At 44.7% G+C, this 144179-nt stretch overlaps 1 protein-coding gene, 2 long non-coding RNA genes and 1 other non-coding gene across 6 annotated transcripts in view; 2 read left to right on the top strand and 2 right to left on the bottom strand.

Annotated features, from left to right (window-relative positions):
* Positions 1-34935: 34935 nt before the first annotated feature.
* Positions 34936-35063, bottom strand: LOC119818147. Its single transcript, XR_005286054.1, has one exon.
* Positions 35064-41736: 6673 nt separating this feature from the next.
* Positions 41737-105717, top strand: Rnf144b (ring finger protein 144B). Of its 3 annotated transcripts, none has more exons than XM_038332331.1 (8): positions 41737-41829; positions 56914-57104; positions 77428-77532; positions 86716-86776; positions 94713-94908; positions 96730-96874; positions 100716-100805; positions 102205-105717. In XM_038332331.1, exons 2-8 carry the CDS (start codon positions 56940-56942, stop codon positions 102343-102345), a joined length of 903 nt encoding a protein of 300 aa, XP_038188259.1. In that variant the 5' UTR covers positions 41737-41829; positions 56914-56939; the 3' UTR covers positions 102346-105717. The 3 variants fall into 3 exon arrangements, with proteins under 3 accessions (XP_038188259.1, XP_038188261.1, XP_038188258.1); XM_038332333.1 differs by lacking the exon at positions 41737-41829 and adding an exon at positions 42809-43458 and having other exon boundaries at positions 100716-100784; XM_038332330.1 differs by lacking the exon at positions 41737-41829 and adding an exon at positions 42813-43458.
* Positions 43543-44985, bottom strand: LOC119816072. The gene is made up of 3 exons (XR_005285683.1): positions 44846-44985; positions 44143-44283; positions 43543-43629 (listed from the first exon to the last, which is right to left on the bottom strand). It is a non-coding gene; the product is annotated as an uncharacterized LOC119816072 (long non-coding RNA).
* Positions 105718-141310: 35593 nt separating the features above from the next.
* Positions 141311-144179, top strand: part of LOC119817697 — a 14690-nt gene continuing 11821 nt past the window's right edge. The window contains exon 1 of the long non-coding RNA XR_005285932.1: positions 141311-141452. This is a non-coding gene — a long non-coding RNA (uncharacterized LOC119817697). The remainder of the gene's footprint in view (positions 141453-144179) is intronic.

Below are 144179 nucleotides of genomic sequence, written 5' to 3'. Positions count from 1 at the left end.
AAGAAGTTTTCAAGAACTGAGCACAGCGAGACACACCGACTTCATGCAGTTTATGCTCCGCTGGGCTGTGAATGGCTATGGCCAGGGCTCTAAATGACTGCGGGGTGGATCTCCAGTTATTTAACTTTCGTGGCCAAGGGGCCCACGGCATCTGAATGTAGCACTTCTCTAACTCTTCAGCAGGGGGCTGGTGGGTGAGAAAGCAAGCCCTGAGGAGATTCTGTGGAGTCAGGAGACGGGAAGCAGGTTTCTAGGTCCAGGCTGTCGACCTGATTCTGGGCTACGGTTTTTCAGCGCAGCTGACCGAATTCTGCACTGCTTTCATCGAATGACTTGATGGGTTTTTAAATCCCAGTCTGATGAGTGGATTACCTTCACTGCTTACATTTTTTTCCCCATATCTGAACTTCCAGTCCTTCCCAACGTTGTGTGCACACTTGAAAATTCACTCTTCCGAGCCACATTTCATTCTTTTAGCCCAGCAGGGTGTGGCTGTTGGCTTCCTAGGTGAGTGGCTGGTGGTGGGTATCACTGTTGGTTTTAGAGGCATCCTGGTCTGGCGTGTCATTGAGGGGTCACTGTGCCTTGTCGCCGCTTAATGTTTAGCTGCTGCTGAAGTCTGTACCTTCACCGATTTCCTTGGGTAGTTAAGTATGCATCTCCAGCCCAAGAGCAAAATTGCCTTGGCTGTTTAGCCCTCACTGTTACAAGAAACTGTGGGTGTGATTTTGACTGTGTGTGTGTTTGGAACTCATTAAATGTAAAGAAACACACTTAGGGTTGTTATTATTGATATTAGACAGGCATTCATTATGTATCTCTGGTAGTCCTGGAACTTATACTGTAGATCAGGCTGGCCTCAAACTCCCAGAGATCCACCACCACACCTAGTTTGTTTAGAAACTATTAAAGAAATGGTAAGCTTTTGTTCTCGATGCTGTTTCTTTTACAAAAAGAAGATACAAGGAGTATTATAATTTGAAGAAATGTGCAAATGTAACATTTTTGACTTTCTTTTCCTTTCTTAAAGAGAAAAAGACTTCAGTGGAGAAGGCAGAAAATAATTTATGTTTTGGTCTCAGCCCTTAATGGGAGTCAATTTCTCTGAGCACATACTTCATTGTGGCAGTACCTTCCACCGATCCCTTTTTAAACTCAGATGAAAACAAAGGTTCTTCTCCTGGTGTGTCCAAAACAATAATTTAGTCTGTTTGGAACTTTTAATAAATGACTGCGTAGCCACCTTCTCTTTTCCCCTACAAACACAATTTGATAGAGCTCTCTTAAAAAGCAAGAAAATTGTGCCATGCTCAGAGACTGTTGCCAGGCACTTAGACTCATTAAAACTCCTGCACAGTTCCCCGTGATGAAGGAAAATGGGCTTATTCGCAGCCTGACTAAACTACAGAAGAATATAGTCCAGTTTCTTCCTTTGTGTGCCTGTGGCCGCCTTATAACTCACAGCCGTCTGCAGCAAAGGATAGAGCGTGTGCTGTGTAACAGTGAGGCAGGCTCATCGGTCTTTTCCCCGGGGAGAAGTGGATCTGAACATCAGGTAGATTTAAGACAGTTTTTATTTATTTGCTTATTAAATTTAAGTGCTGGCAGAGAAAAATAGTCTCTGAGAAAGCTGTCTTTTGTAATTTTTTTTTTTAGACAGGGTCTCACCTTGTCTAGGCTGGCCTTCAATTTGCTAAGCAGCCAATCTTATGACCTTGAGCTCCCAATCCTCCGACCCCTGCTGCCTAAATGCTGGGGTTACAGACCTGAGCTGCCTGCCACACTCAGCTTTTCTTGCTTGGTTTGTTTGATGACATTATTTATTTGTGTGTGCACATCTGGGGATCATGGCACAGGTGTGCAGGTTAGAGGAAACTTGTAGGAGTCAGTTTTCCTTCTGTGATGTGAGTCCTGGGGATTGAATTTAGGTCAGCAAGCTTGACAGCAAGTGCCTCTGCCTGCTGAGCCATCCTACGGACCATGATTCTTGTTTGAAATACAGGATCTCCCCATGTATCCCTGACTGGCCTAGAACTCGCTGGCCTCCAGTTTGTGGTGATCCCGATTCTATTGCTTCTGGGTGAAGGCTACTTCACTCCTTTACTGGGTGGAGAGGGCAAGCCTTTTGGATATTTTCCTTGGCGGTCAGTTCAAGATCTGTACTCCTGTGTTACAGTTAACCACACAGATTTTGCAAATGGGTGGTAACCTGATAGCAAGAGGGAGGGGCATGAGTGTGGAGTCGGGGCTCTGGGGTCAAAGCAGCTCCAGGAGCCTTTCCAGATGGCAGTCAATGGCTTACGGCTGGTAATGATGGTGGGGAGAAATTAGGTGACCACTGTACGATATTCCTTTTTGTGAGAAGTGGGTGAGAAACCAAGCAGGGGAAGTCAGGGCTGAGCTGGCCATCTTTCACCTCAAGGTTTTGGCATGTCTTTGTTTTCACGCAGTCCTTTTCCTCTCCCCCGTTTCCTTCCCATTTTTGTTTCATACAAATGTATTTTGTTAATGCACTAATACTTGGATGCCCTCTGAGCTTTGGAAAGGCATTTTGTTTGGGTTCGGTCCATTGAGTGCATTTAACTCCGCTGCGTGTCCATCAGAAGTTCCTGGAGCAGAATGAAGCATACACACGTATTAAATTATCTTCCATTCCTTTGTCTCCCAGCTGTAGAGTTTAACTTCCTTTGGCTACATGAGAAATCGAAGGCCTGGGAAGTTGGGACTCCACAGACCACACGCAGCTCTACTGGAGATTCACGTCCTGAAAACCCAAACACCACCCCCTCCACTTCCCTGAATGACTCCAACCATTGCTTTAGGATTCGGCAAAAGCTTGTTGGTGGGGGTGTTCTGGTTAAAGCAGCTGTGAGAAGGAAATTAGCACAACCGAGACGGGATGTAGTTATGTCAATACAAAGAGTTTTGTTAAACAGACAAACAAAAGCCAGGTAAGGCAATGCACCGCTGTAATCTTAGCACTTGGAAGGTGGACACAGCAGAATCAAGAGTTCAAGGCCAGCCTGAGCTACAGAGTATGCATGAGGCTAGCCTGGGTTACCTGAAACCCCATTTCAAAAGAAAAACATACAACTAAATAAAAATTTTTTAAAAATGAAAAAGTAAGACAAAGAAGACAAATAATAGACCAAGGAGAGTCTGGTTTACATAGATGATTTATGAAAAAGAGACCTGGGGTAGTGATTAAGATAGAACTCTTCCTCGGGCAGTGTGGCGCATGCCTTTAATCCCAGCACTTGGGAGGCAGTGGCAGGTAGATCTCTGTGACTTTAGGGCCAGTTTGGTCTACAAGGCAAGTTCCAGGGCGGCCAGAGCTGTTACACAGAAAAACCCTGTCTTGGGAAAGGCTCCTGTCACTGCAGATAGACAAGGGGGCGTCACCTGCCAGCAAATCTCAGTTTCCCATAGGTTTCCATTGCTGTTCTCTGGGATGTGAGTGGCTGTGTGGTTCTTCTTCTGTGCGATGCTAGAGAAGGGGAAGTCAAACATTAGTTGAGGAGTCATGCTTGGTGTCCTGGGTTCCCCTGCTAGAGACTGAGACTTGTCATTAGCCTGCCAATAAGAGGCTCTCCTTATTTTTAGTCTCTATTAATGAGTAGATTTGATCTTCGAAAAAACCAATTAATTTTGTTTTTTGTGTATGAGTGCCTGCATGTTTGGATACCACATGTGTGCCTGATACCCTTGGAGTCCAGCAGAGGGGGTTGGAAGGCCTAGGGCTAGGCTTGTAGGTTGCTGACTGCCAGGGATGCCAGAAATGGGATTCTGATCCTCTGGAAGAGCAGCAAGTTGCTCTGTTAACTGCTGAGCCATCTCTCCAATCGCCATCTCTCCAGCCATTGGTAGATTTTCTCTGGTGACTGTCGGTATCTTTTTGGAGAAATCGGACTGCATTTTCCCATCAATAGTAGCAGTGATGCTATAGCAGGGAAAATAGATTTATGGTCTGCTTTTTTGGTGTTATTTATTTTTTGAAACAGTATCTCCCGTAGTTCAGGCTGACCTCAAGTTGGCTGTATAGCCAAAGATGGCCTTAAAGTCCTCTGCCTGTACCTCCTACCTGCTGGGATTATAGACATGCACCACCAAGCCCAGTTCTATGACTGTTTTTTATATTCACATTTTTTATATAGTCGCTGCAGCTGTTCATTCGATTGCATTTGAAGAGGAGGTTTCTTTGGAGGACTTGGTACTGTGGAGAGGGACATTATTTCAGATGAATGTGCTTCTGTCTGCTGTGGTTCTTTGCTTTCCTTCCAGTGAGTCTGTGTTTGTTTTATTCTGGAATTTCCTCAACACCCTTTATTGGCCGTGGCCCACCAAAGGTGGGACAGTAGAGGTGACTTCCCCAAGAAGACGCAATCAAGGGTGCAGTGAGTATATAATTTTGCAGCAATAATAAACCCAGCTGAGATCAATCTGCAGCTTTCTCTCAGTATGTCCTCCTTACTCTATACAAACCTCATCTGTGAAACACTCTTTCCTGAAGAGAGCATGTTGGCTTCAACTCTAAACGAGTGCAATGGTTACTGTTGAGTTTTAATGCTATACATTTAATCTACAAAATACAATGTATTACTCATTGCTTTGTATTATTCTTTTTTTTTTTTTTCTTTTTTTTGGTTTTTCAAGACAGGGTTTCTCTGCAGCTTTTTTAGAGCCTGTCCTGGACCTAGCACTTGTAGACCAGGCTGGCCTCGAACTCACAGAGATCCGCCTGCCTCTGCCTCCCGAGTGCTGGGATTAAAGGCGTGCGCCACCACCGCCCGGCCTTTGTATTATTCTTTAACAAGTGTCATTTCTCTGCAGAAATTAATTCAGAGTACTCAAGTCTTCCTCGCTCCCTCCCTTTCTCCCTCCCTCCCCTCTCCCTTCCTTCTTCTCACCCTCCCTCCCTCTTCCCGTCCCTCCTCCCTCCCTCCCTCTCTTAACCAAGTTTATTTTATTTTGTGGTCTGGAAATTGAGCCTAGTGCTTCATGTGTCCTCGGGAAGCTCTACCACAAGTCTGTAGCCCCTGCTTAAGGGTTATTCTCAAATGTAAGACAAGCAACAGTTCTTTACAATTACAGAGCTAGCTTTCTCCTCCTTCCTCAGTGTTCCCAGTGCTGGGTTATAGGTTTGGGCCACCGTACTGCAGGGTACATAGCTTCTTCCATTCTTTTTCTTTAGCTTGAGGGTCTTAACTTCCTGTCTACACCTTGATTGCGGCTAGGCTTTTCCGGGGACTTCCTACCATCCTGTGGCCAGACACGGTACCGCCTGCTTTTGCCCAGACCCTGTTTTAATGGAAGCCAGAAAATTCCTACTTAAGTAGTTGGCTCATGATTTCTTTCTTTCTCTCTCCCATTCTCTACATTATATATAAATGTGTAGATGAAAGTTTCTATCCTGGCAGCAGCTCACAAGTAAACACACTGAGGCTTATGTTAATTATAAATGCTTGGTTAATAACTCAGGCTTCTTACTAGCTAACTCTTACATTTAAATTAACCCATATTTCTTATCTATGTTCTGCCATGTAGCTTGGCACATTTTCTTATTAGGACAACTTTGGTTGTCCCACCTATAATTCCTGTCTGGCTACCTCATTTATTAACCAATTAGAGTAATATATATTCACAGTGTACAGAAGGATTATTACACACACACACACACACTCACACGTATGTGTGTGCAGCCCAAATACTATCTACGTATATTCATATATAATTATACATATTCTATTCTAATATATAATAACTACATCAGGCTGTACATACTATTTTTTTCTTTTAAAAAAGATTTATTTATTTATTATGTAGTAGTGTTCTGCCTGCATGTATGCCTGCAGGCCAGAAGAGGGCACCAGATCTCATTACAGATGGTTGTGAGCCATCTTTTGGTTGCTGGGAACTGAACTCAGGACCTCTGGAAGGTCAGCCAGTGCTGAGTCATCTCTTCACCCCCTATTTTTTTTTCTTAAAGAAAATGAACATTTATTAACTCACTTATTTGCGGGGGGGGGTTAGGAAATCTGAGAGTGCCCTGTGCGTACGGTTCTGGCGCAGGTTTGTCAGGCTGGGCGGTGAGGAAGCACACTGGGGCAGCAGCGCTGAGATGGCTCAGGATGCAGTCTCCTCCCACTGGCCTAGGCTGGGAAGACTGCCTTGCAGAGCAATGTTTAATTTGCCAGTTTCCAGCCAGCTGAGTAGCTCTACGGGTTGGTCCTAGCAGCAGCAGCTAGCTTCCCCCAAATTGTGTGACCTGGGCATCTTTATTTAAGAAGTAAGTCCTAAAGGGTGAGAGTTGTTTAAGTTCACTTTGGGGTAGCTGGGATCTCTGACCCTGTGGCACTGTACCCATGTGAGTTTAAGCTACAGAAGTAAATGATATAAGCACGTTGATCGGACAGGCAGAGACCACGTGGGTTACGATTCTATCACTCTTTGTGATCGTTTGGAATGCTCAATTTGTGTTTAAAATGTGAAAGAGTAAACTGAGGGTGGCGTCTCTCTGTCAAGTGCACCTTTCCTTTCACACTGGATATCTTACTGAATTTGAGTGAAAACTTTCAGATAAAAAATGTCCTTAGAAAATTCTTGTGTTAGGATAAGGAATAAAGGACATGCAATATTACCTTAGTATGAGTTAGCAGTTACCCACACTGTAAACTAACCTATTGCATATTATTAAAATTCACTTAATTATTGTAATATTGGTATTAGAAATAAGCTAGTTCACATAAATTACCCATAGAGAGACATATATATGTGTGTTTTCATCTATTTTAAAAATATGTTATTAATAGTCTATAACTTTCCCACGATAGTAGAATTTTTGCATAATCATTTATACTGAGTTCAGTAAGATAAAAATGTCTCAGTGTGTGCTTCTCTAGCCACTGCTATTATTTGTATCTTTCATATTTCTAGCTAAAATTAATTTTGCCATATAAAGAAGCTTAAAAATTGATTTTTCTCCCTCCAGGTCAGCTTTGCTGGGTACTTTCTCCAACAGTGTCTTTTCTGCGCAAATCTCCCATCTGCCCCAGCATCCATTCCACGACTCCCGTTAGTAAGCTCAGTCTGGCTTTGTACAAACAAATCCCTGGAAAAACTGCATGTAACCCTGGTCTTTGGAAATCAGACTTAGAACATACATTCTTTTGAACTTGTACATGTATTCACTTTCTTTTTAAAACATCTATTGCAGTTTGATATTTACTTGCTTTGTGTGGAGGCACGGGGGTGGGCACAGGCTACAGTGCTCACCTGGAGGTCAGAGGACAACTTGTGGCAGTCATCTTTCTCCTTCCCCCGTGTAGGTCCTGGGATCGGATTCAGGAGCAGGAGGATCCATGAGGCTAGATCACAGTCATCGTGATAGAGAGCAGCCTTTCATTAATTACTGCAAGGAACAAGGCTATCCCTTTATGAACACCCCTTTCTCCTCCAGAGGATAAAAAGAGATAGTAATGGAGCAAAAACCCAAGATGAATACAGGGAATGAGTGCCCCGACTTGCTCTTAAAGACCAAGCCTGAATGCGTCAGTGCCCCTCAGACTAATCCTAGGAAGAATATCAACTTCTTGACACCCTTCTGGACCCACAGGCTTGAATATGTACCCTGAATTCACCTGCAGATTCCCCCTCACATATTTTCTTTTAATAGAATCGCTTAGGGATAGCTTCTCTTCCATTCAACCTCCTGACACCCGTGGTGGGTGGGGTAAGCCACCCCCTGGTTAGTACTGTCATACTGTCATAGGTCAGCTAGGTACCCATCAACCACGCTCTACTGTTTGCTTTCTTGGGCACACTAAATACTCTGTTCCTTTGTTCTCTTCCCACGGAGTCCTCACCTGATGGGTGAGCGTTAATCATATGTGCTTGGTTGAACGGTGTCAGTGTCTCACGTTAAGCAAAGGCATTTAAAGTGGGCAGGTAGTGGTGTGAGCTTCAGGCGAGTAGGGGAAAGGTGAGAGATGTTTCTGGAGAAAGAATTTTGACTTTGGCATTAGCAAGACCTCACCTCCCGTAATTGTGAGTCTGGCAACGGACTGATTTTTTTTTTTTCTGGCTCAGTTTTCTTACCTTGAAAATGGAGACAACAATTCTAGTGGCCAGGGTTGTCTGGAACTAAGTGATGTAATCAGTAATGGAATGGCCGCCATGCTTTGTAGGCTGTGTTAATGGACGGGGATGCTAGCCCTATTTAGAACCGCTTAATCGCCTCTGAGCACACATCCTCCCAGTCCTCCCAGTTTCTGCCTGCACAGTTGCTACAATGCACTGGCCTTCCTTGGAGTTAACAGGAAGACTCCCGGCAGCTGGGAATAGTAACACTTGCAAACGGAAATCTCAATGGTGGTTTCATATGTACTTCACACAGGTTGTTACATTGTTCTGAAACCGTTTTCCTTTGCGTTGTTGGTTTCTTCTCCTTGAGCATGTGGGATGCTGGTCACAGTGCAATTGGGAGGCTAAAGGACAATGTGTTTGATTGGAGGCAGGAGCTTTTTCTGAAAGTTTACGTCTTAAACACTATATATCCGAAAATGATGAGCCTCCGGTTTTCATCTTGGAGGGAAATGAAAGCTGTTGTTTTCCTGGACCCCAGAAAGCCCTGCTGAAATGTTAGAAAACCTTGGAAACCTGTGCAAAGATCCCGAGGAGGCGATCTGTGCTCTTCATTTAACTTATTAATCCAATGTAATTATTCCTTTGGGTTAAGAAGGAAATTAATATTTTTTTCCTTAACTTCCTTGCTGAACAAAACTGCCTCTGGTCTCTGTTTTAAATGAATGGCTGAGAGCTGGGAAGAGCTTTAATTTGTCAGCTCTCAGAAAGGTGGACAGGCATGCAGACCTCTTCTGCCCTCACGGGCTCCAATTATAGCGGAAACCAGGAGTGCTGAATGGCTGTTGAACATCTGTCAGTCATTCCGTATCCTTCAAAGGAAGGTTGTCTGTGCTCTGGCAGATTGCATACTTTTAATATTTGAAGAGAAAATTCATTTAAAGCTTTCTAAATGGAGGCCAAGAGAGTAGCAAGCAACAAGCGCCTTCCCTATTATTAATCAGCAAGGCATTACTTCTGCACTGCAGTTAAAGAGATGTCTGTGTGGAGTTTCACTGTGTGTTAGGGTGTCCTGGTCACTGTTCTATTGCTGTGAAGAGACACCACGACCAAGGCAACTCTTGCCAGAGAAAACATTTTATTGGGGTGGTTCACTTAAAGTTTCAGAGGTGTAGTCCATTCTCATCATGGCAGGGAGCAGGGTGGCATGGTGGCTGGAGCAGCAGCTGAGAGCTGACCCTGATCTGTAGGCTGAGAGAGGGACTCTGGCCTTGGCAGGGGCTTTTGAAGCCCTAAAGCCTATTCCCAGTATCACACTTCCTCCAACAAGGCCACACCCCTCAAGCTTCTAGTCCTTTCGAACAGTGCAGCTTCCTGGTAACTAAGTATTCAAATATATGAGCCTTTGGGGGCTATTCTACTGAAACCACCCCAGAGGGCCAGGCTAAGGGTTTGGCTCTTGTGTTATTGTACTTTGATCAAATAGTGTACACCATGTTAAAACCTTTCCCTCGGACTGTGGGGGCTTTAAATTGACTCCCTGGCAGCCATGCTGCCAATGCCCTGTTCTCTAAAGGCATTGTTAAAGATTTGCTCAATAAAATTGAAAAGACAAAGCTTGGGTAGCTCAGCATTGAGAGGTGTTTGAGCTCAGACCTTCCATCAGATTTTACTGCCTCTCCTCTGCTTTAAACTTCCCTTAACTTTACAAGGTATTTTAGGGGGAACTTCAGGAAACCACCTTACTCCTCCCTGGGGTTTGCATTAAGTCCACAGGAATGTCCCTCTCAGATACTTTAAAAGTACCTTCTTCATACTGAATCTCACTTAATTCTCAGTTAAGCCAACCAAACTTGTGCGTCAGGTTTATGGGCTAAGCACTGCTATCATCATCTTTTTATAGAGCAGAGGCTGAGGTGTAGGAAGCACAGGTAACTTGTTGGGCACATTAACCTGGAAACCTGGGGCCTTAATGCTATCTCTGTGATGTGTTTACCTCAGTTCAGATCAACAACAGGAACACTTGCTAACACGTGTTACCTTTGGTAGTCAGAGGTTTTAGGGAAGAATCCCCAAGAATGACGTTTGTGGCAGTAGAAAGATATTGACTGTAGCATTTTGGGGACACAGAATTTCTTTTTCTTCAACTACAATGCGTGTCATTTTTTTTGGACGATGTTGGTTTTTGTGAAATAAATACAATGCTTTTTAAAAGGAAGATTGTTAAATATGATCAGTCCCAGAAATCACAAGGGTTTCATCCATTTGGCAATTAAATGAGGGTCCACTCCTCTGGGCACTGCAGGCATAGAAGTGAAGGGGAGTGATGGAGACTCCGCCCTCATGAAGCTGACTTCCTAAGGGCCTGAGCTGGGGGAAACACAAACCAGCAACATATATAGCATGTCAGCCACTGGTGATACATGATGCTGAGAAAAAAAGACATTGTGGTTTTAAGGATTATGAGGGGGAAAATGACACTGTGGCGTTTATATTAAAAGGCAATAAGTGAAGGGTGGCTTGGCTAAACTGGGAGATGGAGACTCCTTGGAGGGGTGCAGCATGTGCCAAACCCCTGAGGTCGGGACTGTGCTGGCATAAGAGCCGAAGACAGGACTTCTGCAGCAGCTAAAGGCACTGATTCAGCAGTTGCTTTAGAACCTCTCGCCCATGGTGCCTGGGTGACTACATGGGCTTTCGTGTGATTCCAAGATTGCATGGTGCTGAGCAGTGCAAGTGGTATTCCTACCCTGTCTGCATAAGGGTGGCCGTGCTCATTTTTGTCAACACCTAGAGGAATTTCAGTTTCTACAGACCCTTGATGGTTTATTATTTTTTGGAGCAGGCCATTTTTATAAAGCTCTGAGGATGTTTAGATTCAAAGTGTTGATTAAGTGCCCTAGGCACTCAGCTCCTCTCTTGGGAGGCAGCACCACCACCCCCTCTTCTGTGCCAGCAGACAATCCAGATGTCCAGATGCACACTCAGCATAGCGGCGGGAGGTACAGAACATGTGTGTGTCCATCCTGGGCTTGCTCTTTCCCTTGCGTGTATGGACCTTAACAGGCAGCCATGCATTTAATGCCCCCACTTCTTCATCACCACGAGAACAAGTCGTCACTGGATTGCTACAAGGATTAAATAAGATTCTTTACATAAAATAGTAGGAAATTTGAATTATCTATCCAATTTTTAGTATATAATAAATCTCGCTATCATGTTAGCGATCATGAATTGCTTATAGGAAACTTTCATGCTAACCCCACTATACCAATAAGGAAAATGAGTCTTAGAAAGGTCAAGAGGTAGCTGGTAGGCCTTTTACATTGCACACGCATGCATGCATGTATAAACATGTGTGCCTATACACAAGAACCATGCATACACACAGATGCAACACACACACATACAGAGAGAGACAGACAGAGAGAGAGAGAGAGAGAGAGAGAGAACAAAGAAATAAACAAGAAAAAGAAAGGCCAGCAGTTCCCCAGGAAGCAGTGGCCAGTAGGTGACAGCACAGCCATTCTTGGGTGCCTCCACTACCACCCTCCTGAGTTCTCAGATGAGGGGTAATGAGATAGCCCTCTCCTGTGCTGTTCTTTTAAATGAAGTAATGTATACACATGCCCAGGAACATAATGCAAAGAGGCATGTGATTGTCGCAGAGGCTTATCACATTCCTTCTGTGTTTAATGGCTTTCCTTAAGGATGTTTCGAGAAGGCTTGTAAGGCTTATTTTCACTTCAGCAAGTCCTTCCTTTGTGCAGCTGTGTCTTGAGGGTTATGCTCCATGGAGACTGTTTTCACAGTGGTGAGAAATACTAGACAGAGCCCCCATCTCTCCGATGGTCACAGTTGCAAGAGATGTGGAAAAATTGATATTCAAGTATTAACATACCGTGCAGTATTTGCTTTCATGGAGGTTTCTCTAAAAAGCAGAGAGGATAATTTCCTTAAACTAAATTAAATTTTTAAAAAGAATTCCCCAAGTTTATTGTTCATGGATATACGTCAAGCAGTTCTTGGGAACAATAGGCTAGTTTTGCAACTGTTGAGCCTGAGAATGTGTCAAGCATTTGGTGCTGTTGCTTGTTTTGAAGGGTCTGCAGTAGGCAGATCCCATACCACTTGCCAGCTGAGATGCTCTTATGTGGCACACATAGGGTATTATGACTTTACAGTCCATGAAGAAATAACAATGGGCATGGGTTGTACCAACTCATTGTACCCAAGGTGGGAAATATCAGCACAGTCTGCCTGGAAGCAATGATAAGTTAGAAGTGCTTTCAGCTATTATTTCTTGGATGAAGGAAGAAACAAGCAAACTTTGAACCATTAATTCTGATCTGTCTGGTGCACATGATCTACCCAGCTACATGCCTCGGGGAAATAAAACACACAGTATTAGGTTTGGAAAATAGTATACTTTTCAATCAGCCAATTTCCGTCAGCTCATGAGTTTTCTTTTTTAAATAATACTTTGCACATTTTCACATAGATCATGGTAGGAATGCAATAAAAAAGGATTGAAATATAGAACGCTGTAAAATCTTTGCTTAGGCATTGCCATCACTGAAACCCCCCACGTGTTTCCATTTATGCACAGAGCTTCCTTTTAGCCATGGCTGTCACTGCCTGCTTCCTCTCGCTGGCAATCCTGCCACTCACACCTGCCTACCTCACCTGCCCCTGTAAGGGAAAGTGTGTCTCGTAGGGTGTCGAGCATCTCCATCCCACTCAGTCAAGGGTGGGGCTCTTCCTGCTTAGTTTTGTCCACCTCCCGGCTGATGCCTGTGGGCCCAGAGCTGTCCACAGCCCACAGGGAGAGCCCAAACAGCTCATTCTGAGATGAGAGCTGTGCTCTTTCGACGCTCTCGCTGCCGAAGCAGGCTTCTCGTCAGCCTGTCATTCTTCCTCTGTGGTCTTGGTGTGTATGTGCCCCCAGCGCTAGTACTGTTGAAGTCTTATATTCCTTCTTTTCTCAGTGTGGAGATGAAACGCCTGACATGTGGCAGTTTGAGGGGGGTAGGGGGAATGGGGAGAATTCACTTTGGCTCCTAGTTTGAGGGTGTGGGAAAGACATGGTGACTGGAATGGCTTACAGCGATGGCATTTGCAGAATAGGACAGCTTGTTCAGTGGACCAAGAGACCAAGACAGAGTAGGAAACAGACCGTCCCAAGTCCACTGATTACTTCCAATGACCCATTCTTATTCCTCCCCCTTCAGGTTTTATAACCTCCCTAAACAGTGCCATCCCTCGAGAAACAAGTTTTCGTCCACTTCAAATCATAACAACCCCAACCCCAAGGTTAGGAATTAGGCAATAGGAAATGGGGGCTTCAGGAGGTGTTCTGGTCCTGGGGACAGAAGTGGTCAGAGCGTCCCCTCAGCCCTTTGGCTGTGTGAGACAACCAGGAGAGAATGGTGCCCTATTAACTAGGAGGTGGCACTTACTATAAACCATGGGCCTTGGTATTGACTCCCAGCCTCCAGAACCATGAGAAATAAACTCATGTTATAAGCTTCCCAGTTTAGGACAGCGTGTCACAGCATCCCAGTGAGCTAAGACACACCCCTTTCTCATCCTCTCTGAAACCTGTCTTTGTGCAGCTTCGTCTTGGTTCTTTTAGATCCTTTCTGTTTACCTAGCGAACCTAGAGGTCTAGACTTCCTAAGGCCTCACTGCGTGTTGATTGCCTGATACATTTACTTTTCTTGTTACCGTGCTAAGAGCAACTTTACGGCAGCTCACAGTTCAAATCTGTCAAGCAGAGGGATCAAGGCAGGAGGGATGTGAGGCTGCTGGTTACTTCACAGCCACAGTCAAGAAGCAGGGAGTGGTGGGCGTTTGTACTCAGCTCACTTTCTCCCACTTATCCGCTCCAGGATCCCAGCTCAGGGAATGGCTCCACCCACAGTAGGTCCATCTTCCCACGTCAATGAACCCGAATCAAGACAACCCCTCAAATCCATGTCCAGCAGCCAAGTGAGTCTTAATCTCATCAAGTTGGTAGTTGAGAGTAACCGTCATATCTGACAAATAGTATTCAACCTTAGGAATGTTGGAAGACAGGCAGGTATCTTTAAGGCAGATCTGCTGTGTAGCTTCTCTTAGGTAGACGGCCTTTGGACAGCCTTTATCGGATAGAGACTGGGATAAGGTAGTTTCCAGCTACCGCTTATCAGTGTTTTCCCTGAAGACACAGGCTGTAGCTCTGGGCTGTTGGCCAGATATTTAAAGTACTTTGGCATTAAAGACTTGGGTTTGCGATCTCCTTCTTCATCCTGTACCATTCACTGCCTCGGAAGAAAAGCTCAGGCAGGCGCAGAGCAAAGCGATGGTCATTCTGTTTCCCTACATGAGTTTGGAGGGCGTGAGATTTCCTCCAAAGGCAACACCAGGTTTGGTCATCCCTGAAAGTGGAAGGACCTCATCTATGTGCCCTGACTTGTTAAGATTGGCCCTGAGAAGTAAGTATATCTGGACCAAATACTTACCACATTCTCAGACCTTGGGCAGCCCCACTCTTTGTGAGTCAGAGATCTCCTTCACCTGGCCTTGCTGAAATGGAGGTGTTCTTCAAGAGGCAATTGTCTCCCTCAATCTGGCTAACAGACCGTTGAAGCAACGGACCCCAAAGAAATGAGAATTTTCCCAGGAGTCTCATATTGGGAGAGAGAAGGGAAAGATGTAGCCAGAGCAGGAACGTTGTTTCCTGGGAAGAGATTTCACACAGTTCTGATAAGTTCTCGGACCATCTTAGAGGATAGGACTGAAGCCCAGAACAGAATGGGTTGGTGGTGGGCAGGACCACACCTGACCAGGACTGTCCAGATGTGCACATCCTTGGCCCTCTGTTTAAACTCCAGTCTTACATTAGGACTCCCAACAATAGACTTGGGGTCCTGCTGGATCTCTTTGTCTCTGTTCCCCAGGAGGCCACATTTCCATGATTAATTTGGCTCTTTTAATTGGCTTATGGGGTTGGGTAATTGAATACAGCCTATGACTTCCAGGTTCATTGACACCTATGACTTCCCTTCCAAGACTCTTCCCTTAGCCACCCCTAGCCCTTGCCCAGTCTCTTTTCACCCTGACATGTACCCATAACCGGCTTTCTTCAGTTTCTAGTCTTCCAAATCCACTTGGAAGACTATGTTGGCTTGTTCCTTGCCTCCCCCTCCCTCCTTTAAATAGTGACACCTAACAATGTGGTTCTTTCTGCCACTGTGTAAAGTGATATTGTGTGTCCACAACAATAGGGGTATGTCTGACTCTGATTAGGTGAAAAAAATAAAAGTTGGAGCCAAGCACTTGATAGAACAAATGTTAGCTTTCTTAATCTTTTCTGTGCTTGCTTTTCAGACAGGAAGTAACATGTGACAAACACTTTAACTCCTGCTCCCTCAAAGGGTTATTGTGTTAGGGTAAGATAAGGACTCTATCCTTTCCTGGTGGGGTTAAATTTATCCCTCAGGTGACTTTGTTGTCACCTTCGTGCCTCAGTTTCCCTGTCTATAGCATCTCACATGATGCCTATTTAGAGCACTGTGGACCTTAAATTATCCTATTAATTGATTATGAAATACTTGCCTGGCATAGTGCTGCGTGGCTAACTGCAGTATTTAAATATGAGGGAACTATTTTGTTACATCAACTGTAAGCGTGGGGCTGTGGAGGCTCAACCCTAAAGCATTGGTTTGTATTGATGCACAGCCTTGGGTAACACATTCCCTTGAAGCGTGGATTCTCCAAAACAGGATGGGGAGTGTTGGGTCGGATTGGGGTAAAAGCAATGCCAGTCTTTCTTCTGAGGGTCAGTTTCTGAGTCAGCAAGGTAAGACTTGTACATTTCTCAAACGCCAGCTAAGAGTCACTCGGTGTTTGCCCCGGACCTAAATCTGAATATCCTGGGAGGACTGTTAGAATCTTGATGCCTAACAACCCAGAAAAGTAATAGCACCTGGAGACACTAAGCATCAACACACACGTAAAGCTCCAGCAAAGATTTCTGCTTGAATCTCACCCACTGATGTTCTAATCTGATTAGCACCAGGGGCTGGGGGCATTTATAAGGACTCTTCCCACCCCACTTCCTCCTCCTCTCAGCTAGTTCTAATGTGAGCTAGGATTGAAAATCCACTAAGGTTGACCATTGGATGTCCAGTACTTCTCAAAATCAGTTGGGGTGTGTGCTTAAAGTGCGTGTGTGTATAGAGCCCGCTAAGGAGTAATCGAGGGTTGGGGCACGACAAGTGAGGCCTCCGAATTCGCTTTCAAAACAGACTTCCCCTGTTGTGTTCCTGCATGCTGGGCTGTGTGAACCCTCAGTTTTCCCTTTCCTGAACATTGCTGAAAAAACGACACCAGGTCCCGAGTTCTCCCCATCCGGATCCCATCCATCAGAAATGAATTCATTCCTGAGCTGTAGGTAAACCTATCACTTGCTTTCCTCTGATGGGGTAGAGTTTCCAGGAAAGTGTCTCGCTTTTCATCTGCTTTAAATCACTTGTTATGAGCTTTGTATGACCCATGGACATAGCAGGTCAGATGATGAAATCAGGTAAACATGCTAGGGACACCGCTACAGGTCAAGCCGATTGTACTGCAGTACAGGGTGGCCGCTCTCAGAGCAGTTAAACCCAGTGCTGCAGCCACTGAGGGCTGGTGGCCCACGTGTTTCTAGTATGCAGACAGAAGCAACAATAAATAGTCTGATTCATTGAACAGTCACGTGGTCAACCCTTCCTATGGCCAAATTCAGACACAGTTTCCCAACAAACTTTGCTCTTCACATTCCCACATGGCTGGTCTAGACTGAGGCTCTTTAAAGTGTGGACCCATGGAGCAGCAGCATCGGATCCCTGGCTAGAATATACACTCTCAGGCCTCGCCCCATCTGGCTCAGCCTGTTGGGTTTGCCCGGCTGCCTGGCACCCTGTTTTGTTGTATTATAGTTGCTGATTTCTGCTGGTGTGAGTCAGCATCCGTAAGACCCATTCGGTTTCAAGACGCTAAGAAAACCATTGCTGAGCCGGGGAGGTGCAGAGCTAGCTCTGGACATAGGCGAATCTATCCGCGATTGGTGCTGAACCGGTAGCCGTTTGGGGTCGGTAACTTCCTTGTCTGGTCCTCTAGAATTTCAGACCTGTGGAGCTACCACGTGTCTGTGCGAATTACTCTGGTGGGGCTTATTTCAGTTCTGGCACACCAGTGAACTCTCCAGTGGTGAGAGCCTGCCCTCCAGCCACCTTTGGGGCCTTTGCCAATGGTGAAGAAAGAGATTTCTTGAAATTCTATGAATAACCAGGAATGGTGGTTGCATGCCTGTAATCCCAAAACTTGGACATGCTTAGTTACAGTGAGATGTAGGACAGCCCGGGCTGTATGGGACTATTGCAAAATGCAGACACACACACACACACAGCACTTCTGCAAAGCACATCTGTCTATAGAGCATTAGCATTTTTCATTTTATAGATTTTTAGAAATAAAATTAGGGTCACAGGAAAATTGAGGAAGGCACAAAAGCATCCTACATGTTTCCTACGGCGCATGAACAACCTCCCCATTATCAACATCCCCCATCAGGTGTGGTATATTTATCATCTTTTAAATTGACTAACATCCACACTTAATTCAGACTTCCTGAGCGCTTACCTAATATCCGTTTCCTGTTCCGGGACCCCATCCAGGACACCGCGTTACGTTTAGTCATCTCTTCGTAGGCTGCTCTTGGCTAAGCTTCTCGGCCTTCCCTTGTTTTTGATGACCTTGGCAGTTTTGAGATGTATTTTTAGGTTGTTCTTCAGCTGGGATTGGGGATTTGTCTGGTGTTTTTCTCATGCTCAGGTCAGGCTCACCAGTTCTTATGGGGAAAGACTCGCAAAGCAGGTTCTTAGCTCTCATATCTGGGTCTTGGATTATGGAGATGACTTACAGTGTGGACATTAGCTGAGTCCGTGTTGGTTGGGTTTTTCCACTTGGAAAGCAACTTTTCCCTTCTTCCCCTGTGGTACTCATAGAAGGAAGTCACTGTGTGCGTGTAAGGAATGTGTGTTACACTCCACTCCCTTAAGAGTTGAGTATCGATATGTATTAACTGTCTGAAAATTTTCCGTATGAATGCTTGGTCAATTTTCTACTCACATCTCTTCCGTTACTTATTTATATCAGTTTGCCATATGAATATTGGCTGTATGCTTTAGGCTATAATTTAATACTGCTTAATTTTGTTGGTGAAGTTATCATTTCTTCATGTTTTTGGTGTTAGGGGGATGTAGAAGGACTCTTGCTTTTGAATGGTTCCAGATCTGCCTGCTGGCAAAGGAGGGGCTCACTGCTAGGATTCGAGGGCCATTCGTTCCCAGTCCTAAATGATGTGTGCGGTGTGAAATGGTCACTCCAGAGGTCAGTTTTCTAGGGTTGCCATAGCAAGCACAGACTGATGGGACGAACTGACAGGCTTATTTCTCATCGTGACGCCACCTTCAGGTATTGGCTCAAAGTATCCGTTTCTCTCGGCTTGTAGATGGCAGCCTGTCCTCTGTGCCGTCCTCTATGTGTGTCCGTATCTTAATGTCCACTTCTTACAAAGACATGCGTGAGATTGGATGAAAACACACTTCCCCATCTCCAGCTAGACAGGGAAGGAAATGGCAGAGGTCTAAACTAGTTCCCCTGAATGTGGGTGACAATTGTATGGCTGGGGCAGGCTGCAGGGCCACTGGCATTGGCACCAAGATTTATCCCTACTCTTGTACTGGCTTTTTGGGAACCTAGTCTCTTTGGATGGATGCCTTATTCAGCCTAGATATGGTAGGGAGGGCCTTGGTTCTTCCCCAAAGCAGTGTGCCTTACCCGCTCTGAGGAGTGGATGGGAGTAGAGGGGGGGTAGATGGGGAATGGGAGGAGGGGAGGGAGTGAGAATTGGGATTGATATGTAAAATGAAAAAAAGATAATTTTTCTTTTTTCAAATAAATAAATACATAAATAAATAAATGAAAGAAGAAGGAGAAGAAAAGGAAACACACTTCCATCCCCTCACTGCAACCTATTACCTTTTTTGAAATAAGGCCAAGTTCTGAAGTTCTGCGGAGATGGGGCTAGAACGGGAATTTCAGAGGGACATCATTCAGTTCAGGCTATTTCTTAAAGGCCTCTTGAGGACATAATCATTTTTGTCAAGCATTAACAAGGAGTGACATGGGCTATGTTTTGTGGCTTGCCTTGTAAACACTCATCCTGCCGTGAGGGGAGAGTGTACCTTCCCTACAGCTGCTGAGGGTGGAGATTTGGAAATCAGCTGCTTTGCAGTGGAAATGCTCTGACCAAGGACCCTCTGCTGTGGCTGTAATGATACCGTGTTTCCTAAACGTGTTCAGAAAAACCAAGGAACTTCAAGGCGAGCTGTGTACGTGAGGTGTGGGACATTAACTAGGACACATGTGACAAGGTGCTTTTTGTGTGAGATGCTTCAGCTGTTATTGAAAAGCTTTGCTTTAACTGCTTGATGGCACCCAGAATCTGTAAGAACGATCTCAGTACTAAATACGTGGAAGAAAAATCAGTGATTTATTTGCTTCTTTATTGTTGTAAAGCTGGGGACGAAAGCCAGAGCATCAAATGTGCTGGACAAGCACTCTACAAGTGAGTTTATCCCCAACTCAAATTGGGTGATTATTTCAAGGGTAACTGCTTCTTTACCTACCTGTCAGGCAGTGTGGCAGAGAAGGATCTTTGTCTCTATTCTTAGCGTCGGGTCATGCTACAAAGACCTCCTGACTCGAATGTCCACCTTGACCAGAGCGGGTATGGGTATTGCATATCCCTGATATCCCTAGATGCTAAGCCAAATCTCTGAAACCACCTGAGTTTATCATGACCTCACAGACAAGGGAACCTGCTAGGGAATGTGGTTCTGTATGTTCAGCATGTCTGGTTCTGGTACAAGGTAGGAGTGGCTGTTTAGTATCTCACGCCACATGTCATACAAGCATTCCCTCTAGTCCCAGCTTGGGGACAAGTGTGGGAAGAAAAAAAAAGCCTTTAATGTTATTAAAAGCTGGGCAGATACAGAGGGACAGGAGAGGCTAGACGGAAGGAGCCTGGCTAATGAGTACAGAGCATCTCAAGATAGAAGGAATAAGCTCTGTTGCTCCATAGTATAGAGAGGGCTGCAGTTCGCATGAGCCTATTACACATGAATGACGGAGAGGACTCTGAAGGCTCTAAACACAAAATGACAAGGAGAGGTAATGCCAATTCCTTTGATTTTATCCAGGCTTTTTTTTTTTTTTTTTTTTTTTTTTTTTTTTTTTTTTTTTTTTTTTTTTTTTTGGTTTTTTGAGACAGGGTTTCCCTGTAGTTTCTAGAGCCTGTCCTGGAACTAGCTCTTGTAGACCAGGCTGGCCTTGAACTCAGAGATCCGCCTGCCTCTGCCTCCCGAGTGCTGGGATTAAAGGCGTGCGCCACCACCGCCCGGCTTCTTTCTTTTTTTTATGGTTTATTTTTTTATATTTAAAAATTTCCTTCTCCTCCCCTCCTCCTCTCCCGTCCCTCCCCTCCCCTGACCCAGGCATTTCTATATGCAAGTGCTGAAGTATCACTCTGGATCCCATGAATGTGCACGTGCGCGCGCACACACACACACACACACACAGAGAGAGCTATGAGGTGCTAAAGAACAAGTTTGGAGCGAGCCTGAACCTCAGTGCAGACCGCTTCATCACTGTGCTGGATGCTAGCTGCTGTCCTGCCTTCCGCTTTCAGCTCTTCTTTAGCTGCAGACCTTCCTAGCAGCAGCTGTAGTCCGGGAAAGATCATAGGTTCATGTGTCTGAGCATTCAGTCCCCAGTGGCTGGTGTTTTGGGAGTCTGTGGAAACTTCAGCAGGTGGGACCTATCTGGAAGAGATGGAAAGGTAACTGAGGAACAAGCCTTGGCATCTCTAGTCTAACCCTGCTTCCTGTCCCTTCTTGGCGTCTTGGTCTGTGAGCCAAGCTTCATGTTCCTCTTGTCACAGCTGTGAGCCACCATCACCAGGACGTCTTTCCTGCCATGATGCACTGGACCCTGAAACCATGGACCTAATAAATTCTCCCTTCTGTAAGTTGCTTCTTGTTAGGGATATGGTCCCAACGATGAGACAAGTCACTACAGCATCAGTTAAAGGCCATCCTCCCCAAATTCCTTTGTAACCAGGTGTGGCCACATGATGCAGTTCCAGCCAGTTAGACGGAAGTAGAAGTGTAGTGTGACGTTTCAGCCGGGCATCTGAGGGGAGTCCTTCCAGAAAGGGGTATGTATCATGTGCTCCCTTTCACGTGTTCTTTCTTTGGTCCTGGGATGTGATAGCTGGAGTTTACGTAGGCATCACATAGACCATGAGGTGCTCTTGAAACTAGAAGCCTGATGTGAAGACAGCAGATCCAGGAAGACAGAAGGTGCTGAGGTCCTTGACTCAAGGGGTTGTGCCAGACACAACTGTGCACAGTCTTAAAACCTCTCTAGGAGAGAGAGAAAAACCCTTCATCATAAGGCATAGACATTTATTTTCTGTTGTGTACAGCCAAACCTAATTCTTACTTAACGAACCCTTGGTATGCATTAAAATCATCTGGGGACTCTACTTGAAAATATTGCTGTCTGGATACCATTTCCAGAAGTTCTGATTTCATTGGTTTGGCATAAGCTCCAGGCAAGTATCATTCTTTTAAAGTACCCAAGTAATTCTGAACGGCCAAGGAAGAGAGTCACTGTCCTAACAGTGCATATGCGTGTGCAGGTATGTGCGCCCATGTGTGCATGTGGGGAGACAAGAGCAGTACAGAGGGTGTCTGCCTCTATTGCTCCCTCCATACTGCCTTGAGACAGGGTCTCTTTTTGAACTGGAAGTTTCCGCTTAGGATAGGCTGGCTGGCCAGTGAATTCTTGGAATTACCTGTCTCTGCCTCCCAGTGTTGGGATTACAGGCATGTGTAGCCATGCTTAGCATTTTATGTAGGTACCGGAGATCTGAACTCAGATCCTCAGGCTTGTAGAGGAGTGCATTTATCCACTGAGCCATCTCCAGTCCCAGAATAAGAGGTTATGGCTGCCTCCTCTGAGGTTCGAACTCGGGACCTCCAGATTGTGAGACTGACCGGCACACTGGCCACTGCACTGAGAAGGTGGGCGCCCGGTTTTCACTGTCTTCTTTGACTGCTCGCTGTGAGGAAGGGTTTTTCCGGTACCCTTGTGTCACATGGTCACAGAGACCAGTGCTACCTGTCCCCTTCACGTAGCTCGGCTATTGTTTGTCCTTAACAGCCAAGCTACTTGAAGGGAACAAGGCCAGCTCTCTAGGTTTTTATTTCTCCAAGTCAGTTAAATGCTTGCATATCTGAGGAGTCTCCGCAATAAATCAAAACCCAGTTTAATTTCTCAGGCATCCATTATACCAATTTGACAGCGATTTCCCTCTTCCCTGGCCAGAGGCAGAAACATGGAGTGATCACATGCCATTCTTTCTCTGCCTCATTCTGAACAAGATTCTCCACTATGTCTCCAGCTGCTTTGTCTCTTGAAGTTTATTGGCAAGAACTGGGTCACAATCCCCACCCCCCCACTGCACTGTGAGTCTAGACTCACTCTGATAGACTCAACCCAGAACAAACTACCCGTTTCTCCTTCTCCTTGCTAGAGAAAGGCAAACTGCACTGAACTCCGTCACTATGCATGCCTGTGACAGGCTTGTGTTGGCCAATGGCCAGCCACAACCATTGTCAAAGAGTATTTTCATGGTATCCTAAGACTATGTGATTGGGCATGACAGGTATTGTGTAATATGAAGAAGTCTATCTAATGATTGTATAACCCATAATTTGTACGTGTGATAATGCATAACGTAGCAATCCTTCTATGCATAGAAACAGAGGAAGGTAGGTGCCATGATGAGAAGTTAGAGGTAGGCCTCTGGCAGGGACACATGATGGAGGGCATGAGGTTGTGGGAAGTGGCCCGTTTCTGTAGTTCAGCAGGTGTTGCCAGCAGGCAGCATCACCGATATGATGATGTGGTTTCCTGTTAGGCCACCCTAAACCCTTTGCAATGACTGCTGGATGTGTGCCCATCTGCGAAATTCCATATGTCTGTGGTATAGAGAAGGAACGGAGGGGGATTTGTTTCCTGGATACTTTACATATGCAGCTTTTTCTAGAAGGTTTATAAATGTAACATCTGAAAACACGAGTTTCTGTACACACCACTTTCTCCTGTAGCGTCGATAGTGTGCAAAATTTGCCTCATCTGTCATATATAGATTTATGTCACTTCTCAGGTCTCTCCCACCTGTAAAAATATTGTACCGTTATATTTCCAAACGCAGTTGCTGGGTGGGAGGGGTGTGGGCTCTATCTGCCCTGCCACCTCACGTTGAGCTTAATTTAGAAGGCATTTTGCTCGACTTTCCTGCGGCTGTAATGGAGCACTCTGAAAGCGTGGGAACAATGGAGGAAGCTTGCTCACTGTGTCATTCTCTGGCTGATGCTTAGTTAGCTTTCCCATACATCCCAGGACTACCTGCGTAGGGATGGTGCCACCCACAGTGGGCATTCCTGCATCAACATGACCACAGGCCAATCTGATCAAAGCAACCCCTTAACTGAGGCTTTCCTCTCATGTCTGTAGCCTGTGTCAAGTTGATAATTAATGCTAATTATAAGACACTCTTACCCCAATTAAGAGGGCCTAGCTGACAGGAAAGGAACGTGGGATGGGGGTGGAATTCAAGTATTCTGTAATATTGAAGCCATGGGGTAGGGAGAAGAGTTGGCTGGAGCTCAGGTAGGTGTCTGAACCGGGAATCTGTCTTAGTTACATTTCTATTGCTAAGAAGAGATGTCATGGCCGAGGCAACTTATAAAAAAAAACTTTAATTTGGGTGCTCACGGTTCCAGAGGGTTGGAGTCATGACCATCATGGTGGAAAGCGTGGTAGCAGGCACGCTGGCATGGAGCTAGAGCTGGAGTGGGGAGCTTACATCTGATCTATAGGCCAGAGGCAGAGAGAGTGAGCTAACTAGGAAAGGCGTGGGCTTTTTGAAGCCTCAAAGCCCACCTCCAGTGACACACCTCCTCCTACAAGACCATACCTCTGACAGTAGGGCCATACATTCCAATCTTTCCCAAGCAGTTGTACCAACTGGAGATCAAGCATTCAAATACAGGAGCCTCTGGGGGCTATTCTCCTTTGAAGCACTAGAGACCCTAAAGGGTCCCTTAGGAGTCATGATCTGAAGAACTTCTGTACCACAAACTGGGTCTTCAGAATAGGAGCCAGGGCTGCCTCGGAATGGGATTTTTGTAAATTAACTCAAGGCTGCTGTTACCCAGTCACCATTCCTGATCCAGCAGGCAATGCCCTCAAGGAATATGACATCAATCAAAAAGTGGTTCAGCTGGTCCAAGGAGACGGTCAAACCACACTGGTCTGGAGACAGGGCCAGCTGGTAGCTGAAGCCCTGGGATGTCTTTACAAGGACCCAGCTGATGCCACTCTGAAATAAGCCTATATAAGCCTATAAGGGAAATGCACGGGCATTCTTAAGTGTGGGCTGCAGCTGCTCCAGCCCGCTATGCCCTCTGCCTTGCCTCCTCTGCTCTCGGAGGTCAAACAACAGGGTGCCGTTGGAGGTGAGGCAGGATGCTTTGGGAAAACTCTGTCTTGAGGTCTGCCACCAGACTCTGAATCCAGACACCGTGGTTCTGCGGACCCAAGGATGAGAATCCTGAGGTGCTGGTGATTGTTCCCAGGGGCAAGATTTCAGACCCAGACTTCCATTAACTGGCATCCATGAATTCTTTCTAGCTAGATGACGCAGCTTCAGCCTGGGCCCAGGTCGTGCATGGCTCTGAAAGATTCATTCTTTTCTTTTTAAAAAGACAAACCCTCTCGTTGGCTTGGAACTTGCTGAGTAGGCTAGGCTAGGGCCCAGTGTTCACCTCTCCTGCACTGAGATTAAAAGTGTGCCCCCCTGCACCTGAACTTTTTTGATGAAGTCAATATTGACTTTTACTGTCACCGGCCCCATGAGCCCTTTTTCTCTTTGCCTTGTTTGAACTTTCATTATCACTCAACTCCGGAGCCCCCTATCTGCTTCTCAGATTCTTTCCCCTTGTTTCTCGTGCATTCCATTCCCTTGGTCCCTTGGCTTTCTTTCTACTGCTCTGGTCATTCCTGTTTTTAATCTTCTGCTAGCTCTGTTTATTAGTGCTCCTAAGAGCTCCAGCTCTGTGCTTTCTTACCCCAAACTTATACCATTCTGTAGGTTAGACCCTTTATACCCACGGCTTCTGAATAATAGCCATGCCAGTAGGATACTCCTAAATGAGTGTTTTCACGGACCTGTTGTCACGGAACCTAAAGACATTTTCACTTGTCTATTTCACCTTGATGTCAACAAGCTCAGGCCTGGACTTGGCTCCTATTGGAAACATGGCCACCACCTCTGGATGGCTGGATACCAGCATCTCCAACTTCTTCCTCCTCTGGTCCCACCATGCTCTCTCACGCATGAGGCCAGTCACTTCTTCACTATGCTGTTGCCACCCACCCGCGTCTTCTCTAAACTTGGACTGCGGCGCTCCCTGGCCTGGAATTAGCTCCATTAAGTTTGCCTTCCCTTCAACCTGTTCACTATTGTTGCCAAGGCGATTATTTAAAACATAGAGTCTGGGGCTGCAGCTATAGCTCAGTGGAGAGCGCTCAGCAGAGAGTGCTTGCCTGCCATGAATGCAGCCACAGTACTGCAAACCAAAACAAACCAAACCACACTCTTCACTCCCCACAGAACTAGGAAAGTCAACCGGATGGCTTTAAAAGCCATTCTATATAGGACAATCAGGGCCACGCAGAGAGACCCCATCTCAAAAGGTTTTCTATAGCCCTTTAGTTCAAGTCTTTAACTTACAGGATGACCCCTTGACTCTTATCTTAAAGCTTTCCTTCAGCGTTCTCCAGTCCAGCGCTTACTGAAGTCTTTATATTTCTCTGTTTCGCAGGTCTTCTCTGCCCCCTTGAGCACACAGCCTTCTCTGCCTTCATCTTCCCCTTTGCTAGCTATTTTCTGACCATGTATGCAGATCTCAGCTTAAATGTCAGTTCTGCATGGAGGTCTTTCCTCCTCCTTGGACAAGCAGGAGCTCTTATTACTGCGTAGTCTCTAACTCCAGTTCTTCCTGCCCCCGTCTCCCAAATGCTGGGGTCACAGGCATGCGCCACCTGGCTCAGTTCTCATCTCTTGACTTCACAGTGGTAGCTGCTGAGGAAAAGAAGTCAGTGATATAGTTTGTACCCCATCCCAAAGAGCCGGACCGAATGTAAATCAAAAAATCACCTGGACGGAATGGTAAATCCTCACCGTGTGAGGGCCAGTCACTGGTCTGGGAACCACTGTTTGAATCCATTGCTCTAAGTTAGTGTTGGCCCCAGGGGAGGCTTCCAATCCACACATGCAGCCCTCCGCACGGCACTCGTCTCACATGAACACTCCTGCCCGCTAAAAACGATTTTTCTTGCTCAAAAGGCTAACAGTCCTTTTTGTGAGACATCAGGTTCCCTGAGTTTCTTCTTTCTTCTTATCCGTTGGGCTTAGCAAGGTCCCTGGTAAGTAGTACGGACTTATTTCATGTATGTTGGATAAAATTAATAAGAGGCTATCTGGATAAGAAGGTAAGGTAATTATAACTTAAGTATCAACCAAGGACCTGAGTTCAATTCCCAGCAACCACATGATGGCTCACAACCATCTGTAACGAGATCCATGCCCTCTTGAGGAAGAGACCTGGTCAGTCATCCTCATCAACTTAGTCCATGAAACCCAATATGAACAAGTTCAACAGAACCGCCATATACGGGCTGCCCACGCATGCTTCAGCATTGCCAGGGCATAACTTTCATTTTTTTTTTCATTTCATCAACCAAGGGGAAAACATAACAGAGCAAACATAAGGGTGCTGTCTTCATCTTGATTTATATTCATTATTCATTCAAAAGTGATGAATGTCTCTTGAGATGTTCCTGTACCTCAATTCTGCTGCACATGTTCGCCAGTATACAAAAACATACACAAAGAAGAGCACGCACATGTATTCTGACTGATAGAAGGAAAAGTCTCATGAAAAGCTGACTTAGTTGTGGGTAGACACACACACACACACACACACACACACACACGCTTCCATGCTTGCATATGTGGTAGTCTATGTTTTGGAAAGGTCGATTTACTTCCACTTATTTATTTACTTTTTTAGGGAGGGGCTTAGGTTGAAGTTTGGATTGCCATGGGGCTCACTGTGTGGCTTGTGGTGGCCTTTAGTTCATGGTCTTGTTTCAGCTTCCTGAGTGTTGGGATACAGGCATGAGATGCCGTGGAAGATCTTAGAGTAGAAGAAAGGCAAAGACGACTAGAAAGCATGCATTGTGTGTCTCTTTATTGCCGATATATTTAATTCTTTAGAACTGACCTTTAGCTCTGGTAGTGTTGTTGTGGATTAATTACTTTTGGTGGGAGAGGGTATTCTGAAGTAGATCAAAACCTTTTTATTGGGCTAGGGGCTTAGCTCAGCATTTTCTTGGCCCTTGATTCTGTCCCCAACACTGCAAGCCAACCAACAGCCAAACGCAAAAGCCCCTTTGATGTTTGTATGCCATCTAGAAGTTTTTATTTCTTGAGTGAGGGACCAGCAGAGATTATAGATTATGTTTACAAAATACACGCATATTTACTTGTTATTTATTGAATGTTTTCCATAAGAACACAATTGTAGAAATGATAGACACATTTTCTGCCCTCCTTTTTAGTTCACTGTGGGAAATATGCAAGCAGTCAGTAATTAAAACGCAGTAGACTAAGTAGTTGTATAATTTGAATTTGGTTTGTCGCCTCCAAAACCTACGCCGAAGACTGATTACTGCGTGGCTGTGTTGGAAAGTGGACCTTTAAGAAGTGCTTGAGGACTGATACCTTCCTGCAGCATGAGTCCTCTCCAAATTTTAATTTAGTGTCATTTACGTTTATATAATTATAGGGGTGTGGTGCATACCGTTGCCTGGGTATGGAAGTTAGAGGACAACTCGCAGGAGCTTGGGTTCCAGGGATCCACTTTAGTTGGTCAGACTTGATGCCAAGTGCCTTTCCCACTGAGCGGTCTTATTGGCCCTGGGCTTTCACACTCGGGAGCCTGGGTTAGTCACTGCAAGCATGGGGAGTTTGAAACAAGCCCACCCCACACATTTTCTGCACACCTGCTTGTTCTTTTGTGTTGTGACATGAATTGAGGCGGCGTGAGGCCCTCACCACAGACAAGTGCTTGGTTTTGGACTTCCAGTATCTAGACCTTGAGTCCAAGTAAACCTCTGTTCTCTACCCAGTCCTGGGAATTCTGTCTGGGCAACAGAAACCAGACTAAGCTGTCGCAATAGCAGACTGTGTGGAGAGTCTTGGAACTACCCAGCGTTCCTTGTAGACAAGTGGAGACATGTTGGGTTGTGTTCATCAGCACGGAGCACTGGCTGGGTTGCAGGTTATCTGTTGCCCATACCTCAAGGCAGATCCTCAGACAGAACTGGAAGGAATACCAAGAACTTTATCAGACCAGTCGAGCGTCTAAGACTCACAGATGAGATTCAGAAAGTGTGCAAAGCCTCATATTTACGTGTTTAGAACTTCTGAAGTGAGTTCATTGTTCTCTTATGCCCTGTGCTGTATAAATTGAAGGAGGAGCAAAAAAAATTGATAAAGAAGTGATACTGAGCCTACAGTAAAACTGGGATTTCCCTAGTTACCTCCCCCCCCCCCATGAATATAGAAGTATTCTGTGGCCAATGGTACTTTAAGGTCAAACTATTGTTAACATATGCTAGGGAAACTCAATAAAGAGTTTTAATTCTGTGAAGAACTTAATGATAGTGGCAGGAACATTATAGGAATAATTGATCACTTCCTCGTTGGATTTAGAGTCCATTTGACAAGATGGACCCCACACCTGGTACTGTTAACTGGACTTTTACTCATGGCTTCCTGGGCCATAGCCCCTAGTACTGTTACTCTGCTAAACAGACATAATAAACTACTCTCAAGTTCATATCTTTATACCCACAGATTAGTGTGTGTCTCCATCCCATCAGAGAAGCTCCTTTTTTTTTTTTTTGCAGTGGTTGATAATTCCTTTAGAGGCCAACAACCAGTCAATGGGCGGAGAACAGGAGACAGTGGCATGCGCACCTCAAAATGAGACATCTGTACCACACCCCTTCCCTCCAAGGCTGAGGCGTCATCATGGAAGAAGAGGCAGAAAGATGAACGGGCCAGCTGGAGTGGGATGTCTATAGTAAACAATGTTTTCTGGATGTGATAGCAGAGCCGCGCACACAAACTCGCAATAGCTGGGCTTGCATGCACAAGATCAAACATCGAAAATCCCAACGTGGACTGGGGAGGGGCTCATGAAGTCCCACTCCTATCTGAGAAGTTATTGGCTTTGATGGCTAACTGGGGAGAGAGAGTCAGTGTTCTTCGGGGATGTGGGCTCTGAGAGGTTGTCTGTGCTCCAATAGATGTTCCCAAACTCATGTACATACAGACAGCACTGAAATGACTCAGTGAGTATTAAATTTTTAAAAAAGCACATGGAATTGAGAAGGAAAAATAGGGAGGATGATAGGGGAAGATTTAGAGGAGAGGGAATGGGAAGTGGATTAGCTACACACACACACACACACACACACACAAATATTAAATAAAATACTTAATAAAGAAGATCATTCACCATAAAAAGAACTTAAAAGAAACCTGTTTCTGGATCCTTAAGTTTCAATTTTCATCCTGTGAAGATGTCTATAGCAATATGCTGGGATTCCAGCAGTGAACCAGGCACAGCCTTGCCAGAACAGGAAACAAAGAGGAGATGGGTACATGAGCTTAGTGCATAGCTTGTCCACCTGGCATCAGGTTGGCTTAGTGCCCAGTTGTTCAACCTGTGAACAGAGAGCCCCTCACATGGGAAACTTGTTGATGCTGACAGATGCCCCTGTGGCTTTAGCTCACTGGTACTCAGTTTATGTCTGCCATCTTGCCCACCATGGGCAGCCCCTGGATCTTCTGATAAGAGGCACAGATTCAGTACACCCCCATAGTGGGAGTGCAAAGGTTTAATTTTAGAGCCTGGGAAGGGGTGATGCAATGAGTCGGGCAGTGACCCACTGAACTTCAGGGGTCACGTAAGACTGGAATTTGAAAAGTCAGACAGGAACGAGAAGTCTAGCATAGAGAGAGAGGGGGAGGGACAGGCTCCCAGAGTATATATAAAGGACTAGGTGGGAGTCACATTAAACTTACCTGCCAATGACTAAATGGCCTTTTCGATGGAAGCAGGAGAAAAGGTGGGCTTGAAGTACTCTAGACAGAAGCGCTTTCTCATGAATTCTTGCTGGCTACAGGCTTGCGTCCTTTGGGAGAAGTGTTCTAGCAATACGGAGGCAACACCTTAAATCTGCCAGCCATTCTTGCTATGCACCACCACCACTGAGACCCCTGTGACCCCTGTGACCCCTGCTCTCAGTTCTCGAAATTCTGACTCAAGCTTACAATGTGCCAGGAATCCTGTACGTGCCTTCCCAACAGCCACTCCTATACACGCCATTTGACAGGCATGGAACAAGGCTCAAAGAGTCTAGGATAATGGACTAGACAGCCCATCTTCAGGGAGACTAGTTTGGATCTACCAGAATCAGGAGTCTGTGTTCTTTTCACGGCGCAATTCTGATTTATTTTATGGTTATATGGTTTACACCGGGTGTTTCCCTCTTCAAATAACTGAAATAAATTCAATCCGACATTAACAAAAAAAAAAAAAAGGACAATTTATTACAAGGACCGAGTGTCTTGGGGAACTGAAAGGAATGCAGATGGCTTCCAGAAGGAACTGGAACCAAGAACCAGAAAGCGGTAATCGTTCTCACTGGCTCACCTCCTCCCTTGCACATCTGCTCTGCTGCTCTTTGCCTCTCAGCTGAGTCTGTGGACCATGCAGATGATGGAAATATAGCTGCTGCACCATTTCCACCATGTGCAGAGATTAACTGTCCCTAAATACAAATGCCTCAGACAGGCACCCAGGCTGGGGCCAGTGAGCTTTAGCCAAGAGGCCAAAAGATGACATCATTCAAGCGTGGCTTCCATGATATTTGATGGTACTACATGGGTAATATACTAATGGATAATCTACTCTATTACCTATTTGGGGGGTGGAGGGGATGGGGTAGTGCTGGAGATCACACTGAGACTCAGCACATGCTAGGTTGGGTATGCTTTATTTATTTACTTATTCATTCATTTCGAGAAGGCTGGGGTGGATTTTAACTTGCAAGCTTCATGCTTCTGCGTCCTGGGTATGGAAATCACAGGGGTGTGCCATACCTTTGGGGCACTTTCCACTTGTGGCAAAGAAAGCCTGTCTCTTCCCCTTTTTTGTTTGTATGACTTGACTGCCTCCCTTTCTGGGTACTCGGACATGAGAAGAAGTCTAAGACTGTCTCTCTACATTTGCCCCTGTGACTGCAGTTCCTTGAAAACAGGATTGGCCAAACATACTGTGACAACAAGATTCCTCTTTTGATATATATTGTTCCTCCAAGTCATTCCTTATCACCCAACTGTCTGCAGACACTTGCAGAAGTGTATGTCATGTGCGCGCACACACACACACACACACACAAACACACACACACAGACACACACACCCTTACTCAGAAGACACCACCCTTCATGGGAGTTTGTTTGACTTTTCCCTTGGGCTGTAGTAGCAATTCTCCAGGCTCTTTTCATCCACAGGAAGTGAAACACTCCCCCCTCCCCCACATGGAACCTACTTCTCTCTGTTTCTTTCTATTATCGAGCATCCTTTCCCAGCAAGACCTACTTCCCCACAAATGAATACCATTGCTCGTATTGGGCGCAGTTTACTTAGGGCTCTTAGGAGTAGATGTGGGCATCTGTTCTTCTCTCAGACAAAGTGGTTCCTAAGGAAAGACATCAGATCTCAACAGTCAGTATTTCTTCCTATTTTCTCCTGCAGCTGTAAAGAAAAGGAAACTCAAAGGGTAGGGGTCATGACTTTTTTTTCCATAGTGGCCTTAACTCGTTTCTTTGCAGGTCACTTGTTTAGATCTTGACTTCATTACATCACACAAATATTGTTGTCCCTGCGGTTTATGTTTCTCGCCAAATTATAAAGGATCATTTGGCCTAAAATATAGATGAAATTATAATTGTGACCTTGGAATTTTCTTTACCCTTAAAATTAGATTCTGAGTTCTTGCCAATAGCCCTGAACACAGCAGCTTTCTGCATATCCGTTCCCCTAAATGGCCCTGTCTAGTGCTCCCTGGAATGTTTCTGTATTCTAGAGTAGGTAGGGAGACACCTCAGTGATCTGGAGTGGACGATGGGTTTGAATTCCTCATCTTGAAAGATGCCCTTCTTTGCACCATTTTTCTCCTCCATTTGCTAGTATTAAAAATAGGAATTTTCTAGCAGTCTTTGTTTATCTGGCTCCTTGAACTCACCTGCCTGGATGAGATTAGGACCTTATGTAGGTCCAGCCAGATAAACAGGTGTGACCCGACCTCTTACTCCGTGGCTGTGCTACATATCCGTGGGCCTTTTCAAGGCTTTTGCTTATTGCAGCTTTAGCTCATGATCTCATCCCCCTGTCTAACTTGGAACCAGGCAACTTTACGTTCCCAGCAAACAGATGGACAACAAGGTTGAAATAGGATCTTGTACTGAAATAGTCTTTGAGTCACACTCTCTTCGCTCACGTGGGAGACTTGCCTCTTTCTTCTCGCAGAGGGCCAGCACTGAGAATCCAACGCATCCAGCGTTGCTGGCCTCCGCTGGAGGTTTTACATCGCTCTTCCTTGTCAAGGTTGGAATTCTGCTAATATGGCAACATTGCCTAATTTGCTTTGGCAGAACACCTGGCCTTTTGCCCCAAGTCAGTGTTTTGTTTTGTTTTTTTAATGAAATTAAAAGTTTTATCAACCTTCTATTTTTGTCAACCTCCCTGCTCCTAAAAGGTGCTGACAGAAGAAAAGGGGAGCTTGATTTCACCCGTAATTTTATTTTGGGAAGTGGGGGTGCTATAGTGGAACTTAGGTGCCTTGGGCCCTGGTTTCTAATGGCTGCCTCTACCAGTCACTTTCCGTTGTGACTTCAGGATGCATTCAGAGTACTCCTTTATCAAATGATAAAGTTGCAGTGGGTGGGTTGCCTGGAGTCCTAAAATGAGGTGCTGCTTGTTAGAGCTCTTGGGTAGGATCCTATTGTTATATACTCAAGGCTTAGGTTGCTCTGAGACCAAAGGCATCCTTATTCTGTAAGAAAGCAGCCTACTTTGAGCGAGGAGTAATCTACTTAAAGGTTTGCTTACCTCAGGACTATTATATCCAATGCCTTTTGCTCCATCCTTACCAAAATGAGTGATGACGTTCACTCCTTTGTCATCCCCTCTCTCACTTCGCTTCTGTGTGTGCGGGTGCGCAGGACTGAACCCCGGGCCTTGTGGACTCTCAGCACAACAAGCTCACCCACTGAGTGAGTGGTACACCGTATGCCGTCGTCGCGTCTTTCATTCCGTATGAAATTCAGGTGGTATAATTTAGAGCGTGGTATGGTCGTGATGACCATTTTGCTTTAAAGTGGTAGCTTATCATTAATGAGCCTCCCTGAGTTTAAGAAAGCGCACACAATTAGCAATAAAGTTAGGGTTGAGTCTGCATGATTATATTTTAGTATAGCTTGAAAATGTTGGTTGGATGGATTTTCTCTTCTCTGCAGTCTCCCTACATGTCTACCCATTAAATTCCCTATGCCTGTGGGAGTGGTGGGGAGGCAGCGGGGAGAGACAGAACGTGAGACTGCGTGGAGTGGAGGTAAATGGAGAACTCAAAAAAGATGCTTGTTTTCCTAGATTCCGCTGCCTATGGATGCTCTTTTTCGACACTATGCCAAACCTGTCTTTTCCACACCTGGGCTTGGTTTCTTCAACTTTGCGTGGCTAGCACCCAATAAGGAAGCTAGAATGCAATAAGTGCTTAATAATTGTTTTATAGAAGCAATCGGCACAAGAGCACTGTACTCAGAAAGAAAGCCCAGGAGAGGGGATTTATCTCTATGGAGAGGGGGAAGGTGGGTGGTAGAAATAGCCCAGAAAAGAGAAGCTTTGAGGTCCTCCTTAAGCAAAACGAGCCAGCCTCAGAAAGGTAAGTATCACGTTCTCCTAATGTGTGGACTCTGACTTCACACACACACACACACACACACACACACGTATATATTGATGTGTGTGTGTGTTACTCTGTCCTTGCCAAAAGGGTAATGATGTTCACTCCTTCATGATTTCACAAAGTAATGCATATATATGTTAATATATATACATATATGTGTCGTATATGTATCGTAGATATGTACAAATGTGTGTGACATGAAAGTAGAAGGGGAACTAAGAAAAGGTAGGAAATGCTCTAAAGGGGGAGAGGGAACTAGTGAGGGACACAGTGGGAGCAGAAAACATCCTGTGTTTCTTCTCATAAGCAGAAATCTAGGTTTACCTCTATGTGCGAATGTAACAAGGCAGGGGAGGACTATCGGGGGAGGAGTCCAGCCAAAGGGAGAGAAGTGACAGACAGGGTCATGGGAGGGGCAAGGAAGAGCGAGGCCCAACGAGATATATGTATGAAAATGCCATGATGAGCCCTATTATTTTACAATCTGACTTTTCTTTATTTTTTTTTTAAATTTTTTTTTTTAAATGTTGGGTAGTACAGTCAGCCCTGTGGTTTTCTCCAATAAGGGCTGCTCTCTCCACCCCTTTGTCTAGGAGGAGTGTATCAGCAAAGTCTTGCTTCATCAGACTCAGCCTTCTTGGTCCTCCAAATACAATCTGACTTTTAAAATGAACTAAAAGGATGATCAACCTTGAGTTGCTTCTTGTGGGAGGAGGAGCTACTGGCTGTCAGTGGCACGGCAGGGAAGAATGCCTCTGTACATGGAAGACCACGGGATTCGAGCGTGAGAAATCTGGAGTCCTCAGGAGAGCTTGTAGTAGTGTGGCTGGAACTCAGGCCGGAAGTGAGGAAGGCCGAGAAGAACCTCAGAGCATGGCGGTGGGGGCTGCTGCCTGGAGCTCTGTCCCCGTTACAATGATCATATAGACTTCTGCCGCTCACCTCCGTGAGGCACTGATCAATAGTGTAAGATCCAGGTGTAGGACTGGATTTCATGAGCTCATTTGATTAAAAGAGTCTAAATATTTATTTATTTATTTATTTATTTATTTTTTGTTTTTCGAGACAGGGTTTCCCTGTAGTTTCTAGAGCCTGTCCTGGAGCTAGCTCTTGTAGACCAGGCTGGCCTCGAACTCAGAGATCCGCCTGCCTCTGCCTCCCGAGTGCTGGGATTAAAGGCATGCGCCACCACCGCCCGGCCTAAATGTTTATTTTTTTATGTAATAGTCACTTCAAAGTAAAGGGGAGGGTATATCAGTCTTCATGCAAGTGTTTGCTGAAATCACAGACTGAATCTTAGAAGGTTCAAGGGTGATCTTTCTGACTTACAGGTAGAAATGTCTAGAGTCTCAACTGAATCTTAAATGGTTAAGCTTGTCCGTATTGGGGATATCTTTATGCTTACGCTATGTTTTATTGACTCTTTCCTGACACTAATTAAAGATAGGACACTTCACCCTGTGAGATAGCAACCTGTGGAGGCAGGTGAATCTCTGTGAGTTTGCAGTCAGCCTGGTCTACATAGTGAGTTCCAGGATGGCTAGGCCTGCATCAATGATAACAACATCCCTTCCCCGCCCCAACACATACATACAAATAATAAGAAAGAGATATTTACAATTTGTAAGTACATAAACAGATTCTTTTTTATAATGAATACTTCTGTGAAGATTAAAAGAAATGATGTATATAAAACCCTGAGTACCAAGTCTCATGCCCACCGCACAATAGTTACTCAGTGGAACCTGTTCTTCCTCGGATTCTCCTGAGCTGAGGAAGCCTCCACTCTCAAGACAAATGTTCAGAAGACACTTCGAGAAAACAACTTGCAACTCTTTGTGCCCCAGCAGAAATATCCGCTGATTGTCAGGGCCCGGTGTGGTCCAAGCACAGGCTCTTCCAGCCTCACGGTGCATTTCAGCGGTTACTCCCTTTAAAAATTGCTGTGGTCCCTTTTACCTGGAGGCTTTGGGGCTTCACGCTGAGGCCTTCTTGATACGCAAGGCACAGGTGTTTCTCTTGTACCACAGGTGGGCAGTGGGTTTGCCTGACGAAAGCTGAGGTGGGGGGGGTTTGAAGGATCTGAAAGGGAACTTTAAGCCAGGTTTCTGCCAGGCGCAAGGGAGGCGCTTGCATGCCCGTGATTTGTTTTGATTAAATTCCAAGACGATACAATCATCCGACTATTAAAATAATTAGCTGCCTTGTTTTTTTATCTAGAGGTGCGATGGTTCTGGATTGGCAAATTAGAAAGCATTCGTGATAGGATGAAACATGAACAATTATTGTTGTGATCTTCCCTCTCTCCCTCCCTTCCTCCCTCCCTTCCTCTCCCTCCTCCCTTCCCCCTCTATCTCTTCTCCTTCCTTAGACAGGGTCTCACACTGTAGCCCAAGCTGATATGAAACTCCCTATGTAGTAGCCTAGTCTTGTTTCTTACTCATGGCAATCCTCCTGGCTCTGCTTCCAGCACACTGGCATCACAGGTGTGAGCCATTAGGTTCAGCTGGTTTATTTATTATTTTTAGTTTTTTTTTTTTTCTGGTACTGGGGATTGAAACTAGAGTCTTACACAAGCTACACAACTAATTAACTCTAACTAATTAACTAATTAACGACAACTGTAGCTCTAGACTTATTCTTGAGAAGGGTAGGACCAGAGGCCTGATCACATGACCAGAAGACATTTAAGAGAGCGGGTCTTTGGAAATGTGCAACAGAAGGAGACTTTGGTATTTACTTGGCCCCAGGTCAAACTGTAGCAAACATACAAAGTGGGGATTTTGGAGGCTATAGCCCCACATCAGAATCTATTCCAGGAGGAATCAGTGCTAAGTACACATATCCAAACCTAACTACTCAAAAATGAGGAAATATTCCTCCAAAGAAGAAGAATTGGCTTTTTAGAGAGCCACAGAAAAGGGAACGCTTGACTCTGTAGAGCATTTTATATACTCAAAACTGTACTAAAGGAAAATTCTGTTACAGTGAATGTTTTATTCATGAAATAAAGGCCAGATGAGACACCTGCTCCCTCAGAGAAAATCCTTTCAAAATAATGCCTGCACACGCATATGGACAGAAAGGCGAGCTGATAAGTTAGAATTAATGGAACAGAAGAAAAATGTATAAGGCATAGAAATGACAAAATCATGCAAAAAGACAGAGTAAAAATGTCAGAGATTAGGAATGATAGACACAACCGCATATGCAGGTCTCAGGGAAGGTAGAATAAGAATCAGATGTGTGGATAACAGGTACCAAACTCGATAAAAACTAATTTGAAAATATGGAAGAAATGGTTCCTTTCTAAATGATTTATAAATGGCCCCAGCTAGCTGAAGCCGAGAATTCCAGTGGGCCAGTTACTACAGAAGTCCCCACCCTGCTTCTTTCTGGAAGCCATTTGATTTTTGATATTATTTTTATTATTTGTTTTCTCTGTGTAGCTCTGGCTATTCTGGAACCCACTCTGTAGACCAGGCTGGCCTTGAACTCAGAGATCTGCCTGCCCCTGCCTCCCAACTGTTGGGATTAAAGGCGTGCGCCACCACTGGACTCACTTGATATTCGTTTTATTTCTTTATTGACTTATTTATATTTATTTATCTATTTTAGAAAGAAGTTTAGCAATGCGTTGGTACAGGGTGGGAAGGCAGCCTTTCACGCGCACATCAGATTTCCTGGCAGTCTCATCCGACAGTGCGTTAGGATCTGGTTTTCCCAGCTGCTTTCCACTCATCCTTAAGTTTGAGACATAACGAGCGTGACCCCGATTTTCCCCCAGTTCTTTCCACATATAGGTGAGCTAATGCCATCCTCTCTGGCTCTTTTTGTTCTGTTCCATCTTTCTTTATGTGTTGGTTGGCATGTCTTAATTATTTTTTTTTTTAAATCTCCCTTTAAAGACCAGCGTGTAAGGTACTCGGTGGGAAAATAAAAAATGCCGCTCCCTTGGTGGCTAAGTACAACTCATTCATTCCATTGCATGGTGGCAGGAAGCTGCCAGGCTGCCTGCCAGGGAGATCACGTGGAAAAATAGGTCTACATGGTCTTGGCACAGTGGTTTTGCCGTTTCTGTGTGCTCAACTCTATGATTTATATGAGTTTACCACTTTAGAAATCATTTTTGAAAGGATCCCTTCTGCAGAAAATGGGCTAAAATGGTGCACGTCATAGGAAAATGTCACGATCAAATTTCATTTTTACCCACGAAGGTGGTAATGGATGTGTAATTTTCAAATTCAAGTAGCATCAATATAAACCTCCGAAGTTTGTAACTCTCTTAAGAATCCTTTCCCCTAGCATACCTTTAATCCTGGCACTTGGGAAGGAGAATGGATTACCAGGCTCCATGCTAGCCTGGCCTACAGAGAGAGTTCCAGGACAGCTGGAACCAGCTACACAGAAAAACCCTGCCTAAAAACAAACAAACAAAAAAGCAAACTAAAAAAAGAATCCTTTGCCCCCAGCAGGACAGTGTGAACCCGTTTGCTTCAGGAATGCGTCTATTTCTTCCTGTGGTTGTTTCGTGCTCTGACTTCCACTGACTTCGCTGAATCTATTTTGCCCATTTTGGATGTGATAGTTTCTTCACACATGTATGCACAATGAGATGATCGCTGTCACTATAGATGGCTCCAGCAGAGCTGTTAGGAAAGCTTTTCTTAATATTGTTGTGAGTTGGATTCAGTTTGACTTAAATGTTTACAATACATTGACAAATACATTTTCTTTTTGAGATAGGGCCTTGCTTGCTGTGGAGCCCAGCCTGGACTTGAGCTGGTGATGTTTTTGCTCAGCCACTTGAGTGCTGGGTTTACGGATGTCTACCACCATACCCATGAAGACTTAATTGAAATAAAAAAATTAATATTGAATGTATGTGGAGGAAGGGTGTGGATGTAGAGGTCAGAGGACAGTTTGTGGGAGTCAGCGTTCTCTCTTTCAACCATGTAGGTTCCAGGGATCAAACACAGGCTTGGCAACAGGTACCTTTACTGCTGAGCCCCTCAACAGGCATTCAGTCTTATTGCAGCTTACAATGGCTTTATAATATTGTCTATTATATAATGTGAAATATATTATTGTTGTTTTATACATACAGAAACTGATAATAATAGTCAATTTATTGGTCTCAGGTTCAGGGAAAATTTTTCTGTTTTTTCTTTTTAGTTTATTTTTTTTCCTTTTAGAAGAGAGGTGTTATTATGTAACCCAAGCTAGCTTCAAACATGTGGCAATCCTCCTGCCTCAGCCTCCTAAGTGCTGGCATCACAGTTATCTGCTTGGAAAGCTTTAAATTTGAATTCATTTGGATATTGCTTTTCTATGACTGTGAATACATTCTGAGTTAATATATTTTAGTTATCATTTATCAAGATTTTGCTGTGGCTTTTCTTTGAGAAGATCTGAAATTCAGACTAAGAAAGGAGGCTTTATTAGGATGCTGGTCAGTAGGATTAGACTGGTGAACGACTTATAAACCATGTTCTCACTCAGAAAGATAGAAATACTTTCCAATTATAATGTTTATGTTTGCTTCTGAGACATATCAGTGGGCTATTTATTTTTCTAGTCTGAATGAGGCAATTCTTTCTCAGTCGTGCAAGGGTTTCCTTCTTCCCAACTAGTAAGTGTTGACGTATCTCTGGGTTCTTTTTTCTAATCCCTTTGTTCCTTCCCCTTTTCTCTCCCCCTCCCCTTGATGTATATCGTTGACTCTGTTCCTATTTTGTATCAGCCAGCACCCCAGCGTCCAGCGGATCACTGCACTGTCCCAGACAGAGGCTGACATTCTGTTCCCCTTCCCAGGCTCTGGAGAGTTTCTGTTTTTTGGGGGGAGGGGCACTGTGCTAGCCGTTTTACAGACCTTTCTTTCACAACCACCTCTAAACTGTACTCCATACTTCCTGGTGACGCCTTATTTGATGTGCATGAATACTCTGCCTGCCTGCATATCGGAGTATGGCATGAATGCAGTGCCATTGACAGCCAGAAGAGGGGCTTTGATCCCCGTGGTACTGGAGTTACAGACAGTTGGAGTTGCCGTGTGGGTGCTGGGCATTGAGACTGGTCCTCTGAAGGAGCAACCAGTGCTCTTAACCTCTGAACCATCTTTTCAGCCTCTCATCCTTCTTAATATTTGGTGGAAATCTGCTTGATAGATATAAAAACTAGATTATTTTAAATAGCTTGTGGGAGGTCACATGGCTATTAAAAGTGAGTGGGAGATTGTGTGGCTCAGAAAGCCCGTGCTTCCCTTACAGTGTGCTGATTTTTGTGGGTAACCTTACCTCTTTGTAATTTCAACTGTAGTTACCGCCTAAAAGAATACAGTTCCTAACTGGCTTGCTTTCTATTCAGTCAACCCTCTTTGGAAGGCCCACTCAATGGTCCCTGAGATTGGCCTAGAGGCTTCTGAGATTCTGCAGAATTGAATTTGCCACTTCATCTCCTTCCTTCCCACTCCGCCTCTTAATCACCCCCATCCCCAGCTACACCTGCAGCCCGGTTTCTGCTGGCTCTCATCCCCTACTTCCAGCCAGAGCCACCGATTCTCTTTCTGAAGTCTCTCTCCATTTGCACCTCAGTCCTTTCGTCCTAAGCACCCTGGCCCTGTCTGCATGATGAGAAGCATCTCTAAGATCTCTCATCTAAATCTAACTTCACCCCACTAGCCACCTGCTCTGCCTGGCTCGGTCTTCTCCTCAGCTCCTTCGAAGCCAGTTCAGGACCCAGTTTGGAACCATGACTGGAGAGAAATATTCCTCGAGTCTCTCCAGCATGCCCTTCCTTCTGTGAGATGACACTTCTCCGTGTTGCCTTGGTCTTCGAGAATGTCACATGGCCGCGATGTGGTCACAGTGTCCTAGAATGCGGTGTGTGTGTGTCTCATTCTCACTGAGTGGAGAGGTCTTTGGGGACAGGGTTGCTGTCTCACTTACCTTTATCTTCCTGGCCCCAGGCAGCTTCTCTGAGAGATCTATAGACAAAGGAAGGGACAGATATTAATCCACATACTCTTTAGGCAGATCTGAAAGAGTCTTTTGCTTATTACTGTAACTCTTAGAGTGCTTAGTATTAAATTTTGACTGCAGTTTTTGTAAATTTGCATGGTTGAAAATAATCCATGGAGGTGTGTTTCAGTTCTTAAAAAAAATCAGCTTTGTGTCCAAAGGCAGGACGGTTATTGCCTAATCTGCATTTCCATCCATGCTGGCAGCGGTGTCTTCCCTTCTGCTGATAAGAGCCGGCACCTTAATTGCATGGTGATGTCAAAAGTGGACTCTGTGTTGGACTTTGGCTTGAGGCTCAGAAGACTGGCATCAACACTAAGGAATGAACTGGCCTGGCAGGTGGGGCTCTGCTTCTCTTTCCTGCCTCTTGCCCATCAGGAATGGTCACTTTCTGGGGGTAGGTTATTTGGGACCCTGTGCTACCATTCAATATGAATAGTTATAAGTAGTTATTCTTCCTTGTAGTTTTCACTAATATGTTTCTTTCTCACTAGCATGGATTCTGACCCTCTTGCAGCTGTGGTCTCACTGAGCCAGTCACTTCATTCTCCCTAGACATCATCTTTTGAGTTTGTTTGGCTTCCTAGGACTTTGCAAGCTCAAATGTTGTCCTTTGGTTGTATGATTTTAGGTCCCTATTGGGTGCCACCTACGTACTGTGTATTCTGGTCTCCAGTCCACCCTGCCCGCCCCTAGCATTTCCCTCTTCCTTTCTCTTTCTTCTCTCTCTATGTATCTCTCTTTCTCTCTTTTCCTTTCCTTCTCTCCTCTCTTTCTCCCTATGCAGCGCTTTCTCTTTCTCTTTTTCTCTTACACACACACACACACACACACACACACACACACACACACACACCTACCTGCCCCAGAAAGCACCTGTGAGCCCACCCTGACCTCAGCTGCTAACGTCAAGCAAGATTTCACACAGACAAACTACTGTGCTAGAGGGGGGGTCTTTCAAAACTGCGAGTTCAACAGGTCCGGGCTGTTCTTGTGACCTAGGGGAGCCGGCAGGGAGAGTGAGGAGACAAGCCATCCATTAAAAACACCGTGCTAATTAAGTGTCCACAGTCGTGGGGCACCACTCCTGTTTCTGGATTAGCTGTTAGATTGTCATTAGTCGAGAATACACGTAGCTACGTTACTGGATTACGTTACTGGATTAGCTGTTAGATTGTCATTAGTCGAGAATACACGTAGCTACGTTACTGGATTACCTTACTGGATTAGCTGTTAGATTGTCATTAGTCGAGAATACACGTAGCTACGTTACTGGCCTGTGTTTCCACATCGTTTGTTGTTGACAAAGCACTTGAAGTGAAATCATTGGAAGTAAACTAAGACCTCTCCTGACTTGATTTGCCCACCTCAGGCGCACATGGACAGCCGAGGTCCACACTGCGTTTGGAGAAGATGTACAGGGGAAGGGTTTGCGGGGAGGTGAGGAGGCAAATCAGGGCTGTTAAAAGTAGACGAGGAAAGGTGGCCTGTGACGATCTATACAGAGACAGCAAGTGCTGAAGGCCAGGGTGCAGCTTGCGGGTGGGCAGGAGGGAGCGTCGTGGGGGCTGTTGCCCGCTCCCAGTTCGGGATTCCCGCCACAGCACCAGGTCCCGACCCGAGAGCCATTGCCCTGCGCTCTGCCTGCCTGGGATCGGACAGGGTTAAGGCCATCACCTGCAGTCGAAGTGCGACCCAGATGGGAAGTAGGAAGTGCGGCGCCGAGCTTCCTGTATAAATAAACGCTCTGGCTGCTGCGCCCCAAGCTGCTGGCTGGTTCTGCAAGGTTCCTGCCTGTCAAGACAAGGAGGCGGAGAGGGACTCCTCCTCTTCCCGAGCTGTAGGTCTGGGCGTGGAGTCCTGTGGCAATCTTGCAAAAGTGTAAAGCTGTCAGCCAGGCGGAGCATGCAGGGAGAGGGGAGAGAATGAGAGAGCCCCTCCTTCCCGGTGTGCCAGCTGCCCCCGCTGGCCCAGGCTGGATCTGCTAGAGAGAATCCAGCAGCCCGAAGACCTCAGCCCCAGCCAGGTATGTCTAGAAGGGGTGTTTGTGCACAGGATGCCGGCGGTGCAAGCCAGGGAGGCTGCTACCTTAAGAGGGACGGGACCGAGGTTACGAGGCGGTTTTTGCTAGATTCCGTTTCCAGGGCTTAAGCCATGCAGAACTGCATGCATTCCGAGTGCCTCAAACACCTGTTAACTTAAAAAAAAAGTGCCATTGAAAAGGTCAAAACAAATTAGTTTCATTTCTAATAAAATGGTCTTTACAGAATGTACCATAAATTGCATATTGGACCAGTCTCCTGGTGTGTTTTGAGTAGAGACTGACAGTTGGCATGGCCTTGGCTGTCTACCTTCTGTTATTTGGAAATGCACAGTAATATGTTGACACACAGAGCTATGAATAATGTCACGTTAACGGCAGAGTCTGGGCTATACATTAGAGTGATTATTTTTGTCAGATAATTGCTGATAAAAGGGAGAGGCTCTGTGGTGTTTTCAAGTTGATGTTAAAATGAAACCGATCCTGTTTTCACAGAGGAAAGGTGTCTTGGCCAGCCCCTCCCAGAGCCCCTTTTCTGATTAGTTTCAGGGATTCCGCTGTCAACCCTCACGATGCACCTCTCCATTACACTCCGGTTTCTCAGAGTACCGTTCTCTCTATGTTTCCAACGGGGTCGGTCACTTTCTTCTTGCTTTCTGCCCCAGGTACCTTACAAAATGTGAGCTGGAAATCTTGACACGACTCTCAGGGTCCTGCTTAGGCATTTCTGACTGTTGATTTGAACACGGGGAGGTGTGAACCGGAGGATAATGTCCTCAGCATTTCCGAAGCAGCGGATGAGGGGTGTCTCTGCCCAGAAGCAAAATAAATGAACTTTGAGATGACTCAGGTTTTAGGGTGTGGGTAACAGGCAGGAGAAGCCCAGCCAGTCTTCACTGGGTTGCTGGCAGTTAAAATATCGGCTGCGGCTTTCTCCGAGTGAGCCTTTTGGTCTCTGCTTCCATTCACTTCTGATTCCTCGCTGGCTCCCTCCTCCTCCTCACCCGGTCTTTGTAAACCTCACTCTTTTCCCATGGGCATCAGATCCTTAAGTATTTCTCAAACTACCTTGAAGAGAAAGAGAGGGAGAGAAAAGGGAAGAAGTCCAAAGCAGGTCCACAAAGCCACTTGATAGCTGTATTGAGAAGTCCAAGGCTATCAGTTCATCTGCCTCCTGTCCTTGGGTACCTTTGGTTGGCATTTTCTGGTTTGGAAGGAGCATTGAGTTGGAAGTGGTGCGGGGGGGTGGGAGAAGAGGAGAGGGAGAGGAGAATAAGAGAAAGGGGAGGAAGGAAAGGGAGAGAGAGAGAGAGAGAGAGAGAGAGAGAGAGAGAGAGAGAGAGAGAGAGAGAGTGTTCTGTTTCCAAAGTACCTTCTAAGAGCCTGTCTGGATGAGTAAAAAATAGCAGGATTAACATGTGCGGTGGGTGTGAAAAAGATGTCAAGTCGCAGAACTGGCTTTTTATTTAAAATAAACAGTAAGAAAACTTGACCTAAAATCTCCCAGGCCAGTCACCCGAGATAACTCAGGCCTGCACTATCGTGCTGGAAGGCAGGCTTGAGTGTGGTCAAACACCAACCATTTACCCAGGGTTTGACAAATATTTACAGTCATTGATGCCAAATATCTTTGTGCTGAGCCCCAAAGAGAAGAATATTCTCCGCATTCAAAAGCCCTGTTCTCATGAATGGGTCTCAGTTCACTGGCGGTTTTCAAGCCATCATCCAGATTTTAAACTAGGTCAGTGTAAGACATGTCTTTTTAAAATAATCAGTTTTGGGATCTCAGATTATAAAACTTTTTCTTTCTTTTTTTTTCTTGTGGCCAAATTGTACAAGCATAGGGAAAAGTATGCTTTCTCTAGAAAGAAACAAGTTTATTTTATCTGCCCAGCAAGATGATTTAGCTTCCTGGAAAACATCTTTCTTTTTCAACAGTGTGAATGCTTTTAATCAGAAAAAAAAATATATTTGAAATTTCTTTCTGGAAAAAATTGTTTCAATATTTGAGAAGCCTAGGGACATTTAGACGCTCTGGAAATTGTTTCTCTGAAGTTCCTGCCAGTCCAGCTGCCTGTGTCTCCCCTGGCTTTGACATGGCATTGTGCCCCCTTAGGTGAGATCCTCGGTGTTTAACATCTCCAGTTTGAGACAGCAGTCGGGAATCATGCCACCCTCAGAGGCTGGTGCAAGAGCAAAGTCCAAACTGTTCTGGGGAACTGACTCTTCTCTGTGCAGCTGGTTATTCTGGGTGTCGAGGGGACCAGGCTGTCACACAAGTCATGTCTGGCACTTTAAGGTGTGGTTATCTGAATCTGTTGCTCCTCAGTCTAGAGACGTTTCTTCTAGAGATTTCTGCCTTAGCGTGTAGGAAGATGCTCCTTAGTTATGCTAGCTGACCAGTATCTTTGCTTTTGATTCATTAGAAGTGAATGTGGGTGATAAGCAGGCCTTTAATATATAGCCATAAAATTTGTTTGTTGTTGAGTGACTCTTTCCAAGGTTCTCTGGGAGATGCTGGGGACTTAAAGATGTGTAAGGTGGGGTGGCCTTTGTCCTGAAGGAATCGTTGTTAGCTTGGAAATGAGTTTGGGAGTGAGCTTAATTTGTGTTGTTTCTCCAGACTGTGGAAGCCATTTTGATGTTTTTCACTTGGGTCACATGCTCTTTGTTGTTTGTGTTTTTTTTGATACTGTTTTCCTGGTGTCATTTGAGTGTTATGTAAGGAGAGAGCTATGATTGTGCCTGCATTTGTTTATCTCACTTGGCCTGATTTTTGCAGTGCAGAGGTTTAAACCCAAGGCCTCACACATGATAGTTCGGTTCTCTACCTCTGAGCTACACCCACAGCCTTGAACATTTATTTAAAACTTAAAAAAAAAAAAAAAACGATGCATTACATTGGCTGGTGGACTGTGTGTATGGAGGTCAAAGGACAGCTTACAGGACCTTTCACCTCGTGGGTTCTGGGGATCGAACTCCCGTAGCCAGAATTCCCAGTAAGGGCCTTTACAGCCAAGTTCTCTCACTGGCCCATTTTATAAACATTTTAATTTATTTTCACCTTTAGGTGAGTGTTAGTTTTGGACTAACATTTTTTTTTCCAATTGAATTTGGCATTTGCTATTAACTAGTCATGGAGTAGTTCTAACGCTAATGTGTCACACTGCACTAGTTATTAAACACTGAAAACTTGGGGAAGTGGGAATGGGAAAGATGACTGAATGGCTAAGAAGATGTAGGACCCAGGCTTGGTCCCTGGTACCCATGTGGCAGTTCATACGTGGTCTGCAACTCCAGTTTGAGGATCTGATGCCATCTTTTGGCTTCTGTGGGCATCAGTCATGCATGTGGTATATACACCTACATGACGGCACAACAGTCATGCACATAATAAAATCAATAAGTCTGAAAAGCAAAGCAAACACAGCAGAAAACTACACTTCAGAGAGTAAAAGGAACCAGCATGGGATGAACAGCTTCTTGTATATGATTGGATTCTTTCTTCCTTTCTTCTTATTAAAATACCTAATCTATTTGATGAACATAGGCCTATGTGAGTTGGGGTGCACCATGTATGTGCAGGTGCCCCTAGAGGGCAGGGGGTATCAGATACCCTGGAGCTGGAGTTACAGACGGCCGTGAGTCACCTACTGTGGATTCTGGGAACTGATCCAGGGTCCTTTGCAAGAGTAGTAAGGACTTGTAACTGCTGAGCCATCTCTCTGGTCACTGGTTTCCTTAAGTGGAAAACACCACTCAAATCAAGCATGTTCGGAGCAGGAGGTCCCATGGCCGGTCACATGGATTAGGAACATGCTTTGGAAGGTTGATGTCCCTGACGTCATGAGTTTGAATTGGCCCCTTCATTCAGCTTGTTTCTTGAGAAGCCAGGAAGATAATTCATGCCTCTCTTCCATGGACTTGTGGCTGTGACCGCAAACCCACAAGATTTCTTATATGTGATTATGTGACGTCATCTGCTGAGACCCTCCCCAACTAGCCCCCTTCTATATGTAGGGTCTGGGTTTTGTCACCTTAACTTCCCAACGCCTAACAGGTATGCCATTTGGTTCTTTATGGCATTATGGATCCTGGTTACAAGATTATTTGGGAAAGGCATGCAAAAATACATGCCCTGTGCCTTCTTCTGTAGATGAGGTAAGCAAATACACTTCCAAGCTGGTCTCCTGAGAATTTGTTTCTAATTAAAATGTCTGTGGAAGCCCACAGCTTTTACAGGAGGAGGTAATATTTACATATGCTTTTATTCATTTGGAGAGAATTCTTTTGGTTTAGATGTTCATACTTTGGTGGCTGTTGTTTCCCGGTAATGTCCTGGTCCTAGAAGTCCTCCTGAGTCTTGTCCCGTAGGGCTTTCTGCACACTAGTCTCCTCGATCCGTTGAATACATTATTATCCAACCCGCCTGTCAGAGGCATTTCTTCCTGCTTTGGGGCTTTGTTGTTGTGCCAAGCGACGGGAAGAAAATTATCCAGTGGGGTGGGACGAATAATTGTGGGAGGTGAGAGAAGCAATGATTAAAGAAAGGGGTGGGCAGGACATGGTGGTGGCGAGGAGAGAGCTGCCCTGGCGAATGCAGAATCCTGGTGCCAAGAACAGCGAGCTGCGGGACTCTTCTCCACTCCTACCTTCTTTGATAAGTTTGCATTGTTAGGAAAGCTGGAATGGGTTTCTACTTCTTGGGCATCATCCTGTAGTATAAAGAGAACATGGAGCAAAGACAAGAAAAATGAACTGAGTTTTTTAGAAAAGGGAACAGCATTTTGTAAAGGATAAAACTAGACATCCCAGATGCACTATTCTCAGGGAGGTTTCAGAGTTAGCATCTCATGATAAATTCTTTTTGGTCATGTTCATATATCTCTTCCAGTATTTATTTTGTAGAGAGAACATTTTTAAAGTTAGATTTCATTAAAATAGTTTCCTGGACTTTATTCATAAGTGAATTTTAAACAGCAAGCATATTCTTCTTCTTTTTTTTAAATAGTCCTTGCTGAGATTTAAGACACCCTTCCTGGGACTGGGGATGTAGCTCAGTGGGTGGAACGCTAACCTAGTTGCATGAATCCCTGGTTCAGTCCTCAGCACCACATAAAACTAGGCATGGTAGTGTTTGCATATAATCCGTGCACTTTGGAGGTAAATGCAGCAGTAGAAAGATAAAGTTCAAGGCCATCCTGGGCTCCGTGTGACCCTGCTCCCTCCCCAAAGATGCTCCCATTCCTCCATCCTTGCTTTTTTTTCTTCCTTTCCACCTACAAAAAAGGTGACAGCCATAGAGTTCTGCCTAGCTAATGACATTTCCATCCATGGCCTACTTACTGTGCATGTTGTGGTGGTCCCATTGGTTATAATGAAGCGAGCTTATTCCTATTGCCCAGTGAGTACCAAGGTAAGTTCCCTATGTATTGTGACAATTCTTGTGTAAACAAAGATGCAGGAATGCCTGTTGCATAGCAGTACAGGCCATACAATTATATACAGTGTGCCATAGTTGATGATACTATGTAACAATGTTATTGATCTGTATTGTATCTTGTTTTCTTATTATTTGAGTCTATTACCACACCCTCTGTGAGGCGTCAGGCCACATTTCACAGGTAGCAGCCTCTCTCATCTTGTGTTCACCATGTCTCTTATTACAGCAAGAGGCCCGGTTGAGTGACTGACCCACATCCTCTAGGTTTGTGACGTGCCCTGTGGTGCTCACACAGTGGCCGTATCTCTCCGGTTGTTAAGCAATGTGTGACTGAGCTCACACAGAGGTGCCATTCCCAGAAGGTTGTGGTCTGCAAGCTACAAAGCGGTGATCTTATTTCTAGCCTCGAAACCGTTGAGACAAAGGTCTTCAGACCAAGGAGCTGTGGACTTAGGTGTCTGGTCTTTGTCTCTCGATTTCTCTGGATGAAGCCATGAGATTGGGGAGAGGAGAGAAGCCCTCTGTTCAAGGTACAGCGACAAACCACACTTCTCAACACTTCTGCCTCGAGGCTGAGGGGATAGGTATCCAGTGAAGATTCTCCAATCCCTGTCATCAATGACGACAAAGTCCATTATGAGGGACACTTTGTTTGCGCTCCCTGGCCTTGAGCACTGTTCTCTTAGAGGCAGTGGCAAAGATATGAACTGGGCTCTAGAAGTTGTGTTTCTTCGAGTGCTGGCGGGTCTGCCTGTGGTCTGTCTGTTCTTGCTGTCACAGGGCATGCAGGAGGACTGTTACTGATGTGACTGATAGGCACGGGTCCGTCTTGTCCCCGAGTGATCAGAACACTGGTCAGAGAGCCAAGTAGGAAAGAGAAGCATGCTGGCTACTGTGGAGGGCTGCCAGGAGCCCTTCCTCCCTGAGCTCCTTCACTGCCCTTGCTGTTGCTCTAGCCCCTCCCCCGGGAAATGCACCTGCCTTCCATTCACCCCTGGGTTTTGAGGACAGCTTCAGCAAATGGCTAATGGCAACAGTTTGCTAGCCTTAGCCAGTACCACTTAAACCACCAATAGGCCCTATTAAAAGTGTGAGCCAGTAATCAAATAAACCACCTCACTGGGCAGCAGCACAAAGGTCAACAGAGTACAGTTAACCTCAGCATCCTTAGGGTCCAGATCTGTGGATCTGACCATGAATCAAAAGTGGAGCTTTTGACTCAGAAACTGGGGCTGACTGGGAAGCTGGCTCAGCAGTTAAGAGCAGTTATTGCCGGGCGGTGGTGGTGCACAGCTTTAATCCCAGTGCTCGTGAGGCAGAGGCAGGCGGATCTCTGTGAGTTCAAGGCCAGCCTGGTCTACACAGCGAGTTCCAGGACAGCAAGGGCTACACAGAGAAACCCTGTACACACACACACACACACACACACACGCACGCACGCACGCACGCACACAGAGCAGTCATTGCTCTTGCAGAGGACCAGAGTTCAGTTCCCAGCATCTAAATCAGGAAGACCCCCTATAACTCTAGCTCCAAGGGATCCGATGCCATCTTCTGGCTCCAATGGGCACCTCCACACACATGATACACACGCATCCATATGTATGCACTCCTAAGAATGAGAAGATAAAACAGCTTTGAAAAGGTGTTCAGAACAGGCCAGCAAAATGGCTCAGCTGATAGACTAGCACTGCCACCAAGCCTGGCCCCATGAGTTTGATCCCTGCGGCCTACGTGGTGGAAGAAAAACCGCTACCACCTGTGAGTTGCCCTCTAGCTTCACGTGCGCACTGCGGCATGCCTGTCCTCTCCTTCCGTTGAGAAATAAATCTAAAAAAAGGAAAAAAGCCAACTCAGAAAATAGTTGCACGTGTATTGAGCTTATACAGATTCTTTTCTTGTCAATATTTCCTAAACGGCACAATATAATGGTTATCCATATGCCCTTCCTATTGTATTAGATACTATTAGATTATATGTATGTAAGGCATTCAGGAGGATATATAATGGTCATGTGCACTGTCGTGCCATTTTATATAAGGGACAGGAGCACCTATGAGTTTTGGCATCTGAGGAGAGGGTGTTCTGAACCAAGTGAGTACCAAGGGACAGCACATGAATTTTCACTCTTGTGCTTAGCCAGTATTGGAAGAGATTTCTTAATGAGGCAGAGGTGAGAACTTGGGGTTGTCGCTGTTCTCCATTCTACTCGGTACCACGGTAGAGACAGCCCAAGTCTCTTTCCTTTGCACAGACGGCACTTGAACTGCACTGCCCTGTGGTCTGCCCTTCCTAAGGCCTTCCTTCAGGAGCTCCCTCCTGGAGCTGTGTCTCCAGTCCCCTCAGGGACTGCCTGTCTTTCAAGGTCATGTCAACACTGTGAGAGCAGTCCTCCTCCCTGCTTGGCCCTTGTCCTCAGGTCACTGTAGCATAGCTAGAAATTAAGACCTAGGAATTGAGATACGCTGGGCCTTTACTGAAATTCTGATTCGTCAGTAATACCCAGCTGGTTCGCTTTGCTCAGTCTCTTTGTGTTCTGTCCATTTCTCTAAATGTTTTGCAAGGTGCTAAGACAATATAGAGAAATTCCCAAATTAGTACCTTAATCAAATGCTTTTCCTTACAATTAGATTATCTTGCATACAGACACACATGCAGACACTCCACACATACAGACACACAGACACACACACACGCACACACACACACACACACACACACACACACGCGCACACACACGCACACACACTCACACCCACGATAACTGCTTTGATTCTGGGTAGTCAAACAGGCACATGCTCCGTCAGTTAAAAATACTCTGAATGTTGGCTCTCACCACCCTCGGGTTTCGGGAGCAGATTGCTTTTTCAGGCCTCCAGCAGAATATGGAAATTCCTTATGCATCCTGTGCTTCCAGCCCCGCTTCTCAAGTATTCCTTTCTTTGGCAAGCCTAATGAAAACACGCGAGGGAAGCGACCTTCCTGCCCTTCCCTATCAGACAGCACTTGCTTCTCATAACAAACGTTTTTTATGGTGCAAGAGTCACTTGGAGCAGATAGAGGGTTCTCCGTTCCTGGGAATTCTGTACAAAACAGAATGGCCAGAGCAGCCTTCCTTCCTCACAGGATCTGGCCGCTGAGCTAGGTATATGTAAACAAGTGGAACCTGCCACAAGCCTTTGAAAGTTGAAACCTGAATGCAGCTGCCAGAATTCTCTTCTTTCCAACATGCCCTAGTATTCTCTGCCAAAATTCTTTCTCAAGAGTTCTGGACACCCAATGAGAGGCACAGTTACATTTGGAATAACTGTAAAAGTAATTATAATTGTTACCTTGCAAGTGGTAGGGTGGGTAAATCAAGTCACTTTCTTATCTGAGATTACGAGTGTGAGGTATGAGACAGAACAAGCCGTACAAGCCAGGAGGAGGCCGATCCCAGGGAGCTGGCAGCTCTCTCTGGAAGGAAGGCTTAAAGCCTGAAAGGGACGGGGTGCATTGCCGGTGGGCCTACACAGGACTGGTGGATGAGAGGGAGGAACTGGGAGGGTTTCTATAGCTAAACACTATGACCAAAAGCAGCGGGAGAGGAGAGGGTTTATTTCTCTTTACCTCTCTCAGATCACACCATCACTGAGAGGAGTCGGGCCAGGAGCTCCAGCTAGGAATCTGGAGGCAGGGACTGATGCAGAGGCCATGGAGGGATGCTGCTTGCTGACTTTCACCATAGCTTGTTCAGTCTGCTTTCTTATAGAACCCAGCCCAAGGGTGGACCTGCCCACAGTGGGCTGGGTACTCGCACACCAATCATTAATCAAGAAAATGCCCCGCAAGATTGCCCATAGGCCAGTCTGGTGAGGACACTTTCTAAATTGAGGTTCCCTCTCCTCAGATGAATCAGCATGCGTCAAGCTGACAGAGAGTGAGCTAGGGCAGACGGTGCCCTCAGTTCTCCTGTGGGTCTTCCCTCCAAGCTTCTTGTGACTTTATAGGTAGTTAGGGTGGGAGGCCGAGGTTCTGCCAGTGGTTTCATGTGGTAAAGGAGGGTGAATCTCTAGATGCAAGAAACACTAGCAAACTTTGTAGGCATTCGTAGCCTCTCTAGGGTGGGAATCCCACCAGAGGATTCATGTTAAGGTCCTATTTATTGTTTTAAAAATTCAATTTCCAACAAATTAATGGTGGAAGTATTTCTCGTTTGAGATCTGTCTGTCTGTCTGTCTTTCTGTCCGCCCGCCCACTCGCCTGCCCATCTGCCCGCCTATCTATCTATCTATCTATCTATCTATCTATCTATCTATCCATCCATCTACCATCTATCTATCTATCTATCTATCTATCTATCTATCTATCTATCTATCATCTATCTCATGCTCTGTGTCATTCAGTTTTAAAAACACTCATTGGGGTAATCTTAGGCTTCTGTGATAGAGCCTGGGAGACTGGGAGAGATGGAGGAAGGACTGGCCCTGGATCTCCCTCCAGGGACAAGCTCTGACTTCTCTATTCTCTCTTCGGCAGTGGTAGGTTGTCATTTTGTTTTCATTAAATTCTATTGCTGCTTGAAAATGTTTAAAATCTATCACTTTAGGGAATTGGTGTTAATTGTACAAAGGAAAATAATCACCTCTTCCTGAAGAATTGCTTTGGATTAATTCAGACCTCCAAGGAATAAAATGTGTCACTTCCTTTCTTTGTCCCACCGAGTCACAAGTGTGCCTTAGTATTCTTTTAAAAATGTATCTCTGAAATATGAAAGAGTTCTATGTTTTAAATATTTTATATATAAATATCTTTTGCTTTTGGATCTTTTTATAACTTTGGTTTCGTTGCCTGTAGGCATGTAACTCACAACCTAAGGCATAAAGTCATGGCTATGACTAGAGGCGTGATTAGATTTCAGTAGATCTTGTTTAATACACTTGATAGTTCTGCCTTGACGACATGAATATGAGCTAACAATATGAATATGTTCTGCCTTAACAACATGGATATTCATAACAATATGAATATAGTGGTGCATACCTTTAATCCCAGCACTTGGGAGGCAGAGGCAGAGGAAGGTGGATCTCTGTGAATTTGAGGCCAGCCTTGTCTACGTAGAGTTCCAAGACAGTCAAGGCTATATAGAGAGACTGTGTCTTAAACAAAAACAAACCACAAGTATATCTTAGATACCTAGGAATACGCTAACAATTTGTCCCATAGAGCCAGGGAGATGGCTCGGCGGTTAGAAGCGCTTCCAGGGCAGGTCTTACAACACGGGTTGGTTCCAAGAACTCACAGCTCAATCCCTGAAACTTACTTTGGAAGGAGAGAACCAACTCTCTCAAGTTGTCCTCTAACCTCCAGATGTGCGCCATGGCACACACATGCCCACATTCACATACACATACTTCATACATGCACACTAATCGTAAAAATAATCATTTTTAAATTGCCCCATATAAAGTTTCCTTCTCAAAAGCAACACCAGGCAAGGACCTAAGAAAGTGAGCAATGGCCAGATGTGAAGAATGGCATTGGTTCTTCACTGCAGCATCCTCCAACTGGCGTCTTAAATTCTTATTTATCTATTCCATTTGTTTTGACACGTGATCTCACTATATAGCCCAGGCTGACTTTGAACTAAAGATTCTACTGTCTCTGCCTGAGTTCTGGGATCACAGATGTGTGCCACCAAAATTGGCTCCAGTTGACTCTGAAGGGTAACTGATAGTTGAGATCTGGGGTGGTTCTGAGTTGCGGCAGTTCCTGTTGCTTTACTCAGCATGCATTTACTGGTTGCATTCAGATGAGAAGAAGACACATCTAGGGGGAAATTGGTGAGACCCAGAGTGGTACACTGGGAAGTCTTAGTCAGATGACCAAGTGATTATCTAGCCATGGACTGGAAAGGGATGACATCATTCTTTTTTTTTCTTTCCTACATGATGCTAAGGGGAAGTCTGACATCTCAATGTCTCAAACTTGTTTTATGCATTAATTGATTTTAACTTGCTCTTGGGTGATAGAAATTGGGCCTTTGCCTAGGAGTAGCATGCCTTCCCTATTGGAGACTAATCATTGGTTAGTTTCCTCTTTATTTTGGAAGTCATCTATTGCTACTCAGTTCATTAGGGTTAGCAACTGTTGACTCTTTCTGGTCGGTGAGCAAAGATCTTATTGGCTTCCCACTTTTCTATCATCTCCATTTTTTCTTTCATTCTTGTTTTAGTGTTCTTGTATTTTTATATAATTCATGAAGCTCATCCTGATGGTTCCATCAATGAAGAACTGTATATATAGTGATGGTCCCATAAGATATTAATATAGTTGAAAATTCCCTTCCCACAGTGATATCTATAGCTCTCATAATATTGTAACTTAATGCATTACCCATATTTGTTTGACACTGGTATAAACATATAGCATTACCAATCATAAACAGCATATACAACTATTCATAGTGAAAATTGATTAATTAATGATAACAAGAAACTATGTTAAAAGCTTATGTATTCATCCCACTATATCTTTTATTAGTATTTTAGTGTGTGCTTTTGGCATGTAAAACTGTTTTTTGTTTGTCTTTTGTTTTTGTTTTTGCAAGACAGTCTGGGTTAGTAGCAGCCTCACATTTGCTATATTCCTTGTGTTTCTCAAGTGCATTGTTCTATTGTTCTTCTTCTGTTTGGTACACACTGTTCATTCATCTGTTGACGTGTGCTTGGCTTGATTTCCCTTCTGGCAGTCATGACTAATACCTCTGTGAATAGTATTAATAATGCAGAGAGGTAGAAATACCTCTTTAAGTCCCTACTTTCAGATCTTTTGGGAACACCTACCCAAAAGTGGAGCTGCTGGATCACGTGATAATTTCTTCCTAGTGTTTTAATGATGGAACCCAGGGCCTTAGACATCCCAGACAAGTGCTGTGCTACTGAGCTACAGCCCAACCTATTTGGTAATTCTTGAACTTTTTTTTTTTTTGAGAGACATTCAATTTGTAAGTATTTTCGGAGCCAGTTGAATTGACTGTAGTGTTTGTAGTGATGTACCATATTAGTTACTTCTGTTACTATGATAGAATACCATGGCCAGAAGCAGCTTAGGGAAGAGAGCTTTTATTTTGGCTAATGGTTCTGTAGGGTTAGAGTTCATAATGGCCAGAATGGCATGGCTGCAGGTTGCTAGAGCAGGAAGCTTGCTGCTCACAGTTCCTCGACACCCCAGGAAACACACACAGAGAGAGAACTAGAAATGGGGTGCGGCTATCAACTCTCAACACCTACACTTTCTCCCACAAGGCTCCACCTCCTAAAGGTTTCATAACTTCCTTAAACAGGGCCACCAACTGGGGACCAGGCGTTGAGATACATGAGTCTATGGGGGGACATTTCTCACTCAAACCACTGCATGTGCCTCCCAAATGCCATGTTTGCTTATAGTACTAATATCGTATCTTCTCTCCCAGCTTATTAATGATGCGCAGTGTGATGTTTTAACATAGTATTCACACACACAAAAGGGGTAAATCAAGATCATTAATGCGATCATTACCTCTCATGCTTTATTTCTGTTATCCTGGTGAGACTCATTTAAAATCTGCTCTCAGAAATTGCCAAGTGCAAAATGCCAGTGTTATTATTGGCTGGAGCGGCTGTGCTGCCCTGTTGTTCCCCAAAACTTACTCATCCTGTCCACGTGGAATCGTGCACGTGACCAGCATCCCCGCATCCCTTCTCCTCCTGTCCGGTGATCACTCAACTCCCACAGCTAGCTTGCATGATATGAATCAGGACAGAGAAGCGAGGTCAGCTTAAACATCAGGGCTTGGGGAAGTCCTTGCCAAGGTCAGGAGTACTCCGCCCCACGGTTCTCAGAAATGCATGAACTATACTTTCAGAAATCACCGAGGGTGAGGAGTCAGGATTTGCTCAGCCCGCCCCCCAAATACATGTGTTTAACATTAGCTCTGTGGATGGCGCTAACACTTCTTACTCTGGGTTTCTCTGTAGGGATAGAGGAGACTGCAGACTGGCTCATGGACTCCATCGACAGCCTCCAGTGTCTAACCATGACTGCTGAAAACCCTACTTCCGGAGACCTGACTCCTGTCCCCATTGTCACCTGCAAGCTCTGCCTGTGCGAACAGCCTCTGGACAAGGTGACCACGCTCCAGGAATGCCAGTGCATCTTCTGTACATCGGTAAGTTGTCCTTAATGTTGGCGCCATAGGAGAGTCCGCGAGAAGTCAGGGGGAAAGTTATGAAAGCTACAGGATACATTTCTGTGGCATATATATGTGCATTATGATTCATAACAGTAGCAGAGTTAAAGTCATGAAGTAGTAATGAAAATAACTTTATGGTTGGGGGTCACCACAACATGAGAAACTGTATTAAAGGCTCACAGCATTAGGGAGATTGAGAATGGCTGTTATAATGCATCAGAAAGGGTCACAAAACTAGCACCAAACAGAGTAAACAGGAGAGTTATGGAAGACGGGGAGACAGATCTTGGAAAAAAAGCAGAGTCCAGTAGAGGGGGGGAATGGGTCTGGGGAAGACACTGAGTTTTAGGGGGTTAGGAGTCACACTGGTCTCACCATCTCAGCGTGATCGTTTTCCTTTGGTCTTGCTTGGATTCTGAACCCATCTGTTGGAATTAATGGTGTCTGTCTTGCATCAGAAGCAACATTTAGTGCAAACCGGGATGGAAGTTTTTCCTCTGAGGATGCCTGGTGTTTAAGAGCAGAGATTCCGTTTCTGCTGTGAGAGTTTTCGGTGCAGAATTCAAGCGTGTGTGTCAACGCTGGGGAAAGAATGGAGCCAAAGGCTGCACTCCATCTTTACAAGAAGCTAATGCTGATACATTGTTGTTTCAGTAGACCCTAGCTTCTAATTAAAAACAGCGCCACTGTTTCTCATTTCTTCAGCAATTTGGGAGTTGGCGTTTGAACAATTACATTATTCTGTCAACTAGATTCATACTTCCTTATTGTTACAGAGGGCTCAGAAAATGGCTTGATATTTTTGGCACTCTCCATTTTCTGGACGTTGTTTCGTACCTGTCAGCCGTAACCTTCGCTGCTCTCTCATTGCCTGTGGTCTTCTAAAGCAGTAAGCTGAGCACGTGGGACAGCATCAGTGTCTGTGAATCTGCACTTAGAGTCAGACTTGCCTGGAGTACTACTTGAACATTTTTTTTTTAGTGTTAGAGATTTATTATTCATTTTATCAAAAAATGTGATTTAAAAAAAAGTTTGTCAAGAGGCTGGAGAGATGATGCTGTGGTTAAAAGTCTTGCTGCTTTTTGCAAAGGACTCGAGCTCAGTTCCCAGCCTTTCCCACTTTTTTTTTTAAAGTTTATGTGTATGAGTGTTTTTCCTTCATGTATATCTGTGTAGCACACGTGCACACAGTGCTCACTGCTGTCAGAAGAGGGCATCAAATTCCCTGGAACTGGAATTACAGATAGTTATGAGTTGCCATGTGTGTGCTGGGTCTCGAACCAGGGTCCTCAGGAAGAGCAGCCAGTGCTCTTAAACACTGAGTCCTCTCTCTAGCCTTTGACACATTTTAACTTATTGATTTGCCCACAAGAGGTGCTTTGTAGACTCCTTAGACTGTCCAGTGTAGGTAATTCTGGCTCTAAATGACATCAGAGACAGGAGTGCAGCGCACATCACTGCTACTAAACCACCCCTTTAGGTGGTCTACTTGTGGAGGTGGTTTCCTCAGTTGAACTCCATGCTTGGCTTTAATGTGGAGAAGAAGGTGCAGCAGAAAGCAAGGGAAGTTGAGGATACAGATGTGGACACAGTCCTCACTCATCTGGATGAAGGCTTTCGGTACACTGTGGAGTTACAGTGTCAGAGGGGTAGATATATTGGGATTATAGTGACAGAAACTGTGTAATTATTTCTGGTGCCCTGAAGGCTAAATATCTCAGGAAGGCTGTATGTAAATCAATAATAGGCAGAACGCTGAGATTTTCTCTCCTTTTTTCTTTTCTTTGTTTCATTTGTCAGTGTAAATAATGGAAACTTGAAAATTCAAGCTTCACTTCTGTCTTACTTAGGATTTCTGTTGCTGTGAAGAGGCATCATGACCACAGCAACTCTTATAAAGGGAAGTATTTAATTGAGGTTTGCTCACAGTTCAGAGGTTCAGTCCATTGTTATCATGGTGCGGAGCACACAGGCAGACAGTGCTGGAGAAGGAACTGAGAGTTCTACATCCAGATCAGCAGGCAGCAGGAACAGTGACCCTGGGCTTGGCTTGAGCTTCTGAAACCTCAAAGCCCACCCTTGAGGACTCACTTCCTCCAAGAAGGCCACCCCGACTCCCACAAATCTACACTTCCTAATAGTGCCACTCCCTGTGAGTCTTTGGGGGTCATTGTCGTTCAAACCACCACACCTTCTCTGGATCTCTTCTTTCCTTTTTTGAGGCAGGGCCTTGCTGTGTAGCCTTGGGTAGCATAACAAACACTTGGTGTAAATCCCAGGTTGCTCTTGAACAGTCTTCCTGCCTCAGCCTCCCAAGGACTAAGTGCAGCGTCAGCTATCACACCTGACCCACTGATAGCTCCCGCAGCTTGTTCTTTCAGACAATTCTGGACCATTGAAGTCAAGGGGAAAAAATGACAAGAGTAGGTTTTCAAAGTGGTGAAAATCGTGGGTTTGCTCTCTCGCGGGCAGGCCTCGCCTCACCTCTGGTTTGCCTTGGACATGGCTTCTGCCGGCCATGAATGGAGGATAATGAGAGCACAGTTGCTGCTTGTTTTTATAACCTAGATAATTTCACCTGGAAAGAGTTGGTATGTTGGGATTGGCCTATTTACCTTCCAGATTAAAGACAGGATGTGTTGTGCGAAAAGAAAATGGAGTCCAACCGCAGTCCTGCTCTTTTCCATCGTCCTCCCTTGGCTCCGGGTAGTTAGAATTCCTTTACTATTCATTTCTTGCAGCCAAATGGTTTTTCCAATGTTTAAAAAGTGAGAAGAAGCAAGACTTTTTTTTTTTAAAATCAAGCCCTTCTTTCCTTCAGGGCCTGTTGGGTGACCTTTAAGAAAAGCCCCCAGATGAGGAGACACTTATAGTTCAGAAAGAACTGCCTATGTGTGTGTTCATATGTGCACACACGGTTAGTAACTGAAATGAAGCCGAGAACCTGCAGTTCTTTTTTTCTCAGGTTCTAAATGGTACCTTTATCAGGAAAGTGAAGGCATTTTCCTCCCCCACCTCCCTTGAGATACACACAGCAGAGCTGTGCTGAGAGCCCAGACTCAGTCAGGCTTTGCCCTCCAGTGGTGGAGGATTTGAGGCACGGGTAAGCCATTTATCTTCTGCTTCTGAGCCAGAGGAGTTGATAATGCCCGTCTTGGGGTAGAAGTTCATCAGCTGAGAACCCCAGTACGAAGGCTTGCTCACTTCCAATCACTTTATCACTGTTGCTCCTTCCCCACAGTCCACTCTGCGTGGAGCCATTCCATCTTTTAAAGCTGTCCCCGAGCAAAGGATGCTGGTGAAGATGTGAGTTTGATGTCTTCCTCTTCCTCGTTAGCCATTTACCAGAAGGTGGAGAAATGTGTACTGTGATTTACGACTATTTTTTTTTTTTTTTTTTTTTTTTTTTTTTTTGGTTTTTCGAGACAGGGTTTCCCTGTAGTTTCTAGAGCCTGTCCTGGAGCTTGCTCTTGTAGACCAGGCTGGCCTCGAACTCAGAGATCCGCCTGCCTCTGCCTCCCGAGTGCTGGGATTAAAGGCGTGCGCCACCACCGCCCGGCAATTTACGACTATTTTTAAACCTAAATCCCCAAAGTAGATCAGGAGTCACCAACAAAGTAAAACAAAACCAAACAAACAAACAAAAAAAAAACCTTTTTTTAAAATAAAGGGAATGGCAGTAAAATAAAATATAGTAAGATATTTTAATGAGGAAAAATAAAAACAAATCTTAACCTCATGTTTCTATCTAAAGACACTCAAGATTAGTTTTCCCCCTGTCCACCCCTTCTAACCGCAACTTTATGAATAAAAGCCATCTTAAAGATTTAAGAAAAAAAGTTTAGACTTTTTTTTTTAAATGATTAAGCAATCAGGCCAACAAAAAAGCAAGTGCTTTTCTCATACCAACCGAGCTAATATTTCACTGCAGTGTTACAGTATATACAGAATATAGACAATATGCAGAGATTTGCAAAGCAAGCACTTGGTTCGGAAAAGATTAAAAAAATGATATTCGCATTGAGTACAATGATTCTAAAAATGACTGTAAGGTTGAAACGGCAGCTCTAAAGGCGGACCCATGCTCACACCGTTGGCAGATCTACACCATTCAGATGGAATTTTCCCAAGATGCCATGGTTTGCTTGTCTGCAGGGTTTCATTTGTTTGTTGTTTTGGTTTTTGGTGGTGAAAGGGCATAGTCGTTTGAAGTCACTTTTACCTAGACCTCGTGGGAGCTGCAGAAATCAAGGAGGCGTCTTATTTCAGGACGGTGTCCCAGAACCCTCTTCTCTCTGTCTTCCAATCACATTCCCTGAAGCTTTTCCCTGAAGCGTTGGAGCTGTCCTCCTATCCTGATTCCCGTAGCTTGATTGATGTTGGATGGACAGATGCATTCTGTCACTTTATTTCTCTGTAGCCTCTGAGTCTAGGATATATGAGGTGACAAGGCTTTATTTATGCCTTTTCCTGGCTTGCCTTTTGAGCAGTCAGCCATCAATCAAATGACTTTAACTTTGTCTTGTAAAATGACCTCAGTGCACTCTCTATCTCTTTTATTGGTTATGTGGTGGCTTTTGTATCCACCAGTTAAATCACTGGCCTAAAATGCCAGTTTTGGTGCTGTTTTCCTACTGACACTGGGCTCTTGCCATGTCAGGTGGCATCTGAGGGATAAGAATGAATAGGAACAGCATGAGAAATAGGTTAGAGATGACTCAAGAAGGCACTGGCTTCCTGGACCCATGATCTCATCCAGGTCCTGTGCTCACTACTCACAAATTCAAGGCAAGTAGTAAATAATGTGTCAAGAAAGGAAGAGAAACCTCTTACTGGCCTAGGATTGGAAGATACCTTAGGTTGCCGGGTCCCTCACCCCAAGGAAGAAGCCCTTTTCCTGGAAGCCTTTGTGGTTTGTCACTTAAGAGAATGGGCCTCAAGTCTTGCCTGGATTTAATTCAATAAGTATTTACTGTCTCAGGAATAATTTTGACATGGTTAGACTATAATGGTGAAAAATTGCATGAAAGCCTGCTTTTCAAATAGCCCAAGTTTTAGTGCATTGTAAAAAGTGCTGTGTGAGTATAGACACCGGATAAGATGTGAGCTCTAAAGACACAAAGGAGGACAAGCGAGCTGGTGAGTGCTAAGGGGATGGGGTTCTGCATTATTCTAGGGAAAGTCTCACTGGGAGGGTATTATTGGAGTGGGAACCTAAAAGAAACGAGGCACGAGCCATCAAAATACCTAGAAGAAGGGGGAGGCAGTATAGAGTCTTAGGTTGAGCATGTGCTTGGTGGGTTCTGATGCAGAAAGAGGCTAATGTGGATGTTAAACATTTATGCGTGCATATCTAAGTATATGTGCAGGAACATGTGTGTATGGGGGGAGGGTGTGTGTGTGTGTGTGTGTGTGTGTGTGTGTGTGTTTGTGAGGGGGAGGTGGTAGTCCCAGTGAGAAGACAGGAAATGATCAGTGCCCAGTGTCTCAAATAGAGGGAGGGATGGGAGGAAGAGAGAGAGTGATAGACAGAGACAGAGACAGAGAGAGACAGAGAGAGACAGAGAGAGTCAGAGAGAGTCAGAGAGACAGAGACAGAGAGACACAGAGAGACACAGAGAGACAGAGAATGCTTTCTGAAGAAAGGGGCGGGGCGATATCGTTTGCCAGACTGCAGCCTAGCTGTCTGTTTCCTGAGCAAACTGCCAGGGGCTGAGCTGCTTCTGTTACCGTGCCTCTCTTGCCTAGCCTGCACCAAAACTTCTAGAACTGTGAGCGGAGACATGCCCTTCCTCCCTTAGTAGTTATTGTTGGGCATTTTGTCACAGCATCGCGCAACGTAGCAAGCCCAGAGTGCCAACAGAATAACCCAAGCCAGCAGTCAGTGGCTTAGACCAGCTGCTTACGTCTCAGAGCCACACACATCTTCATTCTTCTTTGTGATCATCCGAGAACAACCATAAGTCATCTCAGAAGATCATGGCAAATGGTGTAGCAGGTAGCTCTAGATAAAGCACTTAACACAGACCTGGGCAACAGCTAGCAGTGTGCTCCTCCCGGCGTTAGTTCTATTTGACTGTGAAACTTTTAAGGCTGGGATGCATCCACTGTCTATGCAGCTAACCTAATTGAACCATTTCATTTATATTGGTTGAAATCTGTTTTCTGAATAAAATTTAAATGTTAATTCTACACACTAAAACCAAACTGCTTGAACTCTAGTTTGGCTGGTGGTGGTTGAATACGACCCCACTGGCTTTCTGTTATCTGAGTGAAGGTTGTTTGTGGCCTGGATTAAATCACTGTTCGAATCCCCCGTCAGTGCCAATTCTTGGTAGCAAGCAGTTCTCTAGAAGCTCAGCACATGTCCTGTGTACATCACAGGAGGGCGGGTTCTTTAGAACCTCAGCATGTGTCCTGTGTACAGCATAGGAGGGCAGGTTCTCTAGAACCTCAGCATGTGTACTGTAAACAGCATAGGAGGGCGGGTTCTCTAGTCTTGCTGGAGGTCTCTATAGGGGAGCAGTCTCAGGTTACAGTCATCCTGATGCACGGAGCTGTGATTGCTCATTTTTGCACACACTGCCAGCTTCCACAGGCAGACCATCAGAAGGCATCGCTAGCTCCCTGAGCCTGACCCAGGGAAGGTTTTGCCATCCCTGTGAGTCTGCGATGTTGGGGTCATTGACACAACTGTGCTCGTGTCAATAGTACACACTCACAGCTTCATCTGCCCCTTGCAATTCATTCATGGCTTCCTTCACTCCCCACAAGTGTGAAAGGCTGTTTCAGTCTCCAAAGCCCCTTTCTGGATGGCAGGACTCACAAGGTTCCTGACTTCAGATGTCCTGTGTGAGCACCAGAGTCTCTTACTGGCTGTCTTCTTCATGAACAACATTTGGGTGAAGGTCATTCCGTAGATCTTCTATATCCCAGATCCCCTCCTGTGCTTCCCCACTTTTTCTCCATGTGTATATGTGTAATATGCATGCATGTTTTACATGCATATGAGTACATGTGTAAGTGTGCATGCATGTGTGTCTTTCTCAATCACCCTCTACTTTAGTGATGAGGCAAGTTCTCTCACTGAACTGAGAACTCACTGATAGCTAGTTTGTCCTGGGATCTCTTGGCTCTGTTTCCCGAATGCTGGGATTACAGGTGGCCACTGACCTACCTGGTTTTCACATGGCTTCTGGAAATCCAAACTCAGGTCCTCACACTTGAGCAGCAAGCTCTTTGTCCACTGACACATCTCCCCTGGCCATCAGATCCCATCCTCTAGGCAACCCAGTTGAAGACAGAGTCTTGAAATTCTTCATCTCAGAGAGCGCCCCTAAGATCTGTAATCTGGCACTGCGTTTTCTCTTCTTTTCAAATGAGCAACTTGCTATCTTAACATAACCGTCTCCCCTCCTATTGTCTAGATTAATAATGCCTAATAATTCAGGTGTTCTTTATTGCTTTATTAGTGTAGTCACACAATTCTATAGAAACCGAAGAACACTCTTTGTTTCCAACACTCAGAATGGACTCACCTTCTCGGTAATTAGCAAGTCGTACTTCTTCCCTCCCACCTCAGTTCTTTTGAAACAGGCACCAAATCTCCACTATCTTGACTTGGTCAGGAGCTGAACAAGTACTTCAGGTTTTTCTCTGCCTGAGAAAACCGGGGTCAGGAAGTCGTTCTGTGATGTGGATCAAAGCTTTAGTTCCTTTTCACAGGAACGTCACAGAGGTAGGTCGGCGAATGTGAACGGCTGCTCGGTAGATGGTTCTTTTATTTCCAGAGCGTACTTTTTAAGTATTTTAAAACTTGTTTTCATGCGATATATTTTGATCACATTCTTTACTCTCCTCCAAGTCCTCCAAGATCCTTCCCACTCAACTTTCAAGTTCCCCAAAGTCTGGCGTTGCTCCTGTTTAACTCTTCATGCCCCGTATCAGAGTGTGTAGCAGTCCGAGCATGAGCACCACAGTCAGAGGTGTGTACAGAACTTCTCACCAAGCCACAGAGGTCGACTTATTGCTCCCTTTGAAATCGTGTCCCTTTCCAGTTCTCCTAAGCCTATTCTCATCTTAGTCTTAGCCCAGATGCTACCCAGCCGCTGCCGTTGCCACGGTGCAGTGGTAATTAGAGTGTAAAACGCAGGCATCAGAGGTCACCAGTGCTGCTTTGGGGGGCAGACCCTCAGAAAGGGGCAGACTGTTGGCGTGTGTGGAGGCCCAGCCAAACCACAAGGAAGAGGGCAGAGCAGGGGCAGAGATTGAGAGATAATGTAGGAGATTGCCTGATGATGGTGTTGGTGGGATCCTGTGGGTCCCAAGAAGGAGGTTCAGCCTTGTATGAGGGCGCCATATGAGGGAAGAGTAGGCTACAAAGAAAGTAAAGTGAAAGATCATTCTGGAATGTCTGATTGGCAGGGGGCCTGTGCCTGAGCATGAGCCTAGAGAGACAGGCAGACACTAAACAGTGGTCATGAGGACAGTCACAAGGGAAAGACAGAGCTGCTGGGACTTTTTGTGAGGAGGGTGGCGAGGATGGGTTTGGGACAGGGTGGTAAATGGGCGGAAAGTAAGCATGCTGGAGGAGGGCAAGGACCGGCAGCAGGCTGGGAGGAGGGCTTGCGGAGCAACAGGCCTCTCAGCTTCTGTGGTGTGACAGCCCCAACTTTGTGGTCTGGAGTATATAGTGTGTCCCCAGTTTCTCCTCTCTGTTACCCATTGAGACAGTGATGTCAGAGTTCTTAGAGTGTTAGCTCTTCTTACCAAGTCACCAACATGAGAACGCTTGTGCCCCTGCTTGCGTTATGCCCCGTGTGCCACCCACCGGGTTCCTTTATTCACGGCTCGGAGCGCCTTTGCCGATCACGTGCTTCTACGCCTTAATAGGAGTCAGCTGACACCTCGGCGATTTTCTATCGGAGCACTCCGGCTTCCTTCCTTTCTTATTCCTCTGGCTTGACTCCTAGGAACTCCATTCCTTCCTCAACCCACCATGTCCTTATTGTGACTCCAGTCTGGCATTAAAAATATCCCGTTGTCAAGACCACGGGGCTGATATATGACGGGGGCTCCCTCACTGAAGTAATGGTAGTTTTGGATCTGTGCATCCATGTTCTGAGGCCTACTCAGCCATTTCCAGCAAATCCTTCGCCTAGCTGCCAATTTATGACAGTATTTGAGACAGGCAGGTCCTCTGTTTTTGTCGCCAGACTCCAGGTAATTCCGACTACTTCTGCAGATTTTGTGGTGATTTAGGGACAGAGCAGGCAGATATTGGCTCCCCTGCGGGGATCTTTTTGTGCAGCCAGGAAGTCAGCAGGCATAGGAGGGCCCTGAGAGCAGAGCCCGCAGGAGAGGCTGCCCGGATGGATGCTCGCCTTCCCTCACTGCCAACTCAGAGTGGCTTCAGGGCCAGAGACTCCAGCTCTATGTAGAGCTTTTAGTGAATGTGTGAGACTGGGGAGCTACCTAGAAATAACACAGGATCTCAGTAACTTCCCTCCCTCCCTCCTGCCCCGTTTTCCCGGCTCCCTCTTTACATCAGAGCGGCTAACTTTTAATTATAATTGTGATATGCTGGCATTAAAGTGAAGTGAAACAGAAACTTAAAATATTGTTGAGTTTATGAATAAATTCCTCTGTATTCCTTTGAGGATCTTCTCTAGCGTATAAACCGACATACACAGCTATGGGTATGTTATCTGCACATACCAGTTAGCTTGAGCTTTATACATATAATTTAGTATACTGTGGGCATTCCCATATGAGAATACAGAGACCTACCTACAACAAAGTGTTGCATAGTGTCCTATGGTGTGGCTGTGTCACACTGAAGAAAGAAAAAGGACTCAGAGTCAGCGTGAAGGCATGAAGGGTCAGCAGGTAAATATACTTTCCTCCCAAGCCAGATGACCTGAATTTGACCTCCTGACCCCACATAGCTGTCGTCTGACCTTCACATGTGTGTCGTGGCATGAACACGTCCACCCTTTACACACACATCGTATTTATATAATAAATGAATCATTTGTGTAATAATAGAATTTAGCATTGTAAGTTTCTGCTATTGCAGATGGAGATTCTTGAACTTATAAATATCGAAAGTTCTAGAAGGAGATTTGAAAGTTATGCACCTTTTTAGTCAAGGCCAGCTAACCTTCCCAGCATAGTGATATCCCATGTTGTGGCTCTCTGGGTCTTTTCAACCTTTCCACCCTCTCCAGTCCATATGTGAGAAGAGCACATCTGTCTCACCAACACGGCCTCCGCAAGAGGAAGTCAGTTGCCAGAAAAGAAACTTACCTCTTGAGTCTACCCTTAAAATCATCTCCAGTGTCTCTGTGCTGGTGTAGTCTTGTCTGACTTCATACAGTATTATCGCGCTTTTAAAAATGGACCATAATCTGAAACAATGGTGCGAAGGGCGTATGTAAGAAGAAAGCGCAATGCGGTCATAGCGCTTCTGCTGCAGCGGAAGGTGCTTTGTCGTCATGCGCTGTCACATGCAGTGCTAAGCAAAAGAGAAAGGATGTTTGAGTGGTTAGGTAAATTGAAGCCCAAAACGACCGTGGGTGAACTAGAAAGCCAGAAATCCAGATTCTTTTTTCCTTTGGCATTTCACCCACACTTAGGGGATTGGCTATGTACACCCCACGGCGGGTTCCAGATCATCCACACTTAGGGGACTGGCTGTGTACACCCCACGGCGGGTTCCAGATCATCCACACTTAGGGGACTGGCTGTGTACACCCCACGGCGGGTTCCAGATCATCCACACTTAGGGGATTGGCTATGTACACCCCCGTGGTGGGTTCCAGATCACCCACACTTAGGGGATTGGCTATGTACACCCCCACGGCGGGTTCCAGACCATCCACACTTAGGGGACTGGCTGTGTACACCCCCGTGGTGGGTTCCAGATAGGCCACCATTCCCTTCTGAATCAAGTAAGACAAAATCAACACCCCGTTTCTATGGGAAGAAATAGTTGCGTGTTAACCGAAGGCACTAAGTCACTTCCAGAGCCGAGGCTAGGTCTTTTGGGTTTGACCTTCTGGAAAGCTTACTTACCACGTGGATTTACGGTGTTGGCCCGGTCTCTCTGACCTTCAGTTTATTCATTTGTAAAGTGGAATCAGGGAAAGACAAAGAGCAAAGATGTTCAGTATCTGCTGTGTGTCTGTGCTGTGCATGGTTGCTATTTTTGTTTTGTTTATTTTTTTCATTTCCACCCAGCAGTCTCCAGCTATGAAACCAATGCAGTTAGGTAACTTGCTTTAGATTCATAGTCTTTTAAAAATATATATCTTTAAAAAATTTTATTGTATGAATGCTTTGTCTTGCATATTTGTCTGTTTACCAAGTATGCCTGGTCCCCGTGGAGATCAGAGAAAGAGTTACAGTCAGCTGAGCGCTATTGTGTGGGTGCTGGGAATTGAACCCAGCTCCTTTGCAAGAGCCACCAGTGCTGTTAACCTCTGAGATTTCTCTCCAACCCCCACCACCCTAGATCCATAGTTTTGATTCCTGGATTGTAATGTTGTCTGGATGAAACAAGAAGCAGTTCTGTAAAAGCACATAATAATATGGGTTCATCCATAACCAGCTCTCTAGAGTTACATTGTAGTTCTTGATTTCGAAGACTGGCCCATAAAATGCAAATTAGACAGCCAGCTCCTGTTCTTCTGTATGGGCCAACTTGGTGGAAAGCAGAAGCAGAGAGTAACTCACTCTAGGGAACAGAGAGTGAACATGTAATCTCAGCACAACGATGACCGTGGGACTGAACTGTCGTCAACAGTGTGACTTGAGGCAAGCTCCTTGAGGACAGCAAGTCTGAGAGCGAAGAGGTCTGGTTTGCTCGGCTGAAGAGCTCCCAGCCAGCCACTGGGCACGGTGGCTGCTGATGTTGAGAACACTCAAAGCAGAAGCCCAGCAGAAGCCTTAGCCTGTCTCGCCCGCTCCCTCCACACGTGGAGTTTAGGGGCAGAGCATTGCTCGCTGGTGCGTCCAGGAATAGCTGTTTCCTGGTAACTCCTGTTTGCTGTGGCCTGTAGGTGCTTGCAGAGATCAGAGACCATTACCACAACGGGAACAAGCACCTGGTGACTGCAGGACCTGCTTTTCCTGGCTGCTATGTTAGTGGCAGACTGTTTTATAGGGTCCTTGTCTAATCTTTAGTAGTCTTGTATTTTATTATATTTGGTAGTATTATTTCACTATTATGTTTCTATTTATTTATTTTGTGGGGAGCGGCCCATGCCACGGTGCACATGCAGAGGTCAGAGGACAACTTGGTGAGTCAGCTCTTTCCTTCCATCGTGTGGGTCATCTGTCTTAGTGACACATGGTGTACTTACTGGGCTAGCTTGGAGGCTCTTGATAATCATCAGAAAGAAAAACAAAACAGTTTCCTTAAAATTTTTTTTTTTTTTTTGGTTTTTCGAGACAGGGTTTCCCTGTAGTTTCTAGAGCCTGTCCTGGAACTAGCTCTTGTAGACCAGGCTGGCCTCGAACTCAGAGATCCGCCTGCCTCTGCCTCTCGAGTGCTGGGATTAAAGGCGTGCGCCACCACCGCCCGGCCTTAAAAAATTTTTTAATTGGGGCTGGAGAGATGGCTCAGAGTTTAAGAGCATTGCCTGCTCTTCCAAAGGTCCTGAGTTCAATTCCCAGCAACCACATGGTGGCTCGCAACCATCTGTAATGGGGTCTGGTGCCCTCTTCTGGCCTGTAGGCATACACACAGACAGAATATTGTATACATAATAAATAAATAAATAATTTTCTTAATTTAACTTATTTTTTATTTGTGTGTGTGCGCGCACGTGTGTATGTGTGTGCGTGCATGTGTGTGTGTGGCATGTACATGGATGTACATGTACAAGTCAAGAAGAGGATATCTAATCTGTGGGTGCTAGAGTACAAGCTGTTTTGAACCATCTGGTGTGGGTGCTGGGACCTGAACTTGGGTCCTCTGGAAGAGCGGCCAGTGCTCTTCGCCATTTAGCCATTTCTCCAGCCCCAAAGAGCTGGTTTCAAGTTATAGAGAGTCTAGTATTTTCTCATCCTTTTGTTCTAACAACCAAGAAATCAGGAAATACAGTAGGAAAACCTCAAAAAAAGTTGGTTTAAACCTCAAAATCCGTAATTATTAGTCATGAGAATTGAGGCTGAATTACTCATGTGGTTCACGTGAAGTGGGCTAAGGTCAGTTTCCGGAGTTTCTGTGAGAGAGGTGAGGTTTCTCCAAATGTCAATTATGCTTGTCAAACGTACATGGGAGAAGGGCTGCCTAGGCTACAGCTGTGCTTTCTGCCTGCGGCTGGCCTGTGGTTCCGTCAGCACATGTGGCAGAGGCGCTTGGCAGAGGAAGCCACTCTCACCTCATGGTCAGGGGAACAACAAACAAAAGAGGAAAAGAACAGGGCCCCAGAGCCCCCTCTGGAGTCCCTCAACCTTGAATGCTGAAAAGAATTCAAAGGCACTGGCGAGGGTGGAGCCATGAGATGTAGTTGAGTCTCCGAGGTTGGTCCTTGCCTTCCTGTGACGCTTGGCTTTCAATTCGATGTGAGTTCTGAAGGGGCTGCGCGCTCCTTCAGAGCACAGCAGCCTCCTGCCTCACTACACATCTCCTTCCACTTACTCTCTAGTCTTTGTTTGCTGCGTGACCTGAACTCCCACGCTAAATTCTCCAGTAGAAGGTCATGCTCAGTGTGTTTGCATAGATGAGGTTGAATGGTTGCATCCTGTTTAAACAGTCACCAAAACCCTACCTCATGATCGGAGATTTTTCTGACCCTTTATCAATTTGAGTTTTGTTCCCCTTCTGACAACTGAGACTGGATTCACATCTGAGAGGCTGAGAGGTGCTGTGTGAGAGTTCAAGTCAGAACTCTCACGGGAGGGGGGATGGAGACTGATTAGCTCAGCGGCCCTGTAAACTCCGGGCATGCTTATCTCATGGCCCACGCCAGGTCTCAGCTGAGGGCTGAGGTTCCGAGGGTGATGGTTCTTTGGAGGAATGAAAGGTTGTAAACTTGGAAAGCCTTTTTATTTTTTCTCCTTGAGTCATGGTGGCTTTTCTGAGGGTACTGTGTCATAGGTAGCGACTGGGCCAGATGGGTGTCTTGGACAACAGTCGGATTTGGTAAGAAAGGAAGCCCAGATAGGGTAAAAGGAAAAAGCCTTCGAGGTCGCTGAGAGAGTTCTGAGTCCCTCCTGCTGGAAGCAGATGTCCCTGCCACGAGCCCTGGTTCGCTCACTGGAAACTCAGCTTTTTCATCAAATTTCTCCTCACAGTTATTCCTGTCACCAAATGCCTTAATTTAGGTGTTAGATCACTTGAGGTAAAGATAGAAGTTGCTGATTGCTCTCTGTTGGTGGGACTGGAGGCACTCTTGATTGGTGCCCAGATTTAATCTCCTGTATTGAATGACTGTTTTCAGATTTACAGGACGGACCTTTGTACCTTTTCCAGAAAGAGCAGCAGAACCCTTCTAAAGCATTTAAAGTTTTTCTAAATGAAAGCTATTTAAATGTTGTATACGCATTTTCCCCATTAGGTTTCCGTCACTCCTTTGCCTGGAACTTGCTGCATCCTATTTCGTTGTGGACATTGATGGAGAGGACTCATCTCTCTGCATCTCTCTGAGATTCATTGCAGTCACCTTATGAAGCGATGCAGCAGCAATGAAAGACATAACCGTGTCTCCCAGAGTAACACTGGGGGCGGGGGATGGGGTGGAGCGCCTTCTCAGACATGGCTGCCCATCGCAATCTCTCCAGATTTAAAATCTCAGGAACCAGTTTAACGAGGCGGCAAAAGACGAGACCAGTGTACAAAAGTCAACAGTACTTCTCTGTTTTATCAAGGGATCACACAATGGGGTTGTGGAATAACAATTTTATTTATAATCAGCTCATAAGGATTAAAAGACTGAGAAATAGATTTAATGAAAATATCTAAAAGTGCATACTCTGAAAAATACACATTATTGGTAAGAGAGGCTAAATAAATGGAAAGACTTGATCCGAGCACTCAATACTGGTCATGTGGCCACGTGTTACAAATGAAAAATCTAAAACAGTCCAAATCATCTTGAAAAAGAACAACAAAGCCAGAGAACTCACCTCCTGACTACAGAACTCAGTATAGAGCTACAATAATCAAAGCAGGGCCAGCTGGGCACAGTGGCGCATGCCTTTAATTCCAGCACTCGGGAAGGTAGAGGGAGATGGATCTCTGTGGGTTCGAGGCCAGCCTGGTCTACAAAGTGAGTTCCAGGACAGCCAGGGCTGCTTACACAGAGAAACCCTGTCTCGAAAAACAATAGAAACAAACAAAAAAAAGGAGGGCAATGCTCTCATGGGAAGAGAATTCAGAGGTCAGGGGATATGTAAGTGTTTCAGCGACGTGTATTGTAGTGACGTTCTGGTTTTCTAGCACCCTTCAGAAAACAAGATAAAGTTCTAGCAGGGCAAGTAGATGAGGACGTAAGTACACCATGTAAAGAGACCCAAAGAGTAGGAAATTGCTTTTAGCTGGCAAGGCCTTTCTGACAAGCTATAGATGGATTTTCTGGGTGAAACAAGTAGTATAATAAAGAACACACAAAACCAGGAATCTATCATCCATCAATCAGTCTATCAATCATCTACCTATCTACTCTCTACCTACCGTCCATCTATCATCTATCTATCTATCTATCTATCTATCTATCTATCTATCTATCTATCTATCATCTATCTATCTATCTATCTATTATCTATCTATCATCTATCTATCTATCTATATCTATCTTCATCATCATCATCATCATCTACCTATCATCTATAATCCATTAATCATGTATCAATGCTCTATCATCTATCAATTATCTATGTATCATCTATCAATTATCTGTCCTCTATCTTGCTATCATCTACCTATCTATAACTGTATTGTGTATGCCCATAGTTTGTTACTAGATGGGTGCATTGCAAGCTTTTGTCATGTCTCTTTGGCAGATGGGAACACTTTATGAAGAACTCCATGTCCTTTGGCATAGTGTGAACAAAACCTTGAAAAAAAACCTTCCTTGAAAAGTTCCCTTGATGTAAATCATAGACTGAGTTGGGAGGAACAATATGAATCACCTGGATCACCGTGTGTTTGGTGGTTGAATGCTTGGCTACATCTCATTGGAATCCTTAAAGGCTGGGAGAGAGTCTCTGGTAATTTATGACCCTTACGGTCTTAAAGCATTTGTCTACGCTCCATCAAGCCATTTAAGTGAAAGGTAGCTACACAAAAGGACCAATTCTTCCCTTCATTCGTCATCTGGACTTTTGAAATGTTTTCGAAACATCCCCTTAGACTTTGTCAGCCATCCAGAAAACTGTGAGATCTGTACCCCACTCAGGTTTAAAGGCATGCGATTGTTAAGCATAAGGAACAGTGGTAGTTTTGTGCGTCTCTGTATTTAAGCTAGGGGCCAGATTTTTTTTTTTTTTTTTTGTCTCCAGAATCATTAATTGTTTACCCGTGTTTGGCTTGTTTGGTTCTTGTAAAATGGTTTTGCTTTTGTGCTTCTTTAGCTGGCTGGAGCGATGGAGAGAGGGTCTGAGATGGCAGTTTTCAGTGAGAGATAATGGTGAACGTGAACATGAGGCACTTGAAACACATAGTAAGGAGCTGTGGCTGGGACTAACCGTTCTTCCTCTGCTTTTGGGTGAAGTGCATGCTCACCCTGGATGGGTGCACACCCACACTGATGGCTGTGTTGTGGGTCTGAGCTCCCGGCTGCTTAAACAGCTGACGCTAAGGCACCTGCATCTCAAACTCGTGTCTCTTAGAATAAAAGAAAGGTGTACGCACTCAATGCCTGTGGGCCGTACACAGTTCCAACTTAGCTCCTACAGTCACAGACACCATATTTTTTGTTGACACGGGAGTACTTGTGTGGAATGCTTCTTAATTCATTAGCAGATGTATTATGGTTTACAAAACACTTACGGACCTTGCACTAGCGAATGGAACATCTGCTAATAAGCCAATGGGGAACCTTGATATTTCAACTGTACTGATTTGCAATATAAGTTTGAATAATTCTTCTTGCCCATAAAGACTCATGTGATATCGCTCTAGTCACTGCATAGCATTAAGCCTTTTCTGTACCCCTCAAAGAGTCTTGAGGAGAAGCTTGTCTGTGGGTTGGTGGAATGTTCTGGCTCACACAGCTTTTCTGTCTGGGCAGCTTCTCTGCCCCAGGTGGTTTAACTGGTTTTTTGCAGAGAGTCTGGAAAGGAGATGCCAGAACTCGGAAGGGTGGACTGGTCTAAGATTAAGCAATTCAGAAATTTACAAAGACCTCATTTTAGGTGTGTGTGTGTGTGTGTGCACGAAACCCTGTAACTAAACAGACATTATCTTGCCTAGTTTAAAAATGATGAGGACAGGCATCCAGGTCCTAGGTAGCGCCATTTGCCTCTGTCAGTGGGTGTACACCTCAGCTGCTCTGCTCTGAAGTTCGTTACAGTAACACTTTGTTTTCCTCATGTACTTTCCCCTTGAGTCTGGACAACATATATTTTTAGAACCTGATTACCTCAGTTTCTGTGAGTGGCAGCTGGCAGGAGAGGGTGAAGGCAGTAATACTGGAACCATATGTGGCTAGAGACAGGGAAGTCTCTAGAAGCAGCATGGTAGGCAGCCCTTTGCAGGGTCCTTGGGATAACACCCTTTGTGTGAGCCAGTGGCCAGTTTGGGCGGTTCCTCTAGAGTTTTGCCTGCAGGGGATTATCCCCATATTGCCTTGATGCCTCTTTCTCCTACAGGCCACCGCCCCTGGGACCGAACCGTATTTGCCACTGTGCATCTCAGAGCTAGGAGCTATCACCCATTTCTTGAACAAGAAAGTAAAAGTTAATATTTGGTATCTACAATGAGGCCACGCATATGCTAGGAGTGATTGGAGTGGATGTTTGCTCCCCGATACCTATTCTTTGTTGTATACATGTTCTCATGCCTTCTAACTGCCATCTGAACATTGTTTTCATGATTTTGTAAAGTTTATTTGATTAGGCCATGATGCATATTTAAGCTGGTTTCTGGGTCTTGCTGTGGGAGGAGAAATTGACTTGATGCAGAAAGGGACTGCTAAGTTCCCAAAGGAACAAATCTGGCTTGCATTGTTACCCACGTTTCTTGATTCGTCAGTCACTTCAATTAGAAAAATACACGCTTTTAAATGAACTATAATAGCGATGCTTGGGCTTTATCTTCATGTGAAGAAAATTCATTTTAAGAGGTCAGGAAATGTCACAGATTTCGCAATCCTGTGCTAAACATCTGACCAGACTTTCATTTAATGGTTTAGCAATAGTGCATGACAATGCTTTTTTGTTTGTTTTGATTTTGTTTTTTTGAATCAGGGTTTCTCTGTATAGCAGAGGCCTGACTGTTTCAGAACTCACTTTATAGACCAGGCTGGCCTTGAACTCATAGAGATCCGCCTGCCTCTGTCTCCCGAGCACTGGGCCTAAAGATGTGCGCCACCATTCCCAGTGGGCACTGCTTTTTATGTAAAGGGTTGATACAAAAGTGTATAAATTTAAAAAAATCTAAACTCAGTTATAAATGATCATTTTATGAGTCATTGCTTCATATACTAGATTGTATTTGAGTATACCCCTCAAACATTTGAACTTGGCTTTTTTTTTTTAATGGTCATGAAAATAGACGAAGGCTCACAATCCTAATTATAAGATTTAATTAGTAGAAATTGAAGAGTCAGATTTTGGATTTCCGAGTTTTATTTGCTGGAATTATAGTAGTGCGTTGGTGTCTGCTGGGAAGTGGCTCCAATATTCCTCCTAAGATACCCAAACCTGCAAGCATGCAGGCATGCAAATGTCTTAATATAAAATGACTTGCATAGCATTGGTGTAAAATCTACACATAGCTTATTATGTGACTTAAATCACCTCTAGATTATAAGATTCATTATTAAGAAAACAATGACAAGGAAGAAGTCTATGTGTGGCCCCTGCAGACCTAACTACACGATGCACGCCCCAACCTAACACTTGGTTCTGAGCATTTTCAAGCTGGATTTGGTCAACATCTGTGAGTGTTGCATATGCCTTTTTCTTGCCCTATGCGCACGTGGAGTTGAGTTAGGAGGATAAGGAAGGCATTGGAGGTCTACATGGTATGGCCAGTCCCTCTCCCACACTCCTTGAGCCCACTGCCCAAGGTTCGGGTGTAACAATCAAGAAGTATCAAGTTTGTGGATGGCGTCCTCATTAATAACCATTCCTTTTGGGAAAAGCTCCCCTTCTCCAGATTGCTCAGTGCCTCTTTTATTTTACTATCCAAAGCTCCTCAAGGAGGACCTGGTGGTCACCCAGTTTGAAAGGCTGAGGCAGGCGGATTGAAAGTTCTAGGTCAGCCTGGGCTGCACAGTGAAACCCTACGTCAAAAACAAAACAAAACAAAACACAACAAAACAAAGCACATCAAAATCCTTCTCAGCATGGCATCCACTAAGGCTTCTGTCTTTGGAATGGCCTGTTCTCCCAAATTGTCTTTGAGATCCCCAGCCAGAAGGAAGCCACCTGACTTTACTAGGATTTTGATTCTGTTTGGGTAGCTTAGTTCCAGGACCCCAGAGTGAGGTCATTCTACTTTCAGGCAAACTTACAAGAGAGGTCCACTAGATTAAAAACAGAACTGGGGGTGCTAGAGAGATGGGGATGGTGGTTAGGAGTGCTTGTGATTACAGAGGATTGGGGTCAGGTGTGAGCACCCACACAGCGGTCCATACCTCCAGCTTCAGAGGATCTGGTGCCCCCTTCTGACCTCCGTGACACGCATGGTGCAATGCAGGAAAAACACTCAGACATAGAAAATAAACAAATACATCCAAAAATGAGAAAGCAAGCAAGCCAACAAGAATTGGGAAATCAAATCCAGTTTGAAAAGAAAGAAGATCGGGGGTGGGGGGACTCTGCTGTGAGCACAAAGCGGTTCTTCCGTCCCTGTCTGTGGTGGACAGACTGAGCGAGCACATGGGAATCTGACCTGAGGACACTCTTAAAATGAAGTCATCTGTAATTAACTGCCTGGCTCTGCATTCTTTCCAAAGTCATGGCTCTTTAGTACCCACACTTGTGATAACTCACGTTTCCTGACTACAGGAATCCCAGGACAACCAATTTAGGAAGAGGCTGTGCATGTCCTCTTATGTAACCTTTGCACTACTGTAGTGGATGTGATGTTTAAAATATCTGCTTTTATTTTCTCTTCTTATAGTGCCTGAAACAGTATATGTTGCTGTCAATCCGAGAAGGATGTGGGTCTCCCATCACTTGTCCTGACATGGTGTGCCTAAACCACGGGACCTTGCAGGAAACTGAGGTATGAATGTGTGCCGTGGCCTTCCCGTCTTCCCTGCTGAATTATTTCTTAGGATCTTGACTCTTAAGTATTGCCTACTAGGGAGCTAGTGACAAAATACAGAGGTTAACACTTTCAAGGAGTGTTTTATTGCCCCACGGAGCTGGAATCTTTATACAAGCTGAGAGGAGCGCGCCGTTCATCTCAGTTCTGTTTATGTATGCCATCTCATGTGCTGTAGCCGCTCTTCAAACGGGCAGAGATGCTAGAAACCAAACTCAGCAGGAGTGAGGCTTAGGAGGATGCCTAACGGATGGTCTTGTGAGCCCGAAAACGTTGAAGGCAGATAGACCACAATCAGGGAGTTAATGCGGAACGTAATGATGGCAGGTCTACACTAGTTTGTTTGTGGCTTTCTGCAGAGGTAGCTGGAGGTTGAAACATTTCCAAGAGCAGGGAGGGAGACTGCTGTGGGCTCAGACAGGCTGTTCCCTGGAGCAAGAGTTCCTATCTCTCCAGATTGCACTCCATCTCATCCTTTTGTTTGGTTGACAGCCCCTCCCCCATTGACTGGCCTGAAATCTGCCTCCGGACCTTCAGGCTCTGTTCACCTGAATATAATGAACTCTTGTCTAAGAGACCGTGTAACTCTCCAAAAGTACCCCTGAGGAACTGATGAAATAGACTGTCCATTAGATAAGCACCAAGAACCAGCTTAGCACCAGACCTTCTTCCTGCTCCTTCTTTGGCCTGTGTACTAACTAATCCCTCCCTCAAACCTCGTGAAGTCGGGTGTTTTCTTTAAAGAAACTGAAGTCCAGAGACTGTAAGTGGCTTGCCTCAAGAAACCTGTCTAGAAAGAGCTAGAATTCTTATCCAGTTCCTGTGACCTCCGTAGCATTAAGGGGGAACAAAGCAGGCAGACCAAATGTGCAGCAAAGGACTTGAGCATTAGGGGCTCATGGTGTGTGGGTAGACATAAATATGTATATAATTAGATATCCTTTGCTTTATTAGAAAAGCAGGGAGAAGTGGTACAGCTACTCCTACCCTGACTTAGTCTGTCCCGTGTGCAGTTTATGAACACTGGTATAAGGGATTAATTTTTTTAGAAGTGCCTTTAAAGGATGCATAAAGGAGTACTTAATGGTGTAGAGTAGTTGACTCATTTTAAGAAAATAACGAAGCCAAAGTTTTGTTAAAAGGATTGAAAACGCACCTCCTGCCCACAAGAATCACTGCTTGCTTTTGCCTTGAGTAATAGGATAGGGAGACTGAAGGGTGAGAAACTAGAGCCCGCCATACCGCTCCCTACGTGTCCTGTTCTTAAAAGGAGGCCCAAGTATCCCAGAGCATCCGTCTTGGCGCTGGCCTTTCCAGCTTGTTTCTCTGATGTGTTACCTAGTCCAAGGATTAAACAGAGAGCACAAGGTGCAAGTACCACCCTGTGTGCAGGGACCGAGTAGAGGCCAAGGCAGCCCCACACCATCCTGGAGGAGCTTCTGACCTGGCAGAGGGGCCATAAATGTACAATGAGCCAGACAGTCATAACAGTGAAATGCTGGTGGGGGCTCAAGCCTTTACTCCCAGCACTCAGAAGGCAGAGACAGATGGATCTCTGTGAGTTCGAGGCTAGCCTGATCTACAGAGTTCCAGGACAGGCTCCAAAGCTACAGATTAATCCAGTCTCAAACAAAAACAGTGAGATACAAGAGACATGGAGTAGTCTGTAATAGCTGTAATTGGGTGAAATCGTATTTAATTCCTATATGGAAAAAAATCTATTAAACATAAAGGAACAGTTTGGTGAGGTTTCAAGGCAAAGCTTATGAAATTAATCTAGACCCAATCTGGCAGCTGCCAGTCAGGTGTGGATATTTAATTGTAGTTTAATTAAAACTCTATAAAAGAAACTTAACTCTTCTGATGTGCCGCTTAATAATTGCTTTGAAGTGTTCATAGCCATTCATGGTTAATGGCTACCAGATCAACAGCTCAGAGCAGAGAATCTCTGTCACTGTGGAGAGCCTAGTGGCCCAGTATTATCCTGGGCTTCACACAGAAGCACTACCTTATCTACCCAACATCTTGGATGTTGACTGCCAGGCCAGTGTATTTGAACACGTGGGGAGTTTAGCCCAAGCCTCTCACAGAGGTATTCTGGTTGTCCTTGCATACCCATTTCCTGGTAGTGTTCTGCCCATTCTTTCCCAATGCTACACAGTCTCTCCTTCCTAGCTGCTATGAGCTGTATTAAGTTTCTCTGCCCAACGCAATTTTACTTTAAGGCTATATTAAAACCAAACAATCCCATAATACTTCTCAAAATTCATAAAAATTTCAAAGTATATTTGAGAAAACAGAACAAGACTATGCCATACTAAGCCAATTTAACATTTACCACATCTTTTTCTCATTAGATGGACAGAAAGACTCTCTTCTAGGGCATTTGTGGGCCGTTTCTGTTCTCACTGACTTTTACCGACAGCCCAGCTCATGAAGAGCATTCAAATACAGTAGTCAAGTTCTTAACCAACCTGCTACAACTTGAGTCTCCTGTGGTAAAACCGTGTAATGGCAGTGGGGGTTGTTCTCATTTGGAAGCTTGAATTGAACTGAGATTATATTGGAGATCTGATTAGCTTTATCTGTTTATTTGGGACTCTTCCTTTCAAAGTAGTGCTGCACACAGAAGAACCGGGGCTGTCACCCCCTTCCTAACCTACGGATTTCATTATGTATAATCCTTAGGCTACTCTATGGCCCGTAGTCTCTGCTGTTGTTACTGTATCACAGTGGGGCCCATTCGTGTGACACTTAACTGAATTCCACCATGACGATTTTCCTCTTTACACTCGAGAAACATATTTAATCATACAGGTAGCACATAAATATCCTTGTTGGAAATGGTTCTGGCTACAGCCGGCTAAGCTCTTTGTATGTGTGCTTTCCTCTGTGGGTCCAGCTTGCTCACTTGGCTGGGCTCCCTGTCTGTCTTCCTGAATCCTCTAAATTGGCTCAGCTGTGGCTCTGCCTCTTCATGTTTATCTGTCAAGAATAGCCTCATTAGTAAAGCATTTTAATGCCTGGTTCAAGCCCTGTTTGCTTACGCGGAAGACAGGAGAACATGGCGCCACCCCCCCTCTGTGCCCCAGGAGCTGGTGATGGACACTCGTGGCTTAGAGGTGACACGGGAGCCAGGGGAAAGTCGGGTGTTCCTCCATTGCATCATCTGGTACTTTCACCTACTGCACCGCAGGGTTTTCCCATGTATTGGAACCAGGAACCTGTCCAACATGGAATTATGAACACAGGACACAGATTGCTATTTCTGTCAGCTTTACTTTAAATAAAGCTCTGTATTGAAAGGTGATGTTTAATCTCAGCAGTTCCCTGCAGTGTTGGAGAAGTGGCCTGCCCCTGCCGGGAGAGCCTACACTGTTTGCCTGTGTCATGTGACATTAACGTGACAGGCACATAAAGCCCTTTGAACAGTGCCTGTCACTGCATGGCCAGCGGAACTGGACTTTTCCTGACTGGCAGCTGGTAGGGGAGTCAGGAATGCACCACCTTTCACCAGCCTCTCACACACCAGGCCTCTTCTCAAGTCCTGGGGCCAGCCTGCCTTTTACTCCCAGGATGCACCAGAGGAAGGGTGGGTACAGTTGTCCTTGCCAGGAACAGGGGCTCAGAATTTCTGTAGCAAAGGAGTTAGAGTGTAGAGCTCAGAGGCCCAGGGGAGGAGAAGGAGAAGAAGGGCTAAGGAAATCTGAGGTTTACATGTGCAAAATACAGTTTTTCCTCCTCCGACGTGTTTATTTAAGGTGGCTTTGGGAGAGGCAGCTGGAGCTATAGGAGCCAGATATTCTTCGCAGCTGCCCCTGGCATCTCTCCGTTAACAACATTCCCTCCCGTTACCGTGGTGGGCAGTGGGGGCAGAAAGATGAAGATGCTCCAGCTAGCAGGCCTCTGTTCCTGCTGTGACGTCAGGGGACAGATGGGAAGGGACTGACTGTGTCTCTAATAACCGTCCATTGTCATGGGTGCCGGCTGGAGAAAAGCTAAATTTTGGAGGTGAGAGGGACAAAGGGATCTGCCAAACCAGAGTGAAAAGTTATTTTTGAGGTTTCCAGCTGAAATTTATTTTTTGAACACATTTAGATTTTCATTTTGAGATGTATTTAAAGCCTCATGTAAGTGGGAAATAAAATATCTGAGATTCTTTGAAGCTGTGCTGGACAACTAAGCAGTCGTTTAGTTGAATCTGTCTCTGCTGTACACATGGGTGTGTCCTTTTAACCCCTAGATTCGCAGCGGGAGGAAAGACAACCTGTGGAGTGATCTGGACCTTGGTTCCAGGATGCCCCCATCCAGCCCCGTCCCCTCCGGCTGTGACGCCCTCTGGCTCTTTCCATTCAGGATTTAGGTGTTGTCCTCAGACAATGGGTGGATGCACTCCTTTCTGCTCTTCTGGGCGGGGCTTCCTGTGTGTTGGGATGAGACAGAAGTCATTGCTAGTTTCTGCGTTTACTTCATACAAGTGGTTTTTTCTGTTTCCATTTTTGCAAGTCATGGCACCTCGGAAATGCCCAGACCTTGCGTGGCGGGTCATGACAACCTATTCATGGCCAATTCACTCATCTGTCACAGTCCACCGTTCAACCTGTGTCTTTACTTTTTTTTCTTTAAGCAGCTGATTTAAAGGGCCAAACCTGAATAAAACCTTGACTTCTCTTTCCTATTGGTTTGATTTTATAAACCAATAGGCTGTACGTCCCAAAGCCTGTCCTTAACTTAGAATTACCTATGACATTTTAGTGTTCTCTTTCGAAAGAGTATTTGCAGCAAGATCCACATTTCTTCTGGGGCCACCTATCACTTTGGGCATAAATATTTGTGATGGATGGGCTCCACTCTCCCCTCCTCTCTCTCCTCCTTTTCTTTTTTCTTTTTCATGGGTTAGTGTTAATGTGGGTGGGCGGCTTGCTTCCATATGATGGTTCCAGCAAACAGTGATTCAAACTCAAAGCTGTGCCTCGCTTTTCAAAGCTTCTTCTCAGCTGTGGATGCTGGAGATACCCAGTCAGCTGTTGTGTGTAGCTGTCCTGGCTCCCTGTAGAAGGAGAGTCAGAGAGTGACCACCTAGAACTCGTGCTTGTATGCCTTAAACTCAATTAAAACTCCTCACACAAAACCTGTTCAGATAATTAATGCCTTGAACCAGTGAAGGCAATCACACATGTATTTTTTCCTCTTTCCCTGCCCGCACTTTCTGTTATTGAAAGGGTGCTATCTAACTTAAATAGCATTCATTAAGATCCCAGAGAGATGTCTTAATGGTTAAAAGCATTTCCTGAGGACCCAGGTTTGGTTCCCACTACCCAGATTGGGTGGCTTACAGCAGACTCTATCTTAAGTTCCCCTTTCTGTCGGCATCTATACACATGTGGCAGACATATTTAAAAAGTGACCCCAACTTAAAACACTCCTGCAGGTATATGCAAATTACAGAGGACAGAGAAATCTGGTCTAGAATCCTGCAATCACATCAAGATTCTAACATCGCTAATACTGTGGTCCCCACGTGCCTCCTGACGGTCCCCAAGTCACATATGATCACGAGAAGGCATCAGGGCAACCACAGCTGGAGAGCAGCATGCAGACAGCTGGCCTGTATGTGTCAAACATGTGGAGAGCAGGAGAGGAAAAGATAAACTAAAAATGGCCACAGAAGGCCCAGGAGACGCTGCAGCTAGATACAGGGCTGTAGCTTGGAGTGCGTACCAGACTGGAAAAGGACATTAGTGGGAGAATGTGTGAAGTTTTAATAAGTCCTGGCAATCATTTAGTTGTATCATACCAATTTGAATTGTATTCTTTTAATAATTAACGGCAGTTTTCATGTAAGGTTCTCTTTAGGAGAAGTTGAAAGGGTAACACTTGGGAAGTTTTTTTTTTTTTTTTGGTTTTTTGAGACAGGGTTTCTCTGCAGCTTTTTTAGAGCCTGTCCTGGACCTAGCTCTTGTAGACCAGGCTGGCCTCAAACTCACAGAGATCCGCCTGCCTCTGCCTCCCGAGTGCTGGGATTAAAGGCGTGCGCCACCACCACGCCGGGAAGTTTTTATTCAACCTTTACGACATGTTGTGAGTCTGAAATTTATTTGGGAATGAAAAGTTTCAAAAGAGCATTACAGTGTGATTTTGAACAATTTTGAATATCTCTGCCGGTTTAAAAAAAAAGAGGATAAGGGTAGATGTAAAATAGCTCTGTATAATCTCATTGATTTTCTCCTGGGATTGCCAGTCTGGCTGCCTGGCACTTTTTGGGCTCTTGTGAGCATTTCCAAACACCTGCTGCAGGTGCCAAACACCTGCTGCAGCCCTTTCACCTGCAGCCTCACGGACCTTTCCAGAACTCATCGTAACAGTTATTTAAATTTTATAATTGTACAAATGGAAGCCTTAAACAGCTCTAACTTAGCTCCAAAATGGCAATGAAACCAAGAATTAATACTTTGAATAGTGTGTGTGTGTGTGTGTGTGTGTGTGTGTGTGTGTGTGTGTGGTGTTTTAAACCAGGTTCAGCTCTCTCTCATCTAAAACCTACACTGTGAGAAAACACTTGAGGACATGAGTTTTAAATGACAAAATATAAGAGGTGGCAAAATCAGGGAGAAGCTTCATTTTGATTCTTTTTTTTATTTTTTTGGTTTTTCGAGACAGGGTTTCTCTGTAGCTTTGGAGCGTGTCCTGGAGCTAGCTCTTGTAGACCAGGATGGCCTCGAACTCACAGAGATCCACTTGCCTCTGCCTCCCAAGTGCTGGGATTAGAGGCATGCGCCACCACCACCTGGCTTCATTTTGACTCTTAAGTGTGTATGTTGTTCTGAGTGATTTCTTTCTGTGAGCACATCTTGAGCGTAGCCCAGATGTCCTGCCAAGGGCTCTGCCTGTGGTAGGCTGTCAGCAAGCTTACTGAGAAGATGCGCGCCCGAAGGGCAGAGCTGGTGGGGAGATGGGTGTGCTCTGGGCCTTATCTGTATTCTGTAAGGATCACACCGAGCACTGATGACTCTTGGTGACTACAAACTTCAGGGCAAAAGTTGACTTACTTTGCTAAAGCCTAATTCTAAATAAATATTTGACTTTATGAAATAGTAAGTGGAAAAATCAAACTAGGTCAACACATAAAATGTTAGAGATTTATGCCTTTCCTCTTGGCCTTAAAGTATTGGTCTGATGGAATCTGCCTTTCTAATTTAAAATAAACATCCAACCCTATTGTTAGTAGCTTTTACTGTGCCACTCTCTGTCATTTTTCTCATTAACATAGAATCTGTCTCTAAAAACACTTTCTCTCTTATTTGCTTGTCTCCCATAAATATTATGTGGATTAGCTATTATATGACTTGTTCATCACTGGAAAAACAATATTATTTGGAGCTTTTTTGATGGATTTAAAGAAGGTCTGTATCAATCTGATGCAAATCATTTTAGTTGAGGGTGATGACTGGTGCATAGACTCAGTGATCTCAGTAGCATTCGAGAAGAGGAAGGTAAACATAGGATTATGGAATACCACTTTGGACCCAGATGACACCTACTCCAAGTCAGCTTGGGCCCAAGGTGGAAGTAGCGTTAGATCACTTGCCCTCTACATATGGCGACCAGTGACAGAGTCAGGCACTGAGTCCATCTTCTAATGCCCGATGCCTGGACTTGCTTTCTTCAACTCTGAATTTATTCATCGTGCCTTTGACTTTTAGGGGAGTTTTTTTTTGGGGGGGGGTGGTATTATAGCAAATTAATAAATCTAACTTTCCATATTACTAAAGTCCAATTATACTTTTAACAGAACTATAGCAAAATGCATATATCATGAAATTGGACCCATTTTTTCTCACAAGGTTTGTTAAGGGACTGTTCTTTAAGGTACCAGGTGAAAAACCCATCCCCCGCCCCAAATTTGGTAAAAGAAAGTTTGAAGGGAAATGTTTTTCAGAACGGACCGATTTTATTGTACTGAGTTAGGTATGCAGACGACTGAACTTGTTTATTTTGTGATCTTTAATTCATTTCTGTTAACTTGGTCTGATTGTGAAATAAACAGACCGAGACTACTTTTGAGGCACATAATTTTATTATAAATGTACTTTTAAAATATATCGTGTTATTAAATGCAACTGTATTTGCATCGCCATCTTATTGTAGCTTCTCAAAGCAGGCTTTGTTTCGTCAGTTGTGAAAATGTTTTCATTTAAGTGTATTTTGTAACAAAAGTATATCTATAGTTTATATATTCATGATGTATATATAATAATTCATACATATAGTAGCTTCATAGTTTAACGCTAGAATTATCAAGGCTAAGAGTAGGGGCCCATAATTGACTTGTTGAATTCCTGGGAGGCCGATCTCAAATCCTTCTGTTTCTCATTTGTAATTTGGCAACATCAACATAGTTATACATTGCCATCAATGTAGCTAATATTTTTAGAATTCCAGTTTATAAGAGAAGTTAGCTTTTCCTGACTTTGAAATGCGATTGTAAGATGTTTAATGTGTTTAGCGGTGTCGCTGTCAGTATGAATCATCGTTGTTTACTAGGAAGCCCTCGGTCCATTCTGCTGTCCAAAGTAGAAGCGGGAGTCTAGTCACAAGCAATGTCACAAGACATTGCCTTGTCGCCACTGCACAATATGTCAGTGTGGTGTAAGCGAAGGGAAGTTTGTATCATTCAGAGCGTACCATGTCTACGTACAAAGTTTGCGTATTTACTGAGGTGCTGTCTACTTGACCTTAGTGTTTAATGATCCAAAGCTACAGCTATGGTGTTTGGAAAGTCTCTTTTCCAGTAAATGTAAAGAAGGAAAGAGTTTCTTTCATATCTGTCCACAAACAACGAGAAAGCCCCAGATATCAAAACTTGGTTAGTAGCTGCCAACCAAGGCAAGGAATGGAGGCAAGCAGGGAGTTTTATTCCTCACGGCTTGAGCGGTGGTGCCTAACCTTGGCAAGAGGAGGGGGATGGCCTGTGAACTGCTGCTTGTATTACTTCCTGCATGAACAAGTAGGGACAATGGATTCCAGGCAACTGGGACAGGGGTATTGAGGCAAAGTCAGAGAAACATATCAGAAAGGGCTGGGGATGTAGGACCCTCCGCTGACCGAAATCTCATCTCTCTCCAACGTCTCTGATTTCAGATTGCCTGTTTGGTGCCCGTGGCCGAGTATCAACTTTACCAGAGGTTAAAGTTTGAACGAGGTACATATTCTTCTGCCTATCCTAGTGGGGGATGTGGTTTTTACACACATCATCTTTACAGGAGCTTGCCTGCAAGATTAAAGCACCTGTGGGCTGTCAACAGAACCACAAGGGGCTACAAAAGGTGTAAAGCAGTAATTGCCACAAGCAATTTCAACTCTTCCAGCCACAGCCAGGAGAGGAAAAAAAAAGCAAACAAAAATTCAGACTAGCAGGAAATGGAATTTTCATTATGTTGGTTATTTTGTGGTTTTGATTTGGGCTGTATCCAGAAAGGTATTGCAAAAGTAAAATGGTTTCATAATAATAACACGAAGGAAAATTTCTCTTAAGCTAGTCTTATCACTGTTTTTCTCACTCTTGAAGATCATTTTTAGAAGAATAACCAGTCGAAACATTGTTATTGGTCCTCATGAGAAAGTAGCCTTTGTCTATCCTTTTGGTACTACTTTTGCGGTCATGGCTATGCCTAAGAATGTGGGTGTGTGTTATTCTAATAACATTTACAAAGTGCTGGGCTGATATGTTCTAACTTTGGCCTTGGAGCATTTTTCATAGCCTTTTTCCTTACACAGCCCGTCTGTCTGTAGGGTGTGTGTTTTTATAACCATTGGCGCAACCAGATCTTTTTGAAGGAGTTTAATCGCTCCTACTACCCTTAAGCCAGTCTTGAACTGGATGGTCCCTCTTTTTAGTATTTGAGAAGTCGGAGGAAGATGTTTCCCGCATAGGCTTCATTATTGTCTCACTAAGTAGATCACCAACCCTCATACAGTATGAGCAAAGTTTCTGAGGGTCAGCAGCTTGGTCTGGAACTGTCAGGATGCCATTCAGTTTCTTCAGCTGAAGTCTGGCTTGACCCTGTGGTCTATGAGCTCTAGGCTGCTTTGTTCTTCCGTCATGGGCGGATCACCCAGTTAAACTCATAAGGCTGATATTTGAAGCCAATTGTTTTTTCTTGTGGCCTTCACAATAACATTCCCTCTCTCTTGAATCATCCTCATTACCTAGCCCTCAGCAGCAGGCTGACGCCTTATTGCTTACATACAGGGAATAATAACATTAGACAAGTGCTAGTGGCTCCCGAAGTTAAAACTTTCTATGGTTCTTACGTACGAATATAAGGTTTTGGTTGATGTTAAACATGGTGACCAAGACACCGAGTGTAACAAGGTCGATATTAATATCTATACACCATGTCCTATGACTGTTATCTATGTCTTGTTCTTCGAAATATCAACAGTTGTTGATAATAAGAACTAACCACCTTTACATTCCACACTCTTCCTCCTGTGTCTCCTTTCCCTAAACAAGATCATCGTAACAGTCTTTAGGGAATGTTTTCATATTGCCATGGGTGTAATGATTGACACATTATTAATGGAAACAGAGCAGTTTTTAGTTAGCAGGCCAAATAGTCTTTGCATCCAAGTGGGGTTAATAATCTTGTGAGTGAGGTGCACATGGGGGAAAAAAAAAACCTCAACAGACATCTTCATGCTCTTTCCCCAAATGGTGTCTTGCTTTGTGCGACTTTTGAGTTCTCCAAGTGTTCAATGTTTCTTATGATTGCCTTACACCTTCGTGGCATGCGGTACTGTGCTCTGTCTACTTCAAAAAAATTTAGGCAGGCTTTGCAAACAGAGTATTTGGGGGGTTGGTTGTTTTAGAGACAGGGTTTCTCTGTGTAGCTTTGGAGCCTATCCTAGAGCTAGCTCTTGTAGACCAGGCTGATCTTGAACTCACAGAGATGTGCCTGCCTCCGCCTCCCGAGTGCTGGGATTAAAGGCATGTGCCACCATTGTCTGGTGCATGTCTCTGCTTTCATCCATGATAAGTCAATCAAATAGTTTTATGTTTACATGCAATTTATTTTTCTCTACTTACAAAGTCTAGGTACATGTCCTACTATAGGACAAACTCAGGAAATTGAGGTTTTCCTATAAAAAAAAAACCCTTGAATTCCATAATGTTTTATAGTTCTGGACACTTCTTCAAGCCTGAGTCCATCTTTTTGGACAATGATGATCTCCTGTATCCTTCCCAACATTCTGGTCAGGCACACTTTCCTCCTCAGTTTCGTGTGTCCTGTACCTCACGGCCTCTTCTTTCAGGACAGGACAACAGCATCGCCTGTTACGTCACCCCTTCATCTCACCCCACACCCTTTACTGAAGGGCTCTACCCTTAGTTCCCTGGGTTCTCTGGTGCCATTTAGGAACGTGGCACTTTGTGCAAATTCATACAATACACTCCAACCATCTCCTTTAATTCAGGGTCCCCTTATTCAGGTATGAACCCTGCTTTCTGTAACCATGTCCCCGGAGATCATGACTCACTGTGGTAGGGATGTCCAACACGGCCATATTAAAGAGACAAGAGTCCCGTAGTGGTAACAGCAATTACATATATCTAATATTGTGATTTCTTTTGGCTAGCCAGCTGTAACTTAGAGGCTCATCTGAAACTCACCAAACTTGAGTTATGCAAACTTTTGTGGGTCTTGTAGTAGTGGTAGAACAAATGACTTTCGATGTTATTCCAAATTTGAAAATCTTTGAGTCTTTTTAACTCTCTTGAGAGCAGTCAGCTATTCTATGTGTACTGCATTGTCTATAGCAGGTGCTAATTCTGATTACTTTAGTTTAATGGCATTTTAACTACCTGCAGAAGACTCCTCTTCTTTAGGATATCAAAGACAAATTAACTTCAGCATAATTAAAAATGCATTGGGTCATAGAAATTAATACAGCTTGATTTATTTCAACTGATAATTAAATTAAATTGGATGCGTGATGTTTCCCACAATAATAATAATTCCTGTGGTGTCTCTTTTAGAGCAGACTCCATGGCAGAGGATGACAGGAGAACCGCTCTCGTTGGTTGAGCAAGTGTATAGCAGAATAAAAGCAAATTGCGTATGCCACCTGTGAAATACCACTGGTTGTCATGGAGGAAAAACAAGGGTTGAAGATTCAGTTTTGTTTTGTTTTTTTCTCTTCCCCTTTCACTTCCTCCCCCAGCGCTGAGGTTGATTGGGTTTGGGTTTTGAGAACTGAAAATCGTCATCCAGGTCAGATGCGGTTCTTAGATCTCGTGGCATTTCTCACTTCCCAGGCTGGTTTGATTTCCTAATAATTGTCCGAATACAGAAGCAGAGAAGTTTGAAATAGCATTTCTTGCTTTGTACAACTGCAGGGACAAGCAGTCTTCAGATAAATAGTCACAGGTCTTTACTTAAGTCACCAGCTCTCTTATGAAGAAGTAAATTGAAGTTCAAAGTCTGTAAATTTGCCTCTCTGATGAAGTATCCAGTGATTAAACCCTTTTAAATCATGCCCTTGCACACGATGTCATGCTCACCAGGACGTTTCAAGGTCACCATTGGGCTGGGCTGCTTTTGTCTAAATTCTTATATTCTAGGTTTATAAACTTAAAAAATTATTGGTTTACAATTCCATAATTTATATAACAGAATTTGATAATACCCCCATTGTCCTCTCTTAACCACTCATTTCTCCACTGAACCCCCTTTTCCCCACCAATCTCCCTCCTATTTGCATGTCTTTTAAATTCACGTATTTATTATTATTGTGTTGTATGTGTATGATGTGAGGGGAGAAACATACATGCCAAGGCATGTATGGAAGTCCGTGGGTTCCAGGGATTAGATTCAGGACATCAGGCACTGCTTAGCAAGTGTCTTGCCCGATGAACCATCTTGCGTGTGGTCTTAAGTTTGGAGAGAGAGGGCTGATGTAGGAGAGGAACGGCACAATTGTACACATGAAATCCTCCGGAATATGAGCAGTAGTGCTCACCGCAGGATGCTGGGTAGCTGAATCTATGCAAGCAGACCTGCGGCTATGGAGGGCTGACTCTGAAATCTATTTCCTATCCTGAGTTGCCAGATGCAGGCTCAGCCATGGTGCACGCAGACTTGCTGACTGACATGCATGGCCGTTTCTTCTGCGTGCTCTTTCCTCACAGGGGAAAGGAGAAGAAAGGCACACAGCTGAACGTGAGCGGGGAGATAAGGACCTCAGATGGGAAGAAGCCAAGGAAGGGAGTTCATGTCATGTTGTAAAATGTCCTTGTGAATATTGTACATGAGTCTTACAAAATAGACTTCCAGTTTCACACAGGTGTAAGTCACTTAAATGATGGCGGAGCCTGCCTTGTGGAGGTTACTCTGCTTTTCCAGTAATCAGTAACCCAGAATAAGAAATACATCTTACAAACAGCCACAGATTTAACTAACTTTGGATCAAAAATAATTTTTAAAAAATTGCTTCTGTACTGAATATGTATACCCATTTTTCATTATTCTCTAAGTAGTTATAACAATTATCCATATAGCATTTACATCGATGGCAGTCAGTGTTTTAAGGAAGCTGGGGATGATTGAAAGCATGCAAATACCATGCCATTTTATGTAAAGAACTTGAGCCTCTTTTGGTTTGGGTACCTGTACCTGGAGGAATGCTTGTATTCACGCACACGCATGCACACTTACAACTCATTAAATAGCTTTTGCAGTCCCTTACATGAAAAACATCACAGTAAAAAAATACACATCAAAGAATTCAGTGTTACTCAAAATCCAGAACAGGGGAAGTGTGACTGAAGAATGTGACTTTGGATTGTGGCGAGAATGCTGTGTGCAGTCAGTGTGTCTACTGTGCAATGGACAGCGCTGGGAATCATGACCACCTCAAAGGAAGAGAAGTGTCGGGTTACACAGTTGCTTTCCTCAGTGGTGGGACCCTGTGTTCTTGTGCATCTGGATCCCCCAGCCAACTTCAGTCGCCTTCCACTCTGACTGGCTTCTGTTTTTGTAGAGTGTGACTGATGGTTCCTTGGGTGGGTGAACCTTTACATATGCATCATTTAGGTAAACTTTAGAAGTGGATCAAAACCACTTGCAGTCTTGCGGCTTGTTCATGATTCCAACAAGAAGGGCTCAAATGTGATTATTAAAAATGTACAGTTAAAAATAACTATGAAGGCAGGACTAATAATGTGGGCAATATCAGATGGTTCTCATAAGTAAGTGTAACTTTAAAAATTCATATTGACAGTAAAGGAAATCTGTGCTTTTTCACCTCACCCTTGACCTTCATTTCGGAAGAGCTGTTAGCTGCAAGAGTCTTCTGGAAGCAGTGGAAGTATGTCTTTGTGTACACAGCTTTATAAACCTCGCTTATTTATACTCTTCTGTAATCTGGTCTTCTCACTGAACACATCTCCTAGTCTTTATAAATTTGCCCTATGATGCTCAACTACATGAATCTATAGTATTTGTCTGCTCAACTATCTATAGCTCCTTTATTTCTGACAGAATGTATTAACTTAAAAAAATGGTATGAATTTGTGTTATGGCGCACAAGGTTTCTACAGAATGATAATGTATGTGGATTTGTTTTTATTTACTTGTATAATTTCCATGTGCTGTACATAGAGATGAAACTATGGGCATAGGAAAAACTTTAAAGGTCATCTCAGACATGGTCATTTAATCCTTTTCAGTAAAATCTGCCCTGTGGGAGAAACAGCCCTACAATGTGATTATTTACTCTCTGGAACTAGAAGTAGTCTTATCTGTTAATATTCTTGCATCTACAAGGGATATCTGAAAATGGCTGAACAACAAGGACATCCTCTTACTTCATAAGCAGGAATTCCTTAGGTGGGCAGTGATGGCTCTGATTGACTTAGCAGCTCAAATGCCTTAAGGCAGCTTTTCCTCAGAGTCCCCAGATCCTAATGATTGTCTCAGTGTTGCAACTTCACCTACTCATGGACAAAAGAAGGCAGATTAGCGGTACTGGGGACCAGTTCTTTTCTAGAAGCCCTGTGGTGGGTCTTGCCTTACCTTTCTGTTGGTTAGAATCATGCCCCATGTCCAGCCTTCCCCGTAAGAAGTCTGGGAAAACACAGCTCTAGACTCTGCAGACTGTCGTGGCAGACAGGTGTTTCTGTAAGCTGCAAGGGGATTGTGAGAGTTAGCTGGGAGAATTGGCTAGAGTGGCCAGTTCTGTTTTTAGAGCTAGAAATCCATCTCCGAATATCTGCCTTTGGTCATAGTTAGGCTCTGTAAGGCATCCTTAAGAAGACTGGGGTATGGCTCAACATAGGCCCAGTGTGTGTCTCATCCCCATGACTAAACACCAAGTAAGTCATTCAACCCAGACATGCCCAAACACGACTTCTAGTGGAGGAAGTACAAGCACGACCATAGGATAGTATCTCAGCCACTAATGTACTTCTCTATGACAGTGGCCCATGAAGGTTGTACCACCTACTGCTGTCTTGTCATTTTGCTGGTCTGAGTTCACCATTGTATTAATACAACAGACTTGTCTAAGGCTACTGCATCTCGTACACATCCCTGGAGAGAGCCGTAATGCCTTCATCCTTGCCCCACCCCCATGCTTTTGTGCCTGGTCCTCTTGTCCTATCATGATGGTGGAAAAGTCAGATCCCTGTTTTCCGTGGCTCAGATGCTTTCCTGGTGTTTGTGTTGAACCAGGGGCAGTAGTGGCCCCAGGTTCTAAGCTACTTTGTAGCAATTTATCAGAACCTGTAATTGTTCTCTCATTTACCATTTCTGCTTTCGTTGTACCGCTTTGGATGCCTGAAACAATGAGTTGATAAGAACATGTCATAACTTCTCCAATTGTTACCACTGATTAAAGTAATTATAATGGAGTGGCGTTAACCTTAGAGGTTCAAGAGAGAATTATGATTAATAATAAATTTGTAAAGTACATCCATTCAGAGAAAGAAAGGCTACTGCTCCCTCCTAGTAGCCTCATATGTCTCGTCATAGGGCATATTACATGAAGAGAAATGGATTCTGTTAATGAGCAAGAATTGGGAAAACAAAAGAGACATATAAATACTTAAACAGATGCAGGCTATCCACTCCTACCCTTTCTCCTGTGTGTCTCATGGATCTAGCTATTGTCATATGAATGACCATCATTTGATAGTCTGAGAAAGTCCTGTTTGCTTTAAGAGCCTGTGGGCACTTCATAAATAGTCCCTAATTTGTCCACTGGTAAGACAGCAAGCTACTTAAATCTGACTTCCTAACTAAGCCACACTGGATACTGTTCGATCCTAAACTTATTTGAATCTTTGTGTTCCAATTTCCTGCTGTATGAACTGTATCTCAGAGCCCCAAACACTTGTTCTTTTGTGTAGAATACCTTTGTTCTCTTGCTCTGATACTCCTCACATCATCTTTTCCTTCAGGATGGTACCTAGTTCATTATAGAAGGGTGTTGACAGAGGCCGCTAGTTCATTTCCTGACTGCCCTGACTTGAAATAATCACAAAGAAACTATATTATATTTAAATCACTGCTTGGCCAATCACTTAAGCGTATTGCTAGCTAGCTCTTATATCTTAAATTAACCCATTTCTATTGGTGCTTCTGTCTCCTGCGGGTGGCTCCATGGCTTCTCTCTGACTCTGCCTACTCTCTCTCTCTAGATATCTCTTCCAGCATGGTATATTCTCTTAAGCTATTGGCCAAAAGCAGCTTCTTTATTAACCAATAAAAGCAACACATATACAGAAGGACTTCCCACACCAGAAGAGACTTGAGGTTTTGGGCATTTTGAGTACTCAAAGGCAAGTTGTAGTTTTTGGTTAAAGACCATTGTGTACCTATTACTGTTAATAAAGGAAATGATGACTTGCTCTGTTAATTCCTACAGACCTCGAGAATATAGCAGGGATGACCCTGTGCTCTGGATGGTGGGCGGTGGACTTGGATCCATTATGAAAATTGTCCATCATGGACATGGCCACTCCCTTGCTGATAATATGCTATACATGTTGCTCTATGAAAAAGATCAATGAAGGGGAGAAAGCTTAATATTTTGATCGGAGCTAGCCCATCACAATTTCCTCCTTTATGTTTCAGAGGTTCACATGGACCCCCTCCGAACATGGTGTCCTGTTGCAGACTGCCAGACAGTGTGCCACATTGCAGCAGGAGACCCAGGGAAGCCTGTGATGGTGGAGTGCCCTTCTTGCCACCTGAAATTCTGCTCATGTTGCAAGGATGCTTGGCACGGGGAGTCCTCCTGTAGAGATCAGCCTATTGTGCCGGAGCATGGGTAAGGGATGAAGTATCTTTGGGATTACTCCTTGTGTTCTTTTCAAACTTCACATCAATGGCTTTGGGAAAGAGTTTGAGCCCAATGGCTTTTAGACGCTCACTGAAGAAATATCCTGAGAAGAATTAGTAAGGCGGTAACAGACACTACCCAGAACAGGATGTCTAAAAAAGGGATTCTAGCTCTTTAGCCTAAGGGGACCTTCCAGGCATGTTAAGTTTGTTTGAGTTCACTTCCTTTGGGTTCCTCACTCTGTAGGTTTCAAGAGAAAGTTGGGGCTTTGTGCAAAACCATGTTTACCTATCACTGGTGTAGCCCATTCTTCCTGTTTACAAAATAAGAGAGATATGATCTTACCTGATTAAATGGCCATCTCACGGGGTATGCTGATCCTACAGAGCACATAGACAGATAGACTGTCTTCCTAAGTGCTTAGAAAATACAGGAAGAGAGATTCATTCCTAATGCTTCATGCTATAAAGGTGGTGTCAGGACTCAGATTTTATGTTGAGAAGCAATTCAAGCAGTGGGTGCCTTTTTGTATGGCGGGTTTTTATGGCAGCAGCCAGGCGCAAGTGAGAGACCTTTGTGTTGGATCCCATGCTCCGCTTGAGGCTATGGCTGTTCTGCACGAGCAAGAACAAAGCACCAGTGTTCCCAGCCAGTTGGCTTAGTCACCCAGTGCCCTCAGACTGTGCAGAACCCGTCTTCAGGAATAGTCACGCTGCCTGGCTGTAGTGCTGTGCTTGGATAGCAGATCAAGCACAGAAGAAAGAGAACTCTGATACATACGCTGCTATGTGCCATCCCTAACAGATTTAAAACAGTGCCTTCCACAGTAGTTACCGCCCCAAGTCAGCTTAAAGGGCTTGGGGGCAGGGTGACTTGAGTTCTGACACTGTTTGTGTCATCCAGGTGGCCTCACAGAAGACACTCAGTCTCTCATGAGTCTGAGTCCTCATTGAGAAAAGGGGGCATTAAAATTTTTGTTACGTTTATTTACCCTGTGTGTGTATGTGTGTACATGTGTGGACCTGTGGCATCATGTGTGAAGATCAGAGGACACCTTGTGAGAGTTTCCCTTTTACCAGGTGGGTACCAGGGATTGAACTCAGGTCATCAGGCTTAGCAGCAAGTGCCTTTACCCACAGAACTATCTCAGCAGCCCAAAGGAGAATATTAAAATAGAGATCCTGCGTCTACCATAGGTTTGACAACACTTTATAAACTGTGATGTCTCTGGGTACTGGGTGTTGGTTCTGATACACAATCAGTGGAGTGTAATGCTGCACTCTGACTCCCTCATAGCTCAACCTGAACCGCTTAAGTCCTGTGCCCCTTTCTGCTGTGGTCATGCACTGGCCTCGTTGTCCACTTGGGGGTCTTTTCGATAATGGTTGGCATCTCTTCGAGTTTCGCTAACTATATCCCACCCCTTCCTCTTATTTAATGAATGGGTCGTTAAATAGACTGCATCCTGTTTGGAGCCAGAGTTAAGTTCTTACCAGTCTTAACTCTCTCCGTGTACTTCTTACTCAGAGAATGTGTGATCCGGGAATGAAGGATCAATTTGGCAAAGCAATAAAGTCAGACAGCTGTGGAAATTGTAATTATATAATTCATTAGGAGCCAAAATAAATAAATTCTTTCTTATTGAGCTATCTGAACAACTAATAATCCATGTCTCCCATTTTTCCTCCCACCCCTTTCTTTGGAAGTGAATTAAACACAGCAAGCAGAACCTATTAGCCATCCTTCTAACAGCCCTGGCAATCAGGTGGGTGACCACTGACTGAACACGTCTCGTCTGTTTTGTTTTAGGGCACTCTTTGGGACGGAGGCAGATGCCCCTATTAAGCAATGCCCAGTTTGCCGCATTTACATTGAACGCAATGAAGGCTGCGCTCAGATGATGTGCAAGAACTGCAAACACACATTTTGCTGGTACTGTCTGCAGAACCTGGATGTAAGTTCCCCTCGGAAGAGGCTGAGCATCTCCCTTTGCTGTGTCTGTGCCACACTCAGAGCCCTACAGTCTTTCCCTATAACACATGGAGCTTCTTGTTATCCTGCAAAAGGGATTTGGTTTTCTTAGTGAGGTGTCCTAAGCCTGACTCCTTGTGTCTGTACTTTCCTGTCTTCCTTCTTCCTCTCTTTCTTCCTTCCTCCTTCTTTGACTTCTCACTTGGTCTTTCCCTTTGTTTCATTTGGTCCATGGCCTGGGCCCTGGACCCTGTCAGTGTACATGCTAGGCAGGCTCTGTGTCACCAAGTCACTTCAGACACGGTGAACCTTTGTGTTAGCCTACTTGTGCCACTTTAGTTTTCAGAACATACTTTTTAAAAGGGCATTTTCTGCTTTGGAGGAAATTATGTCTATTATGTAAACGCCTGTTAGTGCATTTGTTTTATGTTGCTGATGTCACAAATGATCACAAACTTTGCGGCTTAAAACAGCACAGAAGTATTTTCTATGTCTGTACATTAAAGTCTCATATGTATCTCACTGGATTATGATCTTGACAAGGCTACAATGCTGTCTGGAGACTCTAGAAGAGAATCCCGTTCTTTGCCTTTCTGTCTTCTAGAGATAGGGTTGCTTGCATTGCTAGACTTGTGCAATTGCCTTCTTTCCAAAGGCAGCACCATCCTGCCTGACTTCTTCATGGTTCTCATTCCCACCCACCACCACCAGGAAGGATTTCCTCTCTGTAAAGACCCATGAAATGAGATTGAACACATTTGTATTACAGAGGATAATCTCCCCCAGGTATAGTTATAGATGCAGCCATAGTCACTGGAGACTCAGCCATGAGCCTCTTTGAGGGGCATTCTGCTTACTGCAATTAGAAAAGCGGCCTTTCCCTGCCTCTGTGTCTTGTGTCCTGTGTGACAGGAAGTACTGCTGTCTTGTGTGTCATGTGACAGGAAGTACTGCTGTCTTGCTGGAACTTGTCTAATCATGCTCCCTCACTACCCAGTAGCATGTCTTCTCAAAGTCAGCAGCATTTTTCATCCAGTCCTATGCCAAGGTGAACAGTGATCTCAGCCTTGGGGATGGTGGACTTCCATCTCAATCACTTAAAGTTTGAGGTGTTTATACAAACTCCTGTCAGGGCAATTTGAAGCCTGGCTGTCCATATTGGGGTCATACCTCAGTCACACATGTATTAGTTAGGGCTACTGTTGCTGTGCTGAAACACCATGACCAAAGAAACTTCGGGAGGAAAAGCTTTATTTGATTTCCACATCGCAGTTCGATCATCAAAGGACATCAGGACAGGAACTCAAGCATGGCAGGGACCTGGAGGCAGGAGCTGATGCAGACGCCATGGATGGGTGCTGTTTACTGACTTGCTCCTCGTGGCTTGTTCAGCCTTCTTTCTTATATAACCCAGGACCACCAGCCCAGGGATGGCACCACCCACAATGGATTGATCCTTCCCCTATCAATCACTAATTAAAGAAGTGCCCCCACAGGCTTGCCTATAGCTGGATCTTATGAAGGTTTTTTTCTCAACTGGGACTCCCTCCTCTGATGAGTAGCTTGCATCAAGTGACATAAGACAGCACACACTTACGCTGGTGTCTTTTCCTCAGTCCTTGGTTTTGCTCTGTAGTTGGGTTTCACTGATCTAGTGGTTTACTCAGTGTTGTTGTCCCCTAAGCAGCACCAGGAATGAAGGTGTCATTAATGGAATGCCTACTGGCACTTCAGTTGAAAATTAGGTAAGGTAAGCTATTTGGGACATTGTAAGAAAACACCTCTGTGAGCCTGGTCTTCTTTTCTCTCTCTTTCTTTCTTTCTTTCTTTCTTTCTTTCTTTCTTTCTTTCTTTCTTTCTTTCTTCCTTCCTTCCTTCCTTCCTTCCTTCCTTTCTTCCTTCCTTCCTTCCTCTTTTTTTTTCTTTTTTCTTTTTTTGGTTGTTCAAGACAGGGTTTCTCTCTGTAGCCCTCTCCTGGCTGTCCTGGAACTCACTCTGAAGACTGGGCTGACCTCAAACTCCCCAAGATCCACCTGTCTCTGCCTCCTGAGTGCTGGGATTAATGGCATGCACCACCAGCACCCCAGCGAGCTTTGTCTTTTTAAAGAAAGTGCATTAGATTGTAGCCTTGAGGGTGGATGTTGTAGATGAAAGACTTTAAACAGCTCACAAATGCCTTCCACTGTGAGTAACTTTACTTCCACATAGTCCTGTAGATGACAAGTGTGTGTGGTATTTAACATGGTTTTCACATGAAAAACAGATCCTAGGATCCTCTCCTTGGCGTCCCCCGTCCATAAACTGGGTTTCTATCCACAAGGAGCTGAGTCTCTGTGCTTCTCTTTAGGAAGCAAGAATGTAAGGGACTCGGTGTGTGCAGCAGATCTCCATCCTTTGGCTAGAGTGTGTGCGAGGGATGGCGTTGTGGAGAACACTGTGTTCAGACACTTGTGCTGTGTGGGCCCCCGAGATGACATGGGGCAGATGTTAAATGCCTGCACACATGGACTTCAGATGTTAAAGCATGCTTTTCTGCCGCCGTGTCTCGGGATCTTGCTTTCTCTGTTTTAGATGAGGGCCTTGGCTTGTGGTAAAGATGCTTTTCTGCAGGGCAGTATGTTATGCTACACGGTGGTGGTATGTTTGTGGGTAGGTTGAAAACCTGGGACAAAGGAGGATTTTCTAAAACCCAAGTCTGAGACAGCTACCAAGCAGAGACTGTGTGTGCTGGGCACCGAGTTTTCTCCTGCCTTCATCTTCATGTGTGTCGCATCTGACGCTGAGGTGGAGCCTTACAGCTATGTCCCCTTCAGTTCTTTCCTCTCTCTTGTGACCTCAAGGTCTACTCCTACACCATTTCAGTCTGTCTCTTGTGTGCTACTTAGAGATGAGCCAGCCTCCTCAAGATGACTGTTTCTTCTCTCTGTTCAGAAGCCAAACTTCCAGAGAGCCCAATCCTGTCTTGCAGCTGACATCTACCTTCCTCCAGTCAGCCCGAGACACGCAAGTGGCCATGTAGCCATGTGGCCATACCATGACTGCATTCTTTCCAAGGTTTTACATTTCTCACTGGTAAAATTCAACATCCTTGCCTTTCCCAGGGTCTCTGCTGGATTTGACATCTTGGCAAGTTGCCACCTCTTCTATTTCTTTTGACCTTACCTCTCTGGCTGTACCTCAGTTTCCTTTCTAGACTCCTCACCTATTTGTGGGTGTCTTCTCTAAACAAACTTGCTTCTCAGTCCGCTTCTCTTCTAGATAATCTCACTGAGTTCTGTTACCTGGGGCCCCCATTTTATGTATATTAACATCCATGCCTCTCCTTCAAAGACCAGGTATAAGTAATGGGCTGCCTTTGGATGTATTGCCTGGATGTCAAGCTCAGCATGTCCAGACTGTAGTCCATCTGGGCAAAGCCACATCTTCTTTCTCCTCATTCAGGATCCTGTTTCCTTGCTTCATCATGTAGCTCATTACTCTCGTAGGCTCTCGTGGCCAGCTTCTCTTCCCTGTCATCTATCAGATGGTGGCATTTCTCATAACAGGGATCCTCCTGGCTTACGGCTCTGGTGCTCCATGGCACACCTCTGCTAGAGCTTGCTGTCAGTCACCTGTTGGAGATGGTCGATCGGGGCCATCTTTTTTTCTCGTTTCAGCTAAGAGTTCATTATGATTTGTCTCCTAGGTGAGTTATAGAACTGCAAGCCTTGCTGAAGAGGGCGGTTTGGCATTCCTAGAGGAAGTCATTCTCAGCACTTCATATCTACCTCTCAGCTCCACATTATGTGATTACTGAAACTCCCCCCCCCCTTTTTTCTTTTCAGAATGACATATTCCTTAGGCATTATGACAAAGGACCATGCAGGAATAAGCTCGGCCACTCGAGAGCATCGGTAATGTGGAACCGAACACAGGTACCCTCCTCCTTAAGGAAACATGAGATGCATTGGAATTAATGTGGCTTCCTTGCTTTCTCATGCCCTCCTGGGAGGTTCTGGTACAAGGAAAGAGAGCGAGAACGACGGAGCAGCTGCCTGCAGTTAATTCAAGGGCACGATTATTGAGGGACAGAGGCACCAGAGAGTCGAGCGTTAGAGTGACCAGCTGCATGAACACCCGTGTTCTTTGCTCTTGCAAAACATGGGAGGAGTTTCCTATAAGCACTTAGAGTACATCAGCCATCAGAAGAAGTTCTCCAATACTGTGGGCTCCTGCCAGGCCTCCGATCCCTCTGTACATGCCACTGTGTGTTTATGTGGCAGTTCAAAGGGAACTGTGCTTTGTTTTTTAATAGTGTTTTGTATTTATCAAAGGCTATGGTCCCTTTGAGGAAACCAGTGCTTATATCCTAACGATCATTATTAATGTCCCTGTGGGACTGTTGGGGAAGCCCCGATAGAGAACAGGCCAACACCCACAGTACAAGGTTTGGAGTTAACAGCTAAGCCGAGTTAGCCTTGTTTGTTCTCAACCTCAGTTTAGTCCTTTGTAGCTTTGTAGTTTGTGTCCAGTTCAGAACGTTGCTGAACGTGTCTGAGACAGCGTCCTAGTCATTCACCTAACAGGTGATCGTAGACTGGGTGATGAAGATTGCTTCTTTCTAGTTCTGGATGCTGGAAGTCTGAGGTTCAGGTATCAACATGGGCAGGTCCTGTTGAGGGTCCTTGTATTAGATTTCTGTCTCAGGACTTAAAGAGCAAGAGTTCAGTTTGGCTCATGGTTTGAGGGGATACAGTCCATTGTGGTGGGGAGGACACAACAGAGTTCATGGAGGTAAGGAGCTTGAGGCTGGGACTCCATCTCTCCGCATGGTATGCACAGGAATCAGGGAGAGGAGGGCACTAGCATTTGTCAGGCTCTCTTCTTTTTTTCCTTTTGTTATTCAGTCTGATGCCCAGCCCATGGGATGGCATCACATATCCTCCCTCCTCAGTTAATTGTGTCTGGAAATGCCCACACAGACACATCCAGGAGTGTGTCTCTTAGATGATTCTAAGACTAGACATGTTGGCAATGAGGAGATACATCCACAGCACGCCTTGTGGCTCATAGATGATAGTTTCCTTGCTGGGTTCTCCCGTGGGAGAAAGCTGAGAATGGAGGTGAGCTCTTGAGCTCCCTAGTATCACCCAGGCTCTATCTCAGCTAGGGGCTCCCCTCTCCGAATGCCATCACACTGAGTATTAGGGTTCCAATACGGGGATTTGGAAGGGGGATGCAAGCATTCACACCATAAAGGCCATTACACCTGGGGGCAGGTACACATTTCAGATGATGTAACTGCTGAGATAGGGTTTTCTCTTCCATTTCCAGGTAGTGGGCATCCTTGTGGGCTTAGGCATCATTGCTTTGGTGACCTCACCCCTGCTACTCCTGGCCTCTCCGTGCATTATCTGCTGTGTCTGCAAGTCCTGTCGAGGCAAGAAGAAAAAGCACGATCCATCCACAACCTAAAGCTACCTGCACAGACATCCGGGTTATGTGAGACAGCGCAGCGATAAAGCCCACTTAGCGACCTTGCCTCCTTCTCCTTGCCAAACTTTGGAAGTGCCTCTGTGTCCAGACTCTGAACTTGCCTGCTAGCATTTGGTGTTGGAAAAGGCCAAGTCCTGGGTGCGAGTGTTCCTGTGTAGTGAGAAGCAGCCCCGCAGTTTAGACTGTGTCTGTGGAGTAGGCTGGGAGCTTTGCTGTTGCCTGGGAGACTGGAACACATCACCATCTTGCCATCTAAAGGATCCCACCAGGCTGCCCATCCTCTATCCATACCTAAGGAGCCCGGGTGACTATCCAGTGTAGTAATGGCATTGCCGTGTTTGGCAGCATTGCAAGCTGAGCAAAAGTCTGTGTTGATTCCACTGCCGTGAGACACATGGCAGACGCCCAGAGTCAGAGGGGAAGGTTAAGACTGCACGGTGAAGAAGTTCTATGAGCAGTAGGGCCGGCCGCTTATCTCAGGAGTCGACGCACTGGCTGGCATGCCTGTGCCGGCTACTGCGAGCCCTTCTCCAGTGTTCCCACAGTGACTTGGCAGAAACATAATAGCTCTCTCTGTGTGTAATCTCATCTTCAGGCAGGAGAAACTGCTGTTCAGAGGGAGTTGTCCCTTCCCAGGAAAAGGCTGTAACCTGTAAAACAACATGGCCTAATTCAGTGTCTGTGATTCAGATATTTTTCTAAAGTAACCAGTTCACTGCTCACAGGCTGCAGCTGTGGTCTATAAAAGCATTTTATATGGGATGTGGGTAGGAAAGTTTCAAAGCCTTTGTCGTAGACAGCAGGGTCCTTTCTTGGGCTCTGTGGTCATATTCCCAACAGATTAGGAGTTGGACCAGAAAGTGCCCATCAGCAGTACACTTTACACCCCATCCATTCACCCACATAGAATCCATGTGACTCCCTCTAGGCATGCATGGGGGTACCCAACAGATGACTCGAAGCAAGATTAGTTCAAAGACCTTGTTCCTTTCTATGACTAATTGATTTAGCTGTCAGAATAAAGGTAATATTTCTTTTGCTTAGTATACATGTGAATTTTTGTTGTTAAGTTCATCACTTACCCGGGAGGGTAGACTCAGAAACAAATCTTTGAAAACAACACCTCGTGCGGTCCTTATGCTGTCTGTAAAGTCATGATCAGGTCATTTCCATACTCTCAGACCCAGTGAGAGCAGCTCTTTGCCAGTCCTAATTTAGTATCGTTCTCCTGGGAGCTGTTCAGACAATCTGAGTACTTTCTGTGTCCTCAAGAAACTGATAAAAATGACCACACGAAACCAAATGGAAGTATTTCACGCGTCTTCAGTCATTTGGATTTTGTGTCACCTCACAGTGACTCATCCTGCCTATTATACCATTCTTCAGCAAATAGGTTTTTAAAAGACAAACATATACTCTCCAGTGACAGGATTTTACAGCTGCCCTGAGCAATGCAGCCCGGTGCTTCCTAAGAACAGTTGTGTGTTCCGTGTTGACAGAGACTTCCGAGGGCAGGGAGACTAGTCAGGGCCTAGTCTGTTTTCCACGCTAACTTGGTGACTAGATTGTTAAATTGCTGCTATCCTGGATCTGTTATCAAAGACTGATGCCTTGCCTCTGCTGTGGAATGTATCCTAAGGGGGATGTGTATGTTCAGGGATCTTTAGTTCATGCACATATATTAATATCTAATGTATGTACAGTATGTTCATTGGCTGTGTACTTTTTTATTCTCCAGTTTGTATAAAACATAGATCTCTGGAAAACTTAGGAGTGGCAAACAAGCCAAATCATTTGGATCATTTATTAGAAATTTCTCTGTATAAACTGGTTTGGTTCTCCATTGAATGTCTAAGCACTTCAGAAAGCAAAACAAAAAAACCTCTCTTCTGAAAGAGTATTTCCTATTAGTGCAAATATAAATGCACATCTATCTGAGTGGTTAGCTTGCACAGACATAGACAGCTGCCTCCCTTGAGGTGAGGGGCTTTTGTTGCAGCTCAGGGGATTACAGGAACTCAGCTGAAATTGGATTTTTGTAGCAAGAATGTCAGCAGCAACAACACTAGCCATCATTAGCTAATTCTCTGAGCTCGCTTGGTTCTAACTGGGGCAGATTTCACGTAACCTGAAATGCTGCTATCTCAGAAATAAGAGCTGGCGGATTTGGAGTAATGGTGGAAAAGAATGTCTGTGCTGGTTCCCTGGCAAAATTGAGGGAAATTGCCTTCCAGAATGTTTATGAAAGCCTTAGTTTTGACTTTATTTTGGTTTCATTTTTTCAGCTGAGAGGGGGATGTTTGTCAAACTGATTTTACCTAACTGGATTTTTTTTTTTTCTTTCGTTTGTGAAGTGCCTGAATAATGGTGTCTCCTTCCTTATGGGGCGAGATGGAGTGTGTCCAAATCCCCTGAGAATTTGGTAACTAGAACCCCGGGAGTATATATCTCTGGCACATCCCAGGGCACAATGCCAGCCTAACTCAACTTTGTTTACAGAGACCCGAGGTGGCAACTGTCATGGGGACGGCTGGTGTTTTCACTTTGAGTTGTTGGCCTCTGGGGAGTTTACTTCCTCTGCCCCTCAGCTTCCTCCTTCTGATTTAGAAGATTCTTATAAGAAGCGTTTGGCTGTCCAAACATTGTCTAGCTCATTTGAAACAGATTGAGAAGCCCACCAGGTCTGCACCTTCCAGAAATCTCACTGAAAACAACGGTCCGTGATCCAGACCTTGCCACTTCTGGGTTTCCCCCGTTAGAATCTGTTAGAGGAGACAGGAGCCCAGGAGCAAGTGTTAGACTCTTAGCCATGCTATTTGTTCGTGCCATGGGTATTTGCTCTGGATTTGAAATCTGTACTTTGAAAATGGCCTTTGGAAAGCAAATAATTCCGTGTGAGTTTTCTCGTAGTCAGCATCACAAAACAATTCTCTTCATTCAAGTGGAAAATCCTCATTGATTTGTGGATGTACAAAACTCTTTCTCGGAAGCCAAGTATCCTCTTCAAAATTACTCAATAACTAAGTATGTGCTGCTTTCTCCTTCTGTGCCCCGCGCTCCTGAAGAACATGTCTCCCTGTCCATGGATAGATGTCCTTTATGTATGTGAACTGTACACACGTGCATCTGTGAGATGTAGTTCGGAAATGCCTTAGAAGAATGACGTTGTGTAAAGCTGTCTCAATGATATTCTACAGGCTATCACAATCTCATGTTGGTTCATGCTCCAGAAGTTTCGTCATGTGCTTACTCAAATTGCTGTTGTATTGTATATATTTTTTTCAATTCTTTGGGAAGAAAATGAACTGTTTTAGTCTCTTTAGCCCCAATAAATGTGAGTGGGAAACCAAACGTGTTTAGCCTTTGTTCTGCACAACTTTCAGTCCTAGACTCTAGGAACCGGACAAATCACTATGAAATCCCAGACTCAGAAATTACTAAAAACAAAACGAAACAAAAACCCCGGAATTTCTGTTCTAGGTGATTCTTGGTGTTGTGTTTCTTGAAGAAACAGGGGCAGGGCGATGGCATCACTCGATGCGGACTTCATCATGTTGTGCGGGCAGGTTCACATCAGCGGCACACAGGGGTCGTCTCTCCACCCAGCGAAGTCATTAGCAAGATCCCATGTTTAGCCATACTAAACAGCCACACCACAAACCATGGCTTTGGGTCAAAGTAGAGTTCAGTCAAAACGAGGGTTAGACTAAATGTCAAGATCAGTTCTGACCTTCCCAGAACCTCTTAGGAGGATGGCTTTCCTTGCTGTGAATTTAAAGAAAGGATTACATGACAGTGTTACCTTATGGTCATAGTCATTTCCGTTTGATTACTATTCAGGGCAGGAGTACCTTAAGGTTGAGTCCGGAAATTGGTTAACAACTTGGCCTTGTGTCTCTACAGGGCTGAAGACTCACTTTCTTGAACTGATGTTGCCTGTTTGCTAGATGTTATATTCCCCTTACAGTAATACCCGAACATTTGTAATAAACTGATTATTTAAATTTCATTTTGTAAATTAATCCAGTGTGTGGGGGAAAAAGCAGTAAGACCATGTAAAACATTTGGGGTTATAGTTGTTTAATTTTCTTAATCATCTCCTAGAATGCCAACGTTATTGAATTTCCAAAGTAAGCTTGCTATTTTCTAAGTTTCAGTTTGCATTCCCAAGGAAATATTGAAAGAACCATTTTATAAACCACAAGTTTAATCAGTGCCCTCAGCAGCAAACTCCCTGCAGTGTAAACTGTGCTTCTAGTGAGTCTGGAGAAGAATTATGATCAGGGTTTCCTACAATTCAATCATTTCTACTTGTTAGGTAATGAATTTATTTTAGCTTTAAACCCTAAAGATCACGCCCAACACTAGTCACGCCCCAACTCTAGATTAGATTAGATTAAATAGATTAAAAATGTGTTTCTTATAATCTTTATAACTTTAAAGAATTACAATTTTTATATTTTTTTACATAAATTATTTAAAGAACTTGAGGAATCATCCCACGAGATGATCCATATCCATTTCTCAGAGAAAGCTGGTGTTCTTGTTAACCCAAGGGTCTGAATGACAACCAGAAAAATAATACAGGCCTTCCTGAAAGGATTATAGTGCCTTTTCCATGCCTGATTTTTTTGTGTGTGTACACACACACACACACACACACACGCATATATATATATATATATATATATATGCGCACACACTATCAATGCACACACGCTATCAATGGAGGTATGATTTATATACATGTACACACACATATGAAATTATATTATAGTCAAAGTTTCTGTATGTGACAACATTCTCAGAGTCGTGCCCATGAAATCAAGCCCATCCTCCATCGCATCGCCCCTGAGCCTCACCTGGAGAAGGACAGAGATGGAGAGTGATTCGTTAGAGAAATAACAAGGTCACATGTATCTGACTAGCAAATGTCAGAACACAGCACTTACGAAGGCCACATACAAACGCGGAGTGCTTGCTTCCCTCCTGCAAACACATTCCCATAGTTCCCTTTTCCGTTATTTATATGCCAGACTCAGACAGATGGTTAACTCAGACCCAAATCCTCTCCTGGAAAGCATTACCAATTGTGTTTCAATGAGTATGCGTGGCTGGTTATCAGACAAACCAACTAACAGTTTCACATACTAGGAAACATTCTAACATTCTAATGAGCCCACAGAACGGCTTTCTGATGCGTGTGAAATTGTACTTGGTATTCCATTTTCTGCCTTTGTGCCTTTCAATTTTAACAGTGCTGTAGTGGTTCTTAGTTTTTGCTTTTATTTCCCAAGCTATTACCAGTTTTATTGCAATAGGATCTTACAATAAATTGTTTACTAATTTACCTTGTTTATCAATTCTAGTACCTTAATATCTACCCAACAAGTCATTAGCATACACAGCCATGAATTGGGAGGAGCAAGAACTATTCCTCATCCCTATTGCGTACAGCAACTTGTCACTCCTGAGCCAGTGTGACATCACTGTGGGCAATCACTTTTCACATCCATCCTGAGTGGAAATTGGACTTACTTAATTCAACACATCCTATAAAAAGAAATTTCTTACCTTAAAAACCATGAATTAAAAGGGTATTTTATAGAACCTGCTACCAAACGCCATGAGAATGCCTTCACATAAGCGCGTTCTTTCTCCGTGCCTGGTAACCAACTGATAGCTTTGGGCATAATGGTGGCTGTCTGTCTTGGCATGGATGGCACACAGATGACTGTTGTCAAACAAACACGCCAGATACTCTCCAGTGGCCGCCCTCTGCTTGCCTGACAATCTCTCTCACTGAGCTCTGGAAAGGCAGCTTTGGGATGAGCTTGTTGTATTTCTGATTATTCTCTCAGCAGTCATGGCCACAGGCCTGTCATGGTGAAATTCTTCAGCCCCCTCGCAGAGGGGACACTTCTCTTGTTCGACTTTCCCTTTATTGATCTTAGGAGCAGTCTGATTAGTTCCAACTATTTCCTTTCACCCAAAGAAACAAGGACAATACTTTCCCAAGAGCCATGAAACTGCTCTGTGCCCCTTTTTTTGTTTGTTTTTTTAATAATTAAAAAAAATTAAAGTCAGACCAGGCCCTTGATAGGAAACTAAGTCCATCTTCCTTTTCTGTATTGGCCTGCCATGATTCAAGGGTACATGTCTCCTTTTGGTGATGGAGTGCCTGACAGCTAACGTTAATACTACCGTACACATTTGAATAAACATTAGGTTTCCTTGAGGTGAGTTATAAAACCCATCATTGATTAGCACGGACTTAAGTCAATTTGTTTAAGAGCAAACAAATTTTTAAAGTTCACCCAGAGCCCTAGCTAGCTTCAGATTGGTTCGTTCTGAGTTCCAGCTTGGCGCTAGGACTTTGACATACCAGGGGCATGTGAATGAGCACTGGGAGAGGGCTGGACAATATGATGTCATAATATATTTGTCTTCCCTGCCCTCTGTTAATACAAGAGATGTCGGATGGGGACTGATAGGTCTACTTGAAACGAGAAGGTTTCAGTTTTAGCCTGGCTCCACTCTGGACTGCTGGTGTGGTCTAGGGACAACCATTTGGTCAGGTCGGGAAGACTGGGTGAAATCCTCAGAGTCAAGGTGCTTCTAAGTGGTGTTCGTCAGGGAGGCAAAAGGAATGAGAGCCACAATGGCCTGTGTACATGTCACTGTGTGGTGGAGGGTGCATGCTGAGTCGGTGTTGTGTAACAGTTCTCTCTGAGATTGAAACATTCCACCCTGCAAGGGAAGCTCCTTCAGCAGGAAGTCATATATCCCAATGTCATAACCTCACATGCTTGAGGCCAGAGGCAGGCCGATGAACGGTACTGGGGACCCAGTGTTGTCCTACAATAGAATCCCTGTGATGGGTCTCACTTTACCTTCCAGTCTTTGCTGCAAGAAGTACAACTCTAGACTCTGCAGACTGTCGTGGCAGACAGGTGTTTCTGTAAGCTGCCAGGGGATTGAGAGAGTTAGCTGGGAGAATTAGCTAGAGTGGCCAGTTCTGTTTTTAGGTAGAGCTAGAAGTCTGTCTCCTAATATCTGCCTTTGGTCATAGGTAAGCCCTGTAAGACATCCTTAAAAGACTGGGGTATTGCTCAGTGCAGGGCTGATGCCCTGCGTATGTCTTATCCCCATTGCTAACCAACAAGGAAACCATCCTACCCAGAAATGCCCAAACATGGCCTTTAGTGGAGGAAGTGCAAACATGACCGCGGTACCCGTACTTTGTTCTGTTGGCGGTTCCCTATCTGGGGTGAGTAGATGTGCATGTTTCATCTCCCCAGAAAAAGTTTTGTCACAAAACAGCCAGACATGGTTCTAAAAGGAGTCACCTAGAAGAAGTTGGCAATGGGTCCTGTAACACACTGGAAGTTTCTGTTTGTGAACAGACAGGACCTCTCTGTACATGTATTGTCTTTACAGTTTAAAAAGAAATATTCCTATATGTTGTTTATCATAAATATTTCTCAGAAAAAAAATAATATTCAGTTACAATCTGATACATAGGTAAAGAGAAAAATACAAGTTTTTAAATCATCCCGATAATTTTTTTTGGAACAGTAGCTTTTTTGATCACGTAGCCATGCTACCCTCAAATTTGCTTAATGGACAAAGATGACCTTGAACTTCTGATTCCCCTTTTTTCATCTCCTAGAGGTATTACAAGGTGTTCACCACCATGCCCGGCTTATGCAGTGAGGGGGATTGAACCTAGGGCCACATACATGCTCAGCAAGCAAATAAATTACATTTCTTGCTCCCTCAAACCTATGATTTTTGCTAGGGAAAATAATGTTAAAAAACAAAAACAAGCCTGGTGGTGGTGCTGCACGCCTATAATCCCAGCACTTGGAAAACAGAGGCTGGCAGATCTCTGTGAGTTTGAGGCTAGCCTGGTCTACAGAGTGAGTTCTAGGACCATCTACAGTGGGAAAACCTGTCTCAAAAACAAGAGAAACAAACAACAAAAAGAAACAAAACAAAACAAGGGTTAGGCATGATAGCATGCATTTTTAATCCCAGCACTGGGAGGCAGAGGCAGGCAGATCTCCGTGAGTTCGAGACCAGCCTGGTCTACCAAGTGAGTTCCAGGATACCTAGGATCACAGAGAAACCCTGTTTCAAAAAAACAAAAAACCAACCAATCACCCAAACAAGCCACTTGCATTTATATGATGCATTGCATCATGCTTTTGTTTTTGTTTGGAATTGATGGTGCCTTCCATTGGTTTTTTTTGTTGTTATTTGTTTGAAGACAGGCTCTTGTGTAGCCCAGGTTGACCCTTGAACTCACAGTAGTCTTCCTGCCTTAGCTTTTTGTGCACTGGCATGACAGGCAAGCCAAGCTACCCTGAGTTTAAGCAGTGCTGGGGCCTGGGCTCAAAACTTTCTAAATGCCAGGCAAGAACTTTACCAGCTGTGGTCGTTTGAACATAACTGACCCCCCATAATCTCACAGAGAGTGCTGCTGTTAGGAGGTGTGGCTTTGTTGGGGTGAATAAGGCCTTGTTGGAGGAAGTGCGTCACTGTGAGGGCAGGCTTTGAAGTTTGCTATGCTCAGGATACTACCCACTGTCTCAGTTGACTTCCTATTGCCTGCAAGATGTAGGACTCTCAGCGATTTCTCCAGCGCCACGTCTCCCTGTCTGCCTCCACGTCTCACCATTATGATAGTAGACTGAACCTCTGAAACCGGAAGCCGCCACCTCAATTCAATGCTTTCTTTTACAAGAGATGCCCTGGTCATGATGTCTCTTCACAGCAAGAGCGGTAACTAAGACACCAGCTAAGATACATCCCCAGCCCTACACGGTGCCTTCAAAACATTTTCTTTTACTCTTCATATTATTTATTATTTCAGAAAAGAGTTATTAAGTTGCCCAACTTTGCAGAATGGAGATGGGACTTTAGGGGAAGTGACATAGCACAAGAGTATCTAGCAAGTAAGTGGAAAAGCCAAAACCTCAGTTCACATCCCACAGGAATCACTCAGAGCCTCTCATTATTCTTTAAAAGTTGTTTTCTGTTTTGTTTTGTTTTGTTTTTGTTTGAGGCAGGTTTTCTCTGTGTAGTCTCGACTGTTTTGGAACTCATAGAGATCTGCCTGACTCCTGAAGGCTGAGATTAAAGGTGTGTACCACCACCCCACATTATTTAAAGCTTTAAGATTTATTTTAATTTTGTGTGTATGGGTGTTTGCCTTCATGTGTGTATCAGAACTACATATATACCCATAGAATATATGGGAGGCCTAGGGAGGTCTGTGGAGGCCAGCAGAGGCTTTGGAGCTCCTGTAGCTGGAGTGGAAGATAGGGAGAGATGCAGGTATAGACAGGCTCATCTACTCTAATACAAAGACTTTCTTTTTTTTTTTTTCTTTTTTCAGGCTCAAATAATAAATTTCACTTTCGAAAATAGAACACAAAATGACTCTGGCTTTCAAAATCAGTATATTAAGATAAAAAGTCAATTAAGCCCTCAAAATGCTTTCAAAAACATTTTTGGTTTTGAACTAAAACACGTTTTTTACTCCTTACATTGTTTTAAAAGCATAATAAGCTGTTCTTGCTGAGGATGGCTCCCATTTTGGGGGAAACATCTCAATTTAAGCTTCTAAATATCAGAGTAATTTTGAGACTACTCATACTAAACCCCATTGCCAGCATTTACAGCTGATGCCACAAACATCCCAAAGCAAAGGGTGCCGGAGGACCTGGAAGAAAGCTTCAGAGTTCAATTTATGCAATCCATGATAATGAAAACAGAAACAGCTATCAGTTGCATCAACAAAGATGAAGGAGAAGAGAGTTGCGCTTTCCATCCATTTCTCGTTTGGCATCCACAAGAGTAATTCTTAGACATTGCTATGCAAATGTTCACCACTGGCACAAGAATTTAAACTCGGGCTGGAGAGATGGCTCAGTGGTTAAGATCACCGACTGCTCTTCCAGAGGACGAGGGCTCAGTTCCCAGCCCCCCCCACGGCATCTCACGACTGTCTGTAACTACAGTTTCAGGGCCTCTGACACCTTCACACCAGTGCACATAAAATAAAGTTTTTTCTTTTTCTTTTTTAATAATTCAGACTCATCTCTAGAAGGAACAGATGACCTGGAAGTGTTGTTCAAAATAACTTTTGAGGGCTAGACACGTATTTGATAGGTCTTGTTTAATTTTAAAATTGTACTGGTTTGTTTGCTTAGATCTCCTCCTCCCTCCCTTCCATTGCTGCTGTAGTTTCTCACTATTGTATGGATGCTTGTATGGTATGTGTGTGTGTGTGTGTGTGTGTGTGTGGTCGCCTGCACCATAGCCTGCGTGTGGAGGTGAGGGGACAGCTGTGCAGAATCCATTCTCTTTCCCAAAGTGATATGGGTTCTAGGACTTGAACTCAGTTTCTTAGGTTTATGCAGCAAGCAGCCTTTATCCTCTGAGCCGGCAGTTCTCGATGTGTGGATTGCAACCCCTCTGGGGTCAAATGACCCTTTCGCAGGGGTTGAATAGCCTGCATATCAGATATTTATATTGTGGCTCATAATAGTATCAAAATTATAGTTATGACGTAGCAATGAAGTAATTTATGGTTGGGGGGGGGGGGTCACCGCAACATGAGGAACTGTATTAAAGGGTTGCAGCATTAGGAAGGTTGAGAAGCGCTGCACCTGAGTCATCTTGCTAGCCTCTGTTGTTTCTTCGAGGTCATTTGAAACGGAGTTTTACCATGCAGCTTTACCTGGATTAGAACTCACTTTGAAAACCAGGTTATCCTCGAATGTGTGTAAGCATCACATCCTCCTGCCTCTGCCTCACAAGGGATGGGATTACAAATGTGTGTCACTAAGCCTGGCTTGAGTTTTATCATTTTAAAAATTCACTTGTAAACGCAAATCTACTTCTCATGATTTTGGCTTTACTTTTAAGGTAATGTCTAGAGTTCCTAAAGTAAAATTAACTTCTTAAAGATGCACTGTCATCTTTATCTTTTATTTCCAGCATTCCCAGTGTACCCCTGGGGTGCATAGGCACCTCTAGAGGAGCTAAGCTCAGTGAAGGCAAGTCTATTAGGTCGCCATTCAAGTTACTCAGCCTGACTTGAGCGCACTCTCCCTAGTAGAAGAAACGAGTTACTTAGTACTCTCAAGTGACTTAGGTTGGTAGAGCAGAAACAATACACTGATCTAAAGAGAGCTGGAATAACCAGGCAGGCTCACATCATGTGAATGCACAGGTAGGTGCCGTGGCCGAGGATGGGGACCTAGCTGAAGTGTTCCCATTACAGCTGTGCAGATGTGGTGCTGGATCAACCTGAAAGATCATTAGCACTGTGCACAGCAGCGGTGCTACAGAGAGTGGCCGTGAGGAAAACATAGTGGCTTGGGAGTGGTGCCATTGAGCGCAGAGACACTGAAACAAAACAATTAGAGGGCAGAGGAGAATGAGAAGAGAGAGACGTTTGGATGTCGGAGCAGTGATGATTTGTATCTGCTGAGGGTTCTACGGTTGAAGGGGGATAATGTGAAAGCCATATTTTAGCAGGCTATTCCTACAGCAGTGCGTCGGAATTGCCAAAAGTGTGTACCTACATTGTAAGGAAGGAAGCTGGGAATAGCATAATGGGCTAGGGTATTGGGGAATATTACTTTAAGGTGTGTTGCTTTTGTTTAACGCCGCATTTGTTTAACTCTGTGAAGCTGTGATTCTTTGCCTGCCTAAAACACCTCGTGTCTAATAAAGCTCTGAATGGCCAATAGCGAGGCAGAAGCAAGGATAGGAGGGGTTAGCAGGCAGAATCTGGGAGAAGAAGTAGCCAGAGAAGAAGGAGGACATCAGGTGCCAGCTACCAAGTTTCACATCAATCCACCGAGTAAGATTTACAGAAGTAAGAGAATGGGAAAAGCCCAGAGGCAAAAGGTAGATGGGATAATTTAAAGCTAAGGAAAACTGGCAAGAAACAAGCCAAGCCAAGATCGGGCATTTATAAGTAAGAATAAGCTTCTGTGTGATTTATTTGGGAAATGGGTAGTGGGCCCCCCAAAAGAGCAAATACATCCAACAGCATTAGGGTACTACTGCAATTCCCAGGCATCTGTCAATGAAGACTTGGCCCAGAGTAGTAGAAAGACTGGGGAGAACTGTGTAAAACAAAGAAAAAAACATTTTAACATTTTGGGTGGACTATGTCATCCAACAGAACCAGAGCTTTAAAACTTTTTCATTAAAACTGGGCAGTGGTGGCACATGGCTTTAATCCCAGCATTCAGGAGGCAGAGGCAGGGAGATCTCTAAGTTCAAGACTAGCCTGGTCTATAGAGTGAGTTCCAGGAGAGCCAGACCACACAGAGAAACCCTGTCTCAGGAATAAAAGAGTTTCTCATTGTATTTTTCTCTTATCTTTTCTTGCGCTTGTTCCGCCTCCGCTCTCTCGTGGATGTGTGTGTGTGTGTGTGTGTGGTGTGTCATAGGAATATGCCGAGCAACCATGTGTGGGGTTCACTTGTTCTGTGTGTATATGGAGGTCAGAGGTTGATTTTGCCTTTCTCCTTTGCTTTCCCCCTTATCTCTAGTGACATGGCCTGCTCACCGTCTTGGCTAGACTTGCTGTCCAGTGAATCCCAGAGTCCTGTCTGTCCTCCCCTAGTCAGCACTGGGGTTACAGGTGTGTTCTGCCAAGCCCAGCTTCTATGTGATGCTGGGATCTGAACTCTGTTCTCGCTACTCCTGAAGCAAGCCCCTTACCCACTGAGCTGCCTCCCCAGCCCCATTACACTGCTTTCTGCCTTGGTCCCTTTATAGTTTCCATTCTTAAAGCTTCCATGCGATTGCCATCCATCTTCTCCAGAGCCAGTTTGGAGCAGGCTTTGTAGTTGAGCCTTATGGGACTCAACCTGAAATCATCCCCAGAACAAAGCAGAAAATAAATAAATTTACCCACTGTTCCTGACAAAGGAACAGCCCTGCTACATGCAAGCAAGCGGAGTGGGAGCTGGATCCCTACTTGGTTTGATATTTTTAGTTCGTTCTTCGGAAAGTAGAGGAAAGACTCTCCTATTCATGAATTCATTTGTCTTAAGAAATGGTTTCCACCCATCCACCTTCTCTAGGGGGAGAAAGCCCTGTGAGCTGAGATACAGAACCAGCTTAACAAACACCGGAAATGGGGCTGCATTCTGGAAACGCTTTGAGGAAGTTAATTGGCTGTGCTGTTTTCATTTACTTGGAAAGGAATTTCTTTTGAAAATGTGTTTCCCGGTGGCTGCCTGTCTGTCCGCTCATGAGACAAACGGCTGCTGTGCTCTTCCATCTTCACAGGGAACTAAAGCATGTAATGAAGCCATGTAACGATCCCTTTGCCCAGATTAGCCCTTAAGAACCTTCTTCAGCCCTCTGCCCATGGAACCCATTTGTGTGCGTGACAGCAGCTGTCGGCACCCTGCTTAGCAGGATCAGGAAGGAGCCAGCAGGACACTGCAGTATTGTGTCCACATGGGCTTCGTGTTCATCAATAGTCACTTTAGGAGGTGGGGGCAAGAAAGGAAAAGCTGCTAGCTAGGACCAGGAATTTGCATGACTCTCAGTGTGACCCTGCGGGAAGGAAAGCTGCAAGGCCGGCCTTGAGGGGAGGGGGGAAGCAAAGCTTCAAGGACTGTGCAAGCAATGTTGGGTCCAAAGGAAACTCCATGCCCCCCAAACCTGGTGCCATTTCCTTATCACTGTAAGAGGAACAAAGGCCATCTGTGGTGCCTAATGGCATACCAATGCCCATGCTGGCCTCTGGGCTCCCTCCCTGTCGCAAGTACCTGTTACCGAGTCCAGGGGGCATCCTGGCTCTCTCAGCTCTTCTCACCCTGCCCCTACCCCAGGCTTCTCCAGCTCATGGACTTCCCTCCCCTGACTTCTCATTCCTTTGTAACCCTACCACGTAGGCTCTGTGCTCTCTCTTTATCTTTCCCGCTTGGCCCCCTCTCTCTTGCCTGTCTCTCTTGGTCTCTTTTGCCCACACTCTGTTCCCCCGACTCCTGCCCCACATCCTTCTCACAACCAAGTCCAGTCTACTGGCCAGGCTATGTCTGTTGTGTTCTCTCCCTGCTCTGGAGTCTTTCAGATGCCTTTGGCTGTACTCTTCCCTCCAACCTACAGTAAAAACCATTCCCCTTAACCACACCTGGTAGAGGTCATGTCCTCCGGTTGATACAGGCTGTTCTCCTAAGTTGTTCTGTAGATGTTGCTATCAGCAACTGTTTCTTCATTGTTCTGCTAATAGTCTGGTGAATCTAAGGTGAAGTTTTAAAGAACTGAGTCATGTATTTTGTTCTGGAAAAAAAAAATCTGTGAATTTCAGCCTGTTTTATCTGGTTTCCTGGAAGTCATTTCCTAATAGCCAGATACTTGTCTACTTCTGCACTTCAATGCTTGCCTTTTCAAACAATGAGCTCTTAGATTTAAAACATTTTACTTTATTTTTTTATTATTATTATTTTTCAGATAAGGATTGTACATAGCCCCGGTGGTCTCAAAGCTGTGGTTCTGCTTCAGCCACGAGGGTGCTGGGATTGAAATATACGTTACTCTGCTCATTCATTTAATTTTAATCTTTAAACACACACACACACACACACACACACACACACACACACACACACTGCTCTGAGGGGGGTTGGGAAGGAGAGGTAGAGGTCATAGGTTAACCTTGCCTTCCTCTTTGTTGGCTTCTTGTTTGATTCTGTGTATAGCAGGCTAACTAGTTGACAAGCATCTGGGGTGTCTCCTCTCTTCTCCTCACATTTTACCCCAAGAGCCCTGGGATCACAGACATGCATGACTGGTCAGGCCTCCCATGAGTTCTGGGGAGCCAATGCAGGTCCTCACACCTGCATGGTGACCGGGATAGTTTTATATCAGCTCACACAAGCTAATCTGAGAGGAGAGAACCTCAATTGAGAAATGCTTCCATAAGATCCAGCTGTAGGCAGGCCTGTAGGGCATTCTCTTAATTAATGATTGATGGGGGAGGCCCAGCCTGTTGTGGGCGGGGACACAGCGCTGATGGTCCTGCCTGGCTTCGATAAGAAATAAAGGAGGCTGACGAGGTCGTGAGGACCAAGCCACTAAGCAGCACTGTCTGTGGACTGCATCAACTCCTGCCTGCAGGGTCCTGCCAGGTTTGAGTTCCTGCCTTGGCTTCCCTCAAGGGACTGTGATTCGGGGTACATAAGCCAAATAACCCTTTCCTCCCCAAGTTGCTTTGGTCCTGGTGTTTCATCTCAGCATAGTGACCCTGACTAAGACACAAGAGCAATACACAGCAAGTACTTTATCCACGGAGCCTTCTCCCCGGCCCTTAATTTTTAATCTTTTATCAATTTTAACACCTTTTAAGGACTTTTTCAATCGCCGTTTGTTCTTTAGTAGAGAGCATCATGTCTTATCATCCTTTCTTGTTTAATCAAAATGTCATTTAATACAATGACATTCCTTCCAGCTCTGGAAGACACCAACAAAACCTGACTAATGAATGAATGACTAGGTTACTACTGATGTTTTCGCAACCGTAAGCATCATGCTGCTCTCTCTTCCAGTAATGGTTTCACTCAGGCAGGTTTAGTCTCCCCCTCTCTCTCTCTCTCTCTCTCTCTCTCTCTCTCTCTCTCTCTCTCCAAACAAAAATACTCTCTTTCGCTCTCTCTCTCTCTCTCGTGTGTGTGGTGTGTAGTGTGTGTGTGTGTGTGTGTCTGTCTTTCTTTAAAAATATGACAAGTCAGGACTGAGGAGATGGCTCAGTGGTTAAAAGCGCTTGCTGCTCTTGCAGAGGACCGAGGTTCCATTTCCAGCACCTGCATGGTGGCTGAGAACCATCCATAACTCCGGTTCTAGGGAACCTGATGCTTTTCTGGGCACCAGGCATGTGCACACACTTGCATGATGACGGAACACTCATATACATAAAATCCTTTTTTAAAAAACGGCAAAAAAAATTTGGGTGCCTAGGGCCATATCTCTGTGATTGCTTCCACAGCATGTGTGAGGCCCCGGGCTTAATTCTCCAGTCACATCTACCACTTCTAAAGAAGGAAAAGTGCAACATATTTCTAACTTTGTTTACTTTTTCATTAGATGCATTTCTCTAAGCGCTCTGCTTTTGGAGATTCACTGAGCTCTTTTGTAGAAAAAAGTAAAAATATTCTATACATAGGCAAGTATTTTCTCTGAAGGGTGTAAAGTTTGACACATGAAAATCAAACCTTGCTTATCGATTCTATTATACAATTCTGTTGTATTCCTGTTTATTTCCTTTTATAGGGAGAAAGTATTAAATTCCACTTAGGTCTTCACATTTTCTTTCTTTTTCTTCCTCCTTCTTGGATAAGCTCCACTTGCCCCAGCAGGCCTTGAACCTGTTGAAACCAACTCAGGTTTCTGAATGGTGGATGCAGGTATGTGCCACCATGCCTGGTTCTGGATGGTAGATGCAAGTATGTGCCACCATGCCTGGTTCTGGATGGTAGATGCAGGTATGTGCCACCATGCCTAGTTCTGGATGGTAGATGCAGGTATGTGCCACCATGCCTGGTTCTGGATGGTAGATGCAGGTATGTGCCACCATGCCTGGTTCTGGATGGTAGATGCAGGTATGTGCCACCATGCCTGGTTCTGGATGGTAGATGCAGGTATGTGCCACCATGCCTGGTTCTGGATGGTAGATGCAGGTATGTGCCACCATGCCTGGCTTCCCTTATATGTTTTAAATCTCAGTCAAAATAACCTCCACATTATAACATTCTGATAGTATCATCAATATAAACTTTGAAGATGAAATATGATTACATAATTGAAATAATAAGATTTTATTTTTTATTAGTCAAACTTCATTCCCTTCAGAGAAAGCACTTACTGAAATGAAATATTCTAGACTTTCCTGTCAGTTATGTGACTCCCAGACAGCCTGTTTTTCTCCATTTGGGTTTTGACTTACCCGGGTGGTGGCCCTGTACATCTCAATGGCAAGCTTGGGAAATTAGGCTATTTTTATTTATTTGTTTTTTTTAAAGACAGGGTCTCATAGAGCCCAGGCTGGCCTCAGATTCTCTACGTAGCCAAGGATGGTCTTGAACTTCTGATCCTCCTGCCTCTACTTCCTGAGCACTGAGTTTACAGACTTGTACCATCACACCTGGTTTATGATGTCTGGGAGCTGGAACCCAGGATTTATGCATGGTAGACAAGTATTCCACCAACTGAACCATATCCCAGCCCCTTAGCATCTTCAGTAACTGGTCAATTTTTCCATTTGAAGAAATCTTCTGTTAAGTCCTGGAGATTCTCTATTATTTCTTTGTCTGCATTTCTTTTCCTAAAATTTCACTAAACACTGCTTAAGTCATTTGTTACAAGACAAGGTCTCACTCTGTAACCCATGTTGACGCAGGACGCACACTGCCTCTCCTGCTTCTGCCTCCCAAGAGCTTGTGCTTCTAGGCCAGAAGAGGGCGTTGGATCCCTTGAATTAGAATTACAGGTGATTTGTTGTGAGCCACCAGCATGGGTACCAGGAACTGAACTGAAGTCCTTTTGAAGAACAGCAAGTGTTCTTAGGAGCTGAGCCATCTCTTCAGCCCAAGAATATTGGCTTACGTCTGTCTAGAGCAGTGGTCCCCAACCTTTCTAATGCTGTTATCCTTTAATACAGTTCCTTATGCTGTGGTGACCCCCAACTACACAACTGTTCGGTTGCTACCTCATAACTGTAATTTTACTGTTAGGAAATCTTAATTTAAACATCGGATATACAGGCTATATGGGGTCACAACCCACAGGTTGAGAACCATTGGTCTAGGGCTAAGTAAGTGCTTGTTTTCTGCTTCTGCTGGTGGAAGTGGGATGGGGAGGAGAGACGGGCCGTTGTGCTTGGTTGTCCATTCTATGGAACTTCAGCAAGTTCCCAATTTCAGATCCAGCTCTTGTTCTCTGTTGTTCAGGCTCCAGAGTCTGTCAAGTTGATCCTCTTTCTTACAGCAACCCCTCCCCTGGCATTTCCACCCCTCTATTTCCCTCACCCTCCAAAGTCAAGGGTTCTCCTATGGGTGTCCCAGTGACATTTTTCTCTCAAGTGCTTTGCCGTGAAGTTCACCTCTTCGGTTACACTCAGTCTATTGGATTTCTGTTTCTCAATATTTGCTCAGAAAATTTTTGGTATTTCCATTTCAATGTTTCTCCCGAGGAGTAAAATTCAGAAACAGGGCTGGGCTTCTCAGTGCCATGTCTCTGCTTTGATAGATCAGTAAGTGTTCACGGTTTTCTAGTTACAAAACAGATGGCTCAGGGTGCCCTGGCTTGTCAACCCTCAGTGGGTCCTGCTCCTTGGCTCGGCTCCCTTTGTTATCATTAGGTGTTTTGTCTTCTTCTTTTTTTCTTTTCTTTTTTCCCCACTCCAGTTTTTTTTTTTGTTTTGTTTTGTTTTTTTTTGTTTGTTTTTTGAGACAGATTTTTCTCTATGTAGCCCTGGTTGGAACTAGCTCTGTAGACCAGCTGGTCTCAAACTCACAGAGATCTGCCTGTCTCTGCTTCCTTGAAAAGTTTCTATACCCTGACTAGCCTCTCCACCAATGCAACAATCTAAATCAGACCAAATCAAACTGAATTAGAAAAAGGCCAGCTTTAATGGATACAATATTTCCAGATGATTTTCCAGCCCCCCAGACAGGAGGCTGGAAAGGAAAACCAGAAAACCAAATAATTGTTTTCTGGGAGTCAGTTTAAATACCCTGTGGGCATGGTCTTGAGCATCTCTGGAGGAGGGGGTCATCATTTGGTGGACATTCTGAGAGGCAGCAGGGTTTGGAGAGAGATGGGGGTGGTACTTGGAATGCAGCATTCACCTGAACATTCTAGACTCCTTGGATATATGGATGCCAGGGGCTGTGGTGAAGCTTCCACCAGAACACTCTGGAGTACTGGGATTAATGGTATGCACCCCTACCACCTGGCTCTTCTTTTTTTTTTTTTTTTTTAAATTAAATTATCAGAGGTCTTGGAGGTAAACTTGCTCAGTAAACGCTCAAGAGAAGGAATGAAGCATCTCTCATGCTATGTCAAACGTGAAAAGCAACACATGAACAAGGGACTTACAGAGTCACACCAAGGTTCAGAAGTCAGCCTCCCGTTTACCACGCCATCATCAAAACTCACCAGAAAAAAAGATAATGACATGGGGTTGGAGAGATGGTTCAGTGGTTAAGAGCACTCGCTGCTCTTCCAAAGGTCCTGAGTTCAATTCCCAGCACCCACATGGCAGCTCATGACTGTCTGATGTCTTCTTCTGGTGTGTAGATGTACATACAGATAAAGTACCCATATACATAAAATATATGAACAAATAAAAATTAAAAAAAAGATAATGACACATATTGGGAGCTGTAGTTACTTCTTTTTTTAAAAAACCCTGCATGACTGGTTGTAATTCTTTAGAGATAGGTTGTAGACTGGAATATATTCTCAGTGAGATGCCTGGCATGATATTAACTTTAGACAAAGGTTCCATAATTGTGATAGTTTATAATTCCTGTTGGATCACAGGCCTAGTGGTTCTACAAGCTTTCTTTCCTTTGATAAGAAAGCCTCAGGTGGGTTGGTATCCAAAGGCTAGACTACCCCTCCCCCCAAAACAGTATCTATAGGCTAGATCCCCAGATGGTATCTAAATGCCAGACCCCCAAACACTACAGGGATGAAGCTTTTACACACTTTTGACTTCTTTGTCTCCCATATATGATAACGTAGGATTTGATTGGGTGTTTTGAACTACTAGGCAGTAATATTAAAATGGGGAGGGGAAAAGGAATGGGGGCTGCAGAAAAGATGTGATATAGAGCCAGGTACACTCAAGGATGCTAACAGCCTATGGCTTTGTTCTTGTTATTTCTTCCTCTTGGCTCTCAGGTCGCCTACTGTAGTAACTTTGCGAAAGCTATTGACTGAAATTGTATGCAGAAGAGTATTATGTGTATTTTTCTGGAAAGACAGTTTTTAAGAAGCTAGCCACAAGATTAAGTGTTGAATGAAATCATTTACTTTTGTATGATGTTGGGATCAGAACGAACCATTGTTTTTATTGCTTTTGAGTAGAAGGATGTATTTTATTTGCTCCTCAGACTGTGTTTTCAGGTACAGTTGACACTTCCAAATCTTACTGAAAAGCTGAGCCCATGGAAGACTAAAAGAATAGTAACTAATTTCTTATTTACTCAGAGACAGGATGAACATAAATGGTCTTTTCTCTGACCATCCAGACTGTAGCAACTCTGAATGTTTCCAATTTTTCCTTCAGGTTTAGGATCCAAAGTAGTTAAATCAAGCTTTGTTTTTAGAGGTTTTCCCCTAAATAACCTCATGGGTGTATGCCCGCGTCTAAGACAGTACCCAGGGTTACATACCTAGTTTTGGCAGGCAAGCCCCACGGCTGCCAGCGAGGCTTATTTTGGCTTTGATCTGGGCCATGTATGACACTATATTTTCTGGATGTTCTAAAGCTGCCTTGCCAATTAGATGCAAATGTATCAGACACACCCAGAGCAGGTCTGGTGGCCAACTTTCCACCAGCAGGTACTACTGCCTGTCCATCAAGAAGCAGAAGGCTTTACTAACCTTTAATCTTGGGCTTGGGCATTGAGCTAGTGGCGAGGACATTGCCTTCTACAGAAATTCAATCTCTTGCAGAAAAATTGGTTTTCCCCCAGGGAAAGTGTTTCCCCCCTGCCCCTGGTTATTCAATACCCAGTGGTCAGCCCTGAGATCACAGACATACAGAAAACATTATATGGACTGAACAGGTGGTATCTGTTTATGCACATACATACATACATGCATGCACACACACATACACATAAAACAATAACTAAAGAAAAAAGAGACCATGAATTTGAGAGAGAGCAAGGAGGGTACATTTGAGGGGTCAGAAAGAGGAAAAGAAAGGGGGGAAATTATGTAATTACAATTTCAAAGAACAAAAATTTCTGTAAATTCTCTACAAACTCTGGAAAACAGAGATTTAGATGTAGGGCACTGCTGAGGATAGTCCAGTTTCTGGAAGAAAAAGGCATGTTTCCCTACTGAGCATGCTCTAAAGGCACAAATTCAAGCCAGTGTCTGTTGTGTTCAGCAGTCGGGACCGTTACCATTGCATAACACAATAATTAACTCCACTAGTATCATAAAAGAGATTTGTGGAAACTACCAGCACATTGTGGCAATGGAATAAATCATATTTTATTCAGACTAGGAGCCTACCTGCAAGGTAGCATCGATGAATAAAGAAAACTTACGATAGGGAATCTAATGCCTATATTTCAACTTTTGCATGAATTGTCTCAGAATGGAATTGTTGTTGGTTTTAATGTACCCAGGGGACATTACTTCTTGAAATAAGGGTTGTACTCTGAGAAGCACATTGCACCCCAGGACAGGATTGAAGACAAGAACATTCATCCCTTTGTCCCGCTTGGGCTTTCATTGGTGCCAGCTGGGTGAGTTATGGACATCTCTCAGCGTAGTTCCTAACAGCCACTTAAGGGGCCTGAATCTCAACTGTGGTATCAGTTAATTCTAGAAACTTGAAATGCATTTGCATCTGTGTTATAATTTTTTTCTTCATCCCCTTGCTTGTTTTCTGGGAGTGTTATGCCATGTGGGGACAGTGTCCACCTGGATGGGTTAAGTGCCCTTCTGAACCACCCCTTCAGAGAAGAGGGAGGATGTTTATTATAACCAGAACTTCTAGCTGTGGAGAGCTGCCTGCAGCAGAAGTTGGTGAAGTTTTTTTGTGAAGTGTCAAATAATAAATATTTTAGTCTCTTACGGCCGTATGGTCTCAGTGAAAAGTAATCAACGCGGCTGCTGCCATAGCGTGAAAGTACATGTAGATGGTATGCAAATGAGTGGGCATGGCTGAATTCCAATAAAACTTTATTTATATAAACAGGAGGGGGCCAGATTGCTGGTACATGTAGTTTGGCAAACCCTAGCCTGGATGTCTCAGCATTTTCTATGTATATGCTATCAGTAGCTGAACATAGAGTAAGTGCTTGTTAATTTTTAAATGACTAAATGCATATATAAAGAAGCAGAAAGATTCTTTCCAAACTATTATCCATTGTGTCATAAATGAATAAAGGATCTGATAGGTATAAACTCTCAGTTTGCACATAGAAGAATAAAACAATGTCTCAGTTATTTTTCTATTACTGTGACAAGACACCATGACTATAGAAACACAGAGCAAGCCGGGTGAATACAATCCTGAGTGAATGTGTATTTTGACAGGGGCAAGGCCTGTTGAGGACTCAAGGCCAAGTGACCCATGGGACAACTTGGCAAAGTCATTACCCATATGGGCCAGACTGAAGTGGGGAGGGGGGGTGACAAACTCTCCTTGGGGACTCAAGCATGGATATTTATGAACATTGCTTAGTGTGTGCATATACTAGCTGCTGAGGCTTTCTTCTGCTGGATTTCACAACCTGAAACTGCTTGTTTACAGAGGCCTCCTACCAAGATCAACTACTCCCTTCTCCTGTGCTGTACTTAAGAAACACGATGAGGTTCCAGACTGCTGCATAGCATTAAAGAAATCCACCCGATCCCAGCTTTACTGTCTGTGAATCTGTCCATTTGTCCTTTTTTCATTCCCTTGCTGCTGCTGCTGCTGCTGCTGCTGCTGCCCCTACTCATGATTCTGAGACTCAAGCCACACACAGGATCCCGCACATGGCAAAAGAACTTGTAAATTAAATTGTTTAATTTCAGGTTTATAGATTCAGAGGGTTAGAATCCATGACCATCACGGCAGGGACCAAGGCAGTAGGCAGGCAAACATGGCACTGGGGCAGTAGCTGAGAGGGGGGGAGAAAAAGAGAGTGAGAGAAAGAAAGAGAGAGAGAGAGAGAGAGAGAGAGAGAGAGAGAGAGAGAGAGAGAGAGAGAGATCCTCCAATAAGGCCACACCTCCTAATCCTTCCCAAACAGTTCTACCAACTGGGGACCAGTCATTCAAATCTCTGAGCCTACGGGGGCTGTTCTCATTCAAACAACCACACATAAGACATAAGAATCCTGGGAGGCTGAAGGGAAATTTTCACGTAGAAGTCAAGCTTCCTAACTCCTTTGTGTGCTATTTTCTGAGCTCCTTAAGTCCATACAAATGTATACTGCTTAATCATTTGTCCTAAGGGAAGCTGTATCTTTCAAAGAGAATCTTTTGTTGTTTTGTTTTTGTTTTGTTGAGATAGGTTTTCTCTGTGTAACAGTCTTGGTTGTCCTGGAACTCATTTTGTAGACCAGGTTGGCCTCGAACTCACAGAGATCCACCTGTCTCTGCCTCCCAAGTGCTGGGATTAAACGCATGAGCCACCACCGCCTGAATCGAAGAGAATAATATTAATCTCTGCCGTGTTGATGAGGTTTGCTGTTGTATCAGAAAACCCAGTTTAGTTCTGTAGAGCTGACTCTGTGGTTAAAAGTACTTGCCACTCTTCCAGAGGACTGGAGTTCACCGTTCTCAGCATCTATGTCAGGTGACTCACAACTGCGTGTAACATTAGCTCCAGGGGATCCAACACTTTTTCCTGACCTCTGCAGGAAAACACACACACACATAATTAAAAATAAAAGAAAACATCAATTCAAACAGGGTTGAAATCCAGGCTGCTAGAAGCTCTGCATCTGCAACAGACCTCGGGCAGGTTTGACTTAGTCACCTGAAGTTACTCTGTCCTCACTTCCTTTTTGCTGGCACACTGATAAAGTATTCTGGCTTTTGAGTGGTAGGGTGGGGAACATGAGAATGATTGACGTCTCCTAGTGAAGATGGAGGATCAGGGTGAAATCAGAGCAGTCAATCAAGTATTTCAACCTCGTAACTAGGGGCACATTATAGAGAAAGGAACATGCTGGGGATCAGCCTCGACAAAAATACCTCTTACCAGGGTAGGAGCATTGGGATTTAGAAATATTAATAAAGACTATGAAGACATGAAAATAATAAGACAGAAAAACATAGAATAGTATCAGGAAGGAGTTCCAATGAATACTGAAATCGCCTGCATTTAATTTTCAATTGTTTAAAATACCCCTGACCCGAAAAGGTAAGAATAAGACAAAAATTCCATTAACATGATACAAAGAAATGAACAGACCAGTTGAAGGTCAGGGGCTACTTCCATAGTTAAACATTCTGTTGCTAGAACAAAACAAGTCACTCTCACACCCTAGACCAAAACATTCTGTAGGCCATCCATGCCCTGGGTGGAATCCAATGTTATCTCCTTAAAGGAACTGGAACCTTAGTTGGATCCTTAGACTTTTATTTGAAGTAGGAACATTATCTACTTCTCTATTCCTGAAATATAAGGTCTGGCTATTAGCCACACCTGTTGACTTAACCTTGCGAGAGAGGAACTCTCTGCTCTAAATCTAGGTGGGGCCTTTGTTTGAGGTAGAAACACAATAACCTTGAAGGAATAGAGGTAAGTTCCAACTCTGACCTTTGGTCAACTTGGAAATAGGCTCTCATTTTTGGGTCTCCACAGGAGCATCTTTGCAGACAAGCAATGAGCCTGGTTCGGAAAACATGGGTATCACAGATGTGAGAAAAAAAAAAGGGGGGAGCGCCTCACCCAGGAGCCTGACGGAAGCTTCTTGCTCACATGATCCTTAAGACTTCTAACACAAAGTTGGTGCCATGGCTCAGTGGGTAAAGACACTTGACTTGCAAGCTTGGTAACCTGAATTTGAGTCCTGGGATTCCCATAAAAGTGGAGGGAGAGAGGCCTTTCTCTCTCTAGATTGAATAAACCCAAACTCTGATTCATACTATGTTTCCTTTGAAATTCTTGTCTGTGTTGAAGTGACGGATCCAGTTTTACTGAGTTGGTGTCCTTGAAAGATTAAGGAAAGTCCTCAAGCTGCTTTGGGGGACAGCACAGAGGTGAGTCGGTTCCAGCTGACACAAGCACATAGCAACTTTCTTGTTTTGTTTTGTTTTTCAGTCCAAGTTGGCATTGTGGCGAAGGGGGAGCCAAGGTGGACAGACAGGTCCTGAAGTCACCCAGGGAGTCTGATTTTTATCTCTAGGCTGAACTGAGCAACACTGCAGAGTTTTGAACACTGCGGGGATAAGATTTAAAACTGAGAAGAAAATTACGTCCAGGCCGGGCGGTGGTGGCGCACGCCTTTAATCCCAGCACTCGGGAGGCAGAGGCGGGCGGATCTCTGAGTTCGAGCCCAGTCTGGTCTACAAGAGCTAGCTCCAGGGCTAGCTCCAGGACAGGCTCTAGAAACTACAGGGAAACCCTGTCTCGAAAAACCAAAAAAAAAAAAAAAAAAAAGAAAAAAGAAAAGAAAATTACGTCCATAGGTTTGTGGAGGGAGATACAGGGCAGGACTCAGTGAGCCTTATACAGGCGAAGAGGAAAAGGCAAGAGGCGCTCGGCTAGGATGAGTCACCCGGCAGAGGGAAGCTGCTGCTTGAGTGACTCACGGGCTTCACTAGGAAGCACATGCTGGGTTCACAAACCTTGACCCCAGTATTTGCTTTCCAGGGAACGTACATGGAGTCTACTGAGTGCACGCTTTCCAGCTATGTGGATAAGGAGAGCCCACATAGAGGTTTTTAATTGTTTTAATTTTTAATTAAAAAAGATTTATTTATTTATTGTTTGTTTGTTTTTGTGTTTTGAGACAGGGTTTTTCTGTGTAGCCCTGACTGTTATCATCCGTGACACAGGGTGACCTGAAGCCAGTCCCATGATTGGCAGTGGTGAATCCCCTGGTGGGTGGCCTGAAGCTGGGAGACAGACAGAGACATCATGCAGAAAGAGCTTGGGTACATAGTTTATTAGTGGGTTATGGAGGAGGAAGAAAAGGAAAGGAAGTAGGGGAAGGGGAGAATGGGAAGGGAGAGAGGATAGAGGCAGAAGCTGCCTCTCAAGAAGAAGGATAGACAGAGAGAGAATGGGCTGGAGAGGAGGTGGGAGATCTGCTTGCCTCAGCAGAAGAGGAAGATTGAGAGTGGATGGGACTTGTCTCTTAAAGGAGTAGGGTACTTGGGTGACAGGCCAGGCCAGCAGATTGCAACATTACTATCTCTTTCTTAAAAAGGAGAGGAGTTAGGCATGGCACGTTGAGGGAATTGGGATGGCAGATTTTTATGATTGCTTCCTGCTTATTTGTGGGCATCAAAGTCTTCTTGGGGCAAGGGGCTTGAGAAAGCTGGATGCTGGTCTCATCATGGGGTAGGTGGTCACTTTACTCCTGTTTGGGATTTGTAGTGTGAAACTGTCTAGTGTCTTTTTTTGTTTGTTTGTTTTTTGTTTGTTTTTTTTTTTTTGTTTTGTTTTTTGAGCCTGTCCTGGAACTAGCTCTTGTAGACCAGGCTGGCCTCCAACTCACAAAGATCTGCCTCCTCTGCCTCCAGAGTGCTGGGATTAAAGGTGTGCGCCACCACTGCCAGGCATGTCAAGTGTCTCTTGGACCTGGCAAGGTGTTGGCAGAGCAGAGGACAAACTTAAGTTTAGGAAGAAAAAAAATTTCAGGAGCAGGGAATTGAAAGGGGTATATCTGATCTGTTTAAGGTGACTCCTTCAATTTGGCTCCCTGGAACTCACAAGAATTTTTTGAGTTTGTGAAAACATAAGTTTTAGACACATACATAATATAAATAGCAGCTGCATATTAATGTCAGAATGGCTGTGACAGATGTTTTTGCACAATGAAGAGTATCTATAGAGAACCACCAAAGAGAGTCGTAGTAGTAGTACTCGGCCAGGGTTGGATTAATAGCTAATCAGCATTTTATTGTTAATGTTAAGGCTATGAAAAGAAGGATGAGAGAAAAATTTGATAACTTGCGTTTGTCCTCACACCTTTATAACTTGCAGGTACACACCTTAATAACTTGCTTGTGTATATCTTAAAACATCTTTGATGTAGAACATGTTAAGAAGTTATCCTGAAATTTGTTTGGTGAGGTTGTCCTTTTAAACTGACAAAACCTCTCAGCCGTCAAACTGCATCAGAGACCTTTGAGAAGGATAAAATTTTACTTGAGTTATTGATTTAAAAAATGACAGAGACCTTCTTCCGTTGGCTACCTAGAGTCATTCCTCAGTATCTTCCATGGTCATAGAGGGCAGGGGCATCAGGGCTTTATTTGCCTTCTGCTGCTTAGGGCAGGGCCTGCCAGGTTTAGAAGATCCTGTGGGTTAGGATATCTGTAGGAAGACAAAACTATCTAGGCCTGAGTAGCTAGGCAGCTGATTCCAATTTTCCTTTATCCACTGTCTGGAGATCTTCAGGAGTTTAGTTGAAAAAATTGCAGATGGACGTTGTTCTGTGCCCATCTGTCTTCTGTCTTCTTTGGAGGAAATAGAGAGCTGCTGCTAGGAGCCAACCTGTCTCTCTGTTATGAAAAGTCTTTTTAACAGTTAAACATTTAAATGCCATATTCCCCAGATCTCTGAGTACTTGAGGGCTATTTGTCGGGTATATATTTAATGTTATGTCTACAGTATAGAATCTGCCTGGAGAGCTGAATCCAAGCTTGGGTGTACTGGCTTTTAACTCAACAGGAAAGTTTTATACTTGTGAAGACAAAGAAGAAAAACCTGTTCGCAACAGGAGCTTGATGGAAGAACTGACAATAGTGGAGAGCAGCTTAATGTATTCTAAAGCAGGGTTAGATCACATATACAGTATTTTGTGAGAGATTTAAAAGTGCATTATTGCTTTCTTAGCAATAATAAAATATAATAATAATAATAATAATAATAATAATAAATAATAAAATAATAATAAAAGTGACTTATTGCTTTCTTAGTCTGGAATGAGATAGAATGAACAGACTATTTAAAACATTTAACAGTATACGTACATTTACACATAGTTGAATTTAAGTTTCACATAAAGTTAAATGAAAAGTGAGTGAGAGGAAGCTGGCTTTTTTTTTTAATCAAGAAAGTAGAGTCACTGCAGAGGAGAAGATGCACTGTAGGGGAGGAGCTGCACTGCAGGGGAGGAGCTGCACTGCAGGGGAGGAGATGATGCACTGCAGGGGAGGAGATGCACTGCAGGGGAGGAGATGCACTGCAGGGGAGGAGATGTACTGCAGGGGAGGAGATGCACTGCAGGTGGGTCTCTGTGTGCAATGAATGCCTTGGAGGGCCTGCCAAGCTGGACCATCACACAAATACACCAAATGGAATAGAGCACAAAAGTAATTTTTTAAAAAAAGCATAATTGATGGCTTGAACGTAGCTGGTGACAGGTCACGTAGCTGGCTAGGGGAGGGACCTCATGTGTAGAACCTGCTGCTGGCACTCTTTGACTAGGGGTCTAACCTCATGAGTCTGTGGCTCCTCCCTATCTTAAACAAAATGGTGGCAGTCACATGTTGCTTGGAGAAACCACGTTTTCAGAGCCAAGGTGGGAATTTTAAACAGATACAAATAACAGGAAAGACATAGAGGCCGTGTAGAACATACATTTAAAAGAGCATCAACAAACAAACAAACAAAATAAAACAAAAATAAAATAAATAAACTAGCATAGCATCTGTGTGGCCACATCATTCATACATTCTTTCATACATGAAGGAGATAGGAAAATTACTCAGTGCTGCCAGTCGCCAGCCGCCGTGGGGAGTGAGGACTGGGAGTGGAACAGCTGCTTCACAGACCTGGCCAGTTTTGCCAGTTCCTGCGGGATCAGCAGCTCTGTAGCAGTGGCAGAGACAGAATAGAAGGGAGAAAAGGAATAGGAGTGTTTACATACAGATGGGTGGGGGTGAGGCTGCCCAGCGAAAGGAAAAACAGACAGGCCTGGGATGCCGGTGGGACACCAGCCGTGCCCAGCACGGCTGGATAGAGACTTTTTAATATGCTTGTTTATTGATAGAAATCTCCCACTTTAGGTTGCTGTTTAAGGGGTACAAAGGTGAGCTAGGTGAGTAAGGCAGAGGTTTTAGGATCTGTAAAAAACACCCCAGGGGAGAGGTTGGACTGATAGTTTTAGGTCTATTCCCCATGACCAAGAGCGTGAGAGAGGCAGGACCCAATGGCTATGTTTCTGCAAATGTCTTCGAGATAGAGCGAGGGTCGAGGGATGTCAGCTCAATTCAAGAACCCTTCAGCACAGGAATTGAAAGCCAGAAAGGACCACTCCGAGTGGCCGGAGACGAGGACAACAGTCCGAGAGGAGAAGCCAGATCTCAGTCCCCAGCCATGGGGAATCAGCAGAGATGAATGTCAGAGAAAATTGGTTTGGAAGGGGACCTTATCGTTTAGTTGGCAGGTGCAACAGTGGAGCAGGCACAGGAAGTTGGAAAGTGGTCCAAGTCCAGGGTCCCCACGTACCCTCAGCTGCCTGCCCATGGGCGGAGGGAAGGCGGAGAGAGCCTGAGTCACACACCAATGTTATTATTCATAAATTCGGGAGTACCACGAGGGGTGGCGGCAGGTCACCCAAGGCCTCGGCAGGTCCCCTGGCGGGTGGCCTGAGGCCACGCGGGAGGCAGGCAGATACACCATGCGAAGAGAACTTGGGTATAGAGTTTCTTTACTAGGTTATGGAGTGGGGGCGGGGGCAGGGGAGGGAGAGGCAGAAGATGCTTCTCTAGAAGAAGGGTGGAGAAGGAGAGAGAGGGAGGGAGAGGGGGAGAGAGAGAGAGAGGGAGGGAGGAGAGAGTAGTGAGCACAGGATAGGAGGCAGGAGATCTGCTCACCTCAATGGAAGGGGAAGATTGGGAATGGATGGATGGGACTTATCTCTTAAAGGGACAGGATACCCACGTGACAGTCCAGACCAGCAAACTGCAACACTAGCTGTCCTGGAACTAGCTCCATAGACCAGGCTGACCTCAAACTCACAGAGATCCACCTGCCTCTGCCTTCTAAATGCTGCAATTAAAGGCTTGTGCCACCACTCCCTAAAAAGGATTTATTTTTAATTATGTATAAGTATTTGTCTGAATGCAAGCAAGTGCACATGAGTGTAGGTGCCAAGGAAACAAGAGGCATCAGGTCCCCTGGAACTAAAATTACAGGCAGTTGTGAGCTGCATGGCCTGACAGGGATGCTGAGAACCCATGTAGGGTCCTCTGGAAGGGCAACATGGTCTCTTATCTACTAAGCCACCTCTCTGGGAACTACTCACCCCACCCCACCCCCACACCATCTTGTTTTTTGAAAAAAAAATTTAAAGTGTATGTGTTTGAGTGTTTGCTTATATGTATGTGTGCATGCATGTGTACCATGAGCATGCATGGTGCCTATGCAGGTCAGAAGAGGGTGTCAGATTCCCTGAAACTGGAGCTACAGATGGCTGTTCTTTGATTACAGGGTTCTTTACTGGGACCCTGGGCTGAGTAGGTCAGGCTGTGATGCCCCAGGGAGCCATGGACCTCTGAAGCACTTGTGGGTGACAAACGCATACCAACACCCCTTGCGTTTTTCCTTTTTTCTCTTTTTCCTCCCTCCCTTTCTCCCTCCCTCCCTTCCTCCCTCCCTCCCTCTCTCCCTCTCTCGCTCCCTTCGTCCTCCTCTTCCTCCTCCTCTTGTTTGTTTCTTTTTAAATCATGAATTCTAAGGATTGAGCTCTTATAGACTGAGCTAACTCCCCTAGCCAGGGGAATTCCTTTCTAATAGTCTGTGTGGAATGTTACCTATGGGCCAGGCATCCTGGCATGAATGACAGTCACGTGAAGGGCATTTCCTAACACAGTTCGAATTCTACAGGGGAAGATGAATGGCTTCTAAAGTAATTAATTCTTATAGAAATCGGTTACCCAAGGAGCAGCGAAGTTATAGATAAAACACGGAGTCTAATAAAAATATCTGCCTGGAGAGGTGGGGAGGGGCCAGGAAAGACCTGATCTGGTCAGAGAGCGGCAGGTGGTGATGGGGGCACAGCAAAGGTCTGGATAGTCTTAGAGAAAATGGCCTCACACAAGGTCTTCCAGGTTACTCACTGGGGAGCCACTGAGGATTGGCTTGCTCCTCTGGGGTTTCTAAGTGAACAGGCATCTTTCCTAGTGTAGCACCTGGCCAGTGTGAAGCAGGAAGCAGGCTGCTCCTCCCTGGGAGGTGGAAGAGAGGATGTGAGGATCATTTCCACAGGAATGCACGGAACACCAAGGCCTGACCTTTGCCTCTTAAGTAGCAGAAAGAGAGCAGAAGATGTTTACCAGGCTCCTTCCTCAGTATTCATGAGTACTCACTTTCTGGGCACCCTGGAAATCCCCCGATTGCAGGAATGTGCCTTCACAGGAGTTGTTTTTGTTGGTTAAGATCAGAAATGAATGGTCCTCAGGGATGTTATCCGGGTGGTGAAAGAATTCACTCTTTAGGCCAGAGTAGAAAGAAAACAGTTTAGTTAGCACACACACAGAGAGCAGGGCCATGGAAGCGTGAGAGATGGTTTTGTTTTTGTATCAAATGCATTTAGCCTGACAAGCACTCATTTCCAGAACTTTCCCCTTTGCACTGATTAGTCAATTGTGTCAGATAATGAAGTGCTCCCACCTGTGGGATGAGACAGTCACCACCGACATCTGGGATAAAGCCCAGAAAGTCTTGGCCTTGCGTCCTGGCTTGCCGGGCTTGGGTCTTGGGCACCCTTTTTGCAAAAATAACTGCCCTACAGAAGTACTTTCTTTTTGTTCGTGTTCCGTTGTGTGACACCAACATTATTCTTTACTCTGTGAAGTAACAGGAGAACCACTTGCCTATGGCAATAAGCCACGAGGATGAGGCACAGTGGGAACAATTTTTTGGTAGTGTAATTTCTGCCATGTAAGCAAGGGCTGTCCTGATTGGCTGATGTTCGTTTCTGACGGGCAAGTCACTGTGCTTGCTATTTCCCATCATGCAATTCCCACCATGCAAATGAAGGCAGATGTATGATACTGGGTTGTGACGGATTCTGCTGGGCTATGCCATTCTGCAGTATGGGTGGAGAAAGGTGGTAGATTTTCTGTTTGGGGAATGATTTAGGGACTTGGCTTGAATGAGGATCTGTCTTCTTTATGATATTTTAAGTTATGGTCTTCCCTCCACTTTGATGAGACCTTGAAAGCCCCGGAAACTTTCACCTATCCAATTACTTACCTTTCTTAGTGTGCAAGCCATGGTGAAGAATGCTCCTGGTAGGCCTCTGTTTCTTGTAGTTTTGGAGATCAGCATTTCTGAACGGTGACTTTGATTTACTTATTTGTCTTGGCTAGAATATCACGTTGCAAACTCCAGTTCAACAAAGCCCACCTAAATAAAATGAAGAAATGCAGAGGTGATCCTGTGAGCTGCACTGAAGGTGATGGTCTGGGGTAGGGTGTGTGCCTGGGGCAGAAAGGTAGATTTTTTTTGGGGGGGGGGGTAATATCATCCCTCAGGCATCATATTAGGAATGGCCAGTTACAAAAGACTGGTCACCTGACATTCTTTAATTGAGTACTCGCTGGTTACCCTAGCAACACAGGACCTTGGACAGAGAGAGAGAGACAGAGAGAGAGACAGAGAGACAGAGACAGAGAGACAGAGACAGAGAGAAAGAGAAACTTTTCAAACTCCTCCCCATCCCCCTTCTTACTGTAAAAACAATAGAAGGAACACCTCCCCCAACTCTGTCTCATGAGTCTAGTCTCTCTTCAGTGCCCAGCCTCCCATGCTGTTGCCTGCCTGCCTAGGCATTGACATTTCCCCTCATAAATCTCTTGTAAAAAGAACAGTTAGTCTCAGTGTCTCCCTTGAGTTCCACACTTGAAGACTTTCAGTTCTATTATTCCTCAACAAAGGACAAAACTGGATGAGTCTCCTAGAACCTCAAGTTCTGATGCAGTATAAGGTTACACCCACAGAATATTCTGCTTCTTCTGGAACCTTCCAACCCACAGAAGCTTCCAGCTTAGCTCTGTCCCATGGAGAGAAGGGTTGAATATGAAGAAGTGGATCATGTTTATTTTGTGAGGTTGGGTGTAGAGATTTTCTCCTAGAACTTCACCCATGACACAAGTGATCACCAGCAAGTCAACGCTCTTGCGTGTCCACAAAGCTTGGTGATCTTTATTGGCCAACAAATCAAATGTTTATGGATTCCCTAGTGCATAAAATACGATGCTAGACATGTGTGCAGGTTGAAAACAAATGGGACGTGCTTAAAATAGATCCCCGTGAAGAATGGGGGTGAAAAAGCAGGTGAAAATCTATGCCAATGTGTGGGTTAGTGCCACCATGAGTGGGTGGGCGGGGTCAAATGGCCGGAAAGGTCAGAGAGACTTAGATCCTTCTCCAACAAAAGTTCTAAGGTTTCAGAGATGAGAGACAATCTCTTTGACCATCACAAAGCTGCAGCTTCTAGCCTTTGCTTCAAGAGTTCCAGCCCCAGTCAGAATGTTTCATGGTTTATATAGGGATAGGCACTATCATAACCCTGTCTGTGTGACCCCTGGTCTTCTCAAGGTCACCCCAAAGAGACTTTTCCTGAAGCTGTGCAAGTTATACAGAGGCTGATATTTGCAGCTTTCTGGTTAAGACAATTTTGTCTTCAGCAAACAGAACCTGTCAGCCATGCCCTTTTCCAGAAAAGAGGGAGGGGCAAGCCAATTTACAAAAGCAGAAGCCAATACAGTTTTAGCTCTGTTGTCTCAGGGCAGAGGTGGAGTTTTTTATTCCTGTGTAACCTAATATCTCCCAAATAAATTTGTAGTCACATTTGATTTTAAGGCTTATTTTTCCTTTCTCCTTCACCATTACATAGTCTGTGAGGGACTGCCCATGTAGAACATTTGAAGATTAGTGGAGGCCTGCTTATCTTGAAAATCCAACTTAATAACGACTCTTAGGATTTAGGTTAACTTCTTTGTGGTGCTCTCAAGTAGCTACTTCCTCCTAATGAATTGAAGCCTTCTTCCTTGAAGAAAGGAGGGAAGTTCTTAAGATTCATGAAGCAAATGAAACCTAGAAGGCTCAGGAAGTAAATCAAACATATAGGGTTCAGGAAGCATATGAGACTCACAGATCCCTTCCCATATTGATGTAGGTGGGTCTTCTTTCTATGTGTTGCTTTCATTGGTTAATTAATAAAGAAACTGCTTGGCCTGATAGGTCAGAACATAGGTGGGTAGAGCAGACAGAACAGAATGCTGGGAGGAAGAAGGCAGTGAGGCAGTCGCCATGCTTCTCCTACCCAAGACGGACGGTGGATAGAATCTTCCTGGTAAGCCACCACTTTGTGGTGGTACACAGATTATTAGAAATGAGTTAATCAAAATGTGAAGGTTATCCAATAAGAGGCTAGAACTAATGGGCCAAGCAGTGTTTAAATGAATACAGTTTGTGTGTTGTTATTTCCAGGGCTAAGCTAGCCGTGCGGGAGCCGGGCAGAGGGCAGAACACAGCCCGCAGCTCCTTCTACACCATATGAGCAATGGCAGATGCGGGGAGAGGAGAAGCTCAGGTGCAACAACTGGCAAGTTTGTCAGGGAGCCCCAGGGATGTAGTAGCTCTTGTACTCACACACTCCAGTGACACAGTTGTCCATGTTGCTTTAAGTGACCTCAATAAACTCAATTGGTTTATCCATCTAGGATAGGATCATTTCTTTGGTCTATTGTCAGACCTTCTTTGGGGCAAATCGTTGTTAGTCCATGTTTCCCCAGGAGCACAACAGGTGCTGGTTAAATCTGGAGCTCACAATATCTCTACACTAAAGCATCCACCTAAGAGGCTATAGCACCCACCTAAGGATGCTAGCATCTACCCAATAGGCTCTCGCATCCACTTAAGAGGCTCTAGCATCCACCTAAGAGCCTCATACAGATCGTCGCTGATGGACTGTGACCTCTGCTTGTGTCATGATTTTCTCAGTCTGCCTTAATGAAATGGCTAAAACAATGGAAGCTATTACTCTTGCCTCTGGAGTCTGGAAAATCCAAATTCAAAGGGTCCACAGTGGAGGCTTCATTTAAGGCCTCTTCTCTAGACATATAGGTAAGTGCTCTCTCAGTGTGGGCTCACATGACCTGCCTAAGACTCTTTCAGTATAGGAACTCCAGTTGCATTTTCGTGATCTCACACAAACACATCCAAAGGACCCCACTTCTAACACTATCACACTCGGATAGTGATGTGAGCTCTAAGATATGAACGGGGGTGAGGGGCGGGATGGGACACAAAGGCTGGTCCTCTAACATTTGGAAGGCCTTAATTCTGTCACGAAAGGGCAAGGCCACCACAGCATCCATTCCCTCAGCTTTTCTGTGGGGAGATGATATCCCAGGCTGTCTAGTTCATTGTTTGGTCTTTCAGCTCTTCTAAGGCCATGTTGATTTCAACACCTTCATCTTGCTTGAAAGAAAAGCTCTGAATTTAAAATTGGGGTGCACTTATCATGAGTTCATGCTTAAAACCTCTTGGACACGTTTGAGGAGCGGATAGGCGGCTATGCAAACCACATGACTGATCCGTTGGCTACTGTAACTAGTCTAACATGGGATGTGGAGAAGTCATGTCTTAATTCCCATCCAACTCACTGCTTTATTGATGTCCCCCCCCCACTGTTTTCTATCTATTTATGTATTATAGTTTGAATTTTAAGCATTCCCCAGTGGACCCTATGGTAACAGTTCGAACCCCTGCTTGGTGCTACTGGGAGATGATAAACTTGGGATGAGGCAGAATGATCCACAGGGAAATGCTCTTTACTTGATGGCAGGGAAGTGAATGAGAGAAAAGAGATCACATCCCATAAAATACCTCCCATTATGCCCTACCTCTTAAGATCCCCAAATCCAGAGTGAGCAGAGCCTACTGATCACAGACCGAAACCTTCAGATTCATGAGCAGGAATAAACATTGTCTCTGTAATTATCCAGGTATTTGTTATGCTGATGGGAAGCTGACTAATACATTATGTCATCTCCTATTTCTTCCCTTGTCTCTGTCATTTTTTTCCCTTGCTCAGGAAGACACACAGCATCAGTAGCAGCGGTGAGTGGTTTCTTTATTTTTCCACCTCTGTACCAGGAAAAACAAGATTTGGAACATACATCTAAGATAAGCAGGGCTGGGCCGTGGTTAAAGCTTTGTAGATAATGTTTCAAGGGAAACAATGTAGGAGTTTAAACAGGGTGAGTACCTTCTGAGTCAGCTTCAGAGCTGTGCTTCCTTGGGGTGCTTGCTCTCGAGACGCTACCTGGGCTGCAAAGAAAAATGCCCACAGCTTCCGCAATAGCTTGTGGCCACTGGCCTTCCGAGGCCCTTCCTACATGTAAAGCAGCTACTGGGGAAAACTACTGCGAGGATAAGCTCATTTTGCAACACTGAGTTTCTTACAGAGGTTTGTTTTCCAGGGCAGTCTTTCATAAGCACCCTGCCCGGGTGGAAGCAACCCAAGTCATATCAATATGTCTATCTATGAGAATATCCGCATGGCCGAATGGAATTACAGAGACGTGCAGAAGGAAGGATGTCAGCGATTGTCTAGTTCAACCTTCGAGATCCCATACCTGTATAAGGAAAGCAAGGCCCACTGTCTTTTGACAGTGGCCTGAAATGCCGGGTGAGGTTCAGGGCTTCTTACATCATCCAGTGAGGGCTGTTGACTGTCCCCGCTCGAAAGTGGAAAGTCTTTAAAACGTGTACTGTACTTTTTTTTTTTTTTTTTATTTTTGAGGATCAGCTGGTATTTTATCAAGTGCTGGGAACTGGATAAGCTCATGATTCCACAGGTAGGATTGGCTTTGCTTTCCCATCTTTAACAGAGAGAGTAGCAGACCTGGAGATAACAAACAAAGCCTAGACAACAGGATAGGATCAAAACCTCTTCAGTCAACAAAACTCGGGTTGTGTTTTGTTCAGGGATCTGAGCTGTGTTCCAAAACTTCCCGACACAGAAAGAAGCTCTGACTTGTCTAGGCGGTGCTCACCGGCTACCGCCTTTAGCCTTGTGATCATATTGTGGGGGACGGGGTGTGCTTTGAGGGAAGCAAAGAGCGCCACTGGGCTTAGTGTGCCCAGAAGGGAAGCCGTGTGACGACTTGGGTCAGGAAACGAACTTCTTCCCATCATGGTCTTGCCGAAACATGGCTATTTCCTGCGTTGAGGATGACCCCCAGAGTGCGGAAGATGAAGAGTAATCCAGGGTGTGTTTTATGATGAGGAATCTCATCACTAAAGCATCCTCAACCGGAAGTCAGAAAACCAAGAAAGCTCCTGCCATGAGGCTAAGACTTGAGGTGCATCCATATGGGGACAGCTTCTACCTGGCCTCCATCAGTATTGTGGAGTAAGAAATCAGATGGACTACATCATTTCTCATGGCAAGACAGAACATGGGGCACCCCGCTTCCCTGGTGCACTGGGCAGCTATGAACCATCACTACAGCACAGACACTACCTGTTAAAACCATCATAGTTTAGGTCCCATTGTAAACACACCTGATATTTACTGGGAGATGGTTAATTTGGTCCTGGTGTCTCCCCCACCCCCGTCAGAGCTGTTGGACTCGCCCACCCCAACCCCTGCCACCCTGGCTGCCTTGAACAACAAGAACTGTCAGCCAGACAGCCAACAGGACAACCTCTAAGCTAGTCCTAGCTGTTTGGAATGCTTCATGCTTGTCTTTAGGAAACTACACAACAGTTGCAGCTGATTGCACTGGCTCCTCGAAGGTGCAACTTAAGCCGGGCATTTCACACTTATGTATGAAACACTTTGCTATTCTAAACCTCAGTGAAGTTAGAGGACCTTGCAGCCAAAGAAGGAACACTTTCCCTGGTGTCTTTGCAGAAGGATTGCTGTGATTGGCGTAAAAACACATCTTTATTTGCATGAGAGCTGTACAATGATTGGTGCACACATAACCCTTCATTTGCATGCAAGGTATGGCCGTCTGCCATTGGTCCAAACACCCCTTCTTTGGTTATGCAAGTAGGCTGTTCAGCCTCTTCTTTGAACAGACGAGGCTTTCTGCTGTGTCCTTAAGGATGACCAGATGAACTAACTTCGTGTCTTATTTCTGACTTGGATAACTTCTGTGGAAGTCATTCCCACATAAGCCACATAACCATGGAGGACTGTGGGGGAGTGGAACGCCCCCAGAGCCATGGCTGCTCTCCCCATTCTCATTTTGAAGGAGAAAAGAATGGGTGACTTTCCTTGGTAGCTCTTTGTAATTCTTATTTATTTGTTTCTTTTATGTTTCAAATCAGGGTCTCCAGTAGACCAGCCTGGCTTCAAACTTGATTTTATAGCTAAGGATGACCTTGAACTCCTGATCCTCAAGTGTGAAGTACAGATATATGACATCACGTTTAGTTCTTGTTGATATTTTTCTATCGCTGTTTATGTCGTCTTTACTTCACACTCTCAGGGCAGAAAGGAAGACTGGGCTCTATATTCTTGTTTTGGAGCAAATGATCTCTCCAGGGGGCCTTGTGCTCTTCCCAGTGAAGATTTGTATATTGGTTCTACTGGCCCAGGAGGGCACAGCTACTATACAGTAATTGACACAGCAGCCCTGAAAGGAACCAGTGTGGTAAGCAACAAAAGGGGACGGACAGCAACTTTATACCTGCTACACAGACAGGGGCTAGGTAATCTGGCATGAAAACCACAGTTTCGAGATGGCTGTGGTGATTTAGACTCTGGAAGCTAAAGTAGGAGGCTTATGCTGAGTTTGAAGGCAGCATGGGCTCTATAGTGAGTTCAGTCTAGCCTGAGCCCCGGAATAAGACAGTGTCAAAAACCCAGACACAAAGACAAACACAACATGGGCTGATCTCTAGATTTCTTCGCTCCCTAGAGCTTCCTTTCTTTCCTCTGTCAGGGTTTTTCAGCTGTTTAAGGTCCAAGGTTCGATGTGAGGTAAGTGAAGGTTAGAACTGGTCTCAGTCAGCGTTGTGTTGAGCCTCTCAAAGCATCCAGAGAGAGTACTGAGGAACCGAGACAACCATTCCGTCTCTATGTCCTTTACCAGGTCATCAGGGCTGACAGCACCCGCAACTTCCCCGCGTCCCTGCGGGCATTTCCATGGTGAGATCACTCTTTTCTTTAGGGTCCTACAAGGCACTCGGTGTTAGAAGTCTGGGCTGCCTGGAGACTCTCCATCGTCTTGCCTTGGTTTGTTTCACTGGGGGTTCCTGAGGGGAAAGGGAACACGTCCCTTGGGACATCTGCCCGAGGTTGCAACCTAGTCAGGCTTGCTCAGCTAACCAGGGAGCCCAAAGGGCAAATTCTTGGAATCTGGATTGAGCACAGCTGACCTTCACTTGTGCTGTTGAGGGGTGGAAAGTGTGTTGGAGCGCACATTCTCAGGCAGCATCTTGTGTCTCTGAACAGGGCTTCCTTCCTCATGCTCTCTGATCGCAGTGGGAAACGCGTGCTAATGGCAATTAACAAACATCCTGCCACAGCTTACCCAAGCCTTTTGAACTGCAGGATGGCATTTGGCTCCCACACGTTCCCCTGGGCGGCGGGCGGCGGGGAGCTAAATGAAATTCTCTCATTAGCAGCCGAGAGAAAATGAGTTGCTTAAGGTCAAAGCCTTGAGAAGTTGTGGAAGTTGCCTTGAAGCGACGTGGCTTTTGCCTGGAGTTGAATCAGACAGTTGACAGTGATTACGTCGTTAGATTATCATTTTATTTTCAGTCACTCTGCATTTCTGAGGCCCCCCTGTCTGTGAAATACCGGCTCCGGGGAGACTGACTCTGCATGCGTTCTTGTGCGGTGGTTCTTATAGGATGGGATTTTGGTGCCACCTGCTGTTTGATTGGAGTCCTGGCGGCCATCAGGCGGCCTAGTGAGTTTCTGAGGGGAAGAGTTGAGAATTTCACACACAGTGGTCTGTGAGGAGCTGTGGTGATTGGGAGGAGTCTCTAAAAGTGTTTCACTTCACAGATTATCCTCCCCCACAAATTCCTCAACCTTGGAAATAAAATGGTGTGTAGGCTCACAGTATGGTGTGTTATTGATGCTCCATGAATGGGCTGCGTGTTACAACGGCTACAATTAATCCAGAAGGAGCGCTGTCCCCATTAGTTCACACTGTGATAGTTAAGACCCTATCTCAACACCCCAAAGCAACCAAGCAAATGAAATCAATTCATTGCCAGGAGGAAAAAGAAATCTTTTAGGCACCGCCGTTGAACCTGACAACCTGAAATGTGACTCTGAACATCTTACTAAAAAGAAGGTATTGTTTAAATTCTCTGGGCCAGAAAGGGAAAAGTGAAAGGGATTGAATCTTAAATTATATTTAGCCTGCCAGGCAGTGAGGCAGTGGTGGCGCACGCCTTTAATCCCAGCACCTTGGCCGTAGAGGCAGATGGGTCTCAGGGAGTTGGAGGACAGCCTGGTCTACAGAGTTCCAGGACAGCCAGGACTGTTACAGAAACCCTGTCTCAAAAAACAAAACAACTCTCCTGCCAAAACCCTGCAGGACGTGGGGTTTTCCGAGGGTTGTGGGATTTTTTTTTTTTTTTTTTTTTTGGCTATGTAGGAATTTGCTGAACATTTCAAAATTATTTGGCAGAACATCGTATCAGGGTGAAGGTCAGGGTGTAGGATGTGGAATATGTCAAATTCCAGAAAGCAGGTCAAGATATAGTCACATTTTAAGTTTTATAGAAGACAGAAATGAACTTATTTTATTTGTATTAAGATAGCTTCTAATCCTAAAATGGAGTCATGGAGTCAGGGTGATCCATCACTCCCATCAGATGGGAAAAAAATGGGGGGAGATTTTCCTGGTGGGTATAGTAGGGAAGATTTACAAGATGAGGCAGAGGAATGGGGTCGTGGGGGGCAATATACATGTGAAAAGAGATTGCCCAGTTTATAAATAGATTATTGGCCTGTGGGTAGACAAACAAACAAACCCAGAGGTTTGTACATCCTTCCTGATGGGTCGTTGTGCTGACTGACAGCTGGATACGTTACATGAAGACCAGCATTAAATATTTAGTTCCTTTTGAAGAAACATTTGTAATGCGTTCCCCATCCCCATACGTGATATGTGGTTTGGGAAAGGAATTTTAATTCAGAAATTGCATTTAAAATAAAAATTCAAAAAAAAAATAAAAATCCAGCTCCTTCTTTTGTCCCAGTTAAAAGTCATATTAAATCAAGACTATTAATTTGTGTTTTCGTGTGGAAAACTCATAGGAGGTGATTCTCTCCTTCTACCACGTGGGTCCTGGTGACGCAGCTCAGGTCACCAGACTTGGCCGCAAGCACCTTTACCATAAAGCTTTCCATTTTTAAATGTTTATACCAGTGAAGGGCCTAACCTGAGCTTCTCGGCGTGCCATCCCATAAAATTCCATGGCAACTGAGCTTTTCATAATCAGTACCCAGCTGGCAGGCAGCTGTGAGTCATCAAACAGACACTGGGGTCACTTGGGGGACGGGCTTCTTGGAGACGAAATGCTGCAGAGTATTTATCGGGTTCTTCGTCTCAGGGTAGGACAGAGGAGCACCACCAAGGATGCTTACTGTGGACTCTTAGGCAGCGCCAGCAGCCCTTGGGGAGGTCGAAATGCAGACTTTGTCTCTCTACCCCTCAGAGACCCTGAATCAGGTTCTGGGAGTTAAGCTGTAAGCAGAGCTTTGAGACATCCTCTGGGTGGGTGATTGTCATGCAAGGTCAAATCTGAGAAGCACCTGGTCATGTATGAGTCATATCCTCAGCCCTTTAAGGTCGGATTATTGTGTTTATTCACTGTGTGTGTCTGTGTGTGCACGCACACGTGCCTGTGTACA

Source organism: Arvicola amphibius, chromosome 6 (assembly GCF_903992535.2).
Source record: "Arvicola amphibius chromosome 6, mArvAmp1.2, whole genome shotgun sequence".
Classification (NCBI taxonomy): Eukaryota; Metazoa; Chordata; class Mammalia; order Rodentia; family Cricetidae; genus Arvicola; species Arvicola amphibius.
This window is presented reverse-complemented; position numbering and strand designations above follow the sequence as displayed.

Bases quoted from the DNA above. Each gene is read 5' to 3' on its own strand.
- Rnf144b (XM_038332331.1), top strand. From the start codon at position 56,940: ATGGACTCCATCGACAGCCTCCAGTGTCTAACCATGACTGCTGAAAAC. The intron at 96,875-100,715 runs GTAAGTTCCCCT...TTTTCTTTTCAG, and splicing joins ACTGTCTGCAGAACCTGGAT to AATGACATATTCCTTAGGCA. The intron at 100,806-102,204 runs GTACCCTCCTCC...TTCCATTTCCAG, and splicing joins TAATGTGGAACCGAACACAG to GTAGTGGGCATCCTTGTGGG.